At 37.0% G+C, this 127,560-nt stretch overlaps 4 protein-coding genes and 1 long non-coding RNA gene across 6 annotated transcripts; 2 read left to right on the plus strand and 3 right to left on the minus strand.

Annotated features, from left to right (window-relative positions):
• Window positions 1-3,025: 3,025 nt before the first annotated feature.
• On the minus strand, window positions 3,026-91,627 carry LOC140168078 (proton myo-inositol cotransporter-like). The gene is made up of 9 exons (XM_072191381.1): window positions 91,492-91,627; window positions 90,026-90,240; window positions 89,032-89,140; window positions 87,627-87,790; window positions 81,580-81,688; window positions 76,622-76,869; window positions 10,658-10,810; window positions 4,231-4,404; window positions 3,026-3,218 (listed from the first exon to the last, which is right to left on the minus strand). Exons 1-9 carry the CDS (start codon window positions 91,623-91,625, stop codon window positions 3,178-3,180), a joined length of 1,347 nt encoding a protein of 448 aa, XP_072047482.1. The 5' UTR covers window positions 91,626-91,627; the 3' UTR covers window positions 3,026-3,177.
• LOC140168689 (uncharacterized) lies at window positions 16,103-26,550 on the plus strand. The gene is made up of 3 exons (XM_072192100.1): window positions 16,103-16,127; window positions 16,524-16,775; window positions 25,709-26,550. The coding sequence occupies exons 1-3, from the start codon at window positions 16,103-16,105 to the stop codon at window positions 26,548-26,550; spliced, it is 1,119 nt and encodes a 372-aa protein (XP_072048201.1).
• Window positions 46,865-68,098, plus strand: LOC140167209 (uncharacterized). Its single transcript, XM_072190560.1, has 3 exons — window positions 46,865-46,918; window positions 47,131-47,385; window positions 67,708-68,098. The coding sequence occupies exons 1-3, from the start codon at window positions 46,900-46,902 to the stop codon at window positions 67,806-67,808; spliced, it is 375 nt and encodes a 124-aa protein (XP_072046661.1). The 5' UTR covers window positions 46,865-46,899; the 3' UTR covers window positions 67,809-68,098.
• On the minus strand, window positions 56,276-63,198 carry LOC140167208 (uncharacterized). Of its 2 annotated transcripts, none has more exons than XR_011860999.1 (3): window positions 63,183-63,198; window positions 58,707-58,800; window positions 56,276-56,607 (listed from the first exon to the last, which is right to left on the minus strand). It is a non-coding gene; the product is annotated as an uncharacterized lncRNA (long non-coding RNA). The 2 variants fall into 2 exon arrangements; XR_011861000.1 differs by lacking the exon at window positions 63,183-63,198 and adding an exon at window positions 62,781-62,953.
• Window positions 91,628-91,723: 96 nt separating the features above from the next.
• Window positions 91,724-101,402, minus strand: LOC140168691 (proton myo-inositol cotransporter-like). Its single transcript, XM_072192101.1, has 4 exons — window positions 101,273-101,402; window positions 93,938-94,270; window positions 92,896-93,066; window positions 91,724-91,884 (listed from the first exon to the last, which is right to left on the minus strand). Exons 2-4 carry the CDS (start codon window positions 94,188-94,190, stop codon window positions 91,724-91,726), a joined length of 585 nt encoding a protein of 194 aa, XP_072048202.1. The 5' UTR covers window positions 94,191-94,270; window positions 101,273-101,402.
• Between the last annotated feature and the right edge of the window lie 26,158 nt (window positions 101,403-127,560).

The following is a 127,560-nucleotide window of genomic DNA, read 5'->3' on the forward strand; positions in this document are numbered from 1 at the left end:
TGGGACGTTCACGCGGTACCTCTGCATTGAACCATATCATGCGGCTGATCATCGCACCTGAAAGATTAGTATTTTTGAAAAGACCAGTATTGTATTCAATCTATGATTGCAGACATACACAGGTGATGAGTGTAACCTGCTTATAGTGTAGCACGATATATTCAAAATTGTTTTCATATATTGTTATGGTAGTTAATCCGATTTATTACATCATTTCACCAGTGTATAGGAAATTAGTACAGGGAAGAAATGCATTATGGGAAGTGCAGCATATCTCCTCTGATAAATAACATAGCAAATTGCGGTTTTTGACAGGAAGGCAGATTTTGTGATTTTGTAAACATGCAGTATAAACAAGCAAATTGACTGGTTTTTTTGAGGTAGATATTTTCAACTTTTAAATAAATCTACTTGTACTACACCTGAAATCCATACACCAACTATGGAAGATATGACCCTAATTTCCCACACAGGGGGTGTAGATTTCAAGTGGAGTCACCCATTCAGGTATCCCCATTTAAAATTTATACTCCCTGTGAGGAAGATTAAGGTCATGTCTTCCATAGGGGGTGTATGGATACCAACTGGAACAGCCTTTTTTTTACTTGGGAGGGCAAAATTATTTTTATTTTTATGAAATAGTACAAAATACATTTCACAACAACATTTTTGGGGGGATTTTAGATAATTTGTTTACTCCACTAAACTGAAACAAAAGAAAGGGTAAATTCAATCAAAGCCAATCGCTTTAAAATTAAGAATGCTTGACTCCGAAGATATTATTTTATGGATTTATTATGACCATGCATCATTAACTCACTGATTGAATTTCTTTTTGTTGAAACTCGCTCATTTGGAAATATGACTTTCCCGACTAATTTTAACACTGGTTAAAATATTTTTGATTCATTGTGTTGTGTTGCAGCAGGATATAAGATCCTTCCATTTGTATTCCTTTTGTATGTGTATAAAAATAATTGCAGCAAGATATAAGAAAGCTCTATACTTCCATAATTTTTAAGTGTTATCAATATTTGTAATCAAATACTTAAGGGGTCTGGAATAAGAGTTTGAGTGTTTCGGCAGTGGGACATGAGAGCACATCAGACATATCGAATCGCATTCTGAATACGAAGAATGACAAATTATTAAAATTTGATATTTTTCACAGACCTTGGTGTTTTGGGAAAAAATCCATATCTTCAATACGAAAGGTCAAAATTTTCATTTGATCATCGGCTTTTCATCCCACCTACATACACTTTAAGTATAAATCATCAGATTTATAAAGTTTACTTCGAGTACTGTTAAATATCAAAAATATCAATTTTTAATCATTTGCTATAAAATGTGTATTACATTGCGAATTTCAAAAAATCAAAATTATTTGATATCATCAGGACATTCTTCAGTATTCAGAATGCAATTCGATATGTCTGATGTGCTCTAATGTCCCACAATAAATACTGTCCAAACGTTCATACCCCTTCCTTAAAGCCATACTAATTATACAATCTTTAAAATAAATTTTGTTAAATAACATGTATAAATTGAAGCCTATATTAACCCTAACACCCATAGATACCACAAAAGACTATAATGAAAGCCTCTATTTTTTTCCCTGATTGGGTGCATTTCCCCCAATTGACTGACAAAAGTGGGGCTTGAACCACCCCCCCCCCCCATCCTCCACACTTTGCGCACTCCAACTTATATGTGATGTGATCAAGTAAAATCAAGCAGAAGTCGGAAATGCTGATTTTGAGATATGGCCAAACAAAGAGGTATTCTTTTGTTTCCTATTGTTTTGGAAACTCTTTAACTGCTCATATCTTTTGAACTAGTTGTCCAAATTCAATATGGTTTTCTGCAAAATGTAGCTCTGCAAATGCTGTTTACAATCATATAAGAAACTGAAAATTGAATATGTTCGACTTCAGACTGATTTTGCTTGATCACACCACATAATATGTACAGATACACAAATTGAATGGCACTCCACATTTCACTGTTCTGAGTGTTCTCTTCCTTTTTTGAAAATTTTTCAAAAGAAAAAGAAAGTACATTGAGAATTAATGAACATATTCATCAGGACTGTTATTGAAAATTAATGAAAAATAAATCTGATAGATTTTGAAACTTCCACAGAAAGTGCTGTTTTATTGGACTAGAACTATGAATTTCATGTTTAATTTACATAATGAGAAGTTATGGACCTATCCTTCATGTTTAAGATTTTCCTAAAAAAATCAAATATTGCTATACTTTCCCTGAGAAAACTGTTAGTGCCATTAATTACAAGCAATTTAATAAGAAGTAATTTCTTAATTAAAATTAACATTCAATGATAATACCAATAAGTTCCAAATGGGCTATTCCATTTAAAATCCACACTACCCCTGTGGAAGATTTAGCTGAAGTCTTCCACAGAGGGAGTATGAGTTTTGATTAGAATAAAAAATTGGGTAACTTCCATTTGAAATACTCACTCCAGTTGTAGAAGATATAGGTAGCCATACATTTGAAAAACATACTCAACCCTGTGGAAGATATTTCCAAAATCTTCCACAGGAATAGTGTGGATTTCAATTGGAATAGTCCATATTCATACCTCACTCAATTTTTGATTTAAGTAATATTTAAAGTCAAAGATCATTATGTGACACTGTCTGGTCTATGGGGGCCAAAAGCAGCAAATTTGAAACTGAGATAAAGATACAAATATGGAGTAAAAAACAATAAAATACATAAGAAAATACACATCAAAAAACTTCATAACTTTAGAACCAAGTATGCTACACCTTTGGTGTTTTCAGTATATGATAGCCTATTGTATGTATAATGTAATAATTACAGTAACTCAATTTTCAAAAATGCCTCCTTTGGCCCAAGGACCAGATCGTGTCACATATTTATCATCATATACCAACCGGTGACCATAATGTTAAAAAATCTGGAAAAAAGGTTTTTACTTTACAAAAGAATACTTAAAACAAAATCCAACCAACCAACCATGTCTTTCACAGACAATCCACAATTGGCCTTATTTTGCTTCATCCCATCATAATTATTGTAACAAGGAATGTTATTGTATGTAATTTTCCTTAAAAGTAGCTTCTTTGGTATAAAAATAGATCAATAAAAATTTAGATAAAATCTTCAAGAATAATATTTCAGCTAATCATCTTCATCAGAGACTGGTAATATTTCATCTTCATCTGTAATGGAGATAAAAAGTTAACAGATGTGTTAAAAAATTAAACAAAGGATTTTGCAACATAATGTTTACATGCTATAGCCAGGCCTTCTCAACTGGCGGCGCGCGCGCCACTTGTGGTGCATGGAGTTAGTCGAAGTGGCGCATGAAGTGACGCACGGTAAATTTACTAGTTTTTTTCCTCATAAATTGTTTACAAAAAAGGGGTGAAAATACCACATCTGAGCCTTTTATAGCCTTAAAATCTCAGAGCTTCCGGGGGCACTGCCCCTGGACCCCCGTGGCTGGGGCTTTCACACTGGAACCCTACAGTGGCCATAAGACGCGGGCCTCCTGGACCCCATCCGCTATATGCGTTCGATCGCACACACGCTCCCTCACAAAATACTCCCTTCATTATCACTAAAATTTCCCAGTTGGCACTTCAAATAAACTAGTTGAGAAGGCCTGCTATAGCCTGTTTCATCTCAAGTTGAGAGTAACACCATGCTGGATTTCGCAGTGGTAGATTTGATTCATGCGCACTACCATGATCCCACAGGGCGTTTACACATAGAAGGGTGATTTGTCTGTACGCTAGTGATGCAATGGCGTAGATTCCAATCTGCCACTGCAAAATCCAACATGGCGTTACTCTCAACTTGAGATGAGACACACTAGAACTATATAATATTTTAACATTGCCAACATTATCAGAGGCATATTTGCCAAATTATCATCAGATATTTTGTTTTTCAATTACTTTTGTGCAAAAATGATTCTATTGACCCAAAATATGAATATTGACCCAGGTCTTATGAGGAGTGTCACCCCCAGGTGGGGAAATATTTTTATTATATTCTTTACTTTTATATTCATTTGACACCACTCGGGAGGGTCATACCTTTGTGGGATTTTGAGATATGTCAATTTTAGACCAAAAGGTTAGTCAGTAAGTAACTAAGTAAGTAACATACAGTAATATAGGCTGATACAATTTCATGGTTCAGCAAAAATAACTACATTTCCCATACCTGAGTTGTCTAATTTCTGGTATATCCCTCCAAGAGGTTTACCACAGCATGTACTGAAAGGTTCTTCAAAAAGTTTTTCCACTTCCTCCAGATGTTTATCTTTAGTTTCAGGTACTAAGTAATAGATGAATATCCAACCAAACACTGTACAACCAGCATATACTAAGAAAGTACCTGCAAACAAACAAACGGCTGAATATATAAATAATGAATAAAAAAGGTGCATTTCATGATCCACAGCCTCACCTCCCCCAGATTTTTATACCACAGGAAAGCTCTGGCTACATAATGTTTATGTCCAAAAAAATTGCAGATTCATTTGTTTGGCAAAAATATCAAATTTGTATTTATGTTCTGGTTAACAGAACAAAATTACAACACAATGGAGTAGTGTAATACAGGGTGTAACAATAAAATGTGTACAATTTTGAAAATAGAATGACACAAGTAGGCGGCTTCTTTTTTGGTTTGATATTTATATGTCTATCAAGATTATTTCTTTAGCCACCAGCTAAGCTTTGTTTCAATAACATCGACGGTATACAAGTGAAGATATGGCCAAGTGTGTAACCTAGTCTTAAAACCGCTTGGGCCACTTTTGTCTAAGTGTTACAAAAGTGACTGAATAGAGTTGAACCATGAACCAGTTGGACGATGCTCTTATGATAGGTAGTTTTAAACAATGGGGTATTCGAAGTGGTAGAAATGATTACATAATAGAATATCTCCTTGAGATTTTGAAAGTCACAACTAAGCACTGACATAACAACCTTATTTACTAGAAATCGTGGCTACAGCTCAACAACTTAAACCACAATTCACGTTGGAAGTGCATATTTTTAATGGTTGTGACATTCTTCGGTAACACATAGAGTCAAGCAGAACCCATAAGATTGTTTATAGCTCATTTTCGTTTTCGCGTATCCATCAAGGCATACAATTACATATAAGTACGTAGAATTTGTTAACAGAAATGATGGCAATAGTGGTCGCCCCAGAACAGCTAGAAGTCCAACTGAACTTAATTTCAAAATGTTATTGTTTGTACTTACGGATGCAAAAACTTTTCTCAGTTTTACCAATGATATCTCAGGGATATGAGAAATTACTTTATTTATAAGATATTTTGAAAGGAATTTCATGACTTCATTTATAGATTTTAAAGACATATCATATTATTATTAAGTTCATGTTAATTATATGAAGAAACACCACTTATAATTATTTGGGTCAGTTCTTTGATGTTTAATGCACGATAAGCATATCTACGGGGTTCAAACTTGATATGCGCAAACATGGCAAAAGTGGCCCAACACGTTTTCTAGACGATTTAATTAATCGGACATAACTTTTGAATCCAAGCTAGTAAAGAAACCAACTAAACGTCTTCTTTTAGCCAAGATATTACTGATTGTATTGCATATAACATTTGTGCCATAACTCTTTTTTTCCTGAGAAGTCAAAATGCAATTGTATAAATGTTATTGTTACACCCTGTACACATAATCATGCATGCATTGTAACTCACAAACACAAAATCGGAATTAACTGAAATTTTGGGAATAAGCTTTTTTTGTAGATATCTACTGAAACATACTATAACTAGACTTAGCTGTGGTCTAAGACCACGAACACAGCCGTGTTGTGACCCTTTAATCACCTTTGACCCCATCACCTTTGACCCCATAAAAACCCCGTAGACATTGGCAAAGGTCAATGCACGTGTCCACGTGGCATCACTTTGCTATGCTTTTTGTGGCAGAAGGGTATTTTGAAGGTATATCGTTTTATACCGGAAGTGACCCCTTACTGAACTTTGACCCCAAACGTGTGTACACCATATAGACACTGTGTTATAACAATGCATGTGTGCAAGTGGCGTCACTGTCCTATGTAATTTGTGGAAGAAGAAGCATTTTAAAGGTATTTCGTTTTATACCGGAAGTGACCCCTTAATGACCTTTGACCCCAAATAAATAAAAATACCACATATACATTGGGTGACTGCAGATCATATGTGAACATACCGTTACTGTGCTATGTTTTACTTAGCTAATAAAAATTTTTGAAGGTTTTTCGTTTTATACCGGAAGTGACCCGTAATGACCTTTGACCCCAAATCTGTGTACACCACATAGGCACTGGGTAATAACAATGCATGTGTGCAAGCGGGGTCACTGTCCAACGTAAGTTGTGGGAGAAGATGCATTTTTAGTTGAAATCACGTTTTTGACCCCTGTGACCCCTGCATGACCTTTGACCCCACAAGTTTCATGTGACATGTAGGAGCACGGTCAATGATCATTGTGACCAAGTTAGGTCAAAATCGATGCAAGCATGTGAGTGCTAGAGCAAATGTAATGGTTGACAGAAGAAAGAAGAAGAACTAGATCTACGATACCTTGTGCTCACAGAGCACGACCCTTAGCCAGTGATGTTTGATATGTTTCGGTTTTGTTGATAACCGGAAGTGATCCTTAATTACCTTTGACCCATAAAAATATTACATAGTGCTTAGGATGTCATAATGAATATTCCTGGTGAATTTCAGCTTAATCGGAATTTATATATGGATTTTGATTTTTTTTAAATTTATGATTGACCTTTTGACCCCCTTAATGAGCTTTGACCTCAATGAAAAAAAAACCTAATGTACACCGACAAAATGCATTGTTCCAATTTTAATTAAAAAATTCTATTATGTTTAGTTGTTGAGATAAAAATTCTTGAAGTTATTTAGCTAAAAACAGGAAGTGACCCCTTAATGACCTTTGACCCCCAAAATAAAAATACCATGCATGCAGCAGGTAACACTGATTCATGTATAATGATTATATTACTCTGGTCTGTTTACATTTTGAGATAAAATTTTTTTAAACATTTTTGATAATTTTGGTTTTTGACCGGAAGTAACCCCTTAATAACCTTTGACCCCAAAACTGTAGGCATCCTAAAGACCCTGGCTAGTAGCAATGCATGTGTGCTAATGGCGACTCTCTCCTATGTAATTTGTAAAGACAGTGATTTTTTGAATATATTTTACAAATTTTTCAGACTTTTACCGGAAGTGACCCCTTAATGACCTTTGATTCCAATTTTATGGTATAACTTTTGGACACTGGCTATAGGTGATGCATGTGTGCAAGTGCCGTCATGGTGCTATGTAATATGTGGAAGGAGTAGCATTTTTAGTGAAAATCACGGTTTTGGCCACTGACCGGAAGTGGATGACATTTGATCGGAAGTTGATCATGTGACATCTGTGGCACCACCCAATAGTCCTAGTGACCAACTATGATCAACATGGCTGAAAGCATATGGCTACGATGGCTGATTTAATGATGTTGACATGATGTTGACAGAAGAAAGAAGAAGAAGAAAGAACGCGGTAAAAAGAAAGCCTTAGCCGTGAAACTGGCTAAGGCAAGAAGAAGAAGAAAGAACCTGTAAGAAAAAAGACACAGCCGTGACTAACGTCACGGCTGTGTAAAAAGATGATGCTAGGATCACAAAATAGTGTTGAATATTTATGTCATGAAGCACAATGTTGTGTATCTAGACTTGGTTAAAACCTCAGAACTGACTTCAGGGGGCATCACTCCATGTATCCCACCATGGTCCAAAAGGGAGGCCCTAGTCCCTACACCATTGGGCTAGCTTTGCCCCAAGACCCTACATCATATGGGCCCCTAGGTGGACACGGTCACCTTTGGGCTAGCTTTCCACCTTTACACGCTTTATTTTATCAGGGGCAATTTTACTTGGATCTACCTGTCCCTAGATGACATTCTACCTTAGATTTTGTTGGTCTTTTTTATGAAAAATTTTGTTTGAAAAAATAAGTTTGAAATCTTTCAAGCATTTCTTTCAAACATATAACACAAAGTGCATTTATCCTTATTTGGTAAAATACCGTAAAACCTCGTCTAACAGCATATATAGTGTTTTTGATCAAAGTTAAATTAATACGATACATGCGTAAATATGTCAATACATAGATCGGTCTTACAATAATACTTGTTTGTATATGCTTGGATCTGCAATCTATTTGCTCAAATTCCATAATGGTGTCTGGATTAATTTAGCTTTCATCAGAAGTACTCTATATGCTTGTAGATGAGGTTTTACGGTATGCAAGTTAGCTCATTATAATATTGAAATACAATTATATAATATTGAAATACAATATAATATAATATTGAAATACAATATAATTATTGAAATACATTATATAATATTGAAATACAATATAAGCCAATATTTTCGCAAACAGATTTTTTTTGTGGTTGCAGCTGCACTAACATTTTCAAAAGGTGATGATATCACTTTCGTAGATTTCTTAATAATTAAGCTTCATTATGGAGCAATTTGTAGGCATTGAATTTGCGGGTCTACTCTCTAAATGTAACAGAGTGAAAAATTCACTCGGAACTTGGAGTGATTTCATTCTCACTCTATTCGAGTGGTTAGTCGTTCTTTTAGAGTGAAAAAAAGCTTCTACTCGGTCAATCTAGATTTACTCCTTACAGAGTGATCCAAAATTACCGCTCAATTTCAGAGTGAAAGCAGAATCCCTCTTTGCGGAGTGAATCCACAGTTCGTACAGCCAATCAGAAAGCGGATTTTCATACGAAAAAATTGTGATTATTCATTCGGCTAATTAATCGTTGCAGCAATGGCGGTGGAGTTGTCAGTAGTCAGGAATGGGCGAGGCAGTTTGGCGAAGAAATAGCCAATATTTTCGTCGGTAAGTATACTTTGAACTATTTTATTTATATGTTGAATCATTGCAGATTGTAATCGACAACTAAAATCTGATGTTACTGTCTCAAAGGTGATAATTGTACCCATGAAGCTTCTTCATTTGTTGAACACATTGATTCACATTGTCGGTCCGGCATTACGGTGGCACACTCATGGAGTGCTATGCATACCTGGTACATGTATTACTTCATAAACCTGTAAATGATTGAGTGTACTTGTGTAATAATTGTAATGTTTGTTATACTGCGTCAGCCTTTTTATTGTTAGTATGTACCCGATCACATCTCCGAGTCCGATGCGCTAGTCATGCTATACATACCAGTAGCCACAGGATCACATGCAGCAAGGCCAGGCCATACCTAGCTAGGCTTAGGCCATAGGGCCAGGCCAAAGCATAGGCATGTTATCTCTGACCAGTCTCTAATTTATCATGTTTATATACTGCAGCATGTTATATCTGCATGTGTGATGCCAAAAGTCACAGAGGACTATAGGCCTCTATGCCTGACCAGTCTACCTGCATGTGTGATGCTAGGCCTCATAGTCCTACGTCACTAAGCTTTTAAGCATGCCAAAATTACCATTTTAATCTTAATTAACATGTAAAAATACTTATTGTGTTGTAATTTCTTTGCTCACAAAAATACATGAATGAATGAACATTTTGTGCCTACTTCTGTGATTATTTTTTTGTCAGTCTCATTCACTTCTGTATTTCAGAGCTATTAACTCAAAAGAGTGGTTTTCCACTCCTCTTTGGAGCTGTATGAGTGACCACTCCTTTTGGAGTGAAATTCACTCTCACTAAAGAGTGATTTTATTCACTCTTTTTTTTCGAGTGAATTTCCTCACTCTTTTTTGAAGAGTGTATTTCACTCTAAAAGGAGTGGTCACTCATACAGCTCCAAGGAGGAGTGGAAAAACCACTCTTTTTGAGCTGTTTTTCACTCTTTCACATTTAGAGAGTATGTTAAACCGAGAAATGCGCACAAATAAAACCAAGGATATTTCAGCTTACACAGTACTTCAATTACCACACATATATCATTTATTTGTTACCCCGAACACCCAGAAAATTAAATGACAATCAACCTCTGAACTGGTTAGGATCACAAAGGTCTCCCAGTCAGTTGGGAGACCTTTGTGCTCATGGGTTTTGAATTATGCAAATGAGCTACCTAATTAGCATATTTTGCAACTAATAGAAATTGAAGACTGTCAATTCACTGATCACTATATACATATAGGGGCTGTGTAATATTTATGTGTAGCCCAGGGGTAGTGAATTCTCAAAATGGTCTGCCAATATTTGTTTGCCACCCCTTTGGCTGTGCCAAAAAATCTTTGTCTGCCCCTTTCGACATGCCAAAAAATCTTTGCCCCCCCCCTCTTGATGTGGCAAACAAATTTTGCCCCTCTTTACACAGGCAAGATTTTGGGGAACAAAATGTTCCTAACGTTTTCCTACACCTTCCTGCTCCATGAAAACTGGGCTTAATACGGAAATGGTGCCCAAAACATATGTGTCAAAAATCGCTTGCCAAAAAAATCTTTTCCCCCCTATAATTAACCAACCCAGGTACACATAATTCTTGCACCACCCTCTGCAGAACCCTGAACAACTGCAAAATATACCAATATAAAATCCCTGGGATAAACTCACCATAGCGCGTAATAGCTTGAGTAAGACTCAGAAATGTGAGTGATATGAGTAGATTGGTTATCCATCCCACTGCCGTTGCACTTGATGTACCAAACCCACGAGCCCAGGTAGGGTATAATTCTGGAGTTATAATCCATATGATGGGACCAACACCTGCAAAATACAACATGAGATAAAGTTGATGATGCTGTATACTCAAAATCCGACAATTTTTTGATACCTATATCAGCGCGGATGTGTAGCACTGTTATATTCGAGTGACCCCCGGGACTAAATGTGCTGATACAGGGTGTCCCCAAAAAAAAGAGGCCCCACATTGCGCCCTCTTTTTCTCCTATTTCCGAAACGTTTATCAAATATATTTTGGTATGTAAAGAAACCCTAAATCGTTAGCTTTAATAAACCAAAACAATTCTTTCAATCGGCTCACAATTTTTGGAGATATGGCCTCTTTAAGAAATGTACCCGTTTTCACTCTTTCCACGGATGAGGTTTGGCTACATCAAAGATTTAAACGAAACACACGGTTAATGACATGGATAGATAATAGCATTAGTCTTGGGAAAGCATTCACTATAAGCGAGGATCACCAGCTAGCTTCAAACATCTTCGCAATCGCGTATTACTGCTGCATTCGCAAGTATCCGGCGCACAAGGCCTTAAGGATGGTACGCAACACAATTAATGCAATGAGAACTATAGGGCTGAAACCTGTATTCGTCACGGAGGCAACCAGGTAGAGGGCAGAGCAGCACAGTAAACTCACTTCAAAAGAACCAAAGACAAACTAAACAGCACTGTTCAGGGCTACCCTTTAGTCCAAAAAGAGAAATGAGTTATGTTGTCAATAAAAGAAAGCAAGAAACGAGAAAAACATAAGTAATTGCAAGTATAGCAAAAGAAGTCCCATCCACATCAATTTTCGCCCAAATTAATGACACTTAACAAAATCCATAACCCATAAGCCCACCGGTAAAGCCCATTCCCTTAAATAAAGTTGTTATTTTATAAAGTTATCATCGAGGAATGTTTTATATTCATGCATGGTATATGCACTTTTCAATCTTTGAAGTAGCCAAACCTCCTCTGTGGACAGAGTGAAAAACGGATACATTTCTTTAAAAGGACATATCTTCAAAAGTTATGAGCGATTCTCGCTATTAGCAATAAAGGCGCCGCCAGTTTTGCGATATGTAATCGTGATGTATCATGGGAAAAGGTCGACATCCAAGTCCGCGCATAATCTGAATATTACCATGCTATTACATAGGAACACGTGACAATATTTTTTAGTTTGTCAAAATAAAGGTATTACACGCGAATCGATACGGAATAATACTTAATAATGTGATTTGAAATGTGCACAATTAATTTTTTATCTATCGATTTGAATGTAATAATACCGTTATATTGACAAACTAAAAATATTGTCACGTGTTCCTATGTAATAGCATGGTAATATTCAGATTATGCGGACTTGGATGTTGACCTTTTCCCATGATACATCACGATTTTCCCATGATACATCACGATTACATCGCAAACCGCTGGCGGCGCCCTTATTGCGAATAGCGAGAATTGAAATAATTGTTTTGGTTTATTAAAGCTAACGATTGTAGGTTTCTTTACATACCAAAATATATTTGATCAACTTTTTAGAAATAGGAGAAAAAGAGGGCGCAATGTGGGGCCTCTTTTTTTTGGGACACCCTGTAGAACTATCCTAATTGACTAACTTTATAAACCTGAACAACTTATACACTTGAAATTATTCAATCTTTAATGAAGATTTTTGGAGATAACAGAAATGGATGAGTGATTTTATTATACAATGTAGAAAGACCTTGGGACTGACTATTTCCTCTTGTACCCAAGTCCAGCTCGCGCTCGTCCTGAGTCCGTGCCGAGTTGAGTCCATTTGTGTCCGAACCAAGTCCGAGTCCTTTTTGTCAGAGTCCGGACTTGAGTCGGTGTCCGAGGGTGCCCAGTCCGAGTCCAACAAAAATATGACCCACGTCCGGACTCAGTCAGAATCTATGCCCGGAGGTGGGGGGAGGGAGGGAGGATCATTCAACTTTAACGTGACAGGTATCTGCCTACTGGCATTGCTTTAGGGGCCTATTTGTATAAAAATGGGTCATTGGGTATATAACAAAATGAAAAGGGGGCAGGGCACTAATTGGGTATACAATTGTGAAAGAAGGGGGTCATTTGGTATAGAATTTTGAAAAAATAGGCGGTTCTCGAACCACACGATCCCCCTGGCTGGGCGGTCAATAAACTTGTACCTCAGATGACATGCTTGTAAAACATGACAAAATTATTTGATTTGTTTAGATAACATTTTCTTCAAGACAGGTTCTTTTTTTTTTTGTTGAAAATATTCTTCCCGTATAGTTTGTCTGCAGCCAGTATAAGTTTTATAATATTAGGCCAAAAATGATTACAAATTTATTTTAAATAAAATTCCTTTAAAAAAGGAATGGGGCGCCCAATGTGAGCTTGGACGTGATATGGTGAATTCCATGGTGTGTAGATTTGGTATTATAATGATTTTTCTAGGGAAGAGTAGAAGATGATCAGCCGCGGATCCAGAGACCAAAAAATACGGGGGCACATTCTGGAACAAGTTTTCTATATTATTATATAAATTCAATTGCTTTGCGTGGATTTAGGGGGTGTCTTAGGGGTGTGCTCCCTCAGAAGTGAGAAACTTTGCAAAATGAAGACCTAATTGAAGCCATTTGGTGAACCATATTGACACTATTATTGTGTGAAATTTGAGTCTGAAAGAGCGGAAAACTTTTGAAATGACCATGACGGCTCATTTCCCATTAGGGGACAAGTTTTCAATATCTTAATACTAATTATAGAGAGTTTGTCCGTCTGTCATGCTGCATGAGCTATCACGTCTTGCGACGCTGGAGTATCAACGGGCATGTGCGAGAGTACCGACGGGCGCAAAAGGGTATCGCAAAGCATTACAGTGTGCATGTGACTAATTTACAGGTGCATCTCATCGGAGCCTATAGCCCATTTTATATACCTCATATATAGATTCCTGTCATCTGATTGGTTGAAAGTGCAGTCATTGAATTAACTATGCCCGCAAAATGAACTATGGACCGGTCCATGGAAATGAACTATGGACCGTCACGTGCGTCACGATCAAACTGCGTGTTTTTCCCAGCGTAAAATATATTACGCACGCGTTAATGTTTTCACGCGCTATAAATACGCAAAAATCGCAGATTGTAATCTGTGTGCCGTTCGCATTGAAACTATTAATTTCTCTTCCCAAAATCGATGCTTTAAACCAAACAGATGACAAGAATCTTAAGATTTAGTATATAAAACAAATATTGACTGCTTTTTATTGGGGCAAGGTTAAAATTATAGGCCAGCGGTGATCTCAAACCATGACTATGCCCTCGGCCACGCCTCGGGCATAGTCATGGTTTTGAGATCACCGCTGGCCTATAATTTTAACCATGCCCTCATAGCAGTCAATATTTGTATAATATTGATCACTAAGAGACGCAGGCCTATATCATAGTAGTTTAAAAGGTCAGGGCGGGTATATGGGTAACGGGTGTTTGGTAATTAGAGATAGGCCTATAATGAGAACCACCCAACCCAAGAACCACGAAATCTAGTTATTATATAAATTCAATAATTGCTTGCGCGATGCAGGGGAGTGTCTGAGGGGGGATGTACCCCCCTTAGAAGTGAGAAACTTTTGCAAAATGAAGACCTAATTGAAGCCATTTCTGGGACCATTTTGACACTATTGTTGTGTAAAATATGAGTTTGAAAGAGCTTAAAATTTGTGAATGAACATGAGAGCTTATTTCCCATTCGTGGACAAGTTTTCAATATTATTGTATAAATTCAATTGCTTTAAACATAAAGTTCCGGGTATCCAAAGCATAAAGAAAAGGGTAACTTCTTTATACATATACGCAGGGGGTGTCTGAGGGGGATGTTCCTCCTCTGAAGTTGGAAAATTTGGACAATATTATTGTGTCAAATTTTAGTCAGATAAAGTTCGGAACGTGAAAATGAAGGCCCAATCGAAGCCATTCATGGACCATTATTCACTATTACTGTAGGCCTAATCATTCAAGTTATTACTTAAAACAATATAGGCCTAAAGTGTACGGGTGTCCAAAACAAAAGCGAAAACGGCCAGTTGTTTACGTATACGTAGGGGTGTCTGAGGGGGGAAATGTTGCAAAATGAAGGTCCACTTGAAGCCATTTGGTGCATCATTTTAACACCATATACGTATATCATTGCTTTAAAGAAAAAAGGGCCAGAATGTTACACTGGTCCACTGACCATGCTGCCACTTTGTAAAACTTGAGACACACAATTTAGGCCTACTAAAGCATGCATGGATTGATGTCAGCATTGACTCTGTGTTAATACCAGGTTAATACTTGACCATGTTGACGGGCCCTGCATAGGCCTATCAGAGCTTTATATCTGCAGCGGGTTCGCAGTACTATGATTTTCACATGCTTTTGGGCCGAGGACCTTCATGCAAGTGCCTAAAATAATCACAGGTGTAGGCCTATCCCATGCCTATAGGCCTTCGATCGACCCGACTGTGCAGTTTTTAGGCACGGGCCTACTCAATTATGCGTAATTTAACCTTTCTCTTCTCTTTTTCTCGCTTTTCTCTCCTCTTTTTCTCCTTTTCTCTTTCTCTCCTTTCCCCTTTTCCCGTTTTTACGGGGGGGGGCCCATCTTTCCTACTTTTGCTATTTTTACGGGGGGCGCACGCCCCCTCCGCCCCCCCTCTGGATCCGCACCTGATGATCAAATGCAAGAGAAATGTGTTTGATTGGGGAAGAAAAATAATTTAAATAACAAAACAATTTCTAACGGTTTTTTAAAAATTTGATTTAAATATGCAAATTAACTTTATTTTAACTAAAATTTATGAAAAATTACTACTAATTGTACATTCATTGATAATTTTATATATTTTACCTACTTCTTTACTCTAAACCAAGAAATAACGGTATATTAAAAGATGCTCTTTGAAATAGAGCATTGCATTGTAGGATACCATACTGCCTGACTCAGCAACATGCTGCCTGATTCTGCGGTACTGTACTTCCTGATCAGGTAGTTGGACCTGATTGGTGAAGTGAAAAGCAATTGTCTGTTGAATTGGGACATTAACTATACTACTACAGTTTGCCTTATTTGGTACTACATTTGCCTTATTTGGTACTACATTTGCCTTATTTGGTTAATTATTCTGTTTCTGATTCTGGTTCTATTACCAAATGTGTCAATGCCAAAATAGACTTATTCAAAGTCTTTGCCCATGCAAGGGGAATTCACTTCATTTCATTTTGATAGCAGTGCTTCAACAGTACAGACAAGACAAATTATAGCTCCACGTTTATAGTGTAAAACAAAATCACTTAAATGGATTTTTCATCTGGTTGCAGTGGTAAGTTAAATTAATAATTCTTAATTTTTTTTCTTGCCTTATTTCTTGATTTTCCTTCTTTCTCCTCATCATTCTTCTCAGTCAATAGTCTACTTTATTGCTTTCCATCCTTTCTTTCCTCTTAATTTTCTTTTTTTTTCTGCAACTGCTCTTACTTCATCTCTCTTTTTCCCATTTCCTTTTTTATTTGTTTTATTTTATCTTTCTTTTTTGTGTTTTACTTTTTATTTGCTTTTCTTTGTTGGATTATATATTTATTCATTCACATTTAATTATTTATTTATTTATTTATTTATTTATTTATATTTATTCACTTATTTATTAATTTCCTTTTCTTAATATAATTAGCCAATTCTATCAAAACTTTTACTCTCTGAATGACTTTTTGTTTATCAGATTCTGTGAGTGTCTTCCTCCGATGTCTAGCCAATCAGCTTGGCTCTGAATGGATGGAATTGGCTATTTATTTAGATTTTCGAGCTGATGAAGTGGACAGAATTAACTTGGACTATTCTCGTACAAGTGACAAAATATATGCAATGCTGAATCAGTGTAGACATCTGCAGGGGACAGGTGCAAATTTAAAGAGCATTTTGCAAGATGCACTGAAGAAATGCGGAAGGCAAGATCTGGCAATCAAAGTCAAAGGTAATAATTTTTTCCTCCCCCCAGTTAGCCCCCCCCCCCCCAAATCAGGACTAAAAAATCATAGAAGATCAATGCATATAGGTCTAAGTGCAAGTGCCAACACAAATTTTGCTGAATTTGCACCCCCTAAAAAAATCCTGCGTATTGGCCTGGGTATCTGTATCCTGATGTATTATCATTGTTGACCCCCTCTCTAGCACATTTGAATACTTTGGAGAGTTTTATTGAATCAGATATATAAGCAATTTTGAAATTTGATTTACCTCATGAGCAGGGACAGGCGATTTGCTATGCTGAACTTTTTTTTTCCGCGCAATTCAGCAAGAATTGGCTATTTTTTCCTATGGACTGGGATACATGATTTGCACTGAAAAAAAAGTTGCGTCCAATTCCACACAATTTGCTATTTTTTTCCGCGCAAATCGCCTGTCCCTGCTCATGAGGTCAGAGCTTTTACTCCTGCCTAAAAATATACAAGAGGAAAGAAAACAACAAAATCATTCTCAGTGTCTTAGCTAGCCACCCTGGGAGTTTGCTCCTGGAATGGGCAAAAATAATGCCTTTAACAGATACTACATTATGTAAATTGTAGGTGTTGAGAAAGGCTATTGACATTTTTAGTAGACCAGATTTGCAAAACAAGGCCACAGCAACACATATTTTGAACACTTTGAACCCCCAATGAGCTGTAAATGTTTTAAAGGTCAAATTAGGACAGACAATTTTATTCAAATGATGGGCAAACTTCTGAAGCATGTGTGGAAGATGAATCGGGAGATGAATATTGTACAATGTACATAACTCTCTAAAAAGTGACATAAAGACAAAATAATATATGCAAATTGAGTTGAACAAATATACTGGCTTGTTTGGCTTTTAGGTCTATATTAAGCTCCAAAGTAGCCACATATATTATAATCAGTCATCATAGGCTACATAAATAAAGGCACATTAATTTAATGCCCACATGACAACAGGGTGCTGACATTACAGCTTGTAGACAGGAAGTCTGGAAAAGTGACCTTTGGCACAGCGGGTGGTCTTACTGTGTATTTCAAAGCCATAATATACGATTTCGGTAGAATTTCAGTTTAGTTAATATTCTTTGCCAAATATTATGAAGTAAAAAAGTAGAAACTCCCAATGTGTAATGAATTCACCTATTACATTTATAGTAATTTTGATGATATTTGTCTGAAAAGTTCCTATCTGTTCTACTGATCACTTGGTAGTAATATGGCGGCACCCATGGGTCACATGGGCATTAATTAAGTGCCTTTAATTAAATAGCCTAGGATGACTGATAATATTTGCAAGGCATACCTGAAAAATATAGTGACAAACTGATAATTTGGAAATTAAAACAAACTGATTTTCTGTTTAGTACAATTATATCTTTTTATGGTCGCCAAGAATTGCAAAATTTATTAATTTCTTCTTCAACATTTTTCTCATCCTGCATGGTACACTTATGAAGAGCTTGTTTCCAAAAGGGATTAAATCCACTTTTTGTCGAAATTGAAAAGTTCAGAACATAAAAAAGAGTTTATAAAAATACACATTTTAACCTCAACCTTTAAATTTGAATATACTCTGCTATTTGTAAGCCAAAATGGTGGAAATGTGGTTCTTTTTTCATGATAAAACATACTAAATGTTCTTAATTCAATGAAATCAAGAAAGCATAAAATCAATGAGATTGTTTTTTTAATTGCACACAAAAGAAATTGGTGTCATTTCAAACTGTACAAAATTGCCAAAATTGGCAGTTTTCTTAAATGCGATTGTCAGTGTCAGTGTTTTTTTTTTTGTGTTTTTTGTCTTCCAGGTGCACCCTTATTTTTAAATAAACATTTTCTGGTAAAGTGGTTTTCTGAAATTGGTAAAATTCTGTTTGTTTCTAAAAGGCATTAAAATTCACTTGTTTCCTAAAAATACACTGTACAATGTCAGTATACCTTTTCTTTATACAATATTCTTTCTTCATCTGGGCATACTGGACAATTTGGCTAACTATTTTCAGATCTTTTCTTGACCACGCTTGCACAATTCATTCAGAATCAAATACTAATTATACATACAACAAGTTTGGGTTTGGTTCAAGTCTATATTAGCAACAAGAACCATAACCATGATAACAGAACTCAGTGGCAAATTTATTTTTAGAATTTTTGTTTCTGGTGTTTCCCTGCACTGTACATATCTGCATTCAACCAAGTGGTATGAACGTTTGGACAGTATTTATTGTGGGATATTAGAGCACATCAGACATATCGAATTGCATTCTGAATACGAAGAATGTCCTTCTGATATCAAATAATTTTGATTTTTTGAAATTGCAATGAAATACACATTTTATGGCAAATGATTAAAAATTGATATTTTTGATATTTAACAGTACTCAAGTAAACTTTATTAATCTGATGATTTATACTTAAAGTGTATGTAGGTGGGATGAAAAGCCGACGATCAATTGAAAATTTTGACCTTTCGTATTGAAGTTACGGATTTTTTTTCCCAAAACACCAAAAAAAAGTAGGTCTTTTTGGGAAAAAATCCATATCTTCAATATGAAAGGTTAAAATTTTCATTTGATCGTCGGCTTTTCCTCCCAGCTACATACACTTTAAGACTATATCATTAGATTTTTAAAATTTACTTCGAGGACTGTTATATATCAAAAATGTGAGAAAAATCAAATTTTAATCATTTGTCATAAAATTTGTTTTATATCGTGAATTTCAAAAAATGAAAATTGTTTGATATCAGAAAGACATTCTTCAGATTCAGAATGCAATTCGATATGTCTCATGTGCTCTCATGTCCCACAAAAAATACTGTCGAAACGCCCAAAACGCTCATTCCAGATCCCTTAAAGATTGTACTTGTATTGTAGGTAAAAATTAGGCCACCTGCCCAAAATTAGAAAAGAATATAAATAATTATATATTATAAGGCCTAAAAAAAAATGTTTGATTGGTGTAACATATAAAAAAAAAAAAAATTAGGGTAGGTAGGTAGGTAGGTAGGTAGGTAGGTAGGTAGGTAGGTAGGTAGGTAGGATGGGATTTTTTTTAAAATAATTTTTTAAGTATATTTTAGTATATTCAAGGACATTTTTTGTGATAAAGTTACCAATGTAACTTTTAAGGCTGTAAATTGCATTTGATAAAGGCCTTGGATCTTTTTTCCTTCTTTTTAAAACCTTTTTCTTTCTTTTTTTTTTTTTGAATTTTCAATTTTTGCAAAGAAAAAAGTCTAGGGTCTGGCTTAATTTTAGGGTAGGTCGGGTTACGCCAATCAAACAATCAATCAATCAGACAAATCCAATTCACAGTCCTTATGATACTTTTAAGAGTCTTTTGCATTATTCCTTAAAGTTATTCAGAAGGATTTGCAACATCAAAGATTTTACGAAGAATTTTATCATAATGAAATATGTTGGCCAACATCATGATAAGTTTCACATCAATATTATATGCCTTAAAGGCCCATTCAGTGATTTGCTCATCCGGACGATCGTAAAAATCATCAAAATTCAGATTTTGGTTACCTTTGTCATTGTCATAGATGTGTTAACATAACCTGCGAGCGGTTCAGCTGAAAGCCGTGTATTTAAGACAAAATAAGACATTTTACAAGAATCTGTAATTTATATACTGACAGTATATAAATTAATAATTTGTTAATCAAACAATTAAATAAAAAGAAGGAAGAAAGAAAGAAATAAAGAAATAAAGAAATAAAGAAATAAAGAAATAAAGAAAGAAAGAAAGAAAATAAGGGAAGAAATAAATAAAATGTGACATGATCAAGGGGAATGAGTCGGATGTCGCTGATATTGTTTTTGAGTTATTTGCAAAAAAAATGTTCAAATTCTTTTGTTTTATATTGTTTTTAGCCTTTGATAAATTGCTCATAACTAATTGTTAACTAGATGTCTGATTTTGATGGTGTTTGCATCAAAATGTAGCATTCGTAAACTGCCAGAAAATGATGTAAAAAACTTCTAATTGAAAATTGCCGACATGTGACTCATTCCCCTTGATCATGTCACAAATAAAGAAAAGAGAAGATAGAGAAGAGAAAAACAAAGAACAAAAAGATTAAATCACACAGGGACTCAAATTTGTGATTTGAAAAACTCACAGTCTACCACTCTACTGATTAGGCCATGCAATATCTTATAGAATAAAGGGAATTCAACCATGTCTGCAATTAGGAGAATGGCAGAAAATTGAGAAATAATGTACGTAGTTAGATACACAATTAATATATTGATAATATAACAAAACAGTTTTTCATGCAAGATTCGCCAAAATGTTCCCCCAAAAGGGGCTTCTAATATTCAATCAGAAATGCATTTGGTTCTGATAAATGGCGACATTATTATTTCACTGATGGCTTGTAGCACAACACAAAAAGGCGAAAGCAATTAATTACTCGTCATGGTTTTTAGGGACACACATTTGAAAATAAGACCATGGTACACATTTTTGAACCATTTCAATGTACTTATAGGCTAAATTTACAATTGATATAAAAGGTTTGTTATTTTGATGGATCACAATTTTTTTTTCATTGTTTGAAATTACGTCAGTCATGCATACAATAGACTACCCCGTAGTCCACTTGCCCATTGTGCATACTCTGGATATTGTATTTAAGGGATGAGTATATAGGAATAACGACCAAACAAAGAAATTCTTGTTTAAGCCGTAATATTGTAGTCTTTCAACCCTTTCACAACTTCAGCTGTGTAACTTACAAAAATTCCCGCTAAAAAGTGGTTCTTTTAATTTTAGAAAATACATTAATAATCGTCGATTGGACTTTTCGTACTGATCGTACTATAGTGACCACCAGCCTATAATGTTCTAATCACACTATAGACTGGGATTACATGTGACGCCATTGCCAGGCAATTTGGTCTCTATTGTTCCTTGTCCGAAATATGCCCACGCAGTCAGGGACCGATGCTTTTAAAACTCCCGCCAGATCACAATAAGGCCATTGAACTGCGTAGTAGCCATACGTACTCATTGAAGTATAACGGTAGCACGCTCCTTACCGACTCATTATTAATGTGTGGAAAGGGGTCAGGGACGGCATTCTGATCATTCTAATCCTTTCTTTTGAGGTCAATAGATAAAAGAAAGGCCTTGAACACAGGTGCCGAGTTGTAAATAATATTTAATCATCAAAGCTGATGGCATAAGAAATTTCGAGGAGGCAGCGCTTATTATTTCTTGTAAACACAATCTAATGTGGTACTCACTACATGTAGAAGGCAAGGCGGGTCTGCAAATTAGTGCATGAAGCTAGTAAAGATATAGCTTTATGTTCAGTTTAATCAATTAAAATACTATGGCTGGATATCAAAAAAAATCGCGAGGCATTAAGTATTAATTTTATATTATTATGACAAAATCCAGTTCCTGCACAAAAGAAAAGGAAAAGAAATTAGACTTTCCTTTCCAAAAATAAATTATATGGCCTAGAGGACATGATATAGGCCTAATCTAAACCCATATTCGGTATCCAGAAACCTTCACAGTCTGAGCGGCGCTTGCACTCGCATCGCATTAAACTAGACAAAGTTCGCTAAACTGAGGCCTGCTTCAATTGCCAACCTTTATCGAGGGGCGAGTTTGAGGTTTCATAGTCATCTATTACCTATACCATTTTTCACCCGATGTGGCAGTGATGTCAACGTTGTAGAACAGCTGTTTCGCTCACAAGATCTATGCGGTGTCTTTAAGCGCAGCGTATGTACACCAGCGCCATCGAACTCCAGCGAGTGATGCTGCGCCTAATAAAATTCGTTTCATATCTCTTTCCCGCCATGAGTGTCGCATAAAATACATCATCTCCCGGGGAGTACAGAGTTATGTTCATTGCATTCTGGAAAACGGACATTTCGCTGGTGCCTTCATCACAAAAAGGAATCCCGATCATCACGATAATATGGCGCGCGATCACGAACACCCGGCACTGAGCGGCAGAGCGTTTCAACCAATGACAAGTCTTGATTGTGTCCGTTTGTCTGCAATGCGCTGCGGCGCCACGCCGCTCATTGCAACCGCATGGTAGTATGAAACCAGCACAGAGGAGTAAGATATCTTACTCCTCTGTGGAAACCAGCTTTATACTGACGTGACCCCGGATGTGACGTCACTGTCACATCAGGGTGAAATGTAGTCTCGGTACCACCCGGTTTGTGCTCCTCCGCCACCGTTAGTGACGGAGGAGCACAAACCGGCGGGTACCAAGACTAGGTGAAATGGTATTGAACAACGCAAACCAGCCAAATTTGTCATAAGTTTGAATAGCCATTAGAACAACCGTGAATATAGTGTCAGAAAGTCTTACACATCTTAGTATAACCTTGTCGTTAGTGTGATACTGAATGCAGCGCCATATTTGGAATATATTCAGCATACACGGTGTGGGCAAATAGTTGCTCAAATGTAGGCTAAGTAGGCCTAAATCATGAAAATCGCTTAATCGGAATAATACTAACCAGTAACGGACACTGAGACAGCACTACGTTTGAAGTTTGAGGTAAGTAAAGCTTTTCCTTGTTATAAAAAACAAGGGAAAGGCAGTCATTTTATCACAACGCGATATTTAAAAAAAGTACATTTTGAGAGGGCCTACGCTGGTTCTTTTGATTCTAGTGTAAAATCTGTTCATCACATGTAGTCCGATTTGGTATCTATGGTCTCATCAAAGTCTTGAGAACTCTTTTGGATGTTATGTTGGTTAACAAAACGATACTGTTAAAAATAGCGGTATTTATGCAAGCGACGTATCTATTGTGTAAAATGCATTGAAAATTGTCGGCTAAAGAGGGCATAAATTAAAATCGCCAAGAGTAATAGCAACAATAACTATCTACATTCCAAGCGGAAACGCTTTTCAAAAACATACCACCTTTTTCGGCAATCGCTGAAACCGAAATATGAAATTCCAGGCCATCTGTAAAAAGTGCGTGAGCAGAAATGACCATGAACTTGGGTCACCGAAACAAGTGTTTATATTGGTGTCAGGCCTATCATAGTGATACAACAATTAGCCCCCAATAATGGCTTTCATTTGAACCGTTATTTGTTAAAGTGCGATTTTTACTTTTTGAGAAATCAATGAATGTATCAAAAAACTTTTCGAAAGTCGATTTATATTGACATAACCCGTTAAGCTTAAAACTCTGATTTAATTAATGTGTGCACAATTGATAGATTTTCACATCTGATCAGTCACCCTACTCCCTCTGTTTGTTAGCTTCCCAAGTGGACTACTGACATTGCCTTGCGGTTAAGATTTTTAACACGGGACTCTATGGAGAGTTAGGCCAATTTCTGGCCTAACTAAAATTGTCCATGATGTAATGCATCTTTAAATGGATCTGCCTTGTGATTGGTCGCCCATACCTCGCTATGGTTTAAATCGTCTGGGCCCCGCCATTACCATTAACTACACCGTAAACAACTGTCTGTGGTATTTGCGGCGCTTTTGTGTTGACGCTTGAAAGTTAATCTCTCATCAAACATCTAGCGTCCATGCTTAGTACTTGTGGTTAATGGACTGATAAACAAGTATGCTTGACAATGTGTTTTAGAGAGCAAAGTCCAGGGGTAAAGTTCTGCTTACAATTCAAAGTTCATGGTCGAAATTTGGGGTTCGCTATCAATAAACTGGTAGATTCCAAAATCAGAATTGTTCAGTATTAAAGTGAGCCGTTATAATTATGCAAGATAATGTTGCATTCAATTACTTTTATTGTCACTAATCGTCTGATATTTTTAACTCTTTATGACCATTTTACTATTGAATACTTTAATTTTAATAAACATCAGTATAATTTTGAGTTCAACGAAATGGGTTCATCATGAATAATAATAACATATTTTTAATAAAATTCAACTATGGCATAGTCTATGCATACAATTACTACAAAACATCAGTGATTTCTTCAAACACTTTTTTATTTTGATAAAGTGAATCCTTATGGCCCTCTGCACTGTCACAAAAACAGTAAGCACCCATAAAGTTCTTTCATGTACTCTAGGTCCCAGGGGGGGTCTTCGAAAAATTTCGAATACCAATTTTCAAGAAAAAGCACCCAAATTTGCCATAATTGGCCACTTTAAGGGCATTTTTGCCCATATGCGCCCAACTTGGCACATTGGTCTCCACTGAAAACCCACCCATTGATATACCAAAATCACTGAAAAGGTACCCCAAAACCGTGGCATATCCCCGTATACCTTCAACCAGGAAGAACCCCCTCCAGGCTCTAGGTGCCCAGAGAGTGATTAATTGTTTCATTTTCATTACTATTTTTGAATAGGTCATGGTAGACAAACTGTGTTTGTTCACACTCTGGTGCTGAAGGGTTCCCCCCCCCCCCCCGCGCTAAAATTACAAAACATTTCTTTGCATAACTTGACATATATATTGTTGATATGAAAAATTCACAAATCTGTGAATCCAGGAAATCGTTTGATTTTAGCAACTGTTTCAGTCTACCATTTACAGGTCAATTTCATCTCTCTTCTTGGCAACGAAACAAATAAGCATCACTCCTCCCATATAGTGATTTTATCATTTTTGAAACATCAGCTAAAAGACTGTAAAAGTAGAAATGTTTGGGCAATTAATTTGTCACACTTTGCCAATATTGAATTGTTTCAGTTGCTTATCAATTTGCAATTTTAAGCTTCTTTGACATTGAGAAATAAGAATAAATACACGAAAAAGAGAATATATTTGTGTGTTGTTATTTTTGCAGATTTTTTTTATGTGAAAAGCGCAAACATAAAAGTGGCGAGAAATGTCCACGTTTACAGTATATCTTAAAATCAATCCAACTGACATCAAACTTTACAATTTGCTTGACTAACTTAAGCCACCATATTTCTCTTTTTTAGATGAATTTCCATCAGTGAGCAGAGCAGTTGTGCATCAAGGTCACCATGACGACAGGTCCATTCCATGGCACAATCCCAATCAGCCAAGAATACTGATACTACAACCAGTTATCTACGTTCAAACCGGACAAATCCAGCTCTGCCCAATCTACTCAAGCTGTGGATTAGTACTACCGACACCAACACAACTTTCATATGCAGCTACAAATCCAATTCAGTTCCCCATTGCATCAACACAACGCATGTTCGCACTACCAAGCCAAACTTCTTATGCAGCTCCAAGCCCAATTCAGTTCCCTAACTCAGCTGTTGCATCGACACAACATGGATTCGCACTACCAACCCAAACTTCAAATGCAGCTACAAGTCCAATTCAGTCCCCCTATACCGTTGCACTACCAAGCCAAGCTTCCTATGCATCTACAAACCCAATTCAATTCCCCAATTATTCTGCTGTTACATCGACACAACACAGATTCACACTACCAAGCCAAACTTCTTACGCAGCTCCAAGCCCAATTCAATTCCCTAACTCTGCTGTTGCACCAACACCACATAGATTTGCACTATCAAGCCAGACTTCTTATGCAGCTACCAGTCCAATTCAGTCCCCCAATTCTACTGTTGCATCAACAGAACAGAGATTCGCACTACCAACCCAAACTTCACATGCAGCTATGGGCCAATTTCAAGACCGAAACTCTACAATTGCATCAATAAATTGGATGGCAGGTTTTCCAACAGGAGGACACAATTTGACCACACAGACAATCTCAGTATTCTCTAACCAACATAGCGGCAACAACTCATTGATGTACCTCAGCCTTCCATTACACCATTAAGACTCACATCACAGGATGTAATTACAAGGGGGATCATCCGGGGGAGGGGGGATCATGGCAGGGGCCAAACCAGCAAGGGGGCAGGGAGGAGAGTACCTCCTCAGAAAATATTTTTGGCACAGAAAGAATGGAACAAACATAACTTTATGTCAATCAACCCTTTTTGGACCCTGTTACCCTTCGAACCAAGACAGATTTCTCAATTGCCGGGACTTTGCTTCTTCTCAATGACCAAGTTAGTTAAGCACCTAAATTATGGTAATGCAAGGATGCCAATGTGATCTTAAATGGGACTAAAAATGGTATAAAACATTACCCCTTTCCAGTCTCCAAAGACTATAAATAACGTATCATCAATATCATACTCTATGGTTACCAGACTTTCTCCATCATTGGCAACGACTCTATGGAACAAGCTTCCATTTACAACCAATATTAGGAATATCAAAAGGGCCAAAATTATTTTATTGTCCTCATCTTACCGATCTGGAAAATCTGGAAAAGTTTTTTACTGTACAAAAGAATACCGACCATAATTTTGGAAATTCCAGAAAAATGGCAATTTTTGACATCCTGAAATTTTTTTTAAACAGTTTCTTCACACTTATAAGATGTTTTAAAGCATGAATGGAGTGACAATTAGGCCTATAGCCTACATGTTTTGGCTATGACCTTTAAAAAATATTAAAAATCTGACTGACTGATCCTACCCCTTGGATGGATGATCTATGGACAATCAAACAATATTTTTGGCCTAGTCTTGACCAGTTCAAGCAGCTTTTAAAGACCATTCTGTGTAGTGTTTGTATGTAGTGCAACCAGCATGTCCATATGATACTTCATGTATATTTTCATGGTATGCTTTTAACCTGAGCATGTTAGATTTGTATGGAGCAGGCACGTAGCCAGGTTTTTATGTGGGGGATGCTGATTTTGATAAAGTGGACTTTCTTTTCCGGGGGGCAATTTTGTGAAAAGTGCACTTTCTTCCACAAATTTTGACCTTTTTTGACCAAAACAGCTTAAAAACCCAATTTTATGGCTCCATACGCTTGTAAATTCATAAATTTTGGGACTTTTTGTATAATTTTGCCAATTTGGAGGGGTGTGTCGCACCCCGCACCCCTGGCTACATAGAGGCTTATGAAACAGTTGGGTCGGTAGGTCGGATTTTTTTTTTTTTTTCTTTTTCAGATATTGCACTTGAAACTGACAATTTGAAGACTGGTAAATAAGTCAAAACTTTACTGGTTTAACTCTTGAGATGGTTCTGCATGTTATACTGTTCATTTTATTTACATTTTCTTTCTTTAAATTTATACTAACCACTGTTTTACTAGCACATTCAACGCAAATTAAAAAAAAGAAGAAAAAAAGACACGGTCGGGACCAGGGTACACGGTCGGTCCGACGTGGACAAACAAACAATTTTTTTATGGCTTTATACTGGAGCGTCTTGGGTTGTCTCACCAAATGAGATGTGAACCTACTCTGTATAACTTGTGTGTAATGTTTTGATATATATACTAGGCGGTTACCCGTATTTGGCGGTTCTCGGCTGTCGCGGTTACCTGGCTGATGGTGACTGATGCCCATAGGACAGTTTTTACTAATTTGACCTCAGATGACCCCTTGTGACCTTGAAATGACCTTCCAAAATTTGGCTCTAAATATTGACTGTACCCACCACGTTTCATGCCCATACGACAGTTTTTAGTAATTTGACCTTGATGACCCCAAAATGACCGTCCAAAAATTTGACTCTAAAAGTTGACTGTACCCATCAAGTTTCATGCCCATATGACAGTTTTTACTCATTTGACCCAGATGACCCCTGGATGACCCCAAAATGGTCGCCCAAAAATTTGACTCTAAAAGTTGATTGTACCCACCAAGTTTCATGCCCATACGACAGTTTTTACTAATTTGACCTCAGATGACCCCTAAATGACCTCGCGTGATCTTGGCCCACTAACCGACCCAAACTTGTTCTGTCTGAGGTCCAGATGCACCCACCCACCAAGTTTGAGGAACGTGCGGCCCCTAGTCTCCGAGAAAATAGGCGGAAAACAGTTTTTACTAATTTCACCTCAGATGACCCCTGGGTGACCTTGACCCACTAACCAATACAAACTTGTTCCATCTTAGGTCAAGATGCACCTACCCACCAAGTTGCATGCCCATATGACAGTTTTACTAATTTGACCCCTAGATGACCTCTGGTGACCTTGACCCACTAACCAATGCAAACTTGTTCTGTCCCGGGTCAAGACGCACCCACCCGTCAAGTTTGAGGAACGTGCGACCCCCAGTCTCTGAGAAAAACAGTTTTTACTTATTTGACCCCTGGATGACCTCGGGTGACCTTGACCCACTAACCAATACAAACTTGTTCTGTCTGGGGTCAAGCTGCACCCACCCACCAAGTTTGAGGAACGTCGACCCTAGTCTCCGAGAAAATAGGCGGACAGACACACAGACAGATAGACAGATAGATAGACGATGCGTATTATTATATAGATATTTATCGTTATGAATTTGGCAGACAGCCGAATCCAGATTCGACCGCTGGTATAATCATGTTATGCATGCATTATTTTTGAATTAGCGAACAAGGGACCGATGCTTTACCTATAGAGGGCATCATATCTATTTTTTGACAGAGATCAAATGATAACAGCAAGTAATCAAAAGAGGGCGGCAAACAGGGTTAGCTAATGGTGCATCGCAGTACGGTCAATGATGATAAGGGTCGGTTCATAGTGCATATTCGAAGGCTAATATTCGCTTCGAATACTTTTTGTGACGCCAAAAATATATATGCAACGAATACACGCCGAGTTGAATCGGATTAAATATCGCGCAACTGATAGCGAGATACTATTGATTTATATGAAAGGCTCGAGGTCACCTGAATATCGCTCGATTTAACGATGATTTCAAAATCCCCAATGAAAATCAAGGGATCTGGAATGAGCGTTTTGAGCGTTTCGACAGTATTTTTGTGGGACATGAGAGCACATCAAACATATCGAATTACATTATGAATACGAAGAATGTCTTTCTGATATCAAATAATTTTCATTTTTTGAAATTCACGATATAATACAAACTTTATGACAAATTATTAAAATTTGATATTTTCACATATTGATATAACAGTCCTCAAGTAAATATTATAAATCTAATGATATTTTCTTAAAGTGTATGTAGCTGGGAGGAAAAGCCGACGATCAATTGAAAATTTTGCCCTTTCATATTGAAGATATGGATTTTTTCCACAAAAGACCTAATTTTGTTGGTGTTTTGGGGAAAAATCCATATCTTCAATATGAAAGGTCAAAATTGTCAATTGATTGTCGGCTTTTCATCCCACCTACATACACTATAAGTATAATGCGGACCTATTTTCTCAATAATTATAAAAATGCGACATTTATGTATAGGCTTTCCACTTTTATTTAAGCTATAATTCGCCACTCTTTCTGATTAATAAGTCCAGCCCAGCCCAAAATACCTCAAATAGTTTCTGTATTTTACCGAACTCATTAGGGTTACACAAATGGCGCATTCATTTAGTGGTGTGCCCCTTATTAGTGCGGTATAAGCGTACCCATTTTTATATGATATGAAAGTAAAGGAAAATGCCTGGCAGGCAATAGCATTCCAATGCTGTAGTGATGGTAAGTAATGTTTTATGCAAATAATATGATATTTAGGCTTACAAACATAACCTAAAGAATGTTTCCATATTTTAAATCGACTGATGCAGAAAAAAGTCTAAATTCAGATTTATGCCTCCACCCCGGTTTTACATAAATAATGTTTGGCCCCAGTTCTAGGTCCCCATATCATGGTTATATGCATCTGCCCATGGCAGACGATGTGTGAGGGTCTGGGGTGGTAAATCATTGGTTATTGATATAAAAATGCGTTTGCCATGGAGGGTCAACCATTTTTGTCATCTTTTTCCGCACTAGCGAATTCTTGACGTTTTTGGCCCCAATAATTAAACGATGTTATTTTGGGCGGAATAAAGATGTAATGCGTTGTTATCAGTCAAATTCATAATTATAATTAATAATTAAGAGGGCAAAATAAGTAGGAATATGTAGGAATGGATATATAGCGCTTTGCAATGAATATCTTCATAAACTATCATGCAGAACAACCAAAACCACGAGCGTTGGTATCCTATCATTGCGTGTTCTTTTAAAATAAATTCTTGTTTATTTCTATAATTTGTGAATCAGGCATTAAAACACACTTAGGCCCTAGCAATGTAGGCCTACACAAGTTCGAACGAGACTTTTTATCTTTTGACGCCAGATTTCGTCAAATGCCAAAATTGATTGCTCAATGAATCATGAAATGAGAGCAGTACTACTTTGATGATACCGATCTCAAGTGGATATCAGCCAATGAAAAAAGTATTCACCGGAAATATATTTGTGGGATTTGAATTTTGTTGAACTCGACAGATATATATTTGGTTGGTCACCGTGGGTGGTCTCATATATAACACTTGTGAGGGCTGTCATATTAGTCGTCGCTTCAATCATATCTTATGATATTTATTTATTTATTTATTTATTTATTTATTTATTTATTTATTTATTTATTTATTTATTTATTTATTTTTATTTATTTATTTATGAATTTATTGACTTATTTATTGACTTATTTATTTATTTTTTATTTATTTACTTATTTATCTATTGACTCATTCATTTCTTGATTTGTTTTGCAGTTGAAACCTACAAGAAGGTATGGGTCAACCTCCGTGCCTGTTACAGGCAGGTCGTGAAATGCCCCCAAAAGCAAATCTTTTTGACTCAGATTCAGGTCAGGGCGAACCAGACCTGACCTTCCGGGGGCAGATTGAAAAATTTCCCAATTTCTGATCAAAAGAGGTGGAGTCGGTGGGGTCCAGGGGTCCAAGCGGGATCAAGGGGCTGAGCGCCATGAAGCTCCTGTTTTTGGCATATTAGAAAATATCAGTGTTTCAGAGAACAAATTTCACAATGAAAGTTATAGTAGGCCTATAGATCTTCTCTCTTTCTTTCCCTTTTCTCTTCTCCCTTGAGTCCCTTCCCTTTTTCTCTTCTCCCTTCCCCCTTTTCTTCCCTCTTTTTTCTTTTCTTCTTCCCCTTTCTCTTCCCTCTTTCTTTCCCTTTTTTCTCGCTTTCCCTTCTCTTCTTTCCCTTTCTCTTCCTCTTTTTCTTCCTCTTTTCTCCCTTTCCCCTTTTCCCTTCCCAATTTTTTACTCTCCTTCCAGGTTTTTGTGTCCGGGGGCAACTTGCACCCCTGGCCCCCACTGGTTACGCCACTGCTCCTATTTAGACCCATTTATACAGACATTAAATCATGACAATAGTTCAATGGAGAATAAGATTTTATTAACTTCGTTAAAGAAATTCTCTAAATTTTGCTTACCTTGGTCAACGGGCAATACTTGTTAACAGTCGGGCAACGCTGTAAATTGTAGAAATATATCTTTCTCCGGTTCATAGTTTTATATTCAAGTCGCATATATTTTGACGCCTAAAACGTATTCGAAGTCGAATATTCGCTTCAATATTCACTTTGAACCAGCCTTAACCGTTAAAAATTAATATGATGCTCTCTATAGGTAAAGCATTGATCCCTTGTTCTCTAATTTAAACAAGGCGGTTCTCGAACCACGAGTCTCGCCTGCTTTCGCAACCGCTTGCTTTTGCAATTACTTTTGGTAGAGGTAAATGAATTTGGCGGTTATCGGCTGGGCACGATTATCTGGCTGATGGTGACTGTACCCACCAAGTTTCATGCCCATGCAACAGTTTTTACTAATTTGACCCTGGTGGCCCTGAAATGACCTTCCAAAACTTTGGCTCTAAATGTTGACTGTACCCACTGAGTTTCATGCCCATACAACTAATTTTTACTAATTTGACCTCAGATGACCCCTGGTGACCCCAAAATGACCGTCAAAAATGTTAATTGTACCCACCAAGTTTTATGTCCTTACGACAGTTTTTACTAATTTGACCTCAGATGACCCCTGGTGACCTCGAAATGACCTTCCGAAAATTTGGCTTTAAATGTTGACTGTACCCACCAAGTTTCATGCCCATCTGACAGTTTTTACTAATTTGACCTGAGATGACCCCTGGTGACCTCAAAATGACCTTCCAAAAATATGGCTTTAAATGTTGACTGTACCCACCAAGTTTCATGCTCATCCGACAGTTTTTACTAATTTGACCTCAGATGACCCCTGGTGACCTCGAAATGACCTTCCAAAATTTGGCTTGAAATGTTGACTGTACCCACCAAGTTTCATGCCCATACGATAGTTTTTACTAATTTGACCTCAGATGACCCCTGGTGACCCCGAAATGACCTTCCAACAATTTAGCTTTTAATGTTGACTGTACCTATAATTAAAGACAAAGATAAAGACAATTTATCGCGTCTGACGTCACCTGTCAATCAAACTCGAGCACGGTTTGTTTACAAAGTGTCGTGATGATGACTTGCTGAACGCGGATTTATAACCGGGCGCCGTATTGTTAATTTTGCACCTTTCGACATGCAAACCATCTCAAAAGTTAGGTCCTTATAGTAGGAAACTTTCTTTGGTGAATGCACCATGTCCACAATGCCTAGAAAAGCTGCTTTTTGTTTTTTATTAGTACGAAATTCTTCGCCATTTGCTGCTATTCCTTTTCTCCGATCAGCACCAGATAGATCGGCCTTCCTTTTACGCGCTGATTAACCTGTGTAAACCAATCAAGGATCGTAATTGACAGTGACATCAGACGCGATAAATTGCATTTATCTCTGTCTTTAATTATACCAAGTTTCATGCCCATATGGCAGTTTTTACTAATTTGACCTCAGATGACCCCTGGTGACCTTGAAATGACCTTCCAAAAATTGGGCTTGAAATGTTGACTGTACCCACCAACTTTCATGCCCATCAGACAGTTTTTACTAATTTGACCTCAGATGACCCCTGGTGACCTTGAAATGACCTTCCAAAAATTTGGCTTGAAATGTTGACTGTACCTACCAAGTTTCATGCCCATATGGCAGTTTTTACTAATTTGACCTCAGATGACCCCTAGAGGACCTCAGTGACCTTGACCCACTATCCAATACAAACCAGTTTTGTCTCGGGTCAAGATGCACCCACCCACCAAGTTTGAGAAACGTATGCGACTCTAGTCTCCGAGAAAACCAAAACTTTAATCAAATTTGTCACACACACACCCCCACACGCACGCACGCACGCACGCACACACATACATACGGAAAAGTGATTATATAGTCTCCTGCCTTATCAGGCGAGACAAAAAAATGCATGCGTAACATGAATTTACCAAAAGCCGAATCCGGATTTGTCCGTCTGCCGAATTCATATTGATATATACAATGCAATATTCTTTTTACTCAGATTACATATTATATTTTTGTCCATTTTATGTATTTGTAACTTTTAAGACTTATAATTGGTTGTTAAATCTGTATATTATAATTATCTTACAATGTATGTAGTTTTATTTTTTAATCAATTTCCCGCAAAGCGCCTAGAGGTCATTTTTTCGGTATTGAGCGCTATAATAAGTGCCTTGCATTGTTGTTGTTGTATAAAGACTATCCTTTCCAGTACTTTTCTACAGGAGATGTTTGAATTTTTTTATACCCTTTTACAAATGTTCACTGCAATGTTGATGCACTGAACAATGATTATATCTAGCAAATTTTATGCAAATAGTCAATTTGGGTGCATGCTTGGCTATTTGCTAGAAGGTAACATTACAACAACAACAACATATTAGGGAACAAAAGTTTGTCTCAGAACTCTGAGAAAAAAAATGGAAAAAATTCTATGGGCCGGTTTCTCGAAGCATGGCTAGTTAGCCTTCCTAAGCCATCAGAATTAAGCCCAATTAGTCCTATTATATCAGTGCGTACAATTTCACACCATACATCACCTATAAGATAAATCAATAAAATGGATCCACATTGGTAGGGCTAGCCTACTGGCTTAGGAAGGCTGACCACTAGCCAAGCTTCAAGAAATCGGACTAAAGTGCATTTTTTTTGGTAAGCAATTTTTATAGTTAAAATAGGCTTTTGGGGGCATTTTTGGCACACTCTTTTATCATTTCACAGCTTAATTTCTCAATTTTTATCTGATGGGGTAAAAACCCTTCCAAACATGGAAAAAAAAAGAAATGAGTAAAAATGTTAATTTTAAAAGCTATGTGTGCGATCCTCCGAGACGAACTTTATATTGCTGCATGTGCAATGTACAAGTATGTGTCCATAGGACACTAAAATGCCAAATTTCTCTGTTCTCATAGATATATAAGTTTATTGACTGATCATTCAACATACCCAAATCTCATAGAATGCTGAAACGTTGGCCTCTTTGGCAAAAACTATTGCCAAAATACTGTATAATAATAAACCCACCCCAATGGATATACCAGCAATAGTTATTGTGCAAGACATTGATCAATATATATTATATAAATGCATTCCTTGTAAAAGGTTTGAGTAGAAGGGAGTATGCCAAATACTGACATATTTTTTTTCCATAATACAATTATAATTGATATGTTTGTATTTTTAGCTGGGCATCAGCTCTATTGACCCTTTGCACGGATATACCATCTTGCTACCAAAACAATGTTCTCCCTGGTGCTAAAAGTATTTCTAGCAAGCTGCTAGAAGGCCTTTTTAAAGAGCATGTGGTAATTAGAACAAACATATAAATGGCGAACGCACACACAACATATACAAGGGGGGTAGAATCTCGCTTTGAGATGACCGGGTAAAGGGTCAATAGGAAGATATGTAATTCGCTCACATTTTGGTCTTACCCCGACAAATGATATGTGGCCCAAAGCAGGGCGCATAAAGACAGAGGGCAGTATTGAGATAAATAATACTGTGGCCCAAAGGCATGACATGATAGGAGTATACAAATAGAGGGCAGTAGCACTATTTTCCCTCAAGTGACTTTCAGGGCACACTACACCAAGTCTGATTTATTTATTTTAACTTTCTTTGTAAACCCTGGGTGGGGTGCATTTGGAAACTCCATCAAATGAGGACACACACCTGAATATACACACTGATAAGGCCCCAGGAAAATCCCTGTTCTACAAGCCCAACCGACCAAATTTATTTTTAAAAATTGGAAAACTTTTTTCCCAGCTTTTTTTCCTCTACAAATTTGAAAAATTTAGATGATTTCAGGATCATTTGCAAAAAAAGCCTTGTCAACCGACTCTACTTGAAAAGTACATCTGCCAGTAGTGGGTTTTTTTTCATCGCCTAACCATGGACACACACCAACTGTGGACATCCTCAGTTGGTTCCTTTCCAGCATATTTGCAAGCAACATAAATATGTATATATTTGATCATGTTTTGTATTTCCACCATATACGAGGAGAGCCTCGATCCCGGGGGGACCACTCACATAAATGGTCTGCATGCATGCGTGACCAAAAAAACAAGGAAAAGGGGGAGTTTTTTTAGGCAAGGCAAGTTACGCGAGTGACGCATTTAGGGTATAAAAAACACTAATTTTCAAGAATAAGGGTACTACTACTACTAGTTTCCTGAAACTGAACAACTCGTTTAGGGTACGTTTCAAATTTTTGGTATATTAAGAGTCCAAAAAGGGTACATTTTTTCATTTTTACTAGTCATAAAAGTCATTAGGGGGTAAATTTTATATTAAATTACCTTATTAAGGACCTAAATTTTCTGGTAGGGTAAAACTCGTTTAGGGGGTATTTAAAGAAAATTTGGTCACGCAAGCGTACACTATCATACTTGGCCTCGATCTGGCAGCACACATGAATGGTAATTGCACCAGTCATATATAACATTAAAGTTACATATTATTCTTCCCTTCATGTCTGTTGCCAGTTTGAGGCTCTCCTTGGATATGCTGGAACCATGCAATGGTCAAATAGGGTCAGGTCTCAGTTGGATTGTAAGACTTCAGTGGGTCCACAGTTTGGTGCAGAGTTTCAGGTGCACACAGTCCTCCCTTAGATAGGTCCGAGTTAAAAGGTCCCATGAGTAGTGCGATAGACTGTTAATTGAACTACTCCTATGTTAGAAAAACCAGGGTCCTCATTTGCTGGTCTTTACAAATATGTGTGGAGGGTGGGGTACACCCAATTAGTCTGAACCCCCATCAGACCAAACCACTGTCAGTCCGAATTTTTAGGATTAGGCTAATCCTAACCCTAACACTAACCCTAACCCTAAACCTAACCATAAAAATTTGGACTGACGGTGGTTCGGATTGACAGTGTTTCGGACTGACGGGGAGACCTCTGGAGGGTGTGGGGATGTTTAGTGGTCCAAATATTAGTGGGATTCAACTACACAGAATAAATCTGACTTTTCCCACTTAATTTATAAATGCAATTACCGTATTTCCTCGAACAGTCGCCCCCTTTAAAATAAATGCAATTACAGTATTTCTTTGAATCGCCCCCTTCAAATATAAATGCCCCCACCACTTTTTTCGACCAAGATGTTTAAAAAAATGCTGATATTTCCATGCTATCTTGTGAAGTAAGCTTACCAAGGTGCACACATGGTGTCAGTAGTTGGAGAAAATCTTATCGTAAACCCGAAAGTGAACCCGCAGTCATCGTTCCTAAGTTCATAGTTCGTCATTTCAGCATGGGAATTATCATTCTAAAATTGAATAAATGCCCCCCTTTTGGAAAATGCAACGCCCCCGGGCATCTATTCAAGGAAATACGGTATTGTACAAGTGCTGATAATATTCCTTGTAAATAATAAAACAAAATGTTTAGTACAGATGAGAGTGTATAAAATACTGAAATATTTTCTATAGAAAAGGTGTGCATATATTAAACAAGTTTGATAAAAATCCAACAATCTCTACTTATTTATTTATTTCTTGACCTTGAAATGACCTTCAAAACTGTTGCCACATAATGATAAATCACACCAAGTTTCATTATAGTAAGATGACGTTCAGTGGCGGTGCTAGGGGTGGGGCAAGGGGGCAAATATTTTTCTTTCCCCCCCCCACCCAACTTTTGAGGCAAAACCCCCAAAATTATGTAAATTTCCACTTTTTGTGGCAATTTTGGGCAAAGTGTGTAGATTTTGCCCCCTCCCCCTGAAATTCACTTTTCCCCCTTACTGCCCCCCCCCCTGAAAAAAATTCCTGGTGCCGCCACTGATGACATTGCAATTTTGATCACAAACTCTGGTACCAATTTTCAATGATTTTCAAAATTGAACCCATTTTCTCCACATTTGTGAGAATTTTCACATAAATTCTGCAAATTAACTAATTATTTGGCATATTTGTCCACAAGCTCTGGTATAGGCCTATATTTGTCCACAAGCTCTGGTATGATTTTTGCATAAATTATGCAAATTACATACTTAAATTGGCATAGTTTACACCAAAAACATATGGTACCGAGAAGAGTTGGATATCTGAGTGGTGGCTACATCTCTTCCTGAACATATTTCACAAGAGAAAAATAAAGGCTTTGTCGGTACTTCACTAAATCAGAAAATCTAAAAAAAGCATCAAAAATATGATTTTTGCACATTTTTGAAAGAAGAATTGGTGTACTACCAAAAGTCGCCTTTTATCAATGGGCTATTCAAGTTGAAATCTATACACCCCTCCCTATGGAAGGACGATATGACCTTAATCTCCCACATAGAGGAGGTATATTTAGGCCTAGATTTCAAATTGAAATCTTCCATTCAGGTAGCCCCATTTGAAATTCACACTCCCTGTGTGAGAGATTAAGGTCATGTCTTCCATATAGGGTTAGGTGTATGGATTTCAACTGGAATAACCCAATATTCGCCACTTGCACGGTTCCGCCATTATGCACTATATGCGGGGAGAGCCTCGAACTGGCAGCATACATGAAAGGAAGAATTACGTAACCTTACACAGAATGTTATGACTGGTTCAATTCCCATTCATGTATGCTGCCAGTTCGAGGCTCCCCGCACATAGTGCATAATGGCGGAACCGTGCAAGTGGCGAATAGGTGGTCTTTGTGTCCAGACCCTTACAGCAACACATAAGTGAATGGAGCTTCACATGTATCTTTTAAGCACTGATGTTTTCTTCTGTTTTGTAAATATCATTGTGATTTTTACCCAGGGGGGGACATCATACATTTTTGGGGGGTATGTCCCCCCAGAATTTTGAGGTGGTGGGTCTTTGGGAGCTTACCGGCGTATGGTACCAGTAAAAGGGGGTCTTCTGGGGCTACAAACAAGTAGAAGGGGGAGTTGCAAACAGTCAAAATCAATTAGGGTCTTTCTTGGCTTTCTGGTTAAAAATTGCCTGAAAAAAACCCAGATGTGAGGAATGAGCAATTAAGGGTCTTTTAGAGCTGATATTATCAAAGTCAAGCGTCTTTAGGAGCTCTATTTTGAATAAATTTAGGGGTTCTTTTGGAGCTGCGAAATCCAAAAAGGGGGGTCTTTCTACTGTATGGTCATTTGTGTAAAGCCCCCCTCCCCGTTTTGCCAAATGCCAAAAATAAACAGATATTGTCTTTGAAATGGAAAAAGAGAACAAGAGGGCAGCATATCAAATATTAATTTAACATTGAAATGGTAAGTGAGCTAGAGAGGGCAGCATACAGGCTATGTTAATGGTCCCAACTCACAGCAGAAAAACGTACCTTCCCATGCAGCCTATGTGCGTAGATCCCGCATGGAACCTGCCATTGAAGACCTACACGAGTTGCCCATATTTTAGAGGCTGCGATTTCGACTGTAACGTGCTCACTTAGTTTTTTCTTCACATTATTGATCCGCATATTAAACTGGGTACCATAACGCTTTTCAATGTAAGAGAGCACCATATTAAAGCATTATTAGACCAAAAAAAAATGTTATTATGGCATCAACGCTGGACAGCTAGCTGTGGAAGTTTGGCTGAATAACATACGGAATATATATACATGTATCACAGCATATCACAGTAATATCAATGTGAAATGGAAACAGCCAATACAGTAAATCTCAATCAATTTACTGGGATTTTCTTTGAAATTCGCTCTGTGAAACACAATACAGAGGAATTGCACCAACATGTTTCATTATAAATCGTGGTGTATCTTGTTTATCTAAAGTCGATATCACTGCCAGTGTACACACACGTACGTACCCACACATACATATTAACTACATGAATTATATAATATAAAGCAGGTCACCGTATCAAAATTGCCCCTCATTTATTTCAACATCCTTGTCCTATTAACACATCAAAAACAACTAAATGTCTATGCTGAAATCAACACAGATAATTTATATTACAGTCTATATTCAATCAGAGAAGATGAGAATAGATCTATTCTCATCTTCTCTGATTGAATTCATAAAATTTTGAATCTGTGATCACCAAAACTCAGCGCCGCCGACTATGGGTGATGATGGTCGCAGGAAGGACGGGGGACATAATTGGTACCATGTACCGTGCATAGACATACAGCGTTGGTCATTGTAACCGTGCTGCGGTCTGTTCGCCATCGTGGCTACAATGCAACTGGAAGGTCACGTTACTATATCACTAGAATTTTCGCAAAGCATGATGGAAGATGTGTTTGTCTGCTGTGGTCCCAACTGATGACTGTTCTCCAATTCAAGAGAATTCAGTCAAACCATAGGCAGTAGACCTCTCTACTATCTATGGTCAAACCAACATGATTTTAACCATCTTCAGAGTCTGTGTTTTAACATATAGATAGCTCTTCATTACTATGCAAAGATCGTGACAATGTTAAAAATTACAAATGCTGAGTTGAGAATTGTATGGGCTTGTCCTCCACTTTGAAGCTACTTTGAGCCTATTCATAAAAACTTCATCCATCAACCTGCAACACCGTAGAATTCTATCTACAAGCATACATGCCTCTAAACAAGGGTCGAAAAGCAGCCAGACACCCTGTACAAAAACATTATTTGGAGTTTGCGCAACTATCTATATATTATAGACCCTGAGAGAAAGTGTAAATATGATGCACCAAATGGACTTTCATTTTGCACAATTTTCCAACCCCCATGTGTATGGATAAACAAATCCCCCCTTTTGTGTGGGGAAAATAAAAGGGTGCAGTTTGACCCCTGACAAACTGTGATCAACTAAAAAGTTTCTTATGGAGTACTGTACACATGTATGTATGAATACAAAGTTCAGAACATGTGATCAAACTAAGGCTGGCATTTTTTTTTTTTTTTTTGTAAGTTTTCTATTTTTTCGGTTTTGTAGTGACCCCGGACCTAGACCTAAATGCTAGGATCATTCATGGTTGACCTAAAAAAAAAAAAAAAAAAAAAAATTATTTTTTTTGATTTTTTTGATGGGTAGAGGACGCCTGGTTTAGGGTTCCAGGAAGTAAAACGTCCCCCATTTATCACAAAATATCAATTTTCTTATTAAAAACACATACATCGTGCAAAATTTTTTTATTTTTTATTTTTAGGTCAACCATGAATGATCCAAGCATTTAGGTCTAGGTACACCAACATTACAAAACCGAAAAAATAAAAAACTTTAAAAAAAAAATGTTTTTTTTAAATTTAAATTTCGGGTACCCGGTTACCCGCCCGAAAAATGCGCCGGGTACCCGGGTACAAAATTACCCGAAAATGCCAGGCCTAGATCAAACTCAAAAGCCTGTAAGTTACCAATCAAAAACACAGAGCCGACATATATTAGAAGCTGTGCAATAATTATCAGCCCCCCCATGGATAAAATTTCCAAACAGCATGCCAAAAATGCTAGCCACCCTCTCTCTCAGTGTGCCAACATTGCTTTTCCCCTCTTGGCCTACCTAAAAATCTTTGCCCCCACCCCTTTGCACATGCCAAAAAAAAAGCCTTAAATGGTATAGATAGGCCTATATATTGCAAGCACAGCGAGCAAGAAAATTTGCATATTTAAGCCTGAGCCCTTTAGTATGTTTTATTTAAAAGGTGCCCCATGAATGCATGCCAAAACTCACTTAGATTCAGTCACAGTGTAATGCGATGCTGCGATGATTTTAAATCTGAAATCTGAGCCAGGTTTTTATGAGCTCGGCGGTGAAAATTCTCATCTCGCAGTGGAAATTTCATCCGTGATGAGAGTTGAATTTTGTTCAACTTTTTCGCATCGCACTGCGATATCGCAGCTGTGCAACGCTTGTGATTTGCTGCTGGAAAATCAAGGTTGGCAGAATAATTATAAAAGGAGATGCAGACCCCCCATGCTTTTAAAATTGAAATGTATATTTTAATTTCATCACATGATGCTATAATTAAAGACAGAGATAAAAAGAATTTATCGCGTCTGATGTCACTGTCAATTACGATCCTTGATTGGTTTACACAGGTTAATCAGCGCGTAAAAGGAAGACCGTTCTATCTGGTGCTGATCGGAGAAAAGGAATAGCAGCAAATGGCGAAAAATTACGTACTTTTACAAGGCAAAAGCAGCTTTTCTAGGCATTGTTGACATGGTGCCTTCGCTAAAGAAAGTTTCCTTGCCCCCTATTTACCCATCCCCAGGTAGGGCTCATAATTATTGCACAGCCTCTTATGCTATCAGTCACAAACCACCACACTTATTATATTAATTCAATGAAGTTTGTTTACTCTTGTTATGTGTTCTTTCTGATTATAAAATGCAGTAAAAAAAAAAAAAAACAATCAATTATACAAGCATATCCCTAGATGAAATAAGGCACAAGTTTTTACTCAAAAGTTTTGCTAGGCATATCCATCAGGAGTATTTCCATTTATTTGTAAACCAGAATTGGATTTAACTTCAGCTTGCATATAAAATATGGACCAAAAAGGTACCATTCCAATACATTAAACGTGGCTTAATTTCTCAAGAGAAGTTTACATACATTTGACTCAATCCTTTAATAGAAATTCCTTAGAAAAGTGCATAATACCTTAATCCTACTTTCTTGAAGCGGGAACATTCAGGTAAGTAATCTGGATATTTTACATCATTTCATTCAACTTCTCATCTGTGACCATGTCCCTTTTTTCCGCTTTTTTTTTGACCTAGATGGTCACCAACTTACCCCGCGAAATACAGATCCACAAGCTCGTTCCCATCTACACACAGTGTGCCCGTTCATCCGTAAGACAGAGCCAAATTAATACCAATGCCTACATTCCTCACCCGTAAGATATGGGACAGAGCCCTTTACCACACACACAAAGTGTGGCCCAAATTCTCACAGAAGAGATAACCCAAATTATTTTTTTGTAAGATACAGGGCCCTCCTGGCACATTCCTAAATTTCTCACTCTTAAGATACATGGAAATTTCCCAAGGCATTTCCACACACTCAAAGTGTGGCCCATCTTCTCACAGAGATGTTAACCCCAATTTGATTCCTCGTAAGATATGAGCCCATCCTGACATTTTCCTGGGCCAATGCCTAAATTCCTCACCAGTAACATACAGGTCCTCTCTCAGGAATTTCCCAAGCCCTTTCCTGAATTTCCCGAGCCCAAAGTGTGTCCATCTGGTCACAGAGTAATTAACCCAAATTAATTCCTTGTAAGATATGGCCCTATGGAATTTCCCAGGCCCATTCCTAAATTTCTTTCCCATAAGATACGGGGTTCTCCCAGGAATTTCCCGGGCCCATATCGTTAGAAGTAATACCTTATCCCAAGTTTTTTTCTCCAATAATCTATTTTATAGCAGATTCCAGCTCTTGCCAGGAAAAGCCAGGATTAGGAGTTCTAGAAAAGCCAAGCTAATCCCAGATGTACCACAGCATTCTGGCATTTTCTAGGAAAAAGCCCTTTTTATTCAAGCTTATTCCATCTGAATTACTGCAGGGATTTTCCAGAATAAGCTAGCTTTTTTCTTGGATAAAATTTCAGGATTTTCTGGAATTATTCTGGAATATCGTGGCATTTTCTTTCTCATTTTCACATGGCCCTCTTCCTGGAATTTCTGCGAGTCCATTCCCATACACATGGCTCAATGTGGACAAACTTCTTAAAAAGAAGTTTTAACTTAAATGTATTAACTGGCAAGTTAAAGAGCCTTTTTCCAGGAATTCCTGAACCCATAGAGCCTAACTTCTCAAAAAGACATCAAAGTGAATTAATTGAATCCACTTCCTTGGTCAGCTAACGCCCTATCTTCCCAGTAATTTGCCCATGCCCAGAATCTACCATTAAATACGCATATTGCCAACAACTTTTGCCTGGACTTTTAGTCTATGTTCCTCTTTACCCTTAACAATATGGGGGCTTCCTAGACAACTACTGCTCTCCATTTAACTGCCCACAAAGGTACTGATATGAAATAAAATTTTGGGTGTGGCAGGTGGGAAAAATTTCTTCATCAAAATTGATACTCCTCCTTCCTCTGAAAACTGGGTGGTGCCAGAATGTTATCGATGCCTTCCTATTGGCTACTGCTAACAATACCTCACTGGCCTTACATAAAGCTGTAACTGACATGCTAACATGCCTAACATTCAATATTTCAAATATAGTTTTGTCCAAGTGGCTCAAATAACAACAGTCATGTTCCAATGTACAATATTGAATGTCTTTAAAGAAATACAATTTGAATTAAAGGCACAAAATGCATAACATTCAATTTTAAATATACTTTTTGTCCAAGTGGCTTGAATCACGTAACATGTTGCAATGTAAAATATTGAATGTCTTTTATAAAATACAATTTGAATTAAAAGGCACAAAATGCATATTGCATAACATTCAAGTTTAAATATACTTTTTGTCCAAGTGGCTCAAATCACATAACATGTTGCAATGTAAAATATTGAATGTCTTTTATGAAATACAATTTGAATTAAAGGCACATAATGCATAACATTCAATTTCAAATATATTTTTGTCCAAGTGGCTCAAATCACATAAGATGGTGAAGTGTACAATATTGAATGTCTTTTAAGAAATACAATTTGAATTGAAAGGCACAAAATGCATATTGCATAACATTCAATTTAAATATACTTTTTGTCCAAGTGGCTCAAATCACATAACATGTTGCAATGTAAAATATTGAATGTCTTTTAAGAAATTTGAATTGAAAGGCACAAAATGCATAACATTCAATTTTAAATATACTTTTTGTCCAAGTGGCTCAAATCACATAACATGTTGCAATGTAAAATATTGAATGTCTTTTATGAAATACAATTTGAATTAAAGGCACATAATGCATATTCAATTTCAAATATATTTTTGTCCAAGTGGCTCAAATCACATAAGATGGTGAAGTGTACAATATTGAATGTCTTTTAAGAAATACAATTTGAATTGAAAGGCACAAAATGCATATTGCATAACATTCAAGTTTAAATATACTTTTTTTACACTATTTTTGCTCATGATCGGGATGAAAAGGGCTATATTGTGCAGTGGCGTAGCCAGGATTTTGGAACCGAGGGGGCACAACTTGTAAATGTACCGACGGAAATATTTTTTACCGACGGAAGTTGTGATTTATTGACCCAAAATTTTTTTGCATGGTTTGAAAAAGTGAAGAGCAAAAAAAAAAAAAAAAAAAAAGGATAATAGGCGTTACTAAAAACATAAAAACACATACTTTTTATGTGTAATTCACAATGTTTCATTATTTTTTTTTTAATTCTCCCCTTTTTCCTGTCACCCTGGGTGAAAAATAGTCAATTGTTAACCAATTTTTTTTCAACAACGCATTCCGTCTACCGACGGCCTTACATGAACCGACGGCCATGACGAGCGGGGGGGCACCGGCCCCCCTGGCCCCCCCACTGGCTACGCCACTGATATTGTGACAATGTGCACACACGCAGCATGCAAAAATTTTGTATTTTACACTATTTTGGCCCATCATCGCGATTTGTCTTTCTTGCACCATGTCAGATAGTGATCATAGTGTGAAATGAGTATAGTCTGGTAACTTAGAAAAAAGGTCCTACTCGTTGGACTATGCTACTGCTAATCAATAAAAGCCAAAAAATTGCAACTAAATCAGAAACCAAATCTATTGTTCAGTATACTCCAACTAATAATGAATTTACAATGGATACTTGGAAATGATCAATGTCAAAACAAAAGTAACATACATTGTATCCATTTCAGTCAACATTGATCAAATATGAAATACTAAGTGTACCATGTGTACATTTCAAATTCCAAAGTGTTATGTCTAGTTTCCGGTGACCTACTGTAAAAGTGGAAATTTTCACGCTACATTTATTTTCGCTTTCTAAGCTGCCACCGCGAAAATAATAACATGCGAATATATTCCTTTTGTGTTTAGGTGAGTGTAAGGAAACTTAGAATTGCGAATTTAAAAACAAGGGAATCGGTTCAAAATTGGCAAAGTGCAAAAAATTAATAGTGCAAAAATTTCCACTTATACAATATATAGATCACCAGACACCAGACAAACATGATGCATGTAATTATGATCAAGGTAAAGATCAAGTTTAAAAAAAAAAGGTTTGTTTGCCCTTTCAAGGCCAACCAACCCCCAAAAAAATTTTAAAATCATTTTTTCCTGGTATAGGGTTATAAAAAATAGTGGAAGTCTATTCATTTTGTGCTGGGCTGCTGAGATAGACAGCTCAAGATTATATCAAATATTACTTTTTTGAAAAATTGTGCCAGCACAGAAGATTATACTTAGCAGTAGTGTGGTGAACACAGCAGAGCCTGATTTACCACAGGGCCAATTGGGCCCAGGTCTTGGGGCCACGATTTAGAAGGGGCGAAATTTGATGCCTGTGTGTGTGATTTTTACCAAATTAATCTCATATTTAGCCATTTCAGCTTAAATACCAATTTTTGCACGCTTTTTCCTAAATTTGATCCAATTTCACCCATATTTGATCATTTTAGCTTTAATAAAACAAAACATTTTGTGAGCTTACACATTTGTACCATCTAAAGAGCTGGGAGGGGCAATCATGTTGCTGTGCTAAGGGGCCAGTAAAACTTAAATCCGGCTCTGGGTGAACTAATATTAAGTGGTTGTGAAGCACAAATTGACATTGTATTTTTCTTGGTTCTCTTACATGACTATTACAAACAAACAAAATCAATCTACCGACCGACCGATTTTTTTAAAGCCTTGAAAGAGCAAACAATTTTTTTTTCTTGGCCGAACATTTATTACCGGTTTATTCCAGTCTAGACACCCATCAAAATAGACTCATTCGAAGTCTTACATGGTGCGCTTTACTTCCGTAAAACAGTCATTTCGATAGCAATTCTTGAAGAGTTCACACAACACAAATTAAAGCTCCGAAACAAAATCACTCCAATCATGGATTTTTCCACTTGTGGTAAGTTATAATGTTATTTTATAATTTTAAGCATTAAAATACTTCTTAAAATTCTATTTTTTCAGTTTTATTTCTTCTTTCCCTTCTACCTTTCTTCCTATCTTAGCCCACTTTGCTGCTTTCTATTCTTGCTCTCCTCTTGCTTTTTACACCCACATTTACTAAATTCCTCATTTCCTTTTTTCATTCGCTTTTTTATTTTATTTTATCAGATTCTGACATCTTTCTCCGGTGGCTCGCTAATCAGCTGGGCTCTGAATGGATGGAATTAGCCATTTATTTAAATTTTCGAGCTGATGAAGTAGACAGAATTAACATGGACTGCATGTTTGCTCGTACAAGTGACAAGATATACGCAATGCTTACGCAGTGTAGAAATCGGCAGGGGACAGGTTCAAATCTAAAGGGTATTTTGCAAGATGCACTGAAGAAATGTGGAAGGCAAGATCTGGCAATCAAAGTCAAAGGTAATCATTAACCCTAGATACCACAAAAGACCATGATGAAAACCACTGCGCATGCGTGAATCCCAGGGTCTGTGATGACGCAATCACCTTAAGTGCTATAATTATACTCACAGAATCGCTGCCTGGGGCAGCGTAACCTGTGTGGTCAGTGATCGTGTGCTCATGCAGGGGGTCTAAGGTTCGAATCCCAGGGGTGCCAAGTCACCCGTGTCGGCCCCTATTGAGTTACGATTTTTTATAGGGCGCCGCCAAATTTACTTTTTTGCGCGATAGTAGCCTAAGTATTTCGACCCGATCCCGAAACTATAAACATGGCGGGCAAATAATCGTGCGTAGCAATTCCAGGACTGATGGACTATGCGATGGATTCTGATTCTGTGATCGATTGATTCGACTATCAAGTCTGGCCCGCGATCGTTCCGTTTGGGCTAAACCGATCCCGATGATGCACACAATTAGCACATGCCGTAATTACCAGAGAAGAAAAGCGAAAATATACGAGATCGGGATACGAGAATGCAAAATACACTTTCAAAATTCAGTTTATTTTGTCATTCTTTTCCAATTCAGTTTTGTTCATCATGATATAAACTCAATGTACTGTGCGAGGCAACGGCGCTGCCGCTAGCCTATGCATGGTAATGTACACTGTCAGATGTACACTGCAGTACACTCATGACACAGTGACAGTCACAGCATGATGACACTCATTGACAGTGTCATGATGATACTGTCAATGTACTCATGTCATGTACTCATGTACTAATTTACTAAACATGACCGATCACATCTGAGAGACTTAATCGTCTCAGGATAACATCGTGTATTGGATATAAATCAGACATGGTAAGCTTTTAATATGTCATGTAAACACTCAGTACTAACACACATCATATTATCTAACCAGCCATACGTATATCAAATTAGTACATGTTGAGTATACTGTCATGACTGTGGTTCACATCAAAGACAAAGTTCGGTAGTGACGTACATGTAGGCAATGCATGGTTACGTATTTCGCTGTGCGCAGTTATCAAACTGCATGTGTAAAGTTAATCGCACAGAGTGTACAAGCACGCGTACAAGGCCAAGGGCAGTTTGCCCACACATTTGCGGCGCAGCCACAAAAAATGTTGACGTCACTACCAAAATTTCAAGAGGTGAACCACAGATAGTAGCAGAGTAGTGCACCGCAGGCCCGTTCATATTACGCCGCAATTGTTTTGCGGTGGGTGCATTCCGGATACTTTATGCCGTAACTCAACGCAACTTGCTTGCCACATTCAACTTAAAATGTATAATTTTTATTGTGATACCGCATCGCAATGCATGGTGCGTACTGACTGAGTCAACTTCAAAACAAATAGTGAATTATTTTGACTTTTATTATATGCCATCACTTGCTCATGCTTCAAATTGAACCAATATGAAGACGACTTTTAATTGTGTGTTTGTAATAGGCCTACACTGTACTGCAAATGTTGGGAATTGAATTCGACAAAAAGTTGCTCCGGTCGTCATTAGAAGTCGATATCTGTGTTGAAACGGTTGCTCCGTGCAGAAACATGCTAAAATATTGGTAAACTTTCACAAACCTTCGGCACGGTAGGCCTACACATTTTCGACTCTGGATCTCAATGCTCAAACAATTACAAATTCATGAAATTAAGGTTAAGATCAGGCCCTTGGCACTTGATTCCAAGTTTCCAGTCACATAATTACATGTATTTTCCAAAATAAAATCTGGTAACTTTTCATTAGGCCCTTCGCACTTGATTATTAGTTTCCTGTTTAAGATTTTGAAAAAGGGACGAGGTGACTTTTAATTATTAATTATCTTTTATTTTCTTTATTTGATTTGAACTATTACAAGCAACTATCGACTTGTTTTGACTAGGGCGGGCATTTAATTATTTCACAACAATATTTGATTTTATAAATAAGTGAAGGTGGAGTTGTACTCTTTGTTCATTCATCATTATTGTTGATATTATTAAAGTCAGAAAATGGCAAGTAGAAGTAGTTGAAAGTTATTTTAAAGGAGAAAATTGGAAATAAAAATAAAATAATTAATTATTTTGAGATTTTCAATTTTGGACGCGGGCGGTAAACAGGAAACTAATAATCAAGTGCTGAAGGGCCTTATTCGTTATTTTCCAAAGTTTCATTAGTACAGTCAAAATGCGGAATAAGTATGAGCTTGGAACGGTCCATGGTTTTCCATGGATTACAGGATTAGCATGTGTTCCTCACGGACCAACCTGGGTAAACAAACAAATCAAACGCAGACTTCGGGCACAAGTTTGCGTGATTGAAGAATTGATTTGAAAGATTTACTAAGGCACATTCCAGCAGGTATAGTACGTTTAGTAAATTTATGCAAATTGCAATCCGAGTAAAAAAATGAATGCAAATGAATTCAACCACATTTTATTTCAATTTTTTTAAATCGCAGTAAAGAATTCACACACAAGCGTAGACATGAAACTCAGAATCAAGTTTTAAGGGCCACTCTACCGTACCATTTCCAAGATTTGCTTTGGATGATCTTTTTAAATTTGAGTTCCTGTAGGATAAACATTGAGGATCCCAGACAAGCATGCTAACAGTACAAAGAACAAGACTAGTGAAGAAAATTGGGATGGAAGGAAGGAGCATTAATTGTAAATTGTATTTTATGAAAAAAAAATATTTGTACACTGAAATTTAAACCAAAGTTTTCACTTGAATCTAGCCAGAAACGGTATAAACAGTATGATTCGGGCCTCACAAACCTCTTCTCATACTTCACAAGTACTGTATCATTTTAAATGCTAATAGCAACCCTGTGTCATTCACTGTTGTTGTCTGTAAACAAGCTTTCTTTTCTGTTTGTGTAATTAATTCCTCTTTGATTTATTTCCTCTTCACCCTATCTGCTTTCTGACATTCCATTTCAGAGTGTAGTACTTGTAGATGCCTGCATGATCCCTAGCACCCTCAAGGCTCATCCAAGTAGAAGCAGATTGCCTGTACCTGCAAAGTCCTGCATGGTTTTCCTGATTGGCTTAACCACACCACGCACAATAATATACTAATATTGCACATATTTTATCAAGCATGTTGCTTAAATTTCTTACAAATGGTATGGGACTATGAACGTCAGGCCAAGTAAAAAATAACGCATGTTTCACATCCTGGTTTTTTTATCGTAAAATCGGTGTGAATACCCATAATTAGACAAATTAAAGAGAGCAGTTTTAGCGTACAATAATGCCTGGAAAAGCAGGAGCGCCTTTTTTATTTGTTTTTCTCAGAGGTAGGCCCCTCTTCACAAGACCTTCCAAAAGTGTTTCTTATATCAGAGGTATGAGACTTTTTGATCTTAGATTTTTATCATTTTTTCTGCACTTCCTCTGTACAAAAGTAAAGGAGCTTTCCCAATTTCAAACTTTCTTTTTATCTGTGGTCACCCACACCCCTGTTATATATTAGAAAGCATCTCTACTTCCTAGACATATTTTTGGAACGTTACAACTGAATTAAAAAAAATAAATATAATTGAAGAAACCTTAAAAAAGGAAGCGGGGAGGGGACATGAAACATGTTTATTTTTTAATTTGGCCTTACGTAAAACTAAAATTAAAGATGAGCACAATTTTGTCAGTTCAGACAGATCACGTGCAGACCCACACCTGTTTTGTATTATTCTGATGAAAATGTAGTACTTCTGAAAAATTGTGAGTGACACACTCAAGTCCGTTCAAGTGGGAGAGGGACAAACATTGTGTGTGACAGTCTCAAGTCTGTTCAAGTGGGAGAGGGCCAATCGCTATTTATCACATCTGATTATCGACAGGATGTAGGTAAGTTATAATGTACTAAGTATACAGCATGAAGGGAAGTTATAATGTACCGTAAATAAAGCAAGCACATACAAGTTAAAGGTTTAAAAACACTTTAATGTGTCACTTAAGGAACACCCAGGAACAGGCCTGGAAAAACGGAGGCAATCGGCGCAGCTCCTTGCCACATAATTTGTGATTTGGAGGGAAATTCTGCTTCTGTAGATAAAGAAGTGCAAAAGAAAATTATGGGAAATTCTCAGGAGGGAAACTTCCTACATTGCTGTATAGTGTATTTCCCAATCCCATCAATTAAGTTTTTCTTTATATGAGCAGAAGCAGAATAAAGTAAACATTTTTTTTCCAGGTCTATCCTCAGTGCAGGAATGACAAATGAAGGTACATGATCTGTCTTTTACAGATGGATTGAATCAATACAGTAATACATGTAATTTGTTTTCAAACACAGAAATGTACAGAAACCAGACGAAACAGGGGGGCACTCGACTCTGGAAGTGACAGGGAATATGCAGACAACAGTTCGAACTAGGGATCTTTCGGTGAGAGCCTAGACACCAAAAAGGGGTCTGGTCTCAAAATAGGGGTCTTTTTTGTGAGACTGGGGAGAATCTGACCAAAAAAGGGGGTCATTCACCTGTGTCATTCAGTGAGACTTGGGAAAAAAAACACAGGGCCTAGATTTCGTCTTGGTTTGCGAGAATCAAAATACACAATCACTGCACTTACTGTATGATACAATGAGGGAAGTTGATTCTCGCAACCGAATCTTACGAGAGTCATTACGAGAATCGATTCTGTGATTCTCGTTGAAATCTAGGCCCTGCAACATAAAAAGTTTATACAAAATTGAATAAAAAATAATAAAAAATAGGGCAATTCTGAGTTATGTAAGCTATCCACCAGTGGCTCTTCTACGACCCCCCACGCAGAACTTCCGAGAGTGGATTAACTGTGCACGGTGGACGCTTAAGGAATCCATTGACGGATTTTCTGCGCCGTGCACTGAAACAACCCTCCGTATATACTAGGCGCCGGTGGAGTATTTCTGCGCAGATCGCAGGGAATCCACTGACGGATTCTCGGCGCACGTGGGCTGAAACTCCCGTCCGTATATAGGCGCGAGATGGAGTAATTCTGCGCACAGTCGCAGAGTATCCACTGACGGATGTGCGGCGCACGGTTTAAGCCTCTCATGAATCGCAATGATTTAATATTATGCTAGCCTACCCTAGAATGTTTCATAAGAGATATGAATTCCAGGGTAGGCCTATTCGTCTCATCGTGCACCGAAAATCTGTGCGCAGAATTACTCCACCGGTGCGGCCGTGTGTTTTGAACTCGCCACCCTTAGCGTTACATCACAAATATTATGAGTTTTTACACCAATCAAGATTCAAATTAGAATATCTCCACAACTATCAACCCTAAACTAGCAAAAGTATACATTTTTGGAAAGCTGAAGGCAAAAGCAATTTAAATAATACACATTTCAACTCATTGTACAGGGTGACCTTGAAGTTATACAGGGTGGAATAAAAAAATTCCAAATTAATGCATTGCTTATTACTAACTTGCAGATATAAACTGAAAGTAAACAACATTGATTTGGTTTGAGGTTAGGGGGAGCCTACTGACTTTGGAAGAAAAAAATCACAGCTGTTTGGTAGTCTCGGAATACAGGGTGTCCCAAAATATGTTCAAATTGTTTTACAATTCAACATATTTTGAACTGAAACATTTTACCCCTAACCCATACAGAAAAAGTAAGTCCATATTTAGATTCCTTATCAAATTTCCTCTCAGAAAATGTTTACTTTGACTCTGATAGGGTAAGTAATTAAAAATTTACAGCAAATTTTAGATTTTGAAGACATACGCATTGCTTACTACAGTGTTTAATATGAAAACGGGTAGTTTTGTGCGTAAAAGTTTGTATTTTATAGACTAAACCAATCATAAAGAGTTCAAAATGATTAAAAACAATTAGCAGAACTAATAATCTTTCAAAAGAGCTCTTAACCATGTCTGTAGCCCATGTGGATGCAAAGATATGATCAGTTGATTCAACGTGCACACACAAAATCTTTATTTCCCATAGACTTTGTTCATACCGCCACCGCCTCAACCGCCACCGCCTCAACAACCACCTCCACCATTCTGAACTCAAACAACTGTAACTCCACTATCTTAGCTGATAAACAATTCTCCTTTGGAGGTCTGTTAGGGCACTCATTTAGCTACAAACTGACACCAAACACACTACAATACCTTTTGTTTAAGCAGAGATATAACAATTTGAACGAGTCTTGATTTGGAAAAGCGTAACAAAACCACCATTTTTGGGTGGCGAGTTCAAAACGTGTGGCCGTGCTATATATGGAGGGGATTTTCAGCGCACGTGCGCCGAAAATCCGTCAGTGGATTCCCTGAGACCTCGCACAGAATAACTCCACCGGCATTATATACGGAGGGGAATTTCTGCGCACGTCTGCCGAAAATCAGTCAGTGGGTATTAAGATACAAGAAATATAACAAATAAAAAAAAATTATAATAAATAATCATCGTACATGCACTGAAAGTAATGTTTTAATCCTAAGGTAGACCTAATCGTCTCAGATTATATCGTGCGCCAAAAATCCGTCAGTGGATTCCCTGTGACCGTGCGCAGAATTTATTCCACCGGCGCTATAGACGAATCCATTTTCACGCATTCCTACACCTCAATGGCAGCCATAGCTGGGTCCCCTTAGGTGTATTCCACCTAAAATGTGAAATGACATGGCCTTGGCGGGATATTAAACTGCATTCCATCACCTGTGTTACACCTACACCCCTACACAAAAGAATGATAAAGGTTTACAACACAATACTATTCAACACCAATTTTTAAGCGGATTTAATCCACCCAATTCGGCAGTAACAACACCAGTTTGGTGCAAACGGGACCCAGTAATGGCCGACTGAATTCTGACTATCACTTGGCTTGTTGGATTTGTTTATATGGAGGGGAGTTTCTGCCTACGTGCGCAGAAAATCCGACTGTGGATTCATTGCGCCCACCGTGCGCAGTTCTTCTTCTTCTTCTTCTTCTTCCAATATAGTTAATCCACTATTGGAAGTTCTGCGTAGGGGTCGCAGAAGATCCACTGGTGGATCATGGGGATACATACAATTCTATGAGAGATTATCAGAAATTTCTCCAAAATTTTAGAAAAAGGGGTCTTTTGGTAACGGGAAAACAAAAAGGGGGTCATTGGGGAGAGGGAGTTCGGTAAAATAAAAAAGGGGTTCATTGGGTGAGGCGAATTCTCGCTATTCGCAATAAAGGCGCCGCCAGCAGTTTGCGATGTAATAATCGTGATGTATCATGGGAAAAGGTCGACATCAAAGTCGCGCATGATACGAATATTACCATGCTATTACATAGGAACACGTGACAATTTTTTTTTAGTTTGTCAAAATAAAGGTGTTACACGCGAATCGATACTCAATAATACTTAATAATGTGATTTGAAATGTGCACAATTAATTTTTTCTCTATCGATTTGCGTGTAATACCGTTATATTGACAAACTAAAAATATTGTCACGTGTTCCTATGTAATAGCATGGTAATAATCGTATTGCGCGGACTTGGATGTCGACCTTTTCCCATGATACATCACGATTTCCCCATGATACATCACGATTACATCGCAAACCGCCGGCGGCGCCCTTATTGCGAATAGAGAGAAAAGAAAAATGGGGGTCAATGTGGCCGCACATCCCTGTCACCCATTTATTAGTGAGTGCCCCACCCGGAAGAAACTAGTTCGAACTGTCAGTGAGTTTGCACGGCTGCATCGTCAGCATGGGTACAAATTGCCCTTTACCTGTGTGTATACGATACGCATTATGGTAACAACACACAATTTGATGCTGCCACTGCAAAATTGTTACTCTCAACTTCAGAAGAGAAGCACTATAATGCCTTGTACTATACTTTGTTCGGCTTATACTTGGTAAAAACAAGATGCATAAACATCTTATATTGATATAGAATGGCATGCACATGGTCGGGCGAAGCACCTATGCTAGTTGCACGTAAACAAGTGTAAGTAAGCTAGTCATTCTTGCAAATTATAAGCCAAACAAAGTAGATGTTCTATCATGCTTTACATAAAGATCCAAGATCAGAAAGCCAGATATGGTGTACAATTAAGCTACTTGCATGGTTCCGCCATAGTGCACAATGTGGGGAGCCTCGAACTGGCAGCATACATGAATGGGAATTGAACTTGTTGTATAACATTCTGCGTAAGGTTATGTAATTCTTCCTTTCATGTATGCTGCCAGTTCAAGGCTCTCCCCGTACATTGTGCACTATGGCGGAACCATGCAAGTAGCGAATAATGTTGATTTTCCAAACCTTTTATACCTGTGATTGGTACATACATGGCTGTAGTCAAAATAAGTTCATATTCTATACAATTTGTACAATATAAGCTATTAAAGTCAAAATAAAACAGAATTTGAAAAAAGTAGTATGTTGTATTTTGTAATGCATTATGCAATGCTTGTGTCCTTTCCACATTAAGATAGGAAGACCAATGTCCTTGGCATTACTGAGTTCTCTGTATTTACTGCTGACCTGGATAGATAAGACCAAAAAATAATTCATTTCAATTGCTTGTCCTCGCCGGGCCCACCCTAATTTTAATAACCTGGAAAACATTTATTCTTTGGTTATTTTTTTTTAAACAGTTTTTTCACACACTTCCAACCTGTTTTAAGACATTCAAGATATACTACCGTCGCAAATTGATCCTGTACCATACCTGCACAGATTGCCCATACGCACATTGTGCATGCGCCCATTGCCTATGTGCATACATGAACTGCACTTATTGCCCCTGTGCAAGTGCGCATACAGTACCTGCACAGATTTCCCCTGCGGATGTGCAGATACCCCTCGCATAAACCACCTGGGCAGATTGCACCTGTGAATACCTCACCTGCATATATCGTCCCTGTGCACATTGCGTATGTGTATATTTAAGTAGATAAATATCCCAAATAGCATATGCCTAGATGTAAAACATGTTTTGGCTTTCTTATTTTAATCGACCAACCCGACCCTGTCTTCCACAGAGAGTGCGAGGACAAGTTTTATTTTTTGCCAAAGGAGCACCCAATGGCAAATCCAGCACCAGAAACACCATGTTAAACCAAAGGTAATTTTCAACTCTTCGGCACTTCTCGGTAGTAACTGACATGGTGATCTTGTTCTTCTTTGCAAACAGGGTTGGGGTAGCAAAGGTAATTTTCAGCTCTTCGGTAGTAACTGACATGGTGATCTTGTTCTTCTGCCAGGCTGGCCCTATTAGTCGGAATGAAGCTAAAAAAAAACAAATATTGTAAATTAATTTATTTCAGTGATTCAATTCAGTACACAATATTCCAACATGACATTGATAAATATTGATATTTACATGTACTAATAATGAATGTGTATTATTTGTTCGGAGAGAAAGCAGACAAAATAATGCACGCATGCTGATGTTGATGCATCTAATATTCGGGGCTTGTGCATTAGATGCGTCAACATCAGCTAATTGCATTAGTTTTCCTAACTTATCCAGCAACAAATACATTAATCTATTTCACAAAGAGAAAAAAAACTAAGATTCTTGCTGAAAATACAAATTATCACAGTATATGGGAAAATAGAAACAAATATAAATGCATCAACCCACCGAAAAAAATGAATCCTAAGCGATGTGAACGAGCACGAAACGCTGCACGTAGTATGCAGAGTGCACATTAAACACAATCTATGCATTTCGCGTACTTTTCTAACAGTTTTTCTGATTGAAAAGCTTTTGTTGTACTGCGTCACCACAATTGTGCACAATGCCACTAATCAAATATAGCGTAGCATCTCATGGGTGGGGTTCGGGGTCCCTGGAAGCTTGTGGTTTAGCCAGGGGTGACGCTAGAGGGGGGTATGGGGGTGCAACACCCCATACACAATTTTGACGACAAAAATTGACAGTTGTCGTCAAAACCATGTGATTGTCTGCAAATGTAGTCAAAGCTATGTGATTGTCGGCAAATTGCAAGAGACATAAGATTAAGGGGGTACTACACCCCTAGACAAATTTGTGTCTATTTTTTGCATTTTTCTAAAAAACTAACAACACAGTGGTAACTGTTAACTGGTAAAAGTTATGTATATAATAGGGGCAAGGAATCAATTACTACACTGGAATTTCAGTGACCCAAGACAAGCGGTTTGTTATTTATGATAAGAATTAAGGTACCGCTAGGATGTACCTCGTTTCCTATCATATATACTGAACCGCTTGTCTTGAGTCATTGAAATTTCAGTGTAGTAATTCGATTCCTTGCCCCAATAATATACATAACTTTTATTAGGCAAAAAAAAAAAAAGGTTTGTCTCAAAGCTTGCGCGCGCGTTTGTAAAATCGCACGATTTGACAAAAAAGAAATGCGGAAATTTTTTTTATTTCAAATTTTTTTTTTTTTTATAGTTTTTTCCAGAAAAAAATCGGCGAAAATCAGACTTTTTGATCAAAATACCATGAAAAAAGTCGGAAATAAATTTTAAAAAAATCGCACTTCGCATTTGTTTTTAAATTTCTCGTGAGCTTTGAGACAAACCTTTTTTTTTTTTTTTACCAGTGTGTTATTATTTTTGAGAAAATGCAAAAATAGTCACAAATTTACCACAGGGGTGTAGTACCCCTTAATGTGTTACTGAAATAGTTGTTGTTACGTAATAGACATTGTGAATGTTATAGTAGTTACTAATTAAAAATTGGTCAAAAATATTTCCGTCTGCAAAACACAGACCCCCCAATCATATTGGTCTAGCGACGCCCTGGTTTTGGCCACTGAAAGTGGTATAGGAAGGATCTCCTGGCATGTTTTATGTTTTCAAATATTTCAACAGACATAAAATACACTTCAAAATTGTTAAAAAACTTTTTTTTTATTTTTCTGATTTTTTTTTAAATCAAAGAGTATCATGCACTACTCAGGAACCTATGGCATGCCGCTATTCCTGCTTTAAAACAACAAGTCATTGAAAATACTTCATACACCACCCCCCATCAGGGCTGTCAACTCTCACGCATTGGCCGTGAGTCTCACGATTGGGTCACTTTCACGGTCTCACGCCAAGGTAGTATAATCTCACGCCTAGGAAGTAAATCTCACGCATAAAAAGCTGGATAATGAGTAAAATCGCACACATCGTCATGAATAATTTGTTACTCCTAATCCCCCCGCTTTTCACATTATCGAGCACCGTGGCTCAAATAATCGTGGTACAAAATGAACATTGAGTCGGCTAAGCCCGTGCGCCTCTGTCTCACGCCAAGCAATTTCAAAAGTTGACAGCCCTGCCCCCCATGGTGATGGTCCTGAATTAAGTAATTATGGAATGCAAAAATATTCGCAGAAATAACTCACCTAAATTGTATCTTTGTTTACAAGTGTCGGTCTTCTCTCTGTCATGTCTTTTCTATGATTTGGACCAGTTCACCAGAGTATATGTTTTCAAAATCTGAAATAATAAATCCATACGTAGTATGTCAATGTCACTCAATGCTGGGTGTCAATTTGTTTGTGTTTTATTATTTCAGTGTTGTGTATATATTAGTACCAGCTAGTATATTCGGCTGAAATTAAAGATAACAACATTTTGTAGGCCTCAAATCCGGGGGGGAGAGGGGCACTAAACTTTAGAAGTGTCGAGTATGTGCCTATCGGCATCATGAAGTAGGGGCCTATCGGGTACAAAACATCTATTTGTTTGTGATATTTCAAGCGTTTTAAAATTTCAAAATAATCCCATTCAATTACACGGTTGACGATGAAAATTTAGTGAATTTAGAGAATGCAATGCGACCACCACCGGATTTCAAAAAAGGGGTCATCGAGTAGAAAATTTGGAAAAATGGAGCAAAATTCTTGTTCTTGTTCCAAATTTCCAATACCGTAAAACGGGGTGAATCGGGACACTGGGGTGAATCGGGACAAAACACAAAAAAGTTTTTTGACACCAAATTTTTCAAACCTAATTGATTGTTTTGTGTGTTTCTCTTCCCATGTTAAAAAATGGACTGTCAGTATCAGAATGGTGGCTTTGCACATGTGATACAGGAAATATGGAGCCCAGGACACTAAAATGAAAATTTCCTCCAATTGCTCCAAAAAAATGATGTGGTCAGAACTTTATCCCTCCCAGTGGAACCATTGGAGGAAATGAGCTGGAAATGCACAGGGACCTCACAAAAAGTGTCATACATGTGCTGTTAAAGTGAAAATTTGGTTAGTCCAAAGAAATTTATAATTTTGTTGATTTTTGTACTTTTCAGATTTGAACTTTTGAGAACGGGGTGAATTGGGACACAATGTACTGTAGCTTTAATGGTATTAAGTTCGGATTATTCTCTATGTGGCATCACCTTAATCCTGTAATAGTTAGTTGTCCTCTACCCGGTACCACCCACCACTAATTTTAAAAACAGGAAGTGAGTTTTTACTGTCCCGGTACAAAATTTTACCACACCTAATTTTCAGAATTCCAGAAATAATTTTTTGAAAGGATTTTCAGGTTTTAAATAAATACGTACTTTGTTTTTAAAATATTGTTATTAATTTGTTTGTATCTTTAATGGTATAACTTGTATTAAGGGGGTACTACACCCCTGCCCAATTGTGTGCCTATTTTTGCATTTTTCTCAAAAATTATAGCACATTGGTGACAAGTAAGATATGTATACTATAGGGGCAAGGACTACAACTACTGCACTGGAAATTTTCTTTCAATACAGACAAGAGTTGTGGAGTTACAGTCAAAAATGAGGGAAAACCAATATTTGATCAATAAATCAATAACTACTTGCCTTGAGTTGCTTAATTTTCAGGGCAGTAGTTGTAGTCCTTGCCCCTATAATATACATATCTTACTTGTCACCAATGCGCTAAAAATTTTGAGAAAAATGCAAAAATAGCCACAAAATTGACCAGGGGTGTAGTACCCCCTTAAGATATGTATTGGTAAAACAGACCTATTTGCGCCTTCATTGGGCACAGGTCATTGGGTAGCTCTATAATTTGACTTAGAATTAGAAAATTAGAAAAACAAATTTGAAAGCCACCCACCCTTAACCCAAAAAAGTTTTGGAGGACAACCATTTGAACTATAATGTTGTTAGTCTTATCCTGAAGTTCCAGTAATTATTGAGTTAATTATGCTTTGAATATTGCTGTTAGAGTTGGAAAATGTTTGCCAATGTTCAATTTGTGGGACTGATAGAAATCATTCGTGAGTTGATTTTAATGGCACTGGTTGCAAGTTGGTACCAGTATGGTATTGCTAAATTGCCCATAATGTGTTTGGCCAAAGGTTGTTTTGCTTTAGGCTGTATGTACATGATAATTGTTATTGATGGAAAATCACATGCAAGTAGCAAGAACATTTAACAGTTGTCTGCAATATGTGCGAGTTGTCCATTTTTGACTGAAAGTCACAGCTCGCTCGTTATTTTTTCCTTTAAAAATGACACATGATTATCGGTATTTGTTTTTAATGTTTAGGGAGAAATGCAGTATTTATTTGGTAAGAAACACTGTAGTATTACCTTATGTAAGTAGTGATAAGAAAAGAACAATGAAAACTTAAGTTTTAACATGAAATGTGAAGGTCAAAAGTTTTATTACTTTTTTTTTTTAACAAGTACAGTCCAGTTGAGGGTACCAAAGAACATCCAAGTTATGGCAGTAAACATGACATCAATTGTTGTTAAATTGTTCTAAATTATTAGAGAAGTATTTAAATACTTGTTTAATGTCCCAATTCACCTCATTTGTGGGGATAAAGGGTACAAAAACTAATTCAAACCTTCATCAAATACTATTTACTCTGCTGTCCCGATTCACCCCAAACTCGGGGTGAATCGGGACAGTCAAATAAAAAAAAAAAAAGAGGTAAAGCACTTGAAATCCACTCAATCTAACATTACCAGTATGTAGATCTCATGTGTGGACATAAAATGCACCAATGACTGTGGCAATTGAAGCTACAAAGAAAAAAATACAATTAAAGCCATGCCCAAACTGTCCCGATTCACCCCGTTTTACGGTACAAATTTGTTTCACATTCTACTAGGCTATGAGAGTAGTAGAGACCATTGCATTCAAAATCTACATGTAGTCGGATTCGCTGAAGCAGTGAAGCATTATGCCGTGAAAAGCAATGTAAGTTCAGAAGTAAACACAGCCGATTACGACAGGCAATATGCGGATTTAGGGTTTCTCTACTGGAAGTCAATTAATATGCCGAAATTACTTCCCACAATGCAAAAAATATGCATATTGCATAACAAAGAATATTGATTAACCTCCGAACTGTATCTATTGTTATGCAAAACGCTTATTGCATTGTGGGAAGGAATTTCGCACAAAATTGACTTCCGTATCTAGAGAAACCCTAAATCCGCATATTGCATCAAAAATGTTGCTAAAATGACACTTTACTCAGCAAAATTTTAGACTGTCCAAAACAGGCAAATCTTGCTCAAAAGATACAGTTGACTAATCGAAATGACTTTCATCCACTTCAATATTAACAGAATAAATAAATTTCTGGTGCAAAAAATTGCACTGTTGTCCGACTGAAAAACGATACAAACGCACTTTGGCAAGTAGCATCGAATACGTAACTATCGTGTGCAAATTTGAAGTTACTGGAGAACTCTAGCTTCGAATTTGCACAGGATAGTTACGCATTCGATGCTAGAGTGCTTTTGCTATCGCTTTTTCGGTCGGACAGCGATCTGCAAGTTTTTTCACCGGAGGTTATTGATTCTGTTTAATGTCGAAATTTGAATGAAAGTTATTTTGATGAGTCGGCTGTGTTTACTTCTGAACTTCCATTGCTTTACACGGTGTCATGCTTCAGCGAATCCGACTAGATTTTGAATACAATGGTCTCTAGCCTAGAATGTGAAGCTACATGTATCGGTGAGCAAATTCTTGGCTAGACTTCTCGAGCAAATTCGAAGTTGCAACACGGCCCCAGAGACACTAGCCCAATTTGCAAGGTACTCGCACCTCCATCACTACGATTTCCACTGTCCTTCTCCGTACAAAGGTCTGAGCCTATCTGGTCCAGGGTACACAGTATCAAATTTTATTAACAAAATATCACTTCTTCCTCACATGAAAATAAGACTTTTAAACAAAACATATTTGGTGCATGTGTGAAAATTTAAGGTAAGACTGTAAAATGACCAAATTTCAATTTGTGACTGTGACCGTAGCGATCGTCACCATAACAACATTAATATCTCATAGTCTACAGATAACACGGTGGCCATGGTGGCTAATAAATTTCATTTTTGCTGTGAAATGCAGATTTAATGAAGAAAAGAGATGCAGGAAGTCTTCATAGTGTTACATTGTATTTTTAAGGATTATAACCGGATTATAATCACAAAACTGAACATGCGTAGTACTTTTGTGAATGCAGGGACGAACCTTTGAAATTACGACATGAGTTCACGGTTCAACTGCCTCAGTGCCCCGTTTTTTCCAATACTATGGAAGTCATGGCCCTATACATGTATGGCGAGGAAGGAACCAATAGGGCCATGATGTGTCGGGCTACAGGGACATCAGCTCAAGGGCTGATCTGGGCTTTCCTGTGTATAAATAAAAATGAAATGAAATGAATAATTCTAAAAGTAATTAAATTGTCATATGAAATATGTACAAACTTCAAGTACATGTCGACTGGACTGCATAAAATAAAATATGGTTCGTCTTCTTTTGCTCTTTTGTTTGATAAAAAACTCAATGTTGTGTGGTGTTGTGTCTGCATTTATGAGCGACTGGGTTAAGTAACAACACGATTTAAAAGACAAATAATTTTAAGCTTACCTTCCTTCATCATCATACTGTTTACATGACGGCATCATGATGATCTACATGTATGACTGTCGCTGTCAAGTGTCATAGCTGTGACTGTGTATAATGTACACAGTCGGTGTAGGTAATATAAATCTCAGCCGCCGCAAAGGCAAAGCAAATTTATGCTCCATTCGTTGGCCAAGGCATTTTCAATACGAAAACAGCTGATTAAAAATCGAAAAACATGTAAACACAACAATGGCCTAGTCTCCGCGACCGGCTTGATTCTGCTCACTACAAATACACGACGTTTTTGCGACATGAAACAGAGACTAGATTGGGCGCATACAATCTGAGACAATCCGCCCAACATGCCCAATGAATCGAACACACGATTTCGCCAAATTTGGCGGCGCTATATAAAAAATCGCGTTCGGACAGGGGTGAAGTGACTTCTTTGTTCATATTCTCTCCTTTTTCATTTCTTCTTTAACTTCCAATAGCAAAAAGCAGGGTTCAGTGTTAGGGTTAAGTTTCATTAAGGCAAGGCAATCTTTTTGGTGGACATTTTTGGCCGGATATAATCCCGCCAAAATGTTAAAGTAATGATTTTTCAACAACTGAAATATCATAGTCATGAAATCAATGCCTTAGGTACTAGTGGGCACAGGTCTTGAGACCTGAGCGGTCTCGGATAACAAGGTCTCAGCCCTCAAAAGTAACGGTCTCAAACATTTTTAAGTTTGAGAGACCTTCAGAAAAAAATAATATTTTCTGTTGTTGTTCATTACTTATTTCTACCCTAAAATTTCAATGAATGTTAAAACTCACAATCATTCATAAAGGCCCTAGTTAGTTAATAAAAACTGCGCACTATCTGTTTTGAAGTCATTGTGGGAAATCGGAGGGGTATTTTGGGGGATGAGGTCATTTTCCGAGGGAGCGAGGGAAAGATACTGAGGCCCAAAACAAGCCACAACGATTTCACACAATGACCGTTAAACAGAGATGGTGCAAAGTTATTATTGTCATTAATTACCACCATTTTATAAATTTGTTTCATGAAATATTTTTTATTATTAAAGTACTATTCAAAATGTATCTTCCATTCACTGTTTTAATGCACATTTAATATGCGACCAACAAGTATGCAGGTTTACTCGCGTTGATTATGTGTGCTTGTTTGTGCATAAGTAACGATACGCAAAACAAAAAGAATCGGAGATCGGCCGATACAGAAAAAGAGGTGATCGGTTCTACACTTTAGGGTTATTTGTGTACAAATTTGGAACAATTACTCACTTTGGGGCACAAATAATTAAATATGATTGGATCACACGCATCACATAATTATATTCATGAGGTTATGAATGAATCATAAGTGATCAAGTGGTGAACAGTGATTGGGCGGTTATTCCAAAGGCGTGCACCTAGAAGTGAAAAGATGCAATCACACCAGTTATCATCTGAACATCCAGTCATAAAACCAGCCTCTTCTGTTAAGCAGGGCCTGCAGCCGGGGAGGGCCAGGGAGGCTATTATAGCCGTCCCACTTTTTGTGCAATTTGTCATGTTTTTCCCTATATCTTTACTTCAATTAGAGCATATTGTATTTTGGCTGCCCCATCAACCTTACTATGGCCCAGTCTTTAAGAACCTGGGTGTTATGTTTGATGTGCAAATATAAATTATAATCAAATCTGCCCCCCCCCCCCTATATTTTTCTTGCCCTCCACTTTTTTTACCTGCACTTTTTGCAGCAATTTTGCACAAAATTTCCCTCCTGAAATTCACTTTTCCACCCATGTCCCCACCCCCCGAAAAAAATTCCTGGTGCCGCCACTGTATGTGACCAGAGAAGATGTTCTCTGATGTGATATAATAATTATTGATAAATATTTATGAATTAACTATTTCGATGTATGTTAATACCAAAGCAGGAATCAAATACAACCAGTTTAGTTCAAGTCTATTTTGTCTGATTTTTTTTGCCTCTGGCTACATGTATGTTGCGTTCAGTGAGGCATCAGTAGTCAGACATAATAGATGGGAATTCCCCAATATAGTCTGGTTCTATTTTGGAAATACATGCATGTGCTTATTTATTATTTAAGCATAAAGCATAAAGTTCCCGTAAAAGCTGGCAACTAAATGATTTTGGTTAATTCAGGTATGCTGAATTCAAATATTTTGTCTGCCAAGTTGTATTTGAACCCTGTGACCACTAGCGTTACGTGATGATCATACAGGGGCAAAAATTAAACATGCTCCAAATTCACTAAAAAGCATGTCAGATTATTTGTCTGGGCCCAGAGGTTGATTCAATGTAATCCCAGCATGCAGTATGTTATTATGTGCAATGTAATAAAGGAGCCATTTCAACACCATTTTACATTCAAATTTATGTACAAAATAAGAACCAGTAGTTTTGATGGAATATTCATCACGACTTTTATGTTTTGAATTGATAATTGGGTACGGGTAATGTTTGTGGATACATTGCTACCAAGAAAGTTAAAAAGTCGTCTGTTTTTAAAACAATTTTAGATATTTTAAATGCTTGGGAAAAGAAGGTGGAACAGCAAAGTTTTCTTGCACATGCATGCATGCAGACGCATAGCTTATCTTGTTGTATAACAACCTTGACCATGCACAGCAGGAGCCCAGTGTGATATTTTCTGAAAATAACCTTGTGTTTCTCAAACATGCTGTCAGTGGCTGCAATGTATTCTGGGCTTACATTTAAACAACCTCTGGTCTGGGCCTAAGAATAACAACAATGTGACAAATTTGTACGAGGCTCAACAGGTCCAAGGTCAATTTGCATGTTGTACAGGGGAGAAAAATCAAAGTTGCTCTGATTTTCGTAAAAACAGAGGCAAACTGTTCCTAAAGTTCAAGGGATCCAGGAAAAGAATAGTTATTACTATCTGCGATGTCAAGTTCAGAAGATATATAGAGGATAAATACAAATGCTATTGAATCCATATTGCATCCTACATATATTATAACTCTTTGCTGTGTAACATGCTTACTATACTCTCTAAATTCCTAAGATTAAATAGTTAATTTATTTGATTGCAATGAGGGACAAATCCAAGCTTTGATTAAAAATTCTTAATCTAATAGATTAAAAATTAAACTAATCTGAAGTAGATAACCATTTTTTAATCTTATAGATTAAAATTTAAATCCATAAGATTGACTTTTTAAATCTTAGCATGGATTAATCCTAGATTAAAATAGACACTATAATCAAAGACTAATCCAAATTAAGATTAAAAATTAAATCTAATTGATTAAATAAAAGAGCGGTATTGTATTCCCGGGTTGTATTCAATCTACAGGGTGTCCCAGAAAAAATTACCGGGCAAATGAATTTGGACGTAAGTCGAAAAATAGACATCAGAATCCAAAAATCTAAGCAGCGTGTAGCCCATCTTATTCTGCATCTTATACGCCAATTTTACTGGAATCAGTTGACTGATCACGAAGAAATGAGCGATTACATAACGCATGTGTCAATTCACTTCATTCCAAGTTTGAAAGAAAGATCATTCAACACAATGCGCACTAGTGGTTAAACTGTCAATGGGCTTCATATTTTGTTCTATGAAATCCTTTTTGTTCTTTTTAAACAACCTGTTTCTTGCAAAACATTTAATTAGGTTTTGTTCAAATTTGATAACCTGCTCGATATTGAAAATGAAAGCTTGCATGTAAGATGATGCTCGGTATTTGTATATATCTTTTTTCGTTAATGTTGTAAAATGTTGCATAAAGAAATACTAATTATAGAATTCCAGCTGGCTCTAAAATTTCTCCAACACATATGCAAAGTTTAAATCTTTTAAAACTTCAACATTAATGTTGCATGGTATCAAAAATTACACGTAAAGCTGTAAGCACTTGATCATTGTCATTCTTGGCTCAAATGTTCTTTGTAAAGTATATTTGCACAACCTAGAGAATTAAAGTTGGAGAGCTTCCAATTGCAGAAATTCCAGTTTTCTCGAACAAACTGTTATTCATCTTCAGTGAAAGCATGAATGACACAACACCGTCAGATTTTAATAGATAATGTGGACTAAATTTAATGAGATACATAAACTTTAGGAAGCGGTGGGCGACTATGAAAAAAGCGCCTGTTGATCAAACTTGGAATGAACTGCATTGATGCACGCATTATGCAATCGTTCATTTCTTCGGAACCAGTCAACCGAATCAAATATAGGCTATGCACTACATTTTGTATTTTTTGATTATAATGTCTATTTCTCGACTTACGTTAAACTTTATTCACTCGGTAATTTTTTCTGGGACACCCTGTATGATTGCAGACATACATGTACACAGGTGATGAGTGCAACCTGCTTGTAGTGCAGGGTGATATACTCAAAAATTGTTTTACCTATTTCTATGGTAGTTAATCCTGTTACATCATCGCTTCTACGGTGAATAATATTTGGTCCACGTATATCTTTAAATCAATTTGATTGACAGCCAACTTTATATTTTGCTGAACTAAGCAAGCAACCTTCTTTCTCTTTTTTAGATGAATTTCCATCACTGAGCAAAGATCAACTGACAGTACAACAACCAACCATTGCCATCTACTATCATACCAAGCACTTCCATCTCTGCACAATCTTGTAAAGTTATGTATTAGCACTACTCACACCAACTCAACCATACGCAATCGACTACAAGCCTAATTCACATTTTGCTTGTTGTAAAGTCACTGGGTGAGCGCTTTTAGGGAGATGAGCGGTTAATGGAACGAATACGGTATCTATTAAAAGTAGAACTATTAACTTTTGGAATAGAGTAGTATGTAATATCTTTACTAAAACTGCTAGCATTTCGTATAAACTTCTTTATGATCTTGATGATAAAAATGTGTTTCATTCTAACTAAATAACTGAATAACCCAGCAGCTTCAGTCATATATTCATTTGCATAAACCTGGATAACAGATATTTGTACTTCTATTGTTGCCCCAATTATATCCTATGATCAAAACATCACTGTCTTTCAAAACATATCTCACTAAACTTTCACGTAAAGGTGCTATTCATTTATATAAATTCAGAACAGGTTGCAACAAATAGGCCAAAAAAAATAAAGGTTTGTCTCAAAGCTCACAAGTGGTTTGAAAATACAAATGCGAAATGTGATTTTTTCTTAATTCCCGACTTGGTATTTTTGTGGTATTTTGAGAAAAAGATCTGATTTTCGCCAAATTTTTCCGTGAAAACATTAAAAATAAAAATTTGAAATAAAAAAAAATTCTGCATTTCTTTTTTTTTTCAAATTGCGCGATTTTACAAATGCGCAGGCAAGCTTTAAGACAAATTTTTTTTGGCCTTATTGCTGGTAAATTTAACAACATTAAATGAGTAAAAGAAGTTGTCCTGTAATTAGTTAAACCTACCATAGACATCCACAGGCATTAATTTGTACAGACTTAACATAAATGTGTGTGAATTTATATTATAATTTAGAAAAGTAAATTTATACCATTTACTACCTCATAAATTGTTATTTGATCAAGAATTTAATACTATTTTTGTAAGCGGTTTAATATAATAATTACACCATTTACTAACTACCTCATAAATTGATCAAGAATTTAATACTATTTTTTTGTATATGATTTAATGTAATAATAATACCATTTACTAACTACCTCATAAATTATTCATTGATCAAGAATTTAATACTATTTTTTGTATGTGGTTTTAATATAAACTTATTAGCCATGGTGAGTAACAGGAGCAGATTTAGAGGGGGGGGGGGCACACCCGGCGCAGGCCCCCTCTAATTTTTGCAGAGCGGCGCCTGACTATGTGTATTTTTGCAGAGCGGAGCTTGACTTTGTGTGGGCGCCGAGCCGTGGCGGCAGCTGCGGTGGCTCGGCGCCCCTCTATTGGAAATTCCTGGATCTGCCCCCGAGTAAGTACCCCAAGGCACTTGCTGTTACATGAACTCTATTACATAATGTCCAAAATTTTTGTTTGTATCATTCACCTCTTCCAAAAGAAGTAAAACCGGAAGTTAGTAAGCGCACCAATTTGGGAGCACTATATGCAGGGTCTAGGTAATGCATCATTTGTATAATACCTGCTGAATATCCCCTAACAGAATAATGTCATAGCCACTCAGTCAAATTTGGTCCAATGGTAAAAGTTTAATGCTTTGTTCATTCTTATATCTACCTCAAAATATATATCTATCAGTTTGTATTACTTACACTTGAGACTATAATAGTCCAGAGGATGATTTAAGCACTTCCCACCACGCCACTGTGTTGACTTGCTGTTAGCACAGCTGTGTGAGTGAACATGACACCACTGCTCGCACATTGCATTGACGGGCATGGTTAAATTTGAATTTGGCTGATATATTTACAATAAAAACGTATTCAAAATGCTAGTCGATTTCACATTTTATGTTACCTACAGGTGTGAATTATCCTTTATGCATACATCACTTTTGTTCTGAAATCGACCAAGTAATAATGACACACGCACAATTCTTAAACAACATCTTTTGCACAGAATTCAATGGGATATGAAAAGTAAAGTGGCAGTTGAAACTCTAGTGATAACACGTTTGCAGTGCATGATGGGGCTTCCTTAAATCATCCTCTGATAATAGTCTCAGCTTGCACATACTAAGAGTAACCAAGTTCACCTCCTTCTGTTCACCTTGCATAATCATTTATCTCTGTATAAGCTTGTATATATATGGTACGTGTTTGTTTATTATTATTACTATCTGTCATATATATTGGTTTTTTTTTCATTTTCCTTGATACACATTTCAACCCATTATGTATAATTCATATTCCATTTCAAATATACCGGTACTACCTTGTATTCATGCCCCTATGGACAGTTACCTTCCACACGCAAGTATAGACACTATACAGGGAGCTAAATAACATGTTAACTGGGTGGGTAAATGCCCACCCAGTAAATTATTTTGCCCACCCAGTAAATTCAACTTGCCCATTGCCCAAAAGTGCCCACCCAGTAAATTATTTTGCCCACAAAAAATTGGGCACCACATGATAATTATCATAAAACTAGTACCAACGTGCATCTCTTGCATTTTGAAAGTGATGTTGAATAATGAAGTGATGCATCTTTTCTTAATATCTGCCAATTTATTCATTTACCATGTTCGGATTAGGAATAATTATCACACAGTACAAAATGGTATAGGAAGCCAAAAATTAAAGGTAGTCTCCAGCAATCACAAAATTACCGGGCGCCGAAATTGTCGAGTGTAATGACGTCTCAGTAATACAATGAAGGCTGACGACATTGAGCACAAATAACCATTACACCATTGTACTTAGACAATTTCGGCGCGGGATTTTTGAATATCATGTGTTGAGAGCCGATTGTTTTTGTTCGTTTTTATGGTCAATATGAGTTTGTTTTAAATAAATAAACAATAAATAATTATTTTTGTAACATATAAGGCATAATGTTTTGATTGCCAGAGACCCCCCTTATTATTATCCTTCCCATCTAACTTTACTGCTTTTTCCCTACCTAAGAGTAATGGTGAGTTGCAACATGAATATGTTAATATTTAAGATGTATTTATGGGGAGGGTAAAGTCCACTTTTTACATCAAAGCCAACTTCCATGCAAAACCAGAAAATCCAAACGGTTGGATGCCATTAGTTATCGCTGCCCACCCAGTAAATTATTTTTCCTAATTTGAGGGCAATAATAAATTAAATTGCCCGCCCAGTAAATTATCCTTATTTACCTCCCTGACCCCCTACCTCATAACACAGAAGTGTTACTTTTCCAAGGGGGGTGTGAATGCAAGAGGTATTACCTTACCATTATAAGTCGTCAACAACATGTTTGTACCAAATACTAATGTCATTATTTATGCAAACACTAGATATGATAGAAGTGTAAATAAGGTTGAGTTTGAATGCAATGATATGAATTGGAATTTGATTTATGCTATGAAATATAGATGTACACTGGAAACCAAAACACGGTATTTACAATTTCGTTTTATTCATAGCACCCTTCCAACAAATAAGTTTCTTTATAATTAATGAGTATAAATGCTCCTTTTCTAAAGGAGGATGAAGAAACCATGAAGCATCAATTTGATGTGGTCATGTAAATTTGTCTCAACAATGTGGAGTGATATTTTTGGCCGGTTGAGAGAATTAAATATTAATGTAAATATTCCATATCAGATATTGAAATTTGATATTTATGATGACAAATATGCCACCTTGAAAAATTTAATCTTACCCCAGAGTAGGCCAGTGCACATAAGCGTTGAAAAAAAACCAGTGCATCTGGCCGGATTCGAACCGGCAACCTTCGTATTACTAGCACGACGCTCTAACCAACTGATCTATAGAGGCACGTTGGAGAAGAGAGGAAGATATAAATCTATAGGTATTAGGCTCGAATGGTGTTCGTCACATTCCTAGCGGAAGGCATCAGAATTGCATATTTATACCCGACAAATACACAAAGTCACATAAGTATGAAAATTATTATATTTAGTTCTCTGGGTTAATCGGATGAACAAATTTTAATTTTCCCCAGTGTAGGCCAGTGCACATAAACGTTGAAAAAAACAAAACAAAAAAAACAGTGCATCCGGCCGGATTCGAACCGGCGGCCTTCGTATTACTAGCACGACGCTCTAACCAAATTAACCTGGGTTAATAGGATGAACAAATTTTAATCTTTTCTAAATATGCAGTTCTGATGCCTTCCGCTAGGAATGTGACGAACACCATTCGAACCTAATACCTATAGATTTATATCTTCCGCTCTTCTCCAACGTGCCTCTATAGCTCAGTTGGTTAGAGCGTCGTGCTAGTAATTCGAAGGTCACCGGTTAGAATCCGGCCAGATGCACTGGGGTTTTTTTTCAACGTTTGTGCACTGGCCTACTCTGGGGAAAGATTAAAATTTGTTCATCCTGTTAACCTATGTAATGTTCTTTGTGAGTTAAAAAAAATAAAGACCCTCACAGGCTTTGAAAGACTAAATAAAACCACTAGATAAAACAAGGTTTGTTTTCAGTGTGATTTTCACACTGAATTTCTTTTCAGCATGTTTTCAGAGTTGAGGTAAATATCAGTGTGATTTTCATTGTCAAAATTTCATAGTGTTAGTCCCTTTAAAATGTTCTCCTTTTATCTCATTATGAATATTTGTTGATTATTGTTTGTTTATTTATAACACAAAGCCAAAGGAGGCATTTTTGAAAATTGAGTTACTATAATTACTACCTTATACACAAATTGTGCTGTCACAAACTGAAAACACCAAAGGTGTAGCATACTTGTTTCTAAAGTTCTAAAATTCTGTGATGTCTAATTTGTATTTTTATTGGTTTTTTTTACTCCATATTTGTGCATTTATCTCATTTTCAAATTTACCACCTTTGGCCTCCATGGACGAGATCGTATCCCATTTGTTTGCTTAGATAACTCAATTTTTATGTAATTTTTCAGTAGATATCCACGAAAAAAACATGGTGCACCAGAACGTAATTCAAATATAACAATATTTTTGTTAAACGGATTAGTCTGATTTTTTGTACATAAACATTATGTAGCCAGAGGTTTCCTGTGGTATAAAAATCTCAACTTTTTTGTGAAAAGTTGGGGGATGAGGCTGTGGATCACGAAAGTTAGCAAACTCCATCACAAGAAAAATTAATGCAGTCCATCCCCATTGTTCATGTTTCTAAAAATACAGTAATGTCCTCAAAAATATAACAATTGAACTGGTTCACACCCGCATTCCAACCAGGACAATAGAATCTGAAGAAGGAATGCAGGCAAAAGTACTATGTAAGGAGAGAGTTTGTCTCAATCTTGGTCAGACTCATCTACATGTAAGTAATATATTGTTTTATACTTTGTGAAATCATCTTTGATAATGGCCTGCTAAAGCTGTGTAATAAAGGGTAGCCATTAGGCTGTCTCAAGGAAATGAAGTAATTGTGTCTTGTGTCAATGTCTACTTTTATATGTTATGTGCATATAGTGATGTGCGCCCTTAATTCACATCTCTGATAAAAAGAACACCTGTTTTATAATTTATGCAGTAGGTATTCTAACACGTAAAGACATTACCAAATATGGGAAATGATGTCATATAACATTGCCACATGCACATTGCATATTTAATAGTGCCACACGCATGTTGACCAATCAGATTATCCAATCAGATTGCATTCTAACTTTCCTAAGAGATAAGTTATTCACAAGCTCTGTTACCAACTTTTGATGATTTGTATCAAATTAAAATGATTTGTATCAAATTCTAACAATTTCCATCAAATTCTACTGATTTCCACATAAATTATGTAAATTGCCAAGTAAATTTGCATACTTTTTGCCCCAAAACTAAGCAGGTGCATAGGCTTTCTTCCGCCAGATTTCACTACTATCTTATCTTGAGATAATTTGTCTACAAGCTAATAAATATGCAAATTACTAATTACTAGCGGGAGACCCGCGCTTTGCGCAGGTCTCCCGAGAGCGGTTAGTGAGAGCGGTTAGTGAATGGGATTTGGGAGTAGTTAGTAAACATGGTAAACGGTGATGATAATCACAGTGTCTTGGTGTAGATTCATTCATCCAGTATAGTAATGACCAGGTAAGCTTGATAATCACATATGTTAGCTCCTGTCATGTTAAAGAAGCTAAAGTTTAAGTGAATATCCAGACCTGTGATAATGTTGTTACTCACTCAATCCCTCAGATTTCTTTTGAAACAGCTCGTGACAAAATGGTTGATTTTAACTTTATCCCAACAAACATAAAACATTAATGTTAGAAGAGGTTGCTAGAAAACGTTTCAATTTCGGGTTATAAATGGTATAAAACATGTAAGCAACATGTTTAAAAAGTTGCAGCAAAACATTTTAAGGTTGGTCTGAACCCTGGAATTATGGAAACTTTCGGACCTCATAATTGCTAAATTGTTGGTCTAAAGTATATAAAAGTAGGTATACATTTGTTTAGAATGACAAAGACTTGATAAGTTCATCTGTGAGGTCAAATTTGGGCCAAAATGCTCATTTCTGGCCCAAAAAACGTTTTTTTTATTGTTAATTTTTAAAGTCTACATAAAAATATCTAGGAGCCGTTTTTTCATTTTTTTGAATTTCGACCAACTTCGAGAAATTTGCACCAAAATGGTAAAAAATGCTGAATTTTCAAAAAATCATAAAAAGCCTGATTTTCACCCAAAATTTCAAATATATTTGGGGAAGTTGGTCAAAATTCAAAAAAATAACAAAACGGCTCCTACATATTTTGATCTAGTTTTTAAAAATTAATTAAAAAAATTTGGCCCAAGAATTTTTTTGTTATGTTTTACGAAAAAGATGAACACCTCACAGATGAACTTATCAAGTCTTTGCCATTCTAAATATGTATACTTTTATATACTTAACACCAACAATTTAGCAGTTATGAGACCGAAAGTTTCCATAATTCCAGGGTTCAAACCAACCTTAAGCGAGCCTGTGTTGTTAATAGCAAGGCCTACATTATAGCCAGGATTTATTTGCGGGAGCCGTCAAATTTCTAAAATGTGGATTTTCAAGTTCCACTAAAGTGGGTTCACCCACCCCCTAACAGTTAACCTTTTCGGGCTATACTGAACAGTTGAACACTCTGTTGGCTACATTCCCTCTGAAAAGTGGAGTTTTTTGCAAACCTGTCACCCAATGACCCCCCTTTTCATCAGATTACACCCAATGATCCCCCCCGAAATGGCTTGAAAGCCTTTGCTTTGACCAAGTTTCCAATTCTGAGGGGACACAGCTGGCAAAGGTGGGGACACAGGGGACACAGCAAAGGTGGCGGCAAAAACTTCGAATGTGCCCCCCCCCCTTCCCAATTCCTGGATCCGCCACTGTCTCAGAGAAGAAGTCAGTCACGTACACATACGTAGGCCTACGCGCAGTAAGCCAACATTAAGTGCGTCCATACCATGCGACGCAATGCGAAAGTGAAACCATGGTGCCGTTCTGGCAAGATAAAATGCGTGACTCGCCACTTACCGCATGAGTGTTTGGACACCGCTTGCACGACGCGTTTGGTGTCATGACCTGACCCATAAGGTTATTGACCTCAACGACCTAGCAACCGACCATTATTTTTGTTATTTCCATAGTGATTGAATAGTTTTGCAAAAATGAACGTCAGATGGTTTAATGGCAATATGTACCCGATCAATGTACGAATAAATCAAAGCTGAAAGTGAAAGCATCTCGGAGCCTGCTTCTGGACAAGATTTAGCGACTTCCTTTTATTTATATAGACATTTGCATGTTTTGCACTGAAAACGTTCTAGCACCAACAAAAGCTGGAAATTCTTTCTTCCATCACTATGCAAGGATCATGATGATATAAAAAATGTTTGGCCATTGTGTACATCAATGCCCCCCTTTTCAAGGTCTGTTTTAGTATAGATGAGTCATTTTGCAAGAGTTTCTGATCATTTTTGGAAAATAGCGCAAATTTGGCTCGTCATTTGTCTTCATATTCTAGCCATTTTTTGAAAGTTACTAAATAAATAAATACATCTAGAAATATGTTAAAAACTGTGCAAATATACTTTAATTGGATGGATAATTTGGGCATGTACTGATGGGTCATATTTTCTTGGATTCTCTTTTTGATTCTCTGCAGCACTTCCCTACCCAAACCAAACTTGAGCACCCCCATTACAGACTGCGTGTTTACACTGAGCACTCTGTATTTTTACCCGGTATTACTTGGTAACCCACAATCCGATTCAGGCAACAACCACCACGTTTCTACAGGTGCTTAAAATAAGGGTTGTGGTGTGTACCGGAAGTACTGAAAGTATTTTCCTGACCCCAAGCTGCTTTTAAGGTCACGATGTGATACATAAAATGTACATAAAAGAAGTTCAACAACCATTAACCGTTGTGTTTCCACTAGCAGAAATACCGGGTGTCACACCACATTGTCTACCTCATGAGGTGGATCACGGTTGCCGGGTGTCTATACCGCATCACTCTAAACCGATCTGTTTCCACTGGGCACATTAACCGGTAACACTCTAAACTAAACCGCATTACCCGCCAACCGTTCCCCAGTAGAAACATGCAAAGAGAGACAATATTGGGCTATTCCATTTAAAATCCACACTACCCCTGTGCAAGATTTAGCTAAAGTCATCCACAGAGGGAATACAAACTTTGAATACAATACACAATTGGGAATCTTCCATTTTAAATACACACTCCAGTTGTGGAATATATAAAGACTTAATACATGGGGAGTACGGGTTTCAAAATGATTAACCCTGACCAATTACATTTGAAAAACATACTCCCCCTGTGGAATATATTTCAAAAATTTGCCACAGGGGTAGTGTGGATTTCAACAGGAATAACCCATTCCATGTACTTACCTGCAGCAAAAGGCAGTATATACACCATCATCCCAACCAATGCCATAATTCCATACGGATTAGGACAGAAGTCATAGGCCCACACTATGTTATCTGTTATGTTCTGTTTAGAGCATCTTCCTATAGTGGAATGTTGTACATCATTGACGTCAAGAGGTAGACAAGACCCTGAGCCAGGCACGAAGGAGTCGTTCTGTTGAATGTAGCAGAATCCGCAGTGTTCTTCTAAGATGCAGCTTGTACACTGACTGCAATGAATAATAATGGTGAATATGTAGTCACTGAAAATTATTATACTTAGTTCTTTGGGTTGATAGGATGAACAAATTTTAATCTTTACCCAGAGCAGCCAGCGCACATAAACATTTAAAAAAAAACCCAGTGCATCTGGCCGGATTCAAACCGGTGACACTCATAATACTAGCATGATGCTTTAGCCAATTGAGACACAGAGCCACACTGGAGAAGTGCGGAATATATAAATCTATTAGGTTTGAAGAACTACATATTTATCACAAATACACAAATTCACATAGACTTTTGTGTATTTGTTATAAATATGCAGTTCTGATGTGACGTTTATGTGCCCTGGCTGCTCTGGGTAAAGATTAAAATTTGTTCATGAATTTTCAGTGTCAATGCAGATAAAGCCCCTTGTTTAAATGTCACCTATCTGGTCGCCAGTTGTGAGTAAATTTGCGATCGGGTGAGTGAAGTTCCAAAATCACCAGCCCGATTGGCGGGTAAAATTTCATCAAGCGATCAATTGTCCAGAAAACTGACTGAAACGTGACTTTATAGACTCAATCGTGCACAAAATCTCTCACAGAAATTAAGAAATTATTAACCCAAGACCTTTAGGATGTTTATAAAATGCAGTCAAATTCTATCAGTTTGAGGTATTCACTGTCATAGTGCACGTTAGAATGTGACCGTTGCTAGGTCAACTGGCTCAAACTTTCTTTGTTACGAACCACTGATCAAAATGATCACAACACAAAGCCTATGGCATATCAAAATTCAGAACAGGTGTATGAGCCCAGGCTTGAACCAGTAACATGCACTAGGACAGCAGATAGCTACAGTCAGCTGATCAAAGTTTTGTTTATGTTCATTGAGACAATCTGTTGATTAGAATCTACAGCTGTAATATGTGACCATCCACCACAAAGTGGTAGTAAAGTCGGCTCTAGATCATTTTCTGTTTATTGCAGATTTTAAAAGAATGCACTTTCAGCTTCAAAATGACATCTCAACCATTGGACATCTGGAAGTGAAGTTATGGTTCATCAAGGGTCAAATTCCTAATATATTTTACATAGAAATCCATATACTGTTTTTGATTGTATCTCAAAATGGAAAATGCCGACTTTACGACCAGTTTGTGGTGGATGGGCACATATTATTATACCTTCTAATCGGTTAAATCTCACAAGATTTCACAGTATTGTAGGGAACCACACAACTTTTGACCTTTAATTTTAACCAATCAGAAAATAATGTTAGTTTTAGCTAAACTTTGGGGTCATTCATGACTTATTTGCCCTCATTGACTTTACGTGGTCGACCTTCTACCGGAAGTAGAATGGACCGATGTGTACAACCCACACTGATTGGTCATTGTGTTCTGGCTTTGTTATTATCATTTGCTACAGGAGTGGAAATCTGGCTTTGCAAAAGTCGAAGCAGGGGTAGCTTCTGTTTGGGGAGCCGCTATAGCAGGCCTTTTAAAGTTTTTAAAATCCACTCCTTTTCCAGTATCTGCGCTTAAAACAAACGTAAACATAACACACTACATTATGCCTTTGTTGTGTCTTTTTTCTTTTTTTCATGCCATGCTGACTGAACACTAGTAAGTCCAAGTCGTGACCTATGCCAGAACTCGGATGTGGCAACTACAATATACCGCACAGGTCAAATTTTGTTCGGAACGGTAAATGGTATGACCTACTCACCGGATTGCTGAATGGCAAAAAAAGTTACGTTCCATACCTGGTGCTACCACTGCTTCAGTAGGTACCATTGTCTCTTTCTATCTTACCCTGAGCATTAGGCTATTCCATTTGAAATCCACACTACCCCTGTGGAAGATTTGGGAAATATCTTCCACAAGGGGAGTAGGAACTTTAAATGGATTAGCTCATTAATCAACTCTATTTCAAACTTGCCCTCCCTCTGTTGAAGATTCAGGTTGAATCTTTCTCAGAATGTGTATGAAATTCAAATAGGCTGTCTAATATGTTCATTCCATTTAAAATTCATACTCCCCCTGTGGAAGATATTTAAAAATCTTCCACAGGGGTAGTGTGAATTTTAAATGGAATAACCCATTGCTATTGTTTTATTTTATTTAAATATAAAACAATCACTATCCAAATGTAAGGCAGACTTGAAACACCTTCAGTCCCAACCACCATCAGTCCGGATTTTTAGGAAACCCTAACCTAGAGTCCAAAGTTTTCCGTTTTACGAAAAACGGAAGAAAATCACGGAATCGGAAGTACAACACGGAAAATGACATTTTTGTATGATGTGACAAAAATTGTTGAAAGATAAGAGAAATACATGTTAAAAACATCATGAGTTGTGTATGTCAATTTTTATGATAAAAATAGTTTTTAATAATACCAAAATAAAGATATATTACCAAGGCATGAACCCCCTATATCCGTGCAAACATCGTAATAGTCGGCTTATAATATTTAAAAAAGTGTGCAATACACCTCATATAACTTTTTTCTTGGTTGTTCTCGTGATTGCTCTGTTCATTTGAGTATTATACCTGGTGTAAATATGTTTGCTTCGCCACTTTTGGTATTGTTTGCGTTAAAAGTATCCATTTGTTTGGAATTTTTCATATTCAATTTGATACTGTGTTTTGCCATTTTTGATATTGCATTGAATTGATCATGTGTTTAATTGCTTCGCTGTATACTTCATTTTCATTTTTTGTTTTCTACTCACATGTTATCTATGTAGTGTACAGCTTGGCTTTTTAAAAATTTGTGTTTTATGATTCTAATTTCATCTTCTGTTTGATATTTGCTTGCAGTATATTGCCGTTGTTTATACAAAATTGTTGTTTGGTAAACTTATTTTGCTTTATTGCTTATGCCGTCACTTTGAACATTTCACTTAGTTGTTTCTTTGCTCATTTTGCATGTATCTTTCCGTGCAATCCCTTTTGTGCAATGTTCATCATGTGCCTATTTCATTTGTCTTATTTCTTAATGATGTATATTTATAATTCAATGGGTATTTTGTTTTTACGTACACATGTTTTAATTGTAAAGCGCCTTGTGGTCTTTGATGTAATGCGCTATATAAGAATAAATTATATTATTATTATAATCATGAGAATATTCCAATCAGAGCATATTGATCGCGATATTGAACACTTTATTGTGACATTAATATCATTGTTTATACATTTTAAGCTTTATTCATGACACAGATTTACAAATTTTACAACACAGATTACAACACGGAAAATGGATTTTAGAAAACGGTAAACTTCGGACTCTACCCTAACCCTAACGCTAACCCTAACCCTACAAATTCGAACTGATGGTGGTTCGTGCTGACGGTGTTTCGGACTGACGGGGAGACCCTTCAGACTTCACCGTTAGAAGTTGAGGCATTATTGAGGCATTGACAATACAATGTGGAATGCTTCATAGTCTAGTCTGTGATGTGCCCTGAGTAATTTAATTTGATTATCTTTGTTTACAATTAAAATCTATTTTATGAGACATTTTAGGGATTCCCCTAAAAACAAATTGAATCATTTCTAATTTTGGATCATATGGGAATACCCCTAGAGATTGTAAAGTAAAGAAGACATCATATATGGGATTCCCCTCAGGAAGTGATGTAATGGGATTTCCCCTCAGGAAGTGATGTCATGTGAAAGGTTAATGTTATAATTAAGACTTTGGAATTTCCCAGATTGAGCATAATGTGAAGGTAGTAAATGGCCCATAATAGAATGGGGTTTTTCCCATGCTTGATATATAAGAATATGTAAACATATTTCTTCACAGTTGATAGTGTTGATCTGGGCTAGCTAGCTAATATGCTTACAGTCCAATTCCTTCAAAGAAAGGAAATTGCAAACCAGAAATATTTTATGTAGTCAAAGTACTACTATTTATCAGTGTTGTCGGAGAAGATCTAGAATACGTCAAAGAACGTTATTCTTCCAAGAAAGGAATATATATTCTTCTGTCGATTTGCTGAAGTCTGGTTAAAGGAGCAACACAACTGTCAAAATAAGTGGGGACAACTGCATCGCAGTCCTGCTTCCTGAAGATATTGTGTGAAAGGTGGAAATAGCACCAAGTTAGGAGAAAAGCAGCGCAAGGAGTTTAGTATAGGAGAATGGCACAAGGAGTAAGGAGATTTGGAGAACTGCGCAAGGAGTTTAGTATAGGAGAACGGCGCAAGGAGTTTAGTATTGGGATTTTATACGCAAGGATTTATAAACGCAAGTGTACACTGGACTTCGCTGATTTTCGCAGGACAAGTGAATAAGGATATATTACATCAGTCGTCCAGAACATTGCAAGAACTTTATGATCACCAAGAAGAAGAATGCTGGCTAAGTACTAAATAGTTAAAGAGTGATTATATTTGATTATTGTGTATGTGCATTTGTTGTCATATATTGTATCAATAATAACGTGCTTTCAATTAAAGACTTAGATTTCGTTAGCTTAATCAAACAGTGTATTTGTGTTGTGCATTCGTGTGAGTTCTGGTAAAAGGTGATTTTGGCCTTGAGTCAAGTACGACTCGTAACAAGTCTAGCAATCTAGAGATCACTGGTTCAAATCCTAGTCATGAAAATGGGGTTTTCATTCCTTGTAAGTATTCTGGGAAACAAATGTACCAATCATCTCATATTCTTTGAGTGTTAAGAATAAATATATTCACAGAGTGTGTTTTCCAAAGCTTACTTGATTTGTCCACAAGATCCAGCTAGCATGTTGTGATAAGTCACTGGTGGTGCACTGATTGACATGAGGTAGAATGATATGGCTAGGAATATGAGCGCTAATATAACCACTGGAAAAAGAAAGGAAGAAAGCACAAACAAAAACATTAATATATGAAATACAGCTTTCATAAAATACAACAAACACATATGCATATGAACAGTTCAGATGCAACAGCCAACAAATACCATTTTCAAACCTTTTTATGTCCCCAACATCTGCCCTATAATAATGCTAGCTTTAAATTGACATCCTAAACTCCATTGTATATTTTTGAAATTATGACAACGACAGCAGATATTTCTTATCATGTTCTTTATATTTGATGGGTTATAATGAATATATCCATTTTTGAACTTTTCATGGATAAAGACATCTAGGCTATAGGTTAGGGTTTGACATAAGTAAATCAAGAATTGTGTGAACGAACCAAAAGGTTAGGCTTTCATACCAATAACAACATATACATGTACTAGCGAAAAAGCACATTCCATGATAATAAAATTATCAAAAAGGTGATGTTTTGGAACTGTAGAAGTAATGGAACAGCGGTTATCAATCATTTAATTTGCTAGCGGACGACCTAAATGATTTGAAAGGTTTGTGTTTGAAGCCGGGGCACTGCCATTACAAAGTGGACACCATGCTCATGTATGGACTTTCAAAATGGACCCTAATTATCTAAGTTATCTAAAGTAATTATCCTTCGATCTCAGAATACCCTAAACAAGTATTTTGTGATGTTTTCACCACCCTAAACAAGTATTTTCAAATCAAGTCTGAAATCATACCCTTTTCAAGTAAGCCTTTGCTGGATGAATTCCCGTTTATATGTCGTGGAGAACCACCGTATGTTCCCAGGTCAATATCGCGCAGAAATATGTAGAGACAGTGTGCGTAGTACCTTCTCCTGTATGGGGATTATCACTAATTTATCAGGGGTCCCGCTATTGCTCAATTGCGACAACTCTCCCGGAGTCGCTGCCTCGCTGGGTTAAAAATAGAATCATAGAATGTAAACAGAAGTCGGGATTGTCACCGAACCGGGTCACCGGCACAAAACACGATTAGCTACGATTGATTACGACCCGATTATGTCTCAAATGTTTTATTTTCATGAATATAGTAAAATATATACCCTTTACACGGATCCAAGCTGTTGTAAAAGTATACCCTTTTTTCCCGATTTTGGCAATTCTGGCACCCTTTTTTGTACACGAGCATGGTGTCCACCTTGTAATGGCAGTGGCCCCCGGGGTTTGAAGGCCAAATACACCTTCTTTTGCTATGTTTACTGTACATCAGTTTCAGAATCTTTAGAAATGGCACTGAGTGTGTTACTTATTATATATTATATACCGTATTGTCTGTAACAAACGCTCCCCTCTAATAAGCGCCCCTCCAATTTTCCAATGAAAAATTGACATGCCATGCCATATCGTTTGTGTAAGCTTAATCTTCAGTCATGTCAGTGATGATCGCTAACATGGACAAAACCTACTATATGACTCAAACTTCCATCCATTTCATTGCCTAATTATTCACTAATTTCATCAGATTCTTGCTTGATGATGCACTTACAGGTGTAATTTTGTTGTATTTACCACAAAAATGTCATTTTCCATGCTATTCCGTGGGCACCGCCATATTAGGTAGTCGTAAATCCCTTCTTTCTACAGGAGCACCATCGGGCCGGATTTAGACCAGGCAGAAGCTGTGCACAGCAAACGCATATCCTCCGTAGAATCATGGAGGCTTTCCATAGTTACCAACTTCCACTAACTATAACATTCATTGACTTCAAGAAAGCCTTTGATTCAATCAACAGGAAGATGATGTTTTCTGTTTTGCGGCACTATGGTATCCCTGAGAGCATCGTAAAGGCAATACGTGTACTGTATACTAATTCGCAAAGTGCCGTATTGGTAGATGGCAACATCTCGGATCCCTTCCTAGTGACTACTGGAGTATTGCAGGGGGATGTTCTGGCCCCATTCCTATTCATTGTTCTCATCGATTATTTGATGACGATGGCTACCGAGGGGAATAACAGCGGTGTTGAAACACACCCGCGTCGCTCCAGGCGTTATCCTGCCAAGGTTTTGAGCGACTTGGATTTCGCTGATGATATTGCCTTGCTTGAATCTTCCATCCCGCTGGGCACAGGCACAGCTGACCAGAACAGCGGCTGCAGCAGAAAGCCTGGGTCTCATCATCAGTGTTCCCAAAACTGAGTACATGACCATCAACTGCAATCCTCAGCCACCACTCCAAGTATCTGGAGAACCCATCAAGTATGTCACTGATTTTAAATATCTTGGTTCCATGATGGGCTCTAGCACCAGTGACCTCTCCCGACGGAAGGCGCTTGCTTGGTATGCATTTTGGAAACTGGAACATCTGTGGAGAAGTCCAACAATCACTGTTGCAACAAAAGTCAAGCTGTTTAACACCACTTGTGTTACAGTATTGCTCTATGGCTGTGAGTCCTGGGTGATATCTACTGATATGGAAAATAAGATCAACGCTTTTGGTACATCATGTTACAGGATAATGCTGAACATCAAGCGCACCGACCATGTTAGTAATGAAAGGGTCTATGCCATCACCAACACTGTGCCTCTTATCAACTCTGTCAGATCACGACAACTACGATTCCTGGGACATATCCTGAGGATGCAGGAAGATGAACCATGCAGAAGATATGCTCTCTACACCCCATTACATGGTAAAAGAAGACCTGGAAGGCAAAGAACATCCTACTTGTCTTATGTGCAAAAACTGTTGGGGGATTTCGACAACTTTCTACTGCCAGATGCCATTGCCACTTTGGCTTCAGATCGTAGTATATGGAGAAACTTTGTAGTCGCCTGCTTCGCAGCCGAATGAAATGAAATGAATGAATGAAACCATCGGGCAATTTAACCAGATTTTAAAGTTTTTTTCACTGAAAATTCCACTTCCAATAAACGCCCCCCTTTTGGAAAAATGCAACGCCCCCGGGCGTTTATTACAGACAATACGGTAATTATTGTTCTTGGATTTATATAAAGAAAGTAGCTTACAACCAATCAAAAATATGACAATGTAAAATTAATTGAAAATACCCTCAACTTCATAAATAATCTAAAAATACAATGAATTTTGTTCAAATTAATGAAAAAGTATGGATTTTGTTTAAATTTATGAAAAACTAATTACTATAATAGGAACACATTTCAAGAGCAATTGTCCTCTTTTTGTCAGTCATTTCAAAGTAAATCCTTAATATTGTGGAAGCATTTCATTGATTTTTATAAAAAAATCACAATTTTTACATAATTGTATTTCAGAATATATTTCTGTATCCTATGGATCCTAGTATATACTGGAAATTTTTCAGAAAGATAAAAGTGTTATCACATCCAAAAGAGCACAAATCAAATAGGTTAGGTAAAAATAAATAATTGTTTGATTGTCCATCTATATTTTTTTTTACAAATTCAAAGTATAGACCTCTTGTAAAGTATACTTGTTATATTTTTTTTAAATATCAAAGTTCACAGGTATATGCCTAACAAGGTGTGTATCGGGTTATTTTTCTTCTCTATATCACTTCATTCATGTTTAGAACAGTTTAGAAATGTGAAAAAACTGTTTTAAGATGTCAAACATTTTGTGGATTAAAATGTGGAATTTTGCAAACATTAAAATCCAGAAAATAGGGAGGTTTTCAAAATTACATGCAACTTTAATGACAGATAACTTGTTAGAAATAGGGAGGGTGCCAGAATTGGGTGTCAAAATGGACAAAAATGTTTACAAAAATAGGGAGCCTCCCTCTAAAATAGGGAGGGTTGGCACCTCTGATATTCTTTACTACAGTAAAATAAAACCAATTTTTTTCAGATTTTCTAGATTAAGATCGGTCGGATGAGGACAATCAAACAACCTTTTTTTTGCCTAACACTAATTTGGTAATATTAATACCCAATATAAAATTCAATAAGTTCATGTCATTACCATCAGCAATATTACTCGCCTGATTACTCACAAGCTGTTTGCTGATAATGTGAAAAGTGTGAATAAATTACCAATACTCTTTCACAACTACAAATATGATATTTTATAAATAAAAATAATATTGAAATAATTTCTTGGCACCTGTGATAGAATAACATTGGCATGCAATAAATCTGAATTGAAAATTCTGTCTTTTTGCATTCATAGTTGGTATTCAGATGTGGCAGTGCTGGGATCATGAATGAACTTGAAACAGTGACAAGCGGAGGATTTTATGGGGGGGGGGGGGGCAGATGCCGCATCCCCCGACTGACCCAAAAATAAAAAGCACCGTGCATGATTGCATTGGCACAAAGCCCAGGGGTGCGTAGTTGGAGTTTGTGGCATCCAGAGCAAATATAGATAGTCCCCCCTCCCCAATTCTTGAAGGAGGAAACATCCAACATGTTCCCATAATGACTCTGGTCATTTTCTGACTGGAATCAATTTTCTATTTCCTACTTAGGGGCCGTCCATAATTTTCGCCATTTTCACTTACGTACAAAGCGTACGTAAGAGGGAGGGAGGGGGTAAAAATCCTTGGCAAGTGTACGTAAGAAAAATGGCGATTTGTTTGAACAATAAAACAAAAAATGAAAGTGAAAAATTATGGTATTTTCCAATATTTTATTCATAAGTTATATAACCAATTGACCTAAAATTGTTCAATTCGTTTTAACAATTCCTATAACAAGTCACGCAAACAATGATTTTCTCTTTAATTTTGAGCTGATATGCACAGTAGTCCTATTTTACATTCATGCTTAATTTATTTCATACCTGCGCTAGGATCAATGACAGCAAAGGCTCTAGTGTGGATTATCACTGTTGCAACAAAAGACATGACATCCATAGTTTTGCAAGAACATACACCAAACATGCCAAGGGATGTCCCCTGGTTCCCCCTATACATGTATATGATGTGATCCCGGGGTTCTTAGTGGAAAAAGAGAGTATAGGGTGTTCAGGAGATTTCGGAGTGCATTAGCCATTTAGTTTAGATTCGGGCTGTATTTTAAGCTATTTTTAAGCTATAATTTATTAATGGCTTTCGTTTTCATGAAAATATGGTTTAAAAGGGAGGTTTTTTCAGCATTTCTCAACTTATCTGTAAAAACACAAATTCAGAATCCCCCTGGAACACTAATATAACCCTAACCCTAAACCTAAAAATCGAACCTTTAACCTAAACTCACCATAACCCCAACCCAACATCTCAATTTTGCTATTAGTAGTAGGCTTACTCGTGGAAATTCTTCGCCATTTTATTTGTACGTAACTCGAGGGGGGTAAAAAGTTACGTACGCTTTGTACGTAAGTGAAAATGGCGAAAATTATGGACGGCCCCTTACAAACTGATGGATTAATCAAGAAGGCCTCATCTGCTATAGCTGCCAGGTGTCACATGCATACAATATAGAATGCAGAAATTGTCAAATATCTATAAGGCAGCTATTGCAGATATTGCCTTCTTGCAACAGACCATCAAAATGTATTACAAAGGCTGTTGAACAAAAAATTAATAATCTATTATAATGTGAACGTCCACCACAAGTGGGTTGTAATGTCAGCATTTTTACTTTTTAAAAAATTGGACAGGCAACTTTTCCTCAAGATAATCTATACACTGATGTATTAAATGTCTCTGTTGCTTGTTTGTACATAGTAAAAAATCAGTAAGAGTTGGGAAATCCTTTGTTTTCTACTGGTTTTTTTTAGGTTCAATGGACCATAATTATATGAAAACAAGCTCTGCGGACAATGCAGACCAGTCATGATGGATGCAGGGGTGTGAGAGGCCACAGACCAAAAATGAGGAAAATCACAAAAAAACTGCAAAACAGCATAAAAATGCCAAATATGAGCTGAAAATAAAAGAAAACACAAACATTTTGACAAAAAGAGGAAATCAGCTCAAAAGAGGATATCTCACACCCCTGTGGATGGTCACATATTTCCCAACTTACCTGCTAAATGACTAAGAAAAATTTTTCGTCTTCCAAACCTTCCCACGGTGCATAGCGTTATGAGTTGACCAACTACAAATAGCCCACTGACAGCTACCACCATCCACATAACGGCTTGATCTGATTGGATACCTGACATACGCATTATCATTGCACTATAAGGCCTGTGAATGAAATAAACTATATAAGCTTACTGCATAGGACTTTGGGTTGCATTAAAGTGACATTCACAGATTTTGTGAGAAGAATGTCTGAAGTTTTTCATAAAGTAAGATTTTTGCATGTCCACATGGCCTACCTCTGAATTAACAAATGCCCCAAGCGAATATGATGGTAACAATCTTTTCGTTAGGGAACTAGAATGATTTTTGTTCAAATTGTCCAGATCAGGACATTAAATTAACACAGTGGCCTATGGTGAACTGGAATGTGATAAATACTCATAAAATAAAAATTGAATGCTAGAATCAACTGGAAATTTTCAGCCTAGGTTTATTTTACGTTCCTCTGTAGAACTAGGGGCATGACAAACCAGATTATGATCCCACCAGATCTCTGAGTGTCCCTTTAAAAAAACTGTGATTTAAAAGTGTGATGCAAAAACTGCCTATTTTTCTGCAATTATCCAAAAAAAAATACCTGCAAACATTTGTGTTCATCCATATCAAAAGGATACACTTGTTTACTACGTACTTGCTACATGTGTCTCTTTTTACATAAAAGATAAAAATAAATACCGGACTCATCTCAAGTGGAACTCACTTCAAATCCTCCCCAAGTCACATGGTTTATGAGAGCATTCCTAAAACATGTGACTTGAAGATGATTGAAGTGACCTCCACTTGAGATGAGTCTGGTATTTATATCTAGCATGTGAAAAGAGACACATGTATCAGCCATCAAGTGCATCCTTTTGATACAGCTGTATCAATGGGGAGAGCGAGTTGGCGCACAGTAGTTCCCTTGTCTTGTCCCACTGAGGTCCCAGGTTCAAGCCCTGGCCATGCCTGTATGTGCACTTGGTTTATCCTGATCCATGCTCGCTCTTGCAGGTTTTCTCTGGGTCCTCCGGTTTTCGCCTGCTTTCAAAATCGGCGATTAGTTGTTTGGTTATCAAAAATTTCCTTCACCCAATGGAATTTGGGGAGCTGTAGAAAATGGGTGGATGTAGGTTTGCACCAGGTTTGGCCACAACCAACGTAGTTGATGCGATCTGATTGTGATGATTCACCATGCAGCGAAATTACAGCACTCTGGAAAATGCGCTATATCAGAAATTTATTTATTTTATTTCATGTAAACATTTGTCCTCTTTCATTTTCCATGTCCCTAATCCCAGTACACTATATGTTCCATCAATGAAAACCACCCTAGTTGTGTGTCCTAGTCGTAATATCGTACTTACACTATAACATTAATACCAGCTAATTGGTTTATTATTTGAATACCACATCCAACAATAGCTGCCCTTAAGACAGGAGGTGTACTGAACACTCTGCTGATCACTGATGCTCCTGTAAAACAATGGGGAATTTGAATTAACATCGCAGCCAATATATCTATCTAAATGTTGAAGTGCTTATCCAAAATATCACCTCAGGTGATATCTGAGTTCGAGTTAGATAACACTATAGGGATGATAACACTATCAAGGTTGTACAGTGGCGTAGCCAGGACTTCTTCAGAGGGAGAGGCAAGGAGGGCAAGACAAATTTCCAGGGGGGCAAAGAAAATGGTCAAAAATGGGCTAAAAATTACAAAAAAGGCCTCCCACAGGGGGGCAAGAAGGGGGAAAGAAGGGGGGAAAAGAAGGGGGGAAAGACTTCTCACAGGGGCAGCTGCCCCCCTTGCCCCTGGCTACACCACTGTGGTTGTATTGCCTAACACTACAACCTTTACATCACCTGAAGTGATGTTTTAGATGAATAATTCCCATCTGCATATATCTACAGTGACAATGCATGTTTGCAATTCAAACAAACCACATCTTCAAAATCCAAGAGTTCATGTTCTTCAAGATTGAGTTTTAAATATCATAAAATATGTTGGCAATTTCAAATGCTGATGTTTTAAAGTTTGCTATATTTTAAAGTTTGTAAATTTGGGGATATTATTTTGTGCATGTTGGCATCTCAGAAAATGCATGCCTTAACAATGTTATTTTATGGCCAAATTTTATATTCATGTTAAATTTGCAACCTAACCTCTATTCGTGAATTTCACAAAAATAAAACCCTCACAAAAACTACCACTTGTACAGAAAATGCACTCGACTGCTTTGTAATGTTCATACTTTAAGACACCAATATCATTTGATTTTGGGCCATGCTGAAAAATGTTGCATTATACACTTTTTGATCCAGTTAATGAAAATTTCTTGTATTCAAATTTTAACCTACCATTCATTTCCTGTCGTATCCTTTGCTGCATCTTTTCCACTTTTACAATTTCATCAAATTCTCTCTCCGTTTCCGCTTCACCTACTAGCCTCTTGAGTGTTTCTTTAGCCTTCTCTATGCGTCCGTGTTTGACAAGCCATCGTGGGGATTCAGGTAAAAACCAAAATCCTATAAATTGAATGATGCCTGGTATACTGGCTAGGCCTAACATGGCTCTGCAAGATATAACAACAAAATCCTATAAATTGAATAATGCCTGGTATACTGGCTAGGCCTAACATGGCTCTGCAAGATATAATAACAAAATCCTATAAATTGAATGATGCCTGGTATACTGGCTAGGCCTAACATGGCTCTGCAAGATATAATAACAAAATCCTATAAATTGAATAATGCCTGGTATACTGGCTAGGCCTAACATGGCTCTGCAAGATATAATAACAAAATCCTATAAATTGAATGATGCCTGGTATACTGGCCAGGCCTAACATGGCTCTGCAAGATATAATAACAAAATCCTATAAATTGAATAATGCCTGGTATACTGGCTATGCCTAACATGGCTCTGAAAGATATAATAACAAAATCCTATAAATTGAATGATGCCTGGTATACTGGCTATGCCTAACATGGCTCTGCAAGATATAATAATTAAAATGATATAAAAAGTGATTATGGAATTCTTTCTTTAAATATCATCACTACGATGAGTTTGACTAGTCTGTGATACAGACTGTGTTTTTGTACTGCATAACCAAAACAAATAGCTAACCGGGTCATCAAAATGACACAAATTATATATCCTCATAAATCAGCTTTAGTCAATATACCGAAAGGATTGAGTAGTAAATAAAGAACATTACTTTTGTTGTTGCTTGGATGTGCCAGAAAATGGACAGTTTTTGTAAATTCAGGCAGGAAAATCAGGTCAAACTTTTCAGTTTGCACTGCATTTTCAGTTGTAATGGTTGTCGAATTCTGCAACCATACACAAGATTCAGGTGAAAAATGCAAGTGTTTTCTCTCTAACCCTATTCATATACCATCTGAACCAAAGCTACTCTCTATCTGGATGGGACTGAGATTCATCATCACATGTACATAGGTATTACCATTAATACAATAGTCCATTTCTCTTCTTTGAGAACACACCAGTTCTTTGAGTCAACACACACAATTTAATACTACACCCACTGAAGCATGTACTGATCAACTATATACTACACTTACCTCCAACCCCATGGATAGTAAGAGAATATACCATTGACTATACTAGCTGCCATGGTGCCACCAGCAACACATATATTAACCATCTGAACCAAAGCTCCCCTCCATCTGGGTGGGGAGGATTCACCAATGTACATGGGCACTACCATACCTTCTAAACCTGAAAAAATATATATCAAACAAGACAATGTGCCTCGCTTTGAAAAGTTTTGGCAACACTGACTATATCCTACACTTACCTCCATCCCCATGGATAGTAAGAGAATATACCATTGACTATACTAGCTGCCATGGTGCCACCAGCAACACATATATTAACCATCTGAACCAAAGCTCCCCTCCATCTGGGTGGGGAGGATTCACCAATGTACATGGGCACTACCATACCTTCTAAAAAAGAAAAAATATATATCAAACAAGACAATGTGCCTCGCTTTGAAAAGTTTTGGCAACACTGACTATATCCTACACTTACCTCCATCCCCATGGATAGTAAGAGAATATACCATTGACTATACTAGCTGCCATGGTGCCACCAGCAACACATATATTAACCATCTGAACCAAAGCTCCTCTCCATCTGGGTGGGGAGGATTCACCAATGTACATAGGTACTACCATACCTTCTAAACCTGCAAAATATATATCATCAAAAAAGAAGAAAAAAAAAGATCAGTGAACAAGGTTCTTATACAATCCCCCACTAATGAAAACAATATATTTCTTATAAGCAGAACAAATTGGTTCAGTTGAAGTCTTACTTCAGCACTCGAACATTGTTAAAAGAACCAGTGGCATAGCCAGGATTAGTTTGGGGAACAGGATGTTTCGGGGGGAAAAGTGCATTTTTTTTCATAGGACAACACTCATAAAAATGGACTTATCATGTCAGCAACAAAAAGCTTACATTTTTGTTGGGGGAGGGGATAGTAGAAATTTTGGGAGTGATAACACTAAAAGGTGGACTGTTTGTGGTAACATACACCTTGATGGTGGACTCTAATTTTACAAATCCTCCCCCATCGGCCCCTTGGCTATATCCCTATTATCTCATCTGTTCCAGTTTCAGTGACACCTCATTAATTTCCATGGACATTTGGAAGTATTGTAATAAGTATTAGCATATTACTTTGAAAAATCAATATGCTGTAACAAAATTTATGTATATTATAGGGGCAAGGAATCCAGTTACTACACTGGAATTTCAGTAACTCAAGACAAGTGGTACATTATTTATGATAAGAAAAGAAGTACCGCTAGAATGTACCTCATTTCTTAACATAATGAACCACTTGTCTTGAATCACTGAAATTTCAGTGAAGTAATTGGATTCCTTGCCCCTATAATATACATAACTTTTGTTACCAGTGTGTAGTTATTTTTTGAGTAAAATGCAAAATTTAGTCACAAAATGCAAAATTAGTCACAAAATTTATTAGGGGGTGTAAGACACAAATTTGCAGGTTTACTTGTTCGTATGTAACTATGTGTATCAATGATTTGCTAAAAACCCTTTACACTTTTGTGGATGGGGCTCTTAATATTTGCATGTTTCAAAAGCGCTCGATAATAAGCACATATGCTAACTAAAAAGTTTTTACGGTATGAACCATGCAGATTAGTTTATTTAAAGACATTCTTACCTATTCCTATACCAACTATCATTCTGCCAATCAGCAGCAACTCCTTATTTGGAGTCAAACCCATCAATACAGCTCCAACAACGAATGTTCCGCTTCCAATTAACACTGTTTTCCTTCTTCCTATAGAATCACTCAGAAAGCCTCCCAGTGTAGACCCTATGGCTGCGGTACCTAAAGAGTGAAATTTACAAAGAAATAAAAAACTCATACGGCCAAAAAAATAATAGATTTTTCTCATGTCCCATGGGGGTTTGAAATTTAATGCGGTATGAGTTTTTTATTCTATTTTTTATAAATTGAATAACACCAATTTGGGGTATTTTTGGAGTTTCGGTGCGATCAGAAACAAAATTGAACTTGAACATTGATTTTACAGCCAATTTTCGGCCAAATTTCGTTAAAATTAAATTAAAAAAAACACAAAATAAAATATAACTTCTGCTATTTTGCTCGAGCAAAACCAAATGCGCACAGGGAACATGATACAAATCTATTTTTTGTTTGGCCTCAAGCACACGGAAAAAATATGATTGAAAGGGTACAATTTTTTTTTCAATATACCCCTTCAGCAAAATAAAGAAAACCCTAGTTAATGGTATTAATTGTTAATCATTTTTAATAGTTTTGCTGTTTCTTTATTTTAGAGTTTCAAACAGCTTATATTGAAACCTATATGTCAAAAAAGATTCATAGCAAGTTTATAAATACCCTGCACTGAAATTAAAACATAAAATGCAAAAATAAAATTGTTCCCTACACCATATTATTATCTGTACATAGACATATTTTACAATATAAATTGGTGACCAGCATATTTGATATGTGATATTAATATTTGAATATGTAATGTGGTTTTATAGAGCTTATTATGCGAAATCAATTTTCAGTCCTTTATTATTATTTTGTCACCCTTTGATGCATAGCAATTGTTTTTAATAGTTTTGCTGTGTCTAATAATTTTAAATAATTATCAGCGATAATCAACAGTTTTCTGGGACCCATTTTGTTTTGGTACAATCTATTGAAAATAAATGATTCTTACCTACAGTAATACTGACGATGACCTCAGTCCATATAGTACTCAGATTGAACTCCCTTCGTAGCTGTATCACAGCTCCTGATATGACCCCTATATCATATCCAAATATAGCGCCCCCTAGAGCAGCAAAGAATGTGAAGATTTTCAGTAGTCGTGTAAGTGGTTCTTCCATGACACTAATATTATCCTTGCCATAACATGCTTTATCAGATTCTTCATTAAGATCACTGTTAGCCTTTATCCGATGCATTTCCATCAGTTCTTGGAACCCATATAGTTGAAAGAGAGATATCTTACTTCACTGAATCATTTTTCACACACTTGATGATGTATCACCTAAAAAAGTCATAAAAGACAAGATAGAACAAAAGAAATTAATTTTATTCAGACATTGAACTGCATCATATTCAAAATGCACAGCAAGGCTTGTCTTAACTTTTTTTGGCACTAGCCGAAGTAATGTATAATGCCATTTCAACTGGGTTGACTCTACTTTGGCAGTTGGTTGGCTCTACATTGGTTTATTCCTTCATGTAATTTTACACAAAATTAGGGTTAGAACGTCAGCACTGTGTCGGCATTGGTTAGCCATACCTCAACACTGGGTTGGCTTTAAGTTGGCATTGGGTTGGCTATATGTTGGCATTGGGTTGGCTATATGTCAGCATTGGGTTGGCTATATGTCGGCATTGGGTTGGCTATACGTTGGCATTGGGTTGGCATTGGGTTGGCAATATGTCGGCATTGGTTTGGCCATACGTTGGCATTGGGTTGGCAATAGGTCGGCATTGGGTTGGCTATACGTTGGCATTGGGTTGGCTATACGTCAGCATTGGGTTGGCCATACGTTGGCATAGGGTTGGCTATATGTTGGCATTGGGTTGGCAATAGGTCGGCATTGGGTTGGCTATACGTAGGCATTGAGTTGGCTATACATCGGCATTGGGTTGGCTATAGGTCCGCATTGGGTTGGCTATACGTCGGCATTGGGTTGGCAATAGGTCAGCATTGGGTTGGCTATCGTTGGCATTGGGTTGGCTATCGTCAGCATTGGGTTGGCTATCGTCAGCATTGGGTTGGCTATCGTTGGCATTGGGTTGGCTATCGTCAGCATTGGGTTGGCTACACGTTGGCATTGGGTTGGCTATATGTCAGCATTGGGTTGGCTATACGTCAGCATTGGGTTGGCTATACATCAGCATTGGGTTGGCTATACGTCGACATTGGGTTGGCTATACATCAGCATTGGGTTGGCTATACGTCGACATTGGGTTGGCTATACATCGGCATTGGGTTGGCTATACCTTGGCATTGGGTTGGCTATACGTCGACATTGGGTTGGCTATACATCGGCATTGGGTTGGCTATATGTCGACATTGGGTTGGCAATAGGTCGGCATTGGGTTGGCTATACGTTGGCATTGGGTTGGCTATACGTCGACATTGGGTTGGCTATAGGTCCGCATTGGGTTAGCTATACGTCGGCATAGGGCCGCATTGGTTTGGCTATACGTTGGCATTGGGTTAGCTATATGTCAGCATTGGGTTGGCTATATGTCAGCATTGGGTTGGTATTGAGTTGGCTATGCATCGGCATTGGGTTGGCTATAGGTTGGCATTGGGTTGGCTATAGGTCGGCATTGGGTTGGCTATACATTGGCATTGGTGTTGGTGTAATAAACCAACTGAAACATTTTGTCCCCGAGCGAATAATGTATTCACTATATTGTACTTTAATACTTCCTTACATAAACTATGGTATCTTAGCATGGGGAAATACTTGTCAAAAATATTTGGAAAAGATTTTCAAACTTCAAAAAAAGCCCTTAGAATGATATCGAATAGTCACTTTTTAAGTCACTCAGCCCCTATTTTCAAGAATTACAATTTGCTTAATGTTTATGATAGTTATGATCTCGAACTAAGCACTTTCATGTACAAGTATAATACCAATCTGTTACCAAAGGCCTTCAATAGTTATTTTGTTGAGCAGAGGAATCACCTCAGGTATCACACAAGAAACGCTGAAGATTACAAGATCTGTCTTACAAAAACAGAGTTTGCTAACAAAACAATAAGAACCGCCGGGCCAAGAAAATGGCATTCGATTGACAGATGCGCCAAAACGGCTACATCAGTAAAACTCTTTAGATCCCAAATTAAAACAAACCTTATAGAAATGTACACTTAATACCTCTTAGTTTGGATTTACTTATTTTATTTTTCTCCTTTTAAAACAAAAAATCGATTAAAATTAACTGATCTCTTAGCATTTATACTATATTCACAAAATGTCAGCTTTCTTGTGCGATATACGTACGTGAGCAAATGTTATGAAATCCTAATTTATATTCTGCATGTTCTTTATTCATCATTTTTTTCCTGCTTAGTTCGTTCTACATGAATGTATGAAAGAGGGTGGGGGTGTTTGTATGTATGAAATTGTATTTTATTAGACAAATTAAGAAACTTAGGCTAAGGTTAAGGGGGTGCTTGTTCAGGCCTTTTTGGCCTTCTGAGCATCTCCTCATTCAAATGTGTTGTTTTGCTGTTATTGTATTGTTGTATTTTGAATGAAATAAAGATTGATTGATTGATTGATTGATAAGTTGGCATAGGGTTGGCTATAGGGCTGCATTGGGTTGGCTATACGACATACGTCGGCATTGGGTTGGCTATAGGTCCGCATGCCATTGGGTTGACTATACAAGTTAAGGGGGTACTACACCCTTCGATAAATTTGTGTCTATTTTTTCATTTTTCTCAAAAACTAATAACACAGTGGTAACAAAAATTATGTATATTATAGGGGCAAGGAATCCAATTACTACACTGGGATTTCAGTGACCCAAGACAAGCGGTTCGTTATTTATGATAGGAAAAGAGGTACCGCTAGAATGTACCTCATTTTCTATCATATATTCTGAACCGCTTGTCCTGAGTCACTGAAATTTCAGTGTAGTAATTGAATTCCTTGCCCCAATAATATACATAACTTTTGTTACCAGTGTGTTATTATTTTTTGAAAAAAATGCAAAAATAGTCACGAATTCACCATAGGGGTGTAGTACCCCCTTAATACAACGTATGTCGGCATTGGGTTGGCTATACGTCGACATTGGGTTGGCAATAGGTCGGCATTGGGTTGGCTATACGTTGGCATTGGGTTGGCTATACGTCGACATTGGGTTGGCTATAGGTCCGCATTGGGTTAGCTATACGTCGGCATAGGGCCGCATTGGTTTGGCTATATACGTTGGCATTGGGTTAGCTATATGGCACATTCTCCGATAAAGTGTTCAAAAAGCCAAATCTGTGTTGCCCATAGTTTCAAGTCGTATTCAGTCTTGTTTCGTCAGAAATAAATGACTTTTATTAATAGAACTAATACTTAGGAGTTGCTTTATAAAAGTATCTATCTATATAATAATATGCATCGTCTATCTGTGTGTCTGTGTGTCTGTCTGTCCGCCTATTTTCTCGGAGACTAAGGGTCGCACGTTCCTCAAACTTGGTGGGTGGGTGCAGCTTGACCCCACACAGAACAAGTTTGTATTGGTTAGTGGGTCAAGGTCACCCAAGGTCATCCAGGGGTCAAATTAGTAAAAACTGTTTTTCTCGGAGACGGGGGGTCGCACGTTCCTCAAACTTGACGGGTGGGTGCGTCTTGACCGGGACAGAACAAGTTTGTATTGGTTAGTGGGTCAAGGTCACCAGAGGTCATCTAGGGGTCAAATTAGTAAAAACTGTCATATGGGCATGCAACTTGGTGGGTAGGTGCATCTTGACCTAAGACGGAACAAGTTTGTATTGGTTAGTGGGTCAAGGTCACCCAGGGGTCATCTGAGGTCAAATTAGTAAAAACTGTTTTCCGCTTATTTTCTCGGAGACTAGGGGCCACACGTTCCTCAAACTTGGTGGGTGGGTGCATCTGGACCTCGGACAGAACAAGTTTGTTTCGGTTAGTCCAGGGGTCATCTGAGGTCAAATTAGTAAAAACTGTCGTATGTGCATGAAACTTGGTGGGTACAGTCAACTTTTAGAGTCAAATTTTTGGACGGTCATTTTGGGGTCATCCGGGGTCACACAGGGGTCATCTGAGGTCAAATTAGTAAAAAATGTTGTATGGGCATAAAACTTGGTGGGTACAGTCAACTTTTAGAATCAAATTTTTGGACGGTCATTTTGGGGTCATCCAAGGTCAAATTACTAAAAACTGTCGTATGGGCATGAAGCGTGGTGGGTACAGTCAACATTTAGAGCCAAATTTTGGAAGGTCATTTCGAGGTCGCAAGGGGTCATCTGAGGTCAGATTAGTAAAAACTGTCCTATGGGCATAAAACTTGGCGAGTACAGTCACCATCAGCCAGGTAATCGCGACAGCCGAGAACCGCCAAATACGGGTAACCGCCTAGTAAAACAAAAAAGCTGATTATGCATATCCATTGTTTTCCTCCATGTCGCCAGCCAAGGTGCGTTCCGTATAATGTGTCCCTGTTCGCTATACATGCGCGCATAATAATGGATTATAGGTACTTTTCATTAGCTGGTATCATGCCCTAATTATAAAGTATAAAACATCACAACGCAGGTTATTAAATTTTTCCAACAGGTCTTTGAGACTATGTCGCCAATATTGTTCACAGATACGTTACCATATTTCTAATGGATAGCAATCTGTCAAAATAACTAGCTATATGAATGTTCTCATATGTGATGGATCAAGCAGGCTCCATAGTTATATTATATATGTGGTACATAACACAATGGTTTCAAAGTAAAAAAAAAATCAGGTCTATTAATGGCAAAAATCCTGACGTTACGTTCATGTCGTCACAGATACGTTACCTAAATTCTACTCCCCTCGAAAAAACGCTGTGATAAATGAAGCCAAATACCATACCAGACTTTAATACATTGGGTGATGACTGATCAAGTATGGGTATTAAGTCGGTAAGTTTTTACACTTGCACGATTAAGACAAAAGTGTGAAAGGGCTTCACAGATACGTTACCACTGATACGTTACCCCCAATGCGTACAAGTAATATTGCTCAAAAATGAAGTATTGTTGAAAAATCACCCATGCATTGTTTTGTGCTCTGAAACTATTAAAGTTTATGATCCTGAATGATTTTCATGAATTCTTCGTGGTTGGAATTTTGCAATTCCCGAGACCAAACTTGAACGCTTTATCGGAGAATGTGCCATATGTCAGCATTGGGTTGGCTATATGTCAGCATTGGGTTGGTATTGGGTTGGCTATAGGTTGGCATTGGTTTCACTCTACATTGGCATTGGGTTGGCTATACGTCGGCATTGGGTTGGCTATAGGTTGGCATTGGGTTGGCTATAGGGCTGCATTGGGTTGGCTATACGACATACGTCGGCATTGGGTTGGCTATAGGTCCGCATGCCATTGGGTTGACTATACAACGTATGTCGGCATTGGATTGGCTATAGGTTGGCATTGGGTTGGCTATATGTGAATAGCTGCTCTTTATGAGTTTTGAAAGAATCATACCCAAATCTTGATTCAGAATTCTAAATTACTGGTTCACTGGTTCATTTCATACATTGCAGTATGGATATTGTATCCAAAAGTTCAAGAAACTTGAAATCTTGATCCACCAAGTCAATAACGTACATTTATGGTCATTTGATGCATTGCAAAACATTACGTACAGCACCCCCTTATAAAGCAGCTTTTTATGGAACATGGAACTGCTGTTAAAATCTCTAGAATTCCATGGGCCATCACAAAAATAAATCATATATTTGGGTCAAGTGAAGTATAGACAACATATTTATGTAGGTTTCATAGACTATCCTGTACTTTTATATTTCTAAAATACTGCCCGGATATTGTGTATGGGCCAATTTGGCTGACTAGCATTTATTTTGTACCTACATTCTATGTTGGCTATAAAGCTTACGCCAAAATGTTTTGCCAAATCAAGTGTACAACATGTAAACCGTCCAGCGCATATTTTGCGAGGTCCAATGCACACGCTTCCCTGATAACACAAAGAGGTTGGCCCGACGTCGGGTATTGGTCGCCATGGACGGTGGCTGAACGTCGGCTCAGATTTCGGCTGCTCATTGGGTATATGTCCTGCCGACGAGGTCGGCCCGACTTCGGTTCGACCACCGGCCGACGTAATGCAGACTGCATAAAAGCCGGTGCCGACCCTAACCCGACTTCAACAACGTCGGCCCGACCTTGGAACTACGTTGGACCAACCATTATCCAACGTCGATCCAACGATTGGCAAGTTAGCCCAATGAGACAAAAAATCATGAAAAAAAAATCAAAAACATTATTTAGTAGCGTGTTCTCTGCTTACACCAAGTCTTACACTTACCTACTCTCTATTTTACAACGAACACAAATTTCCTAGCTTAATTTACACAAGTCACTTACCTTAATGGACCTACCGGATTGAACCAGGGACCTTCGGTTTATAAATCTGGTGCTCTACCGATTGAGCTACCGAGGTTTCTATATTTGATGAAGTGTTTTAATTTAATATAAGCAATATTTTGATCAAATTTACTGTAAATATCATAACATTTACTAAATTTGTTGATTTGTTTTCTTTATAAAGTAATATACATGTAAAAATAAAAACATTTGGTCAATGGATGGATTAATAACATTGGCCCAACATCAAAGATTTGATGAATTTCACCGACCTCAACCCGACGTCGCCACAAAGTCAGCGGGCCGACATTCACTTAGTGACGAGGGCCCACCTCAACCCGACGTCGCCTTCAAAGCAGCAGGCCGACGTTCACTTAGTGACGTGGGGCCGATGTCCGCCCGACTACTTCAGCAGGACCCGCTTCTGTCATGGACGTCGTGCCGGCGTCCATACAACGTTATAGGTCGGCACTCATTCACCGAATTTCACCGACCTCAACCCGACGTCGCCCCAAAGTCAGCGAGCCGACATTCACTTAGTGACGTAGGGCCGACGTAGGGCCGACCTCAACCCGGCGTCGCCCCAAAGTCAGCAGGCCGACGTTCACTTAGTGACGTGGGGCCGATGTCCGCCCGACTACTTCAGCAGGACCCCGACCCCTTGCCGACTTCGCCGACCAGTCGCCAACGTCGGGCCGACGGCATTGTGTTATCAGGGTTGATGTCACATGACATATTAGTTCGCCACCAAAAGTTACGCGATGACTACACTTAAACAGGATGTGGCAAACATATTACACACGTCTGGTGAGAAACAAATGTCAGATGTGTGGGAAAAAAATCTGTAATGACAATATTTAGTAGGCCTATTTTTATAATAATCCAATACTGAATCCACATTGTTGATAAGCTTACCGATAAAAACCACTCTAGACTACTCCATGTGAAGCACAACCAGCTGTGAATTGTACCTAGTATTGGAAAGAGTCCATGTGCTATCAGAATCTTGATTTACCTGCGTGGCATTGCATTGAAATCGATTGAAAACTACATAATTCTCTGCACAGAAAAATATTATTTACAACTGGGAATTTTGTGATAGCTGCGCATGTGTAGTCGAAATTTGGTAAATAAAGCTTGGCACCCTGAAGGGCGCACACCACTATATAACGTTCCGTTGAAAAAACAACAGGTGGTTTCAAACATATACAAAACATGATATTTTCAATTTGGCCAAAAAAAAAAAAAATAAATAAATGGTTTGGTTGCCTTTTTAAGACAAAAATTTGGAGTGTCGGTAGGTTGATCTTTTTTTTTATGAGCTGCTCCTCCATTTTTCCTAAGGTTGGTCTGAACCCTGGAAATATGGAAACTTTCGGCCTCATAACTTCTAAATTGTTGGTCCAAAGTATATAAAAGTATACATATTTAGAATGGAAAAGATTTGATAAGTTCATCTGTGAGGTCAAATTTGGGCCAAAATGGCACTTTTGGCCCCAAATCCCAAAAAATAACGGTTTTTGGCCCACTTCTTTTTTGTGCACCGTAACAAAAAAATTCTTGGGCCAAAATGTTTGTTTATTAATTTTAAAAACTAGATCAAAATATCTAGGACCCGTTTTTCATTTTTTGAATTTTGACCAATTTCACAAAAATATTTGAAATTTGTACCAAAATCGGGCTTTTTTATGATTTTTTTGAAAAATCATCATTTTTTGACCATTTTTGGCGCAAATTTCTCAAAGTTAGTCGAATTTAACCCAGTGATGATAGGGCGATGAACACCTGTAACCCTGCACGTGCAGCAATTAGTTGAAACACAATGGAAAACTAATTGACTGGAAATTTTATTCACATCGATGTTATATCACATTTTCATGCTTCCCATTTGAGTAAAACATTCATTATTTGATGGAAAGTTTGATATATATAACATACAAAAAAAGTATATATAAAAACATTTCCACCTGAAAGCGGCGATAAGTACCAAAAATGGTATTATTGTTTATGTTAAGAATTAAAACAAAATGCATGCTCAAATTTTCGAATTCCCTTTATAATATTTGACTTAACGTATGTGGTATTAACCCTGAAATTATGAAAACTTGAAGGCCTTATAACTGCTAAATTGTGGTCTAAAGTATATAGCAAACACTTGACGAATAACCTTTCCAAAACATGTGCTAAAGCATCATGAACTGGCTCGACTTTCTCTTCTGTCTTTTTTATATACCTAGTTTTTTACTGTCATAGAATGGCACCAATACGCAATTATGCTAAGGGAGCATTTTCCTACTATATTTTTATATGTGCAAAATCAGCAGTAATATGATGAAATAGTTATATATTACTAATATTGATGTTGATAAAGTAGCAATCTACTCCTGGAATAAATGTTGATGAAGTACCCATCTATTGCTGATTGGTATTGATGACGTAGCTACTGCTGATGTTGATGAAGAAACTCTACTGCTAATATGAGGTGTTGATGAAATAATATCGTTATGAATTCGGCAGACGGCCGAATCCGGATTCGGCTTTTGGTAAATTCATTTTATGCATGCATTACTTTTGAATTTGAGAACAAGGGATCAATGCTGTACATAATAGAGGGCAGCATATCAATTTTTTAACGGAGATCAGATGATAACAGCATAGTAAGTATTCAAAAGAGGGCGGTATACAGGGTTAGCTAACGGTGCATCGCAGTACGGTCAACGACGATAACCGTTAAAAAGTCGATATGCTGCCCTCTATAGGTAAAGTATTGATCCCTTGTTCTCAAATTCAAAAGTAATGCATGCACAAAATGAATTTACCAAAAGCCGAATCCGGATTCGGCTATCTGCCGAATTCATAACGATATTATCTACTGCTGATATTGGTGTTGATGAAGTAGCTATCTACTGCTGATATTGATGATGATGAAATAGCTAGTTTCTGTTGATGCTGGCGTTGATGACGTAGCTATCTACTGCTGATATTAGTGTTGATGAAGTAGAAATCTACTGCTGATATTGATGTTGATAAAGTAGCTAGCTTCTGCTAATATTGGTATTGATGAGGTAGCTATCTACTGCTGATATTGCTGTTGATGAAGTAACTATCTACTGCTGGTATTGGTGTTGATTCAAAATTGCATATTTTGGCCCATTTTCCCTCAAATTGCAAAACTATTAAATTTTGACTTTTATTGCCATTCTAACTAAGAATTGAGATCAAGCTGTTTCATTTGGCAAACAAATATTTTTTTCATCTGTATTTTTATGGAATAGGAAGTATTTACTGCTAATAATTATGCTATATGGGGTGTTGACGAAGTAACTATCTATTGCTGATATTGGTGTTGATGAAGTAAGTATCTACTGTTGATATTGGTGTTGATGAAGTAACTATCTACTGCTGATATGTGTCGATGAAGTAGCTATTTATTGCTGACATTGGTAGTGATTAAGTAGCTATCTTTTGTTGATATTGGTGTCGATGATGTAGCTATCTACTGCCGATATTGGTGTCGATGAAGTAGCTATCTATTGCTGATATTGGTGTTGATGAAGTAGCTATCTACTGTTGATATTGGTGTTGATGAAGTAGCTATCTACTGCTGATATTGGTGTTGATGAAATGCTAATAATTATGCTATATGGGGTGTTGACTAAGTAACTATCTATTGCTGATATTGGTGTTGATGAAGTAAGTATCTACTGTTGATATTGGTGTTGATGAAGTAACTATCTACTGCTGATATGTGTCGATGAAGTAGCTATTTATTGCTGACATTGGTAGTGATTAAGTAGCTATCTTTTGTTGATATTGGTGTCGATGATGTAGCTATCTACTGCTGATATTGGTATTGATGAAGTAGCTATCTACTGCTGATATCAGTGTCGATGATGTAGCTATCTACCGCTGATATTAGTACTGATGAAGTAGCTATCTACTGCTGATATTAGTGTTGATGAAGTAGCTATCTACTGCTGATATCAGTGTCGATGATGTAGCTATCTACCGCTGATATTAGTACTGATGAAGTAGCTATCTACTGCTGATATTGGAATTGATGAAGTAACTATACACTGCTGATATCGGTGTTGATGAATTAGTAACTATATACATGTACTACTGATATTGATCAAGTAGCTATCTGCTACCTACTGATATTGGTGTTGATGAAGTAGCTATCTGCTGCTGAAAGAAGTATTGATGAAGTAGCTATGTGTGGTTGTTCATGGTGCTTTTGATATTAGTACTGATGAAGTAGCTATCTACTGCTGATATTAGTGTTGATGAAGTAGCTATCTACTGCTGATATCAGTGTCGATGATGTAGCTATCTACTGCTGATATTAGTATTGATGAAGTAGCTATCTACTGCTGATATTGGTGTTGATGAAGTAGCTATCTACTGCTGATATAGGTGTTGATGAAGTAGCTATCTGCTACTGATATTGGTATTGATGAAGTAGCTATCTACTGCTGATATTGGCGTTGATGAAGTAGATATCTGCTGCTGAAAGAAGTATTGATGAAGTAGCTATATATGTGTGGTTGTTCACGGTGCTTTTGATACGGTGAGGAGTGAACGCCAAATGGATTCTTGCAGTGGCTAATGTATGAGATGGCGATTTTCTTGGGAATATGGGTTTTTTTTAATAGATCTGAACAAGTGATATATTGTTTAAAATCGTTAGATTTACTTCCAATGTCGAATTGGACATTAATCACCATTGATTTAAGATAATGGTCATCGTTGTCATGGCAATATACGACCCGAGCTCAGATCACAACGATTTGTCCAGAAAGATTAGCATATCATTGATTGTATTCTTTCCCAAGAGAATTTTAACAAAAAGCTTCAAAAAGTACATGCAGAATTATTTGATTTTCAACTCGACTACATTGATCTTTACAAAGCGTACTTCCTATAACTCTTAGCTCGGTAATGCATTGGCGCACTACTAACACCCCAACCCCCGTCACATAATACCCCAACTCATTCAAAACTCATTCAGGGATGCAACATTTGACTTGCGAGCGTTTCTATGCAGGTTTGATTCATGTTGAAAACATGCCTTTGAAGAAAAAAAAAAGATGGGGAATGAAATTTAGTTTTAGTGTTTTTTTAGCAAATGTTGACACAAAAATGCTACTAAAACAAATTGGACCATAAGCTACTCACCTTTGACAAATCAGAAATCACAGGTCAGAATAAACATGATAAACTACGCCGTTTGTGGGGTTTTAGTCACTGTTTAATAAAATACTTAAACAATAAATAAACCTAAGGTATACAGACTGTATCAAAATGATTGGTACCCATCAGTTCTTAGTGATTATGGAGAAGACTGTCACATCAAAAGGCAACATATTTTTTTAGATCCATCCAAATTTTAATCTTGAACTTTGTCACAATTATACAGCACCAAACCTGAGTGTTTGTCATTTCATATGGGTTTTTAGTCCATACATGTAAATTGCACACGAGTGAAAATCATAATTTAAAAAAAATGTAGGCCTACTATTGAGCAAATCCTACAATATATAGCTTTAATCATAGATCATATAAAAATCTACAATAATTCTGGAGAGAAGATGAGAGCAGGTAAAACTAAATTAACTGCCCACGTGAGCTTGGACTTTATATTCTTTGTGTATGTAAAACTGCCTTGTACCATGATAGCGACAGTGGCGTGCGAAAAGGGTGGGGGGGGTACATTTTCTGAAAAGATCATTTAGATGAAACAATTAATATAGTGCATTAACTTTAGAGTATGCTTTACCACGGTAACCTGGGAGGTTAAAAAATTGTGAAACCAATATTAAATTTGTTTGATTTTTTTTTTGCTCTTCACTTTTTCAAACCACCTAAAAAAATTGTGTCAACCTTTTTTGTGTGGATTGTGTGCCCCTCGGTCATTAAATCCTGCGCACGCCACGAGTGATGATCACATTAATGGCTGTTTCTTTTCAGCATAAACTGAAATATACTATTTCCTTCTGAACGTAACAAAGTATTATCTCATAAAGAATAACCTCGAAACAACAGCTATTCGCACAAAATTAATAAAATGTGCTCAATTATAAAATATGGCACTTTCACGTTGAACGGCAACCTAAAATACAATAATAATTATTACATCTTGCCAAGAACAATCCCATATTCCAATCACGCTCGTCATGACACGTAGTGACATAGTTTTTGATCTAAGTCTTTTCATTGAACCTCCGGGGTTAAATTAATTCATAAATTGCACTCCTTATATTTCGTCTGTGCTCTTTCAACTGGCAAATATTAGTCAGAATGTGTGTTATGATTTCGTAGCTAGAGAGATAATTTAAGGCTATTCGGAGGGTTTGTGTTCAACATGGTGTACGTCATATGGCTAGTGTTTTACATGATCTCCGTCATAATCCATACAGGCAAAAAATCATATTTAACTGCTTGAACACTCAAAGCATAATGACATGGATATCAGCACATGTGTTCTGTCATATAGCAAGACTCATATTGGTGATTACTTCAACATTGATATTATCAGTCGATAACTACGTGTACTACTTCATCAATACTTACACCAGTTGCAGATATATCTAAGTCACAAAAAACCTTAGACAATAGAATGCCACTTCATCAACACCAGGGCAGCTATTTCATCAATGCAACGATCAGCAGTATATAGCTACTACTCATCATATCAATGGGCATATCAGCAATAGATAGCTATATACTTCATCAATATCAATATCAGTAGTAGATAGATATTATCATTAATGCCAATATCAGCAGTAGATATCTACTTCATCAATACCAATATCAGCAGAAGATAGATACTTCATCAATACCAATATCAGTAGTTAATATCTACTTCATCAATACCAATATCAGTAGTAGATATCTACTTCATCAATATCAATATCAGTAATAGATAGCGACTTCATCAATACCAATATCAGTAGTAGATAGATACTTCATCAATACCAATATCAGTAGTAGATAGCTACTTCATCAATACCAATATCAGTAGTAGATAGCGACTTCATCAATACCAATATCAGTAGTATACAGACCTGACATAGAGTATAGAATATTTCTTTACAAAGTGCCAAGACCGCATGGGGTTGATAGTTATTGGGATGTGTCGTGAGATGATGTCAAATAATTGTTTGATAGGAAATGTGCTATTCGTGAGTTTACATTATTTATTTAGCTCATAATGTAGTGAATTTGACTAAAATGGCGGATTTAAGGAGGCTAAATTTGAGCTTTGTGGGGGGGGGCACAATTTCGGACTTCCTGCAACATTGTTCTGTTATCATGGTTATTATCAAATTTATTGGGGTTTTAGGTGATATTTCCTAAACTTCATCAGCAATTGCATGACATTCGTCAGAGCTGAAATGCACTTGCAATGTATCAATTTTTTGAACATAGGAGGAGCTTAAAATATGACTCTTAAACGTCAATTATTATAAACTTACGGTACAAAAACAACTGCGAGGATTCCTGGTTGTCCATTGAACTCACGCTGTTTCATTGTGTAAAGTAAAATTTTTAATATTTGGCCCAGGGGCATTCAAACTTTGTGAGTGCGTACCACTTTTAAGACTAAGAGCCATATTTTTAAAGCTCCTCCCACTTTCAGAACTGTTACATTACAAGTACTATAATGCATTTCAGTTCTTACTACACTTAATTGGTATTTAGGTTCAGTAAATTTCACTTCAATCCTCATTACATTTGATAATCAGAACAATATTTAATACCCAAATTCAGTAATCTTACCCTCCACAAAACTCAAATTCAATCTCCTAAAGTCCGTCATTTTAAGCTAATTCACTACATTATGAGCACCATAATGTACACTCATGGAAAGCACATTTGGTATTAAATTATTTGCCACCATCTCCCGACACACCCCAATACATATTTAACCCTTGCAGACTATGCAGACCCTTTTCCGACCAGTCTTGGCACTTCGTGAAGAAATATTCCATACTTAATGTCAAGTCTGTAGTTACCTCATCAATACCAATATCAGTAGTAGATAGTTACTTCATCAATACCAATATCAGCAGTAGATAGCTACTTCATTAATACCAATATCACCAGCTTAAATATAGTCACAAAGCAATTGTTTATTATCAAAAGTGTGTTACATGATAATGTATAAACACCAGATCTATTTCGTTCCTGTTCATTATGAAGAGATTTTGTTTGAAAAGGCGAGAACTCACATTATGAGCACCATAATGTAAACTCGTGGAAATGACATTTGCTATAAAATTATTTGACACCATCTCCCGACACACCGCCAATAAATATTTAGCCCTTGTGGTTTAGGCAGACCCATTTTAGACTAGTCTTGGCACTTCTTGAAGAAATATTCCATACTTAAAGGGGCATTTCGTGATCCACAGCCTCATCCCCCCACTTTTCTCAAAAAAAAGTTGAGATTTTTATATCACTGGAAACCTCTGGCTACATATTGTTTATGTACAAAATATTTCTTGCAGATTAATTCGTTTAGCAAAGATATCGTGAAATTTGAATTTCGTTCTGGTGCACCAGAACGAAATTACAACGCATTGTCTATGGAGCAGTGTAATACACATTATCATGCATAACTCGCGAACGCAAAATCAGAATCAACTGAAATTTTGGGAGTAGTTTTTTTCGTGGATATCTAATGAAAAAATGACATAAATAGAGGATGCTAGGATCACGAAATACTCCTTTAATGTCAAGTCTGTATTTACTTCATCAATACTAATATCCGTAGTAGATAGCTACTTCTTCAATACCAATATCAGCAGTAGATGGCTACTTCATCAACACCAATATCAGCAGTAGATAGCTAGCTACTTCATCAACACCAATATCAGCAGAAGATAGTTACTTCATCAACACCAATATCAGCAGTAGATAGCTAGCTACTTCATCAACACCAATATCAGCAGAAGATAGTTACTTCATCAACACCAATATCAGCAGTAGATAGCAACTCCATCAACACACAACACATAATACAGCAGTAGATAGCAACTTCATTTACCGCCAACAGTAAATAGCAGTAGTGAGCAGTAAATAGTTACTTCATCAAGACCAACATCAGCAGTTTCCATAGTCACCAAGCAATTGTTTATGATCAAAAGTATGTTATATGATAAAGGCTAAGCTAAATATATACACCAGATCTTTTTTATTCTTATTCATTACATGAAGACATTTTGTTTGAAAAGGCAAGAACTGACACAACCCTCCAAACAGACTTAAATATTTAATTAGTTCTTTTGATTAACACAAACGTACATATCGTTATATTTCATAATCATTTATGCATAATTCATGTATTCGAAGTTCAATATTATTTCTTCCAAGTGTCAAAGGTAATTGAGTTAAATTAAATTTCAGTCTTGACGTAAGAAAATATCACATTGGTTGTTAGGGATCGTATATAGGGCCAGATCATTGAAGCCAAAGGCTGTGTATGCACCTTCCGAGCAAAACAATAGCCGTTGTGAGAAATTTTAATTAAACCCTCGCACTTGAATATATTTTATTTATGTCACTATTACATGCCCTCTCGAAAATATATTTCCATATTTCTACTTCTCGCTTATTCATCATAACCTCTCCCCTGCTTGTGTATTATATTGAAAAGAAAAATATACACCAATTTTCGATCACACACAACCATGATCAACATCAAAAATTGCATTCAATTGAGAACGAACATGACAAATTAAGCTCACCTATTCCTGAAAAAGCATTTTATATTTTTGTGAAGATGTCAAAATTTGTATTTTCTTTTGTATAAGTGCTATATATGATCGAGTATGCATAACGAAGACGACTGCAGCACCCATGGGAGTCATGAAAAAACCAGCTATAGTCATGAAACCTATCGGGAATGCTCTAAGTCTTGTTTGGATTTGATTATTATATTGTTTTCACCGGTACATTAACCACAAGCCATGGAGAGACAGAGAGAAAGAGTTTCCTCGCTTAATGCCTGGAAAAAACAAAGGTCTAGAATAACCTGCCATTATAACGGGTATAAAGCTGAATTTATACTCCATCGCTAAGCGAGGAGCGGTTGGTTTTGTAGCCAATGAGGCAGAGCGTGTTTTGTTGCGTTTTGAAAAATCCAGCTACCTCATTGGTCAAATACCAATCGCTCAGCGATGAAGTATAAATTAACCTTAAATGTATCTAAAATGTACTTGTTCCATAAAACATATAGATTTTGGTAAATGAATACACATTTCCTTTATGAAACGACTCTGCAATTACCATTAATATCAATAAAACCTATTCTTTTGTATAAGTCAAGCTTATCGTCTGGAAAATAAAGTCGGACCAATTTTGATTTTTTTCCTTTCACATTGACAGTCTATCGAAAACACCACTGAAATAGCATGTATTTGAATTCATTTTTAGCTAACATCACGTATTATTTCAACATAATTTAAAGGTAAAATTTGGTTTCTTTTTGAAGATTTTGTGATTTTGTATTTCTTAAACTTAACATTTTTGCAATTGCGCTACTATATAGACTCTGATATTTTTTTCCTTTTTCCTGTGATATAGTGTAATGTCATAACATATTTATTATTGCTATAAAAAGCAATATACACACGATCATAACACGTTAATTACACCAGAGGAGTCTGTATGCCATATACATTACAAACCCACAACACGTGTAATCATGCATGTAAAAATCACCCCAAATATGGTAATAATATTGTGAATATTTAACCACGCGAAAAATGATGAATAGTGACTTTTAATATAGTGTAACGTCTCTGCAGGCACAGCGACTGAAGCAACTCAAACATGACATTCAGTACGATCAATAAGCGTAGCTAAGTCACTCAGGGGCTGAGGGGAATATTATTGTAAGAAGCTTCGGAGACTCGGTACAACTTCCTCAATTCTTGTTCTCTCTGCGGACAAAGACTGCATGAGCGAGAGTAAAGTAGTCTTCGTAGATACTTTAGTGCTATCATATTTGACATCAAGTACAGTTGAGTTACTAGCGAGGGATTAAGCGAGTTGCTCCTCTGCGGACCTCAGCGGTATCTGTTTTACATGGAATAGTTGCAATTTGAATTATAATCTACATCAGCCGCAATCTGTGCTTGGGTTTGATGACAAAAATGACAACAGTTGGTGTGTTAAGTTAGTAACCATCAGTACTGGAACAGATTATACTGTGAATAGATGTTGCTTTTTCTATTTTACAATATGGAATGATGCTTAGCAGAGACTTGTACTTCACTTCCAATGTGGATGTAATGAACTACTACCTGTATAGTTATGACTAAATAAGTTTATAAACGGTTGGCTACATCTTGCATTTCAAGTTTGGCTTGATGATCATTATCAACGCTCAACTGCTGATAAGTTTGTGACTAAGTAGTATTGACTTTCTTGTAATGTGCTACCCGTAAAAAACACAAAACACAAAACTTGATCTTTTATAGAATGCTTTTTTGGTAGTAACATCGTCGTCATCAATATCGGAAGCTAACCAGCAACTTCATCAATACTAAAATCAGACGTGGATAGCGGGTTTGTCAAACTACTACCATTAGTAAAATTGATTTCATCAACGCCAATATCATCAGTAGATAGCAACTTCATCAACGCTAATATCAGCAGTAAAGTTACTTCATCAACGCCAATATCAGCAGTAGATAGCAACTTCATCAACGCTAATATCAGTAGTATCAACTTCATCAACGCCAATATCAGCAGTAGATAACAACTTCATCAACACCACATATCAACAGTATACTGAATAACACGGAACCTGTTGCTTTAGTCGTGCTTAACTTATACGCATTCCGAAACCTTACGGGGTTTTGTTTTCAAAGATGGCAAGAAACAGAGACGAAAAAATGCTGCTCTTAAAGTATCTTTGTAGTGTCACACTTGTTGTAATTAGTGTTATAAAACTTGTGCATACCACAGATGTGGACAGTACAAAAGTTGTAACATCCGCACCTGTAAACCCAGTACGCGTTGATGGAATATTATCAGTGCATTGCCAAATTTGGCATCTTCCTGACAACGGTCATGTATCATTGCTTGGGGTTTTAAATGGAAAATTGACAAAACTGACGGAAAACGATTATGTACAACAAAATATTGAAGACAGGGTGTTTTTATCAGTTCGTCGTATGGAGGACTCGTCTATGGTATATTTTTTGTCCGTTACAGATGTGACTGAGTTGGATGGCGGTAATTATACGTGTAAAGTATGGATTCCACGGGAAACGGAATCCGATCTCCTTGTGGCAGTTAGTACGGTTAGTCTTCGAATTCAACATGTACCCGCTGAACCCTATCCACTGTGTTCTCCATCAGGTGGGCAAATGAGTGTAAGATCAGGTACAAGAATTTCATTAAATTGTACTTCAGATACAGCGTACCCGCCAGTGAACATAAAATGGCACCGGACTGGACGGGATTCGCTCCCAGCTCGGCCGACGGAGATACACAATGCAGGTAAATCGTATTCGATTCTTGATTTTAAAGCTTCGTCGAGAGAAAATAAAGTTATGTTCATATGTACTATTACAAGTGACGTTTTCCCTGATTATGAGCGGACTTGTCATGTCGGACCTTTTGAAGTTCTCCCTGGACCGTACGACCAAGAGGTACCGCCAACTTTGGGGTATGAACTTACAACATCGTCATTGCCGATAGAATTCCGTACTAAATCATCGATAACACATAAGCAAGAATGTCTCAAAACTTGCCCGAATGCCTCTACTTCTGATGTATTTTATTGGATTATAACCACAACAATTGCAGCAACTTTAGCTTTAATATTCTTCACCATAGGAATAATTTTACTTGTAAGATATTATCGAATGAATAGTGCAGTGAATGACTATCACGATTATGCTACAGCGCGAAAAACTTTTGAGCATTCTAGAGTAACGAGAGAAGAGGCATACGCAGAATTGGAGAGGAAGCCTTCAGATAAACAGTTCTATATGGCTTTAGAACTAAAGGAACAACTTGAACCTATGCCAATGTGCCCACTCAATGAATTAGCCATTGAAAGACAATACAGACTACCAGTGCATATAAACTAATGTATTTTGAACATTGGACTATTCCAATTGAATCCCTTCACCTCTATGGAAGACATGACCTTAATCCATAATATCCCAAACAGGGGGTGCAGATTTCACATGGAGTCACCCATTTAAGTAACCCTGTTTGAAATGCGCACTCCCTGTGTGGGTCGTGTCTTCCATAAGGGGTGTATGTATTTCGACTGGAATACCACATTTCGAATACCTGTATTGTTTCTTAATATGCATTTAGCAAAGGACTACTGTATAAATAATATGTTGTGTTTGACATGAGATGAGATGCGATTGATTATGAAGTATCAATATCATGAGGGGTGACGATCAATTTCATTCAAAACTATTACTAAAAGCGACAAAGACAGTGGCGGCACCAGGAATTGTAGGGGAGGGGGTCAACACATTTTGCTCAAAATTGCCACAAAAAGCGGACATTTTCCTAATTTTGGGTTTTAACTGGGGCAACTTACTGGGGGGAGGGGAGAGTTCTGACGGGGGAGATTTACCACCCCATGCCCTTGGTGCCGCCACTGGACAAAGAAACAAACGCACCGACAAAGAAAACCTGTTCTGCGGGCTCGACTGACCCACATTTTGCGTTTGAGGATAGATGTTCTTATGCATGTAAAATCAGCCGTTTTGGGCAAAAGTGGATTGACTCTGACTTTGAAAAAAAAAACACACGAGTAAAGCGCAAGTAAAAACTTGTTGCAGATTCAATTTTTGTGATTTTTGAAGGGTCATTTGCGCAAAATGATGGTGTGTGTTTTTGGTCATGAAATCTAAAACAATTTCACACAGCCTGTACAATTGTACTGTATTAATACAGATTGTGTGCACTATTGTGACTTCACTAAGCATGGGAAGTGTGGATATGAATTGAATTATATTAAAACATTACATTTACATATAATATCAACTGAATTTACCTGTTTGCAATTATTTCTGGTTACTTGTGATCTTGAATTTTAATTGTAAGGAAATTGAGGACTGCAATAAATTGAAAGTGCTGATAAATTATTATAACTCTTATAATAATATTCCCGGTTCTTATAACTCTTATTATAACATTCCCGGTTCCTTTGCAGTATAACAGGGAAGAGAGAAGTAAATATATATAGGAGGCGAAATCATAAAAGAACATCACACATTGGTGTACATTTGTCTTCTTCTTTCCTGTTTAACATTATGATCTTAAGAATTACTGAACCAATACTAGGCTTGTTTGTACTTATTTTAATACATTTTTCGTGCTGATTCTAACATATTATACAATTCTGACATTTTTGAACCTTTAAAAATAATTCAAACTTGTCGTCTGATCAACACCCGTGTGGAGTGATATAATTATATTAATAAAGCATGCTTAATAATATAGCCAATTATTAAAGACGGTAATATAACATTAACTCGTTGATTGTCAAAACTGCTTATATTTCTAACAAAAACATGCTTCAAGGCATATTTTACAATGATATGTTATTTTTATTAAAATCTGGCATGTTAATTTTGTGCAGCTAATAGTGGTTGTCTGTACCGATTATATACGGTGTGTAAGTTTGAAAGGAACACTCAGTGGGCTATTCCAATTAATCCGCACAACCCCTGTGGACAAGTCTACTATTTACCTAAAGTCTTCCACAGATGGTGTGTGAATTCAAATAGAATACACAACTTCCCCCCTGTGGAAGAATTTTAACTATTCCACAGTAAACTGGCTCTATTTTTGAAAAGTCGCGTTTCAATCGGCAAGTTTGCGTAAAAGCTGGCAACTATAGCTCATTTTTTGTTAAATCGGGTACGCTGAACTCGAATCCGTTGTCTGCCAAGAAGTATTTTGAAATCGTGACCCTCAAAAGACCCCCCATGACCCACATAATCACGTAGGGGACAAATAAATTTTCATATATGGGCAACAATTAATTTGATTCCAATAACACTTCCAAACAGTATTTTGAGCCACCCTCAAAAGACACCCCTCCAAAAATGACCCGACAGGATCATGGATCATATAGGGGGCAAAAATGATTATTCATTGAATACTTGCAATAAACATCTGCATAATGTAAGATCAAGTGAATGCGTTCATTATGATTAATATCATGTTTTTTGTTATTTCTCAAAAATTGACTGTGGCAAAGTCTAAACTTAAGTGAGAAGGATTGGAGGCGGGTCCAATAATGAACCACCATATTACACAATAACCATGCACAATGTGGAAATACTATCCTTCCAAGCACGTAATTATTGGACAGCCCCTAAACGCTTCATAACTTAAACTTGGGACTGGTAAAAAGGTTGTATATTTTTTTCAATGTTCTTTATTTCTTCATTAGTAAAAAAACCCATTTGTACGACACAAAAATTGTCTCCTCCTCCTTGCTTGCCACAAATTGAGCATTACCTCTAAAATTCACTTCACTTGAGCGAGTAATTAATTAAGGACCGTTTATTATACGCCAGGATATTGACAACAAATTTCGCATTCCCCTTTTTCTCCATTCAAAACTTAATATTCCCCCTTATGCTTCAAGTAAAAAATTCAGATACCCTCCTTAAGACCCCAATCATGCAAAAAAAAATCGGATTCCCCCTTAAAATTCCAACTCTCTCTGGAGTAAATATTGAACGGTGCCTTATTGCAGCGTTTTATATCTAACATAATCATCTGCGAACTTATATGACCAGTTTTGATTTAAAAAACCTACTTACCGTATTCAACATGAAGCATTACTAATTGAGATGTAAAAGTGGTTTTCTATTAAGAGATTTAATCCATCATCATAGTTAATGAAATAGTGCTTTTGCCTGTCGCATAGGGAAGCTATTAAACCCATATCATACTCATTAAGCTCTATTTGTAATGGACGTCGATTGATAGTTTGCCTACCTACCAATGCATGCCTATTTGTAATGGATAAAGTATTATTTGAGGGAAAATTACCCATTATCAATGACTCTTGATGTTATTAATGCTGTTGGTTTATTGAAAGATGAATAGGCTTAGTATTTGATGATTGTTCAACGTTACAACAGCGTTGTACGTTGTCCCTTTGCGCTTAATTATTGTAATTAATATCAATTTTTACGGCTTTTGAATAGAAAGAATATAGACATGTACAACTACATTATTATAAGTATAGATATTATTTGGGCAAAATATGACAAGCATTGCAATGAATAAAATATGAACAAAGAAGGGAAAATGCATTGTTTTGGTATTTCAAATGCAAAATGAAGTTAAACATGTACAAAACATACGGTATATAATGTCATGATCGATCAAAGTTATTAATGGTAACTGCTTTTCTGATGTAGAGTTGTAATATTGAACAGAATTTGAAAAGTGTGTTACCTATAATTATATTTATTAACCTAATTTAGTTCTTGCATAAACCTAATTCCCCTGCAGCGATATGGAAAGACTAAAAAAAAGATCACCTTAGGCTGCGTTCACATAGAAGTATACTATTCGGGTATACGACGTTTTACAATACAGTCAATCGAAAGGCAATTTTTGCCGGGTCACATGAACGATCGCATAGAAGTATACTAAACGAACGTTTTGCAGGTGCACGCGTATAATTAAACGAAAAAGTAATTTATAGTACCGGGTCACATGACTATTGAAATATTGCGTATAGATAGTACTGGAATCGCGCGTGTTCGATTTTAGTGCAGCGTATACCGTCCAAATTTTTCATATCCCATTTTTAAATTTTCAGCACATTATGACACCTCATTCTTGAAGTGACACTTGTGATTTTACGTAGAAACTGGCATTTGATAAGCGAAGAAAATGGGTAAAGAAATATATTAAAAATCTGAGATATAAAACTCAGCCAGAATGAGCGTTTTTTCAATCTTGTCTTCAGACTGCCTTACGAAGCGACTCAATTGTTCAAAAGCCTGAAAGACAAACAAACAAGCTAAACAAACAAAAAGAAATATGTTTTTAAATTTCGAGTAGAAGACTATCAAGTTTTTTAACCCACAGAAGTGTGTGATTTTACGTAGAAACTGGCGGCTTAAAATATATTAAAAATCTGGATAAAAAATGAATTTTTCAATCTTGTCCAGATGGATTCAATTACAAATACCTCACACAAATATTTCACAAAATCTTTCCAATTTCTTTGATTTTTAATATTGATTTATGGGACGGAAAGCTTTTAGAGACATTATTTGGTGGTGTGAAATCTGAAGCAGTTGTCTAATCCCGATATTGGTGTTAACGAGTTGGCAGAGATGCCACTCAGTTTCACTAAAAAACAGAAACTGGTGAGGAGAAAACTCTGAAAAGGCACGTAAATTCAGGCCAAAAAGCCCCAAAATGGGCTGAAAATAAACAAAAACGCGGGAATTTGGACTCACAAAAACCTGAAATAGGCTAAAAACATGAAAAGTGGCATCTCTTATTATTTACTATTGATATTATTGTTCACCATATTGACAACGTAGCTACCGACTGGAGATATTAATGTTAATATCTCTGATGCCAATATTAGTGTTAATGATCACCTAATATAAATATCTACTACTGCACTACTGATGCTGATACTGGCAATGAAGTAGCTATCATACTGCTGATATTGGTATTGATGAAGTAGCTATCTACTGCTGATACTGGTATTAATGAAGTAGCCATCTACTGCTGATATTGGTGTTGATGAAGTAGCTATCTACTGCTGATACTGGTATTGATGAAGTAGCCATCTACTGCTGATATTGGTGTTGATGAAGTAGCTATCTACTGCTGATATTGGTATTGATGAAGTAGCCATCTACTGCTGATATTGGTGTTGATGAAGTAGCTATATCTACTGCTGATATCGGTATTGATGAAGTAGCCATCTACTGCTGATACTAGTATTGATGAAGTAGCTATCTACTACTGATACTGGTGTTGATAAAGTAGCTATCTACTGCTGATACTGGTATTGATGAAGTAACCATCTACTGCTGGTATTGATGAAGTAGCTATCTACTGCTGATACTGGTATTGATGAAGTAGCCATCTAGATAAACTGCTGATACTGGTATTGATGAAGTAACCATCTACTGCTGATACTGGTATTGATGAAGTAGCTATCTACTGCTGATACTGGTATTGATGAAGTAACCATCTACTGCTGATACTGGTATTGATGAAGTAGCTATCTACTCCTGATACTGGTATTGATGAAGTAGCTATCTACTGCTGATATTGGTATTGATGAAGTAGCTATCTACTGCTGATACTGGCATCAATGAAGTAGCTACCTACTGCTGATACTGGTATTGATAAAGTAGCCATCTACTGCTGATACTGGTATTGATGAAGTAGGCATCTCCTGCTGATACTGGTATTGATGAAGTAGCCATCTACTGGGAAACATGATCAATGCCTTTGCAACATCTTGCTACATAGGCATGTTAAACATCAAGTGTGTTGATCGGATTCCAAATAAAAACTTTCTACAATCTGACACCACCCTACTGGTGACAGGGTCAAGACTCGTCAACTCAAATTTCTTGGCATAACTGCGTTTAACAAACAAGGAGCCTGTGAAAGAATATACCCTTTATATTCCATCACATGGGAAGAGTAAACCGTGACGACATCACACACTGTACTTACAACATGTACAGCACCTCCTGGGAAATACTGAAGGATGCTGCAGCCAAACAAAATTATTTTGCCTGCCCAAGATCGTAACAGTTGGAGAAAGCTTGTAGTCGCCTGCTCCGCAGCCGACTGATGATGATGATACATTAACTATTATGCGTGTGTCTTGGTTAGGTAATTTGTTTCATTTTAAAATTCATAAATTTGGATTCGCCAACAAATGACGGGTTGCGCTCAATTAAAAATCCTTTTGAAAATCACTTTGCCGTAACCCTAACCATTAGAAAGAAATCAGGCTATGATAAAATTAATCTGGTATAATACTCCATTAATAATCACGATGATTAATTGGTCACCGTTCTCATTAGACGATGAGCACTCTGTTGAGTTCTCATTATGCAATTTAGATTAATTACCCATTGAAGTAAAATGGCCTATTTTGTAATGATTCGGCTGTATGAGTAATAATTATGCAACAGGCTATTCAAGTTGAATCCATACACCCCCTATGAAAGACATTACCTTAATCTCACACACAAGGGGTGTAGATTTTATATGGAGTCACCAATTCAGCTAAACCATTTGAAATTCGCACTCCCTGTGTGGACGATTAAAGTCATGTCTTCCAATATGGTATATGAAAAAAAAAACCAATTATTTCAAATGAATGGTTAATAAAAATGGCAAAATAATTAAAGTTGTTTTCAAAGTTGAGCATCTTGTGAAAAGGTTGACGTTTTGCTTTTTACAAAATTAATGACGCATTAGGCCAGAAAATGCACGTGGTGTTTCCGAGACAGAGATTTTCCATTACTGCATCTTTACACAACACATTAATATTTATTGCAATTATTCATAATTTTCGTAAGTACGTATCTAATTGCATTTGCAACAATGTACTGTGAAAATTGCATAATTAACTTTCAGAAATGAAGGATTATAACACAATGACAAAATGGTATTAAAATGTAGACTGTGTATAAAGTACTTGTCTGTTCTGTTTTGTTTTTTAATGAAAAGTGAAGTTATATATAACACAGAGATAAGGACAAAGTCATTTAGGATAATGACAGTGTAAGTGCAAACCTATAGACATACAAATTATAATTGGTATCTATTGATAAACATGCATGCGTAATGGGACGTAATGCTTCATCGCATGTAATCATCATTAATTTTCAGATTTATATATGAAAGCTTTTGTCTACTGGATATTAACAAAACGAGGGCTTTGAATTTACTAAACAGTGCCATTCGTAATAGTAAATGACATCATGGCGAAAATGAGCAGAAAACCCTTTGCAACATAACTCCGGTATAACACTACCCTTAGCTCCACCCTTTATTTCTTGACACTTCCGAGACCCTTACCCTAACCCTTTACACCACGTTATAATTATTTTGAAATTGTATTTTCGAACTGGCATTAATTTGGTAATAACTTGATAGCACATCTTTTTAATAGTTTAATTGAATATATCTTTTTTCCCCGTATATAGTATTATGTAAAGCACCGGAAACAGTATCTAGTAAACAGTATCTAGTATTTTTGTGTCAGTTCCTGCAGAACTGACACCTTTAGTACAGGTTTGACGATCACGTGACAAATCGAATCTGTGACGTCAATATTAATATCGATATCAATTTAAGGCTGTTCTAGTTAAATTACATACTCATTGGCATTTTGGCTGTTCCATTTAATTTACATACTCAACATTTCCCTGTGCACTTGACTGTGCACTTAGTCCATGAATTGATCCTGATTTGCATTGTCGTATAGAGTTATATTTTTGTACACAACAGGGATGTTACTATTGTTTTAACTAAATGAAGCATACTTTTGCTTTTATCTTTTTTTGTCCTTTATTAATTATAAATTAGGTGATTTAATTAATATAATTCTTTGTTTCAGCGACCCAGGGGCAAACAGACAAACAAAAACATAGGTCAAAACCCTTCACTTCTGTGAAAATTGAACAAAAAGTACCAAAAACCCTACTTTTTATATCTCCCTGTGTTAAAGACAAATTTTATACGTCACATTTAAAATCATTTAAAATGACTTATAAATTGCCTTATAATGCTATAATGGGGTCTTATACATTTGTATTGTGTGAACTTTGTTTTTAAATGCCTTTGGCTTCCAGGTTAGTTTCTCGGAGCTGGTGAGGTTTATCTGGGTGTAACTTGGTAGGGTGGTGGTAAGTGGCTGCCCTAAGACTTGATGCATTTTTTTGCGCAAAATATGCAAATTAGGTAGCTAATTTGCATATTTAAATTTAAAATGTTTTTTTTTTTCTATTTCTTTTTATTTTTGAGGCGTCTAGGGATGTATCTTGATGAGGTTGTGGTAAGTGGCAGTTTCTCGGAGCTGGTGAGGTGTATTGGGGTATAACTTGGTAGGGTGGTGGTAAGTGGCTGCCCTAAGACTTTATGCAATTTTTGGCGCAAATTAGGTAGCTAATTTGCATATTTAACTTAAAAATTGTTTTTGGGTGTGTTTTTTTTGCCATTTCGAAGAACTGGTGAGGCGTATAGGGATGTAACTTGATGAGGTTGTGGTAAGCGGCAGTCGTAAGATCCGATGCAATTTTTGTCGCAAGATATGCAAATTAGTCACCACATTTGCCTATTTTTTATTTGTCGAATGCTTTTGGCCATTTTTCGGAACTATATAGAAATGTAATTTGGTGGGGTGATGGTTAAGAGCAGTCTTAAGATCAGATGCTATTTTTGTCACAAAATATGCAAATCAGCCACCTCATTTCCCCTTTTTTCTATTTTTAAAAACGCTTTTTGCCATTTTTTGGAACTGGTAGGGGGTATATAGATGTAAATTGGTATGGTGGTGGTAAAGGGGCAGTCTTAAGATCCCACGTGATTTTTGTCGCAAATTAGCCACCTCATTTGCATATTTGTTTATTTTTAAAAGGCTTTTTGCCATTTTTTGGAACTGGTGAGGCGTATAGAGATTTTAACTTGGTGGGATGGTGGTAAGGGGCAGTCTGAAGATCCCATGTGATTTTTGTCGCAAAATTTGCAAATCAGCTACCTCATTTGCATATTTTTTTTATTTTTAAAAACGTTTTTAGCTAGAATAATAGAAGGCTGACGCTGCGCCAAAACACGTATGTAAGTGTATAATTATTTAATGATAAATGAACTACCACTAAATGTTCCTGTCAGTGCTGCAGTGCAAAACTTCTCATGCAATTCCATCTTTAACATTACATTCAAATAATAATTACATTGTAAATTGGAACTGACACCAATTTTTTTCAGGAATTCTTGTTTGTTTATAATCGTCTAATTTGTTTAAAGGGATATTCGTGATTTTAGCATTCTCGGAGCTATCAAAGGAGCTGTTGCTATACCCATATACGTTATATACCGTTCCCATCTTTAGCAAACATCATGAACATGAAGGCCTCTATACGGTCTTTTACACTAAAATTCACAGCCATTATTGTATCTGTACATGCTATGATCAGAAAGAAAGAAGAAAGAGGAAAAGAAGAAAGAAGAAAGACTAAAAGAAAGAAAAGAAGAAAGAAAGAAAGAAAGAAAGAAAGAAAGAAAGAAAGAAAGCAAGCAAGCAAGCAAGCAAGCAAGCAAGCAAGCAAGCAAGCAAGCAAGCAAGCAAGAAAGCAAGAAAGCAAGCAAGAAAGAAAGACAGAAAGAAAGGAAACAAGAAAGCAAGCAAGCAAGCAAAAGCAAGCAAGCAAGCAAGAAAGAAAGAAAGAAAGAAAGAAAGAAAGAAAGAAAGAAAGAAAGAAAGAAAGAAAGAAAGAAAGGAAACATTTGAAACAGAATTATTGGTCCCAATAATTATTAAAAATGGTCGTTTCTTTCAGCCAAGGCAGTAATGAAAATAACAGCTGATTTCAAAATGAAATCAGTCTCGATATGTGATCTTTATTTTATTAATATAAACACTTAGCCTACGTATATTTAAAATGTTCGTGTTAAACAATATCTCAAGATATCATACAGCTATACCCGATGAAAAATAATGGTTTGTATTCCTTCATTACAAGTTAATAAAGTTATCAAAAGAACTGTTGCTATCAATAGCCACGCTACACAAACTTGACAAAACCTTGACACGGTCTTTCACACTAAAGTTAATTGCCAGTACAACCCGATATTAACGCAATATTAGCCGACCTTTGTGAACCGAACAAGTGCCATTCTGTGTCCTTTGTAATGCTATACAATCACTGCTATATGATTGAACGTGAACATCGCCTTTGCGTTGAAGTCATGTTTATAGCTGCTCTATGCATATATATGATTATTGTGATGCGCCAGTCAAAATGAGTCATTTCGCTGAGCAAATTATTGTGCTATTATGATAGAGTATTTTCATTTTATTAAAATTTTTAACACAAAACCAAACTATACCGGTTTTTTAAAACCAGAAACTACCTAACAAACCGCGGACCTCCACGATCCGAAATTAACCGGCCAACTGAGGACATCCATCGGGTATTACAGCGCTTTGAATCCTCTAAGATCTGGAGAAAGGCGCTTTATAAATCCAAAATGTATTTATACAAGACTTTTTATATACAACCGTGGACATTGGCTTAAAGGGCGAATTACACACTGCTTTACATTTGGCCAATTCCGACAACCGTGGATATCCTCGGTTGCAGGTGTGTCACCATTTATGCAGTAAAAAATCAAACACACAGTCACGCCCCCACAAACAACACAAAACCCGACAACTTCTTGCTTTTTTCTGTTGTTTGTTTGTTTGCATGCTTCAATAATTCAGGACGGAGTATTTGCAGTATAAGTGTACAATATGCCAATAGTAAACGAGAAGAACCAGTAAATGGTAAACGCACATTGCTATTGATTGCGGTACTTGATTGCAGCCATTGATTGCAGCCATTGTTGCGGTACTTGGTATTTTCAAAACTTGTGTTTTCCTTGTTTATTCGTATGTTTCAATTAATTCAATGAGTTAAAACGCACATTTTAATATATCATTATGTCTGAAACACACACCCTCCACCCCCCACACATAAACCACAAAAAACAAGAACACTGGAGACACGGGCTGTGGTAAACGCACATTTCCTTCAAAGCTTGTGTTTCTGTTTGTTTGTATGTTTCAAATAATTTAATTAGTTAAACGACATTAAAATATGTAACAAAAGAAAACCCCTCAAAATCACCAACATAGCATGGAGAACCGGGCTGCGGTAAGCGCACATTACTTTCAAAGCTTGTGTTTTCCTTGTTTTTTATATGTTTAGATAATTTAAGTTTTAATGATTTAAAATGACATATAATCATGTCTAAAACCCCCCCCACACACACACACACACAAAAGAACAATAACAAAAAAAAATAAATAAACGCAATGGAGAACCGGGCAGTGGTAAACGTACATTACTTTCAAAGTTTGTATTTCTTCTTGTTTGTTTGTATGTATAAGTAATTTAATGAGTGAAATTATATATTTAATGTATAATTATATCTAAAATATACACAAACAACAAAAAACCAAAAGAACAACAACAACAACAACAACAACAACAACAACAACAACAACAACAACAACAACACAGTACGACGGCAACTTCATCTACTTCCGGTTTATTTTACCGTACGTGACCTTTGAATGACGTCATATTTTTTAAATTTAAAGGGCCCGTATTTTCGTGCCGAAGCGCGCACCAAAACATTGGCTATTTTACCATGAAAGAATTTTATTTATTCAAATTCACATATTTTTTTAAAGAGATAAACATATGATTAGAAGTTCCATTAAACTGAAACAAATCAAATGTTTTCACTTGATGGAGAAAAAAAGGTTTAATCTCCGTAAAAATTTGAAAATTCTGACTACGCATTCACCGACGCGTTTTACAAAATCCTTCAAAACACCTTTTTTCTGAGCTCGCCGCCGTTGATATTTTCCCATGTGTTAGACGCTTCCTAAATGAAATTTGTATCCCTAACCTTATACAAATTGGTTGTTTTATACGGCAAATTCACACCCCAAGTTTGTTGTTTTTTCTGAGCTGTGCGTAATGCGTACACGCACAATCAGCCATGATCAATAATATTACCTTCAATTATTAAAAACAATTAAATATATTGCCTTTCTTTTATGAATTTGAATTCGTTAACATAAAATGCTTGTAATTATATATTTTTCAAATCAATGACGATAATCGGCGTATTTTCTATTTCGAAATCAAAGTTGGAATTAATAATCTTTATGATTGACGGAAATTCCCGGCCTGGTTGGTCATTGAGCTCGCCAGGCCCAGACCAGAGCTGCCCAGGACACGGCCACGGCCGGTGTTGTCTTACTGTGCTGGCGGCGGTCGCTGCTGGTCTGGTTCTTTACCTGGCCCGTATAACATGTATAATAAGCTTAGGCCTATTTGATATTAAGATTGAGATCCAAAGCTAAGCTCGGACACGATCTGGGCTGATGCCTCTCTGCACAGTCTGTGGCATGTGAATGATCATCACTCGATAAGCTTACTGAAAATTCATGAACTGAAACTGGATGTGATAATTTAAATTTTCTTTTAAAGTGTATTGGGCACTTGGGCAGATCTATTATGATTTATGGGCTGGCAAACTAGGAGTTTGTCAAAAATCTAGCGGGAAATCTAGGCCTAAGCCCTATAAGGCCACACTGAACAATTTATGCATCCAACATGTCCAACTCCACGGACGCACAATGATTGTTTGGTGCGGCCTTAGGCCAGACATGCTAGATTTACAAACTCCCTATTATTTTGCTGGAAGTAAAGCATTGATGATCGAGCGTATATGACTTCTGCGGTGTAGCGGTGTTAACAAAGTGCACGCTTTGTATGTTCACAGCAATTTACTATACATTGATTCACTTCCAAGTTCGGTAGTGGCGTCAATAATTTTAAGCGATTATGCGTGACCGTAAGTGTGCCGACAAACCGCCCTTATGCGTGTGTATGCTGTGCGCGATTAACTTTATGTACACAATTAAATTTTATAGTGCATGATTCAATATTGCGATCAGTAAAATATGCACATGCTCACTGAAAATGACAAGGGGGCCTAAGCGCTAAGCGGACCCCACGACATTTGACGCTGCGCTCGAATTGGATTGTATCCTCTGCCAACCCAAATTTCAGGAACAAATCTTTTTTTGTATTTTCTCAAATTGCAAATTATTTACAGATTTTGGTAAAAAAAGGCCGACCGACCAACCCTACTTCCGTCCACCCGTAGAACAGGGTTTCTTTTATTAGATTGCCTATTAACCATGATTTATTTGGGGGGGCTGATTTTGAAAATGTGGACCTTTTTTCAAAATTTTGACTGGAGGGCAGCAGATTTTGAAAAAGTGGCTTTTTTCCCCAAAATTTGGACCTTTTTTGACCTTCCCATTTTTTCGCTCGCTACACGAGCAAATGGGACATTTTGGGCATAGGGGCGGGTGCCCCTCCTGGTTCCGGGTTTTCATAGGAAACAGTACTGTATTTACAGTATTACTGTAAGATTATTTGCATCTCAACAGAAAGGAAGTATTATTAGCAGGGGAACAAGCCATGTTTGAGTATACAACTATACACATACTTTGGGGTAGGCCTATACCGTATTTGTTCCATTAATTGCCCATGCCATAAGCACCCCACCTACAAGCCTGGAAATAAGCAGGTCTGGACCAGGAGGCACACAGTTGGAAAAAGTGGCTCCTGGACCTGTGATTATCCCCGGGGTGATTACCTAGTGAACCAGGGTCCTATTTCATAAAACTGCTGCCACTGCTGCACCTTTGTAAAGTGGAACCTCTTCAACACAGAATCTATGGGGCACAGGTTTTGGGGTTTGTATTATCAGGATTTTTTGTTATCATCAAGTACTTTTAACGTACATACAAAACCAATGCCAGTGACTACAAAATGTGTTAAGGCTCTCACCAATTCCCGGGTACTCTCGGGCCCGTCCGTCCTTGGCCTACCCGAGTCAAAATTCCAGTAACAGGTGAACCCCCCCTCCAAAAAACAAGTTCCAAGTTATAGACACTAAATTACTTGTTATAGGTTGGAAACTGGAGAAATACTGCTACATTGTACTAAAAAAAATGCTAGCAATGCATACTAATTCAATGTGTCCCTGGGTGTTCAATAGAAGCAAAAGTAATTTTAATTACTTTTAAAACATGTACAGACTTTATCCAGCTTTCATGCATGAGTGGCTTTTTGAAAAAAGATGAGAACCAAAGATAGTCAAAAAAGCTGATCAGCTGAAAAATCTCCTGCCTGCAGCTTTTAGCAGCATTTCTCCACTTTCCAACCTTAACAAGTAAGTTTGGGGTCTATAACTTCCTTTTTTCAATTTTTGTTTTTGTGTTAAGTGTGCGAAACTAGAGGAGGGTCATGATGAGAAACAGATATTTTGATGAGAAATGGCCAAAATGAAAAGAATTTAAATTTTCAATTTTTTTTTGATAAGAAAAAACTGCT

This window comes from Amphiura filiformis, chromosome 13, assembly GCF_039555335.1.
Source record: "Amphiura filiformis chromosome 13, Afil_fr2py, whole genome shotgun sequence".
In the NCBI taxonomy this organism is placed as follows: Eukaryota; Metazoa; Echinodermata; class Ophiuroidea; order Amphilepidida; family Amphiuridae; genus Amphiura; species Amphiura filiformis.

Coding starts and splice junctions, on each gene's coding strand:
- LOC140168689 (XM_072192100.1), top strand. CDS start 16,103: ATGGATTTTTCATCTGGTTGCAGTG. Junction 16,128..16,523: donor TTTTTCATCTGGTTGCAGTG/GTAAGTTAAATT, acceptor TTTGTTTATCAG/ATTCTGTGAGTGTCTTCCTC. Junction 16,776..25,708: donor TCTGGCAATCAAAGTCAAAG/GTAATAATTTTT, acceptor TCTCTTTTTTAG/ATGAATTTCCATCAGTGAGC.
- LOC140167209 (XM_072190560.1), top strand. Junction 47,386..67,707: donor TCTGGCAATCAAAGTCAAAG/GTAATCATTAAC, acceptor TCTCTTTTTTAG/ATGAATTTCCATCACTGAGC.
- LOC140168078 (XM_072191381.1), bottom strand. CDS start 91,625: ATGTACATTGGTGAATCCTCCCCACCCAGATGGAGGGGAGCTTTGGTT. Junction 81,689..87,626: donor TTTTCTTAGTCATTTAGCAG/GTAAGTTGGGAA, acceptor TTCTTTTTCCAG/TGGTTATATTAGCGCTCATA. Junction 76,870..81,579: donor GGATCTTGTGGACAAATCAA/GTAAGCTTTGGA, acceptor TATTCATTGCAG/TCAGTGTACAAGCTGCATCT.
- LOC140168691 (XM_072192101.1), bottom strand. CDS start 94,190: ATGGAAATGCATCGGATAAAGGCTAACAGTGATCTTAATGAAGAATCT. Junction 93,067..93,937: donor CATCGTCAGTATTACTGTAG/GTAAGAATCATT, acceptor TTCACTCTTTAG/GTACCGCAGCCATAGGGTCT. Junction 91,885..92,895: donor GATAGTTGGTATAGGAATAG/GTAAGAATGTCT, acceptor TATATTTTGCAG/GTTTAGAAGGTATGGTAGTA.